The sequence below is a fragment of the Ranitomeya imitator genome, chromosome 8, assembly GCF_032444005.1.
Source record: "Ranitomeya imitator isolate aRanImi1 chromosome 8, aRanImi1.pri, whole genome shotgun sequence".
In the NCBI taxonomy this organism is placed as follows: domain Eukaryota; kingdom Metazoa; phylum Chordata; class Amphibia; order Anura; family Dendrobatidae; genus Ranitomeya; species Ranitomeya imitator.
The window spans coordinates 58655433-58799611 of NC_091289.1; the positions used below are offsets into that span (position 1 = coordinate 58655433).

At 43.4% G+C, this 144179-nt stretch overlaps 1 protein-coding gene across 1 annotated transcript; it reads right to left on the minus strand.

Annotated features, from left to right (window-relative positions):
- Positions 1-24816: 24816 nt before the first annotated feature.
- Positions 24817-111581, minus strand: TAB1 (TGF-beta activated kinase 1 (MAP3K7) binding protein 1). Its single transcript, XM_069735928.1, has 11 exons — positions 111535-111581; positions 109838-109971; positions 96892-97045; positions 92073-92159; positions 89635-89773; positions 73793-73906; positions 53752-53863; positions 27834-27978; positions 27505-27727; positions 27261-27411; positions 24817-25429 (listed from the first exon to the last, which is right to left on the minus strand). Exons 1-11 carry the CDS (start codon positions 111565-111567, stop codon positions 25219-25221), a joined length of 1503 nt encoding a protein of 500 aa, XP_069592029.1. The 5' UTR covers positions 111568-111581; the 3' UTR covers positions 24817-25218.
- Positions 111582-144179: the final 32598 nt, after the last annotated feature.

The window sequence follows — 144179 nt, forward strand, 5'->3', positions numbered from 1 at the left end:
AGATAGAGGTCTGGACCTCTTCTCTTATCATGGATCACATTTTTGAAAGAAAGGATGGCTGCTCGTCTCTAACGATCTTAGTGGTGCAGCCAAAGTAGCTTCCCATGAGCCTCAGGAAATTTCATATTATACACAGGATATCTCTTGGATTACATATTGGCCTTGCCCGACCTCTTAGGGGTAGGGAGTAGAGTCGAGCGAATTTGTTCGGGTTCCCTCTTATTCAGCAAGCTATAGCGCTTGCCGAATAAGCTGCAGAGGAAACCCGGCTTCCTGGATCGCGCCGGACGATCATCGCCGCAGCTGCATGTGTCACGGCTGTGTCAGTCACAGCACATGTATGGACATCCTGTGTGTTGGGCTCTCCATGTATGTGCTGTGAATGTGACACTGCCGCGACACATGAAGTTGTGGCACCAATCAGTTGATCGGCCGGCGCGATCCATGAGGCCAGGTTCCCTCTGCAGCTTTTTCTGCAAGCGCTATAGCTGGCCAAATAAGAGGGAACCCGAACAAACTCGCTCAACTCTAGTAGGGAGTGCAGTGGCTCCCTTATCCTGATCAGTATAGAAAGAAGGGGAAAATAATCAGGATCCTGCATTTCAAGTGAGACTGTGTAAACAACACTCATCATGCAGTCCTGCTCTCCTCTGCCTGCTTTCTCCATTGCACTTTGATATCCTCAGGTGTCTGGCCGGTGAGTCCATGACATCATCTGATATGCAACCGTCCCTCATACCATGCATCTGCCCGGAAGAGGCTGCACATCGCCAGCTGGCATCGGAGTTGAGAGGCATCCATCAGAGGGTAGAGGCTCAACCCAGGAGCACCTCTGTTCAACTGGCCTCTGTGGCAGAGGGACCCCCTTTCAGGAGGAGTCAGCTGCGGGGCTCTTCACAGGGGGAAGTGTTATGTTTGCTAATGACAGGTGTTATGAAGGCAATCCAGAAACACAGTGTGCTTAGCGATCAGAGCGCACACAGTGATCTGACAAATACCCAAAAATACAAGAACGAGCTCTGAGACGTGGAAACTCTGTAGACTGCACACCTGATCCTATCCTAAACACAACTAAAAGCGGCTGTGGATTGTGCCTAACAACTACCTAGGCAACTCGGCACAGCCTAAGAAACTAGCTAGCCTGAAGATAGAAAAATAGGCCTGACTTGCCCCAGAGAAATTCCCCAAAGGAAAAGGCAGCCCCCCACATATAATGACTGTGAGTAAGATGAAAAGACAAAACGTAGGGATGAAATAGATTCAGCAAAGTGGGGCCCGATATTCTAGGACAGAGCGAGGACAGTAAAGCGAACTTTGCAGTCTACAAAAAACCCTAAAGCAAAACCACGCAAAGGGGGCAAAAAAACCCCACCGTGCCGAACTAACGGCACGGCGGTACACCCTTTGCGTCTCAGAGCTTCCAGCAAAACAAAAGACAAGCTGGACAGAAAGAAAGCAACAAAAAAGCAAAAAGCACTTAGCTATACAGAGCAGCAGGTCACAGGAACAATCAGGAGAAGCTCAGATCCAACACTGAAACATTGACAAGGAGCAAGGATAGCAGCATCAGGCGGAGTTAAGTAATGAAGCAGTTAACGAGCTCACCAGAACACCTGAGGGAGGAAGCTCAGAAGCTGCAGTACCACTTGTGACCACAGGAGTGAATTCAGCCACAGAATTCACAACAGTACCCCCCCCCCTTGAGGAGGGGTCACCGAACCCTCACCAGAGCCCCCAGGCCGACCAGGATGAGCCGCATGAAAGGCACGAACAAGATCGGAAGCATGAACATCAGAGGCAAAAACCCAGGAATTATCTTCCTGAGCATAACCCTTCCATTTAACCAGATACTGGAGTTTCCGTCTAGAAACACGAGAATCCAAAATCTTCTCCACAATATACTCCAATTCCCCCTCCACCAAAACCGGGGCAGGAGGCTCAACAGATGGAACCATAGGTGCCACGTATCTCCGCAACAACGACCTATGGAATACATTATGTATGGAAAAGGAGTCTGGGAGGGTCAAACGAAAAGACACAGGATTGAGAACCTCAGAAATCCTATACGGACCAATAAAACGAGGTTTAAATTTAGGAGAGGAAACCTTCATAGGAATATGACGAGAAGATAACCAAACCAGATCCCCAACATGAAGTCGGGGACCCACACGGCGTCTGCGATTAGCGAAAAGTTGAGCTTTCTCCTGGGACAAGATCAAATTGTCCACTACCTGAGTCCAGATCTGCTGCAACCTATCCACCACAGAATCCACACCAGGACAGTCCGAAGACTCAACCTGTCCTGAAGAGAAACGAGGATGGAACCCAGAATTGCAAAAAAATGGAAAAACCAAGGTAGCCGAGCTGGCCCGATTATTAAGGGCGAACTCAGCCAACGGCAAAAAGGACACCCAATCATCCTGGTCTGCAGAAAAAAAACATCTCAGATATGTTTCCAAGGTCTGATTGGTTCGTTCGGTCTGGCCATTAGTCTGAGGATGGAAAGCCGAGGAAAAGGATAGGTCAATGCCCATCCTACCACAAAAGGCTCGCCAGAACCTTGAAACAAACTGGGAACCTCTGTCAGAAACAATATTCTCAGGAATGCCATGCAACCGAACCACATGCTGAAAGAACAAAGGTACCAAATCAGAGGAGGAAGGCAATTTAGCCAAGGGCACCAGATGGACCATTTTAGAAAAGCGATCACAGACCACCCAAATGACTGACATCTTTTGAGAAACGGGAAGGTCAGAAATGAAATCCATCGAAATATGTGTCCAAGGCCTCTTTGGGACCGGCAAGGGCAAAAGCAACCCACTGGCACGAGAACAGCAGGGCTTAGCCCTAGCACAAATCCCACAGGACTGCACAAAAGTACGTACATCCCGTGACAGAGATGGCCACCAGAAGGATCTAGCCACTAACTCTCTGGTACCAAAGATTCCAGGATGACCAGCCAACACCGAACAATGAAGTTCAGAGATAAGTTTATTAGTCCACCTATCAGGGACGAACAGTTTCTCTGCTGGACAACGATCAGGTTTATTCGCCTGAAATTTTTGCAGCACCCGCCGCAAATCAGGGGAGATGGCAGACACAATGACTCCTTCCTTGAGGATACCCGCTGGCTCAGATAAACCCGGAGAGTCGGGCACAAAACTCCTAGACAGAGCATCCGCCTTCACATTTTTAGAGCCCGGAAGGTACGAAATCACAAAGTCGAAGCGGGCAAAAAATAACGACCAACGGGCCTGTCTAGGATTCAAGCGCTTGGCAGACTCGAGATAAGTCAAGTTCTTATGATCAGTCAATACCACCACGCGATGCTTAGCTCCTTCAAGCCAATGACGCCACTCCTCGAATGCCCACTTCATGGCCAGCAACTCTCGATTGCCCACATCATAATTACGCTCAGCGGGCGAAAACTTCCTGGAAAAGAAAGCACATGGTTTCATCACTGAGCAATCAGAACCTCTCTGTGACAAAACCGCCCCTGCTCCAATCTCAGAAGCATCAACCTCGACCTGGAACGGAAGAGAAACATCTGGCTGACACAACACAGGGGCAGAACAAAAACGACGCTTCAACTCCTGAAAAGCTTCCACAGCAGCAGAAGACCAATTAACCAAATCAGCACCCTTCTTGGTCAAATCGGTCAATGGTTTGGCAATGCTAGAAAAATTACAGATGAAGCGACGATAAAAATTAGCAAAGCCCAGGAACTTTTGCAGACTTTTCAGAGATGTCGGCTGAATCCAATCCTGGATGGCTTGGACCTTAACTGGATCCATCTCGATAGTAGAAGGGGTAAAGATGAACCCCAAAAATGAAACTTTCTGCACACCGAAGAGACACTTTGATCCCTCCACAAACAAAGAGTTAGCACGCAGGACCTGAAAAACCATTCTGACCTGCTTCACATGAGACTCCCAATCATCTGAGAAGATCAAAATGTCATCCAAGTAAACAATCAGGAATTTATCCAGATACTCACGGAAGATGTCATGCATAAAAGACTGAAACACAGATGGAGCATTGGCAAGTCCGAACGGCATCACTAGATACTCAAAATGACCCTCGGGCGTATTGAATGCAGTTTTTCATTCATCTCCTTGCCTGATTCTCACCAGATTATACGCACCACGAAGATCTATCTTAGTGAACCAACTAGCCCCCTTAATCCGAGCAAACAAGTCAGATAACAATGGCAAGGGATACTGAAATTTAACAGTGATCTTATTAAGAAGGCGGTAATCAATACACGGTCTCAGCGAACCATCCTTCTTGGCTACAAAGAAGAACCCTGCTCCCAGTGGTGATGACGATGGGCGAATATGTCCCTTCTCCAGGGATTCCTTCACATAACTGCGCATAGCGGCGTGTTCGGGCACGGATAAATTAAATAATCGACCTTTAGGGAATTTACTACCAGGAATCAAATTGATAGCACAATCACAATTCCTATGCGGAGGTAGAGCATCGGACTTGGGCTCTTCAAATACATCCTGATAATCAGACAAGAACTCTGGGACCTCAGAAGGGGTGGATGACGAAATCGACAAAAATGGAACATCACCATGTACCCCCTGACAACCCCAGCTGGATACCGACATGGAATTCCAATCCAATACTGGATTATGGGTTTGTAGCCATGGCAACCCCAACACGACCACATCATGCAGATTATGCAACACCAGAAAGCGAATAACTTCCTGATGTGCAGGAGCCATGCACATGGTCAGCTGGGCCCAGTATTGAGGTTTATTCTTGGCCAAAGGTGTAGCATCAATTCCTCTCAATGGAATAGGACACCGCAAAGGCTCCAAGAAAAACCCACAACGTTTAGCATAATCCAAATCCATCAGATTCAGGGCAGCGCCCGAATCCACAAACACCATGACAGAAAACGACGACAAAGAGCATATCAAGGTAATGGACAGAAGGAATTTGGACTGTACAGTACCAATGACGGCAGACCTAGCGGACCGCTTAGTGCGCTTAGGACAATCAGAAATAGCATGAGTGGAATCACCACAGTAGAAACACAGACCATTCAGACGTCTGTATTCCTGCCGTTCAACTCTAGTCATAGTCCTATCGCACTGCATAGGCTCAGGTTTAACCTCAGGCAGTACCGCCAAATGGTGCACAGATTTACGCTCGCGCAAGCGTCGACCGATCTGAATGGCCAAAGACAAAGACTCATTCAAACCAGCAGGCATAGGAAATCCCACCATGACATCCTTAAGAGCCTCAGAGAGACCCTTTCTGAACAAAGCTGCCAGCGCAGATTCATTCCACTGAGTGAGTACTGACCATTTCCTAAATTTCTGACAATATACTTCTATATCATCCTGACCCTGGCACAAAGCCAGCAAATTTTTCTCAGCCTGATCCACTGAATTAGGCTCATCGTACAGCAATCCGAGCGCCAGGAAAAACGCATCGACACTACTCAATGCAGGGTCTCCTGGCGCAAGAGAAAATGCCCAGTCTTGAGGGTCGCCGCGCAAAAAAGAAATAATAATCAAAACCTGTTGAATAGGATTACCAGAAGAATGAGGTTTCAAGGCCAGAAATAGCTTACAATTATTTTTGAAACTTAGAAACTTAGTTCTATCTCCAAAAAACAAATCAGGAATAGGAATTCTTGGTTCTAACATAGATTTCTGATCAATAGTATCTTGAATTTTTTGTACATTTATAACGAGATTATCCATTGAAGAGCACAGACCCTGAATATCCATGTCCACACCTGTGTCCAGAATCACCCAAATGTCTAGGGGAAAAAAAAAAAAGTGAACACAGAGCAGAAAAAAAAAAAAAAAAAAATGATGTCAGAACTTTATCTTTCCCTCTATTGAGAATCATTAGTTTGGCTCCTTGTACTGTTATGTTTGCTAATGACAGGTGTTATGAAGGCAATCCAGAAACACAGTGTGCTTAGCGATCAGAGCGCACACAGTGATCTGACAAATACCCAAAAATACAAGAACGAGCTCTGAGACGTGGAAACTCTGTAGACTGCACACCTGATCCTATCCTAAACACAACTAAAAGCGGCTGTGGATTGCGCCTAACAACTACCTAGGCAACTCGGCACAGCCTAAGAAACTAGCTAGCCTGAAGATAGAAAAATAGGCCTGACTTGCCCCAGAGAAATTCCCCAAAGGAAAAGGCAGCCCCCCACATATAATGACTGTGAGTAAGATGAAAAGACAAAACGTAGGGATGAAATAGATTCAGCAAAGTGGGGCCCGATATTCTAGGACAGAGCGAGGACAGTAAAGCGAACTTTGCAGTCTACAAAAAACCCTAAAGCAAAACCACGCAAAGGGGGCAAAAAAAACCCACCGTGCCGAACTAACGGCACGGCAGTACAACCTTTGCGTCTCAGAGCTTCCAGCAAAACAAAAGAGAAGCTGGACAGAAAGAAAGCAACAAAAAAGCAAAAAGCACTTAGCTATACAGAGCAGCAGGTCACAGGAACAATCAGGAGAAGCTCAGATCCAACACTGAAACATTGACAAGGAGCAAGGATAGCAGCATCAGGCGGAGTTAAGTAATGAAGCAGTTAACGAGCTCACCAGAACACCTGAGGGAGGAAGCTCAGAAGCTGCAGTACCACTTGTGACCACAGGAGTGAATTCAGCCACAGAATTCACAACAAGGAAGGAGAAGCTGTGCCACACTAACTCCCGAGCCCGATCCTCTGGTAAGCTCGGCTCCGCTCTTCTCTCGCATGTCCCTCCATGCAGGGACAGTAAAAACACTGAGGGAGGTGGGTAAAAGGGGTCTTTTCTGAAATTTATGGACGGTTGGCCTTGCTACCATGAGTGCTGTGTCATGCCAACAGTAAAGCATCCTGAGAACATTCATGTGTAGGATTTCTTTTGATCCATGGCAGTGGGCTGACTCACAATTTTGTCTAAAAACATACACACATACAATTTGGTGATGAACAATGCTTTTTTCTCGCATGATAGAGACCATGACACAAGGCAAAAGATGATAACTAGGTTAACAAGACATTGAAAATATGGGCCCATGGCCAGGAAACTCTCAAGATCTTCAGGGGAGCTGTGGTCAATCCTTAAAAATTGGTTGGACAAAATATACAAAAATTGTGACATATGTGAATGGGCGGTCATCAGTCATAAATTTGGCCCAGAAATGGATATCCAGCTGGCAGAGTAAAGGGTAGAAGGCTTAATATTTCCAGTGTTGACCCTTACACTGCTAAAAAAATAAATGGAACATGATTTCAATGGAGAAATGCATGAAAAACTGGATTCGGAGGCCGGATTCATCATTTCACATCTCAGTTTCATAGGTTTTTCGCCAGACCAGTCCCTGGGCGTTTTTTCACCGGACAGAAAAAAATGTTTTTCTGTACGTTTTCTCCGTCCGCTGGAAAACAGCTGTTCAGACGGATCCGGCAAAAAACGGATGAAACGTGTGGCCATCAGGCGCAATCCGGCGCTAATACAACTCTATGAGAAAAAAACGGATCAAGCGGAAGAAAAACCACAGATCCGTTTCTATCGAAACTCGCCGGATTGTGCCTGATGGCAAAAACCTGATGTGTGAAAGTAGCCAGATAGATATATGGATAGATATATCTATGTATCTACAGATATATGTATCTACAGATATATCTATCTATAAATATATCTATAGATCGATATATCCATAGTCATCCATCTATAGATATATCTATACATATATCCATAGATATCCATGTATAGATAGATTTATCTATGGATATATCCATAGATATATCCATAGATATATAATAGCGAGGCCTGTTTCTTACTGAACGTTTAATTTAATAAAAAACGGGAAAAAATGGCGTGGACTCCTGCTCAATTTTCTGCGCCAGAGGGGGAAAGCCGACGGCCGGGGGCCAATATTTGTAGCCTGGGAAGGGGGTAATACCCGTGGCCCCCTCGCAGGCTATGAATATCAGCCCGCAGCTGTCTGCGTAGCCTTTACTGGCTATTAAAATAGGGGGACCCCCCAAAAAATGACGTGGGGTCCCCCTATATTTTATAGCCAGAAAGGCTATGCAGACAGCTGCGGGCTGATATTCATAGCCTAGAGAGTGGCCATGGATATTCCCCCCCCCGGCTACAAATACTAGCCCCCAGCCGCCCCAGAAACGGCGCATCTTACATCTTCCCACTCCCGTGTAGCGGTGGGATATGGGGTAATAAGGGGTTAATGTCACCTTGCTATTGTAAGGTGACATTAAGCCGGGTTAATAATGGAGAGGCGTCAATAAGACGCCTATCCATTATTAATCCTAGAGTAGTGAAAGAGTTAAAAAAATAAATAAAGACACAGCCAGAAAAAAGTATTTTAATATTCTTAATTTAACCATACTTACCGTACTCGATCGCCTGTAAAAATTAAAAATAATAAACCGTATACTCCCTGTTCACCGCAGTCAAATTAATAACGAGTATCCCACGACGATCTCCCCTATAGAACAGTGACATCGGGTGATATCACTGCTCTATAGGACCTTCAGTGACACACTGACAGGAGACAATGGCTCTGAGAGGTTACTATAGTTCACTGTTCTCATTTTATGCCATTGCTGCGTGGGAACTTTCTCACACAGCAGTGCCACAAGTGACACTAGGGACTATTTTTTATAGTGGCTGAGGAATACAGTGATGCTGCTGCTCTCCACGGGAGATCGTCGTTTTAATTGGATTTCTGCGGATCAGGGAGTATAGTGTTTGTTTATTATTTTAATATTTTTTTACAGGTGACACTGTCTTCGGGGATAAAAGTGACAAGTGATGGTGAGTATGCACTCTATGTTGTATGTACTGTATGTCTATATGTTGTATGTAATATGTTGTATGTATGTAGCATGTCGTATGTAGTATGTATGTAGTATGTTGCATGTGTGTAGTATGTTGCATGCATGTAGTATGTTGTATGTAGTATGCATGTTGCATGTATGTAGTATGTTGCATGTATGTTTGTTGCATATATGTATTATGTTGCATGTATATTGCATGTATGTAGTACGTTGCATGTATGTTGCATGTTGTATGTATGTTTCATGTATGTTGCATGTATGTATGTTGCATGTCTGTAGTATGTTGCATGTTGTATGTATGTTGCATGTATGTAGTATGTTGCATGCATGTAGTATGTTGCATGCATGTAGTATGTTGCATGCATGTAGTATGCTGCATGCATGTAGTATGTTGCGTGTATGTAGTATGTTGCATGTTGTATGTTGCATGTATGTAGTATGTTGCATGCATGTAGTGTGTTGCATGCATGTAGTATGTTGCATGTATGTAGTATGTTGCATGTTGTATGTATGTTGCATGTTGTATGTATATTGCATGTTGTATCTATGTTGCATGTTGTATGTATGATGCATGTATGTAGTATATATGTAGTATGCATGTTGTATGTATGTATATTGTATTTAATATGTTGTATGTTTCTGTTTTTTTTATATATTCAACACATTACAATCACAAAAATAGCCCCAAATATTTTAACCCATATGAAAAAAGGCAAAGTACTTGCATAATTGATAATTCACACCAAGAGATACTCTATGTAAAAAAAGAGTCTCAAACCTAGATACTTAATGAAATAATACTATATAGTTTTATTGATACAAAACATTAAAACATAGTACAGAGAGGTGCTAGATTGAACCAATAGAGGGACTATATGTCCTGGGAAAACCCACAAACTGAACCACAAATGTACTATAGCCACATAACGTAGTTGTGATGAAGTAATGAGACATGCATACCATGAATATGCATAATGAAAAAGGGGCATTACTATAAATGCATTATAATGGCCGCCAAAAAGGCAATGCACTTAGACATACATACACAAAACAATGCCCCAAAGATGTCCCAAACAATCCTACACTAATGCAAGTAGGTACATGAACATGTGTCCCTAATGGAATAATGCCGGCTAGTACATACCAATGGGTGGATAGGTGAGGAAGCCCGGACATCCCTCTGCCCCGACGCGCGTTTCGCTCTGCTTCTACGGGAGGTGTGTCAGGGCAGGGAGGAATCCGGTTTAAATAATGCGACAATGAATCCTATTGGATGTGTAATAAAGGCAAACAGAATAACGTAATGGCGGCAGCTTGGCGGCGTCACAGGTCCTATACCCACATTCCACCTGAATACGCAACTGCGCCTGCGCAACGGGAAGGTCCTGTGCGATGTATTAGATGGCCGACTCGCGCATGCGCCCGTGATAGAATACGCAACTGCACCTGCATAGTAGGAAGGTCCTGTACGATGTGTTATATGCCAGAATCGCACATGCGCCTGTAATAAAATGGATGTGTATCCAACAGTCCTAAGACCATGTGACCCTACGCGCTTACTGCGCATATACACTATGGAGGTCCTAACTCGCGGTGCTTAAAATAAAAATAGCGCATGCGCCCAAAATTTAGGACAACTGTGCAGCCGCTACCTAATAAAGGTCTTATACAAAACTGAGTAAATAGCACATGCATCCAAAAATCGGAACAACTGCGCAGCCACTGAAGGTGCAACATCTGTTGAAAGATGGGTCACATGACCTATTGTAGACAACTGAATATAAAGTAAATAAAATATAATGATGAGATACGGAGCAAATTATGACGCATGCATTCGCTAAAATAGACCTGCGATATGAAAGAGGGATCGCAAGCGATCATGTGTACCAACACATCAGGGCAGCTTGCCCCAATTTATCAACTACACACTCGACCATTCTTGATCCCTCAAGCAAGTCCATGGCTCACGCATGCGTACTACTCCAGGGGATTGGAAATGATGTGTAATATAAAAATAAATATATATAATGTGCTATATGCCAAACTACTGAAATGTGCAAAACTAATCAGATGAAACGCCTGAAAAAATACCTAAAAAATATGTATTATATTAATGGCACAAAAAGGGCCATCTTCATACATACAAAGTGCTATGAATGAAAATCACGTGCTGCCTGATACTAAAACCTGCTAGGGTATATTAATAAAGGCCAATTCCCATTATTGACCCATTTTATATGACAATAAATATACTATAATGAAATAAAGTGCAATAGTGCTGTAATTCTATAATCTTAGACATATATATATATATATATATATATGTGCAAAAACTTTATACAAGCATGTATAATGAAAAATATTACACAGGATAATACACCTCCTAGATGTTTGAATATGGGGGGGGGGGGCAAACTCTCCTCTAAGCTGGCACGCCTCGAATCGAGGTGGATTTGGACACTACAGACTGTCCACTCCCTCGGGCTCAATGAGAACCTCAGTTTTGCTCCTTTTTTGTGATCCTTGCACTTCGGGTCCCTGTCAGTTGTGGATTGTTTCCTGACTTGTTTTTAATTTACTTTTTATGATTTTTAGATTCACCATTTTCCTATTCTCTTCGGCCACGGGACTGGGATGCTGTTGCCTCTACGGATCAACATCGGATGTATGGAACCATATACCATTTATTGGGACATTATATATTCTTTTGGAGCAATATTTGCAAACTATTATGGACTTCGTGTGCTATCTTTTTTGTGCGCTATAACGTGTCCTCTTATATAATAGTAATTGTACGTTCTGTATAGCATTTCTGAATAATTGCAAATACGTTATGAAGACACGGTGAATGACGTTCCTTATATTGGGATTATAAATATGTGTTTGGATGCATACATAAATAACTATATGTTACTATTGCTCTTTTTCTTATTGTTTATTATTAATTATCTTACTTTTTCTCCCCCCTCTCCTGTTATTATTTATTTTTTACCTTTTTATGTCAATTTATGCATTCGTCGGCATTACAGTGGGCTTTAGTTGCCCCCTTTTTTTCATCCGTATGGCTGGGTCTCTCCTTGCCCTCAGCCATCATGGCGGCTCACGACCTTTATATCGTTCGGCGCATGTGCTTACCCATTATCTTTTGCAGACGGCGACGTCTATGGTCTCTGTTGCTAGTGGATCACGTGGGGCCCCACGTGTTTCCCGTGCACACTGCCTGGATGACGCCGCCCTCTGCTTAGTGTACGGTTGCTGGGGAACGCCGATCTACAGCCGGAGCACTCGCACAGTTCACTTCCGGTACGCGGCCTTTTTAAACCACTGTCTTTCATTGTTTTATGTGCCCCCTGACAAAGGTGTTCCGAAACGCGTGTTGGGGCAGGCACTGGGACCCTCTACCTGCCAGCACTAGACTACACACTCTGGGTGATGTATCTTTAATATCGATTTTATTGTATATATATATATATATATATATATATATACTTATTTTGCACTTTAGGCTCTACTAAGAGCTGGGATGTTATCTATCTCTATGTAATCCATCCTTGTACTTATTTATCTAATTGATCATATGCCCTTTGATACATTTTGTAGCCCGCTATATTTATTATGGTTACCTTTAATATGGCATGTATGGTTGCCCAGTGCCCTTTGTGTTAACGGTCTGGTGGCTATCCACTGCTGCCACCGCTTCTGTGCCTTCCACAATAAAGCATTTTTTACAAAGACCTAAGGTTATTGATTGGATTTTCCTTCCCCCCCCCTTCTGTTCTTGTATGCGTTTTAATTACCGGTCTGATCTTTAAGTCCATGGCAGATATGGTGTTTGGGAAATAAATTATTAAGCTTTGACCCTTCAATAAATGCCCTGACCATGAACTATATTTTTCTGCCATTTGTCACGTCCTTTTCTATTTATCTTTTTTACATCTGCGGTTTTGCTGCGGAAGTGCCCGACTCAATGCAAGTCAATGGGTGCAGAAACGCTGCAGTTCCGCACAAAGAAGTGACATGCTGCGGAAAAAACAACGCTGTGTTTCCGCGCATTTTTTTCCACAGCATGTGCACAGCGGATTTGGTTTTCCATAGGTTTACATGATACTGTAGACCGCATGGAAAACTCCTGCAGATCCGCAGCAAAAACCGTAACGTGTGAACATGGCCTTAAACAACAAAATATAACTCCAAGTAAAATAAACTTCTGCAAAATCAAACTGTCCACTTATTAAGCAACACTGTTTGACAATCAATTTCACATGCTGTTGTGCAAATGGAAAGGACAACAGATGGAAATTATTGGCAATTATCAAGACACACTCAATAAAGGAGTGGTTCTGCAGGTGGGGACCACAGACCACATCTCAGTACCAATGTTTTCTAGCTGATGTTTTGGTCACTTCTGAATGTTGGTTGTGCTTTCACACTCGTGGTAGCATGAGACAGACTCTACAACCCACACAAGTGGCTCAGGTAGTGCAGCTCATCCAGGATGGCACATCAATATGAGCTGTGGCAAGAAGCTTTCCTATGTCTGTCAGCGTAGCGTTCACAGGCTGGAGGCACTACCAGGAGACAGACCAGTACACCAGGAGATGTGGAGGGGGCCGTAGGAGGGCAACAACCCAGCAGCAGGACCGCTACCTCAGCCTTTGTGCAAGGAGGAACAGGAGGAGCACTGCCAGAGCCCTGCAAAATAACCTCCAGCAGGCCACAAATGTGCATGTGTCTGCACAAACGGTTAGAAACTAACTCCATGAGGATGGTCGGAGTGCCCGCCCTCCACAGATTGGGGTTGTGCTCACAGCCCAACACCGTGCAGGACGCTTGGCATTTGCCACAGAACTCCAGGATTTGCAAATTCACTACTGGTGCCCTGTGCTCTTCACAGATGAAATCAGGTTCACACTGAGCACGTGACAGATGTGACAGTCTGGAGACACTGTGGAGAGCGATCTGCTGCTTGCCACATCCTTCAGCATGACCGGTTTGGCATTGGATCAGTAATGGTGTGGGGTGGCATTTCTTTGGAGGGCCGCACAGCCCTCCATGTGCTCGTCAAAGGTAGCCTGACTGCCATTAGGTACCAAGATGAGATCCTCAGACCCCTTGTGAGACCATATGCTGGTGCGGCTGCAGGACAATGCCAGACCTTATACGGATGGAGTGTGTCAGCAGTTCCTGCAAGATGAAGGCATTGAAGCTATGGACTGGCCCGCCCGTTCCCCAGACCTGAATTTGATTGAACACATCTGGGATAACATGTCTTGCACCACCCACATCACATTGCACCCCAAACTGTCCAGGAGTTGGCGGATGCTTTAGTCCAGGTCAAGGAGGAGATCCCCCAGAAGACCATACGCCACCTCATCAGGAGCATGCTCAGGCGTTGTAGGGAGATCATACAGGCACGTGGAGGCCACACACACTACTGAGCATCATTTCCTTGTCTTGAGGCATTTCCACTGAAGTTGGCTCAGCCTGTGACTTCATTTTCCACTTTGATTTTGAGCATAATTCCAACTCCAGGCCTCGGTGAGATATTAGTTGTGATTTACGTTGATCATTTTTAGGTTTTATTATTCTCAACACATTCCACTATGTAATGAATAAAGATTTACAACTGGAATATTTCATTCAGTGATATCTAGGATGTGGGATTTTAGTGTTCACTTTATTTTTTTGAGCAGTGCATTTTGAGTTTTACATAAACTTGATGTATGTGGCAATAAAAGTTTAAAAATGTATGAAGTTCTTATAACTGAACTTCAGTAATCATAGAAACACAAGACTAAAAAAATCTAAAAACACTGAAGCAGCAAAGTTTGAGAAAACCAAAATTAGGGTCAGTCCCAGAACTTTTGTAAACGATTATAGACACTGATGGATTATGGGTCTTTCAGCAGCTTCCCTCATAAGAAATAGGCTTGATACATAGAAAACACCTGCTTTACATACCAAGTGGCACACATCTTTGTTATTGTCGAAGGCTATGTGCACACGTCAGGATTTCTTGCAGAAATTTCCTGAACAAAACCGGACGGACATTTTCTGCAAGAAATCCGCATGCGTTTTTTTGCGGATTTTTCAGGAGGTTCCCAATGCAATAATATAGTGGGAAATCCGCAAAATTAATGAACATGCTGCGTTTTTTTTACCACGATGCGTTTTTTTGTGTGGAAAAAAACGCAACATATGCACAAAAATTGCGGGATGCATTTTAAATGATGAGATGCATATGTATGCGTTTTTATCATGAAAAAATGTGAAAAATCTGGAACGTGTGCACACAGCCTTAGTAGGAATCCCGTGAAGCCCACCAAGACAATAGTCGTGTGCCACTGGGTATATAGAACAGGTGCTTTCTTTGTACCAAGCTTGTAACATGAATGTACCATGAACTACCATATGAAGCAGCAATACAAAAGTTTTTCCCCTAGAGACGATTTTAGTGAAGAGTACAGTCCATAAACTTTCTGCTGGATCTCCATTATGACAGTATGTTTCAAGAGCCACTGCATGAGCATCGCAAGTGGCCAACCAAACCCTAGTTTGTGCTCGTAAGGAGAAGCAATCAAAACAAAGTTATTGAATTATTAAAAAAAATCAAACTCTGTATGACCCAAAAGAACACGCCAGGCCACATAAAACTATATTAAAAATAGTGATTATGTTTATTCTGTGTTTACAATACAAACAAACGAAACATGAAAAAAGGACATTATGATTTATAGTACACGTATATACATATGTAATAAATCCACATAGCTTTTTTTTTTTTTTTACTGCTAATTATGTAGGAGAACATTTAAGAATTTATTCAAACTGAGGAAATTATAGTTGTTTTTGTAATGAGTTTTTTTGCTTGTTCATCTGTCCAGTATCAATAGTAATAATATTAAAGCATATCAAGTGAAATCTGAACGTTTCACAGTGCTAATTTCACATGTGCAGTACCTTTGTGAGCTTTTCCCTCTTTATAAAAGATTGCTGGTTTGTGATACCGTCTCTACCTTCTTCCCATTTTACCAAGAAGTTTCAGAAACTGGTTTCTTACGGCCAGGTTCATAATGTGTTTTTTCCACAAGTGGCTCTACCAGTGCTTCTGTCAGAAGTCCTGAAAACTGGAATTCAGGCTTATGTGCTGTTGGTCAATGACTTTAATAAAGCAGACAGGGTCACTTTGTGCCATGTCTGACTCAATTTTAGGCAGTACAAATATGTGGTCAACCACGTTTTTGTGCCTGCCTCAAAAAGGTGAACATTACCAAAAATTAGGTCAATGAGTCCCCCTTTTTAGAGCTTCAGAATAAAGTCGTCATGGCACAACCGACACGTGACAAAAATGTGATGTGAACTCTGCACATACAGCCTTATAGATATATACAGATGTGTTCAAAAGTTTACACACCCCGGCAGAATTTTGCTTTATTGGCCTTTTTTCAGAGAATATGAATGATAGTACCAAAACTTTCTCCACTCATGGTTAGTGGATGGGTGAAGCCATTTATTGTAAAACTGGGTCTTCTCTTTTTAAATCATAATGACAACTCAAAACATCCAAAACACCCTGATCAAAAGTTCACATACCCTGGTGATTTTGGCCTGATAGCATGCACAGAAGTTGACACAATGGGTTTGAATGGCTAGTAAAGGTAACATCCTCATCTGTGACCTGTTTGCTTGTAATCAGTGTGCGTTCATAAAAGCAGAGCGAGTTTCTGGGATCCAGACAGACTCTTGCATCTTTCATCAAGCCACTAACATTTCTGGATTGTGAGTCATGGGGAAAGCAAAAGAATTGTCAGCAGATCTAGATGAACTGTATAAAACATGAAAAGGATACAAAAAGATATCCAAGGAAATGATAATGCCAGTCAGCAGCGTTCACACAGTGATTAACTAAATCAGGGGCTCTGTAAAAACAAAACCACGGTCAGAAACTCCAAAAAAAATTGTTCAGGATGCAAAGAAAAACCCACAAATAACATCAGCTGAAATACAGGACTCTCTGAAAACTAGCGGTGTGGCTGTTTGAAGATGCACAATAAGGAGGCACTTGAAGAAAAATGGGCTACATGGTTGAGTCGCCAGAAGAAAGCCATTACTGTGCAAATGCCACAAAGTATCTCGCCTACAAAACACAAAACAGCACAGAGACAAGCATCAAAACTTCTGGAACAAGGTAATTTGGAACGATGAGACCAAAATTGAACTTTTTGGCCAAAACCATAAACGTTCCATTTGGAGAGAGGTCAACAAGGCCTATGATGAAAGGAACACCATTCCTACTATAAAGCATGGAGGAGGATCGCTGATGTTTTGGGGATGTGTGAGCTACAAATGCACAGGACACTTGGTCAAAGTTGAAGGAAAGATGAATGCAGCACGTTCTCAGCAAATACTAGAGGCAAATTTGCACTCATCAGCCCAGAAGCTGCGCATAGGACGTACTTGGACGTTCTAACAAGACAACGATCCAAAAACACAAGGCCAAGTCGACCTGTCATTGGCTACAGCAGATCAAAGTGAAGGTTCTGGAGTGGCCAGCTCAGTCTCCTGACCTCAATATCATTGGGCCACTCTGGGGAGATCTCAAGCGCAAAGTTCATGCTAGACAGCCCAGGGATTTACAGGAACTGGAGGCTTGTTAACAAGAAGAGTGGGCAGCTTTACCATCTGAGAAAATAAAGAACCTCATCCACAACTACCACAAAAGACTTCAAGCTGTGATTGATGTTAGAGGGGGCAATACACGATATTAAGAAATGGGGTATGTGAACTTTTGATCAGGGTCATTTGGATGTTTTGGGTTGTCATTATGACTTAAAAATAGAAAACACAGTAGTTTGACAATAAATGGCTTCACCCAACCACTAACCATGAGTGGAGAAAAAGTTGCGGTGTTATTCATATTCTCTGAAAAAAGGACAAGAAAGCAAAAATTCTGCCGGGGTATGTAAACTTTTGAGCACAAATATATGAGGCTGTAAGATTGGTTCGAGAGACCCATGGCGAGTCTGTGAACTGCGATCCAAACTTACATCTTCCAAGACATATGAGACTTTAAGTTCGAGTGGCAAGACCCCTATCAGTCCATGCATTGCAGGTCATATACCGACTGTGAAATATAGACGTCTCAACTTAGCTTAATAGACACACAGCTTGTAACTTCCTATTTTAATAATCTCCAAGTTATTTTAGTAATAACTTTTAGCAGGGAATAAGTAAATGGTTGCAGTAATTCATATTGAAATTAATGGGAGGTGAAGCCTACAAGTAAATAAATCAATAAAAAGCATATATCACTTTATTTCAGGCAAAAAACTTGGATTTACTAAATGGTTTCTGAGTGAATCACTGAAGGACGCTTTAAAAAAAAAAAAAAAAAAAGCAGCATATAGACACATGGATCTAAAAGAAAAATGCACTGCCAGGGACAAGCAACAAAATTTTTGGGCATTTATAATGTGCATGGAACACACATGCACACCCGGATGACACTTTTCTTGTGTTTAGCCAAGCATAAAAAAAAATCTGAAAACAGCTTTAGTGTGTTAATACCTTTACAGATCACCTGCTTCTCAAGATCCCAACACTTCCCAGTTACCCTCGGATCTCTGTTCTTCTTGATCAGCTCCAGGAAGGTACAAATACTTCAAGTGCCATCTAGTTTCATGACTGCTACAGCCAACCAGTGATTAGCTGCAGTGGTCACATGGCTCTGGGGAACTATAGAGACTGGCAGTAGTCCCAAATGTTGTCAAATCTGATGCAGCAAATGAGTATGGAAAGGCGAGCGTAGGACCTATTTTTTTTTATTTCATACCAATCTATATTTTCAAAAATTGTTAAAGGCTGGAGAAAATTTAATTCAGAACCGTGCCTTCCAAGCGTAAACATGGGTAATATTAAAACGTTGCTTACAAGTGATGGTTCAGAAGGATGGAACCACTAATGCGACTAAAAACATGGTACAAAAATGTAGTTACTGCTCTTGGTTTTTACATGCATTTGCATACTGTAACTTTAAGAACATTTACCAAAATTGGTTCTGAGGAAACATTTAAAGTGCCTTATCGGGTATTAGTCATATGTATTTTTCCATACATTTGGCAAACTCAAATCATTAGGTAGAAAAAAAACAAAAACATGTGGGCTTGGTGCAGTATGCAAAGAGTGTGCCATCTGAAATGACCCGAAATTTACATTCAGATGTTTGCATATACTTCCATATCACTGTACTTAAAAAACAAAAAATATTCCATTTTGACACTGGCCACTAGGCCTAATATTAGACTCATACTGCCTGTTATTTTCAGCAACCACATGGACACAAGCAGTAATATTCTAGCTTTAACTCATTTGTACAAGTGTATTATTTAAGCAAAGATGAAGAGAGGGGGATGGGGAAGCTGTGATAATCACCGATTGTGCGTGGTAGTTCCAGTGTTAGATAATTGTCTATGTCTGCCATTGAACACCTACCTGTGATAATGATGAAAAGGACGAAGTGTTAGTCTAATATTAGGCTTAGTAGGAAGTGTAACAATTTCTTGTTTTTTAATAAAGATAGGGATATTGAAAAAACTACATTTAACAACAACAAAAAAAAAAAGATTTAAACAATGGGAAATTTTCTGATGTATTCTCCTGGACATCGTAGTCTGAAGAGACGTTTCAAAGTTCTAATTTCTTGTATATTATTTATTCTACATATAAATAAAAAATAAAAAAATCGACAGAAACCTGCACGTGGGATTGATCATACCTAAAAGTTTAGAAAATGATAGTTTGTTACTGCCGACTATCAAGCTGTGCATAAGAATTGACCCGTGGAAGCGCAAGCAGGCGCGAAACGGCCGTCGTCAAGTTTCTGCCCACTCCCGTCCTCACTCCCCTGGCCAACATGCTTTTTTACTACAAATAAAGAGCGGAATTTCTACAAAAGACCGGTGAGTGCTATCTGCTTTTCTTTGGAGGTTTTATAACAATTGTAAGACAAAGAAAACACCCAGAGATAAAAGGCTGCACATCTAACACAAACATATAAAGATTAATTTACATAGATATCTAAACGCAATTACAACTATATAAAAGGCACTGACGTACAAGGTTTGTGCTATAATGAGCTAAAAGACCATCCCATATGGAAAATAAATGAGTAAAAGATGGATGGCGCAAACTCTCCATGCTATAAATCTATATGCAGTGGTGTTAGGGTACCGTCACACTAAGCGACGCTGCAGCGATACTGACAACGATCCGGATCGCTGCAGCGTCGCTGGAGAGCTGTCACACAGACAGCTCTCCAGCGACCAACGATGCCGGTAACCAGGGTAAACATCGGGTTACTAAGCGCAGGGCCGCGCTTAGTAACCCGATGTTTACCCTGGTTACCATCGTAAAAGTAAAAAAAACAAACACTACATACTTACCTTCCGCTGTCTGTCCCCGGCGCTGTGCTTTCCTGCACTGACTGTGAGCACAGCGGCCGTCACACACGCCGATTCAGCGATGTCAGCAGGAAGTCCAGCGACGAAATAAAGTGCTGGACTTTCTGCAGCGACCAACGACATCACAGCAGGATTCTGATCGCTGCTGTGTGTCAAACTGAACGATATCGCTAGCCAGGACGCTGCAACGTCACGGATCGCTAGCGATATCATTTAGTGTGACGGTACCTTTAGGCAGATTGTGACAATATTAATAATTTATCCCAATATTTAACTATAACTAATGATAAGTTATGTAAGCAATATACCAATAGTTGTGACGATCACATCAGCGATACAACAAAGTGTCCTTAGAAGAATAAATATAAAGGTCACATGGAAGCGTTCAAAATAAAGGCATGTGGGGACAATATGGGTAGCGGTCCACACATGGCTTAATTTTGGAAGCTGGGACATGGCCTTATTTATGCTTTCTTCTCTGGACGCTGCTTATGGACTTGTCACATGGACTGATTGGAGCCAGGTATTGTCTCGTGGTCTGAGCAACCCAACTTTTAGTCATTTATTTCCCATGTGGGGTGGTCTTCTAGCCCTGTCATAGGCTAAGACCTCATACTTCATTGTCTTTGAACAGTTTTAATTGCATGTAGAGGTCTATGTAAATAAAACTTTAATTTAATTTTTAGATATTTATGTCCTGGTCTATGGATTTCTATGTAAATAAAGCTTTATATATTTTTTATTGGAGGTGAAGACTTCTTTGCATGTTTTCTTTGGTATTTTCTTAATCAGCTGGTGCTGGTTACATTGGCTAGCACTCTTCAATCTCTCAATTTTTGCAGTGCTCACATACACATACAGTGAAGAAAATAAGTATGTGACATACTGCCGATTTTGCAACTTTTCCCACCTACAAAGAATGTAGAGGTCTGAAATTTTTATCATATGTACACTTCAACTGTGAGAGACCGAGTCTAAAAAAAAAAAAATCCAGAAAATAACATTATATGATTTTTATATAATTTGCATTTTATTGCATGAAATGAGTATTTGATCCCCTACCAACCAGTAAGAATTCTGTCTCTGACAGACCTGTTAGTTTTTCTTTAAGAAGCCCTCCTACTCTGCATTCATTACCTGTATTAATTGCACCTGTTTGACCTTGTTATCTGTATAAAAGACAACTGTCCACACACTCAATTACACTCCAACCACTCCACCATGGCCAAGACCAAAGAGCTGTCTAAGGACACCAAGAACAAAATTGTAGACCTGAACAAGGCTGGGATGGGCTACAGGACAACAGGCAAGCAGCTTGGTGAGAAGGCAACAACTGTTGGCTTAATTATTAGAAAATGGAAGAAACACAAGATGACTGTTAATCTTCCTCAGTCTGGGTCTTCATACAAGATCTCACTTCGTGGGGTAAGGATGATTCTGAGAAAGGTCAGGAATCAGCCCAGAGCCAACACTGGAGGACCTGGTCAATGACCTGAAGAGAGCTGGGACCACAGCCTCAAACAATACTGTTAGTAACACACTAAGCCGTCATGGATTAAAATCCTGCAGGGCACACAAGGTCCCCTTGCTCACACCAGAACATGTCCGGGCCCGTTTGAAGTTCACCAATGACCATCTGGATGATCCAGAGAAGGTCATGTCGTCAGATGAGACCAAAATAGAACTTTTTAGTATTAACTCCCCTCGCCGTGGTTGGAGGAATAAGGAGGAGTACTACCCCAAGAACACCAGCCCAACCGTGAAGCATGGTTGGGGATATATTATACTTTGGGGGTGCTTTTTTGCAAAGGGATGACTGCACCGTATTGAAAACAAGATTATGAGGTCAAGTATCGCATAATTTTGGCCAACAACCTCCTTCCCTCAGTAAGAGCATTGAAGATGGGTCATGGCTGGGTCTTCCAGCATGACAATGACCCGAAACAAACAGCCAGGGCAACTAAGGAGCGGCTCTGTAAGACACATTTCAAGGTCCTGGAGTGGCCAAGCCAGTCTCCAGACCTAAGCCCAATAGAAAGTCTTTGGAGGGAGCTGAAACTCAATGTTGTCCAACGACAGTCACAAAACCTGAAAGATCTGGAGAAGATCTGTATGGAGGAGGGGGCCAAAATCCCTGCTGTACTGTGCGGAAGCTTGGTCAAGAAATACACTAAACGTCTGAGCTCTGTAATTGCAAACCAATGTTTCTGTACCAAATAAGTTCTGTTTTTCCTACTGTATCAAATACTTATTTTATGAAATAAAATGCAAATTAATTATGTAAAAATCATACAATGTGATTTTCTGATTTTTTTTTTAGATTCTGTCTCTCACAGGTGAAGTGTACCTACGATTAAAATTACAGACCTCTCCATTCTTTGTACGTGGGAAAACTCACACACTCTGCAGTGTATCAAATACTTATTTTCCCCACTGTAAGTATGTATAAGATATAATATAATAATATATATATATATATATATATATGTATATTTGTGCCAATTGAATGACAGACATAAGTAGGAAGCCTGGCATGTGCCCTTGAGTGATTAGGTGTTGACAGACCACTTTACTGTGGTCAATATAGTTATACACAGGGCTAGGGCAATGGAGGCTGCAGTCATTTGTGCTTGGTAAAGAACAGCCTTGCTGCACCTGTGATTTAATTAAAGTCTTCTAAGTAATACTGTCCCAATGTAAAGTAATATTTGATGTTTTCTCAGATCATATTTACTAATTAGAATTTATGATGCCGTAAAAAATCCATTCACTGCAGCATTTATTTTTTTAGATTGACCTGCAGCCTTTGAATAATCTAACCAAAGAAAACAAGAACAGATCTTATATGCTTTCAATGGAATGCATAATTACTGGAAGAAAAATCTGGCTTCATAAATAAAAGCCCTGGTTGATGTAGCAATATACAGTGGGGCAAAAAAGTATTTAGTCAGTCAGCAATAGTGCAAGTTCCACCACTTAAAAAGATGAGAGGCGTCTGTAATTTACATCATAGGTAGACCTCAACTATGGGAGACAAACTGAGAAAAAAAAATCCAGAAAATCACATTGTCTGTTTTTTTTAACAATTTATTTGCATATTATGGTGGAAAATAAGTATTTGGTCAGAAACAAACAATCAAGATTTCTGGCTCTCACAGACCTGTAACTTCTTCTTTAAGAGTCTCCTCTTTCCTCCACTCATTACCTGTAGTAATGGCACCTGTTTAAACTTGTTATCAGTATAAAAAGACACCTGTGCACACCCTCAAACAGTCTGACTCCAAACTCCACTATGGTGAAGACCAAAGAGCTGTCAAAGGACACCAGAAACAAAATTGTAGCCCTGCACCAGGCTGGGAAGCCTGAATCTGCAATAGCCAACCAGCTTGGAGTGAAGAAATCAACAGTGGGAGCAATAATTAGAAAATGGAAGACATACAAGACCACTGATAATTTCCCTCGATCTGGGGCTCCACGCAAAATCCCACCCCGTGGGGTCAGAATGATCACAAGAACGGTGAGCAAAAATCCCAGAACCACGCGGGGGGACCTAGTGAATGACCTGCAGAGAGCTGGGACCAATGTAACAAGGCCTACCATAAGTAGCACACTACGCCACCATGGACTCAGATCCTGCAGTGCCAGACGTGACCCACTGCTTAAGCCAGTACATGTCCGGGCCCGTCTGAAGTTTGCTAGAGAGCATTTGGATGATCCAGAGGAGTTTTGGGAGAATGTCCTATGGTCTGATGAAACCAAACTGGAACTGTTTGGTAGAAACACAACTTGTCGTGTTTGGAGGAAAAAGAATACTGAGTTGCATCCATCAAACACCATACCTACTGTAAAGCATGATGGTGGAAACATCATGCTTTGGGGCTGTTTCTCTGCAAAGGGGCCAGGACGACTGATCCGGGTACATGAAAGAATGAATGGGGCCATGTATCGTGAGATTTTGAGTGCAAACCTCCTTCCATCAGCAAGGGCATTGAAGATGTCTTTCAACATGACAATGATCCAAAGCAAACTGCCAGGGCAACGAAGGAGTGGCTTCGTAAGAAGCATTTCAAGGTCCTGGAGTGGCCTAGCCAGTCTCCAAATCTCAACCCTATAGAAAACCTTTGGAGGGAGTTGAAAGTCCGTGTTGCCAAGCGAAAAGCCAAAAACATCAGTGCTCTAGAGGAGATCTGCATGGAGGAATGGGCCAACATATCAACAACAGTGTGTGGCAACCTTGTGAAGACTTACAGAAAACGTTTGACCTCTGTCATTGCCAACAAAGGATATATTACAAAGTATTGAGATGAAATTTTGTTTCTGACCAAATACTTATTTTCCACCATAATATGCAAATAAATTGTTAAAAAAACAGACAATGTGATTTTCTGGATTTTTTTTTCTCAGTTTGTCTCCCATAGTTGGGGTCTACCTATGATGTAAATTACAGACGCCTCTCATCTTTTTAAGTGGTGGAACTTGCACTACTGCTGACTGACTAAATACTTTTTTGCCCCACTGTATGCATTGCTTCTCTCTAAAGTGGAAATGAAACATGATGTGCGTGATCATGAACTCTGGAGACGTGCATGTTTCTATGCATAAAAACACATTTCATTCAGATTTATGGAGGCGGCACTGCTATGGATTCAGGGAAGACAAGAGAAAAACGTAGAATAAAATATGTACAAAACACATTAGGCTCTACTTTCAGTGATTCAGGGACCATCTCTTCTAGAACCTCAAGTCCTGTATGAGCACATTAGAAACGCTCTTCCAAATTCAACCGTCTCATCTGTCGGATCAGACACCCCCCTTTTTGTTTTTTAAAGACCACTTTCTTACAGATTATAATATATGATGTAAAACTGCAACAGTCATTGTTGATTGCGAGACTAAATGACCACAGTTTAAATATCTGGATCACTGAGCAGTAACTAATGCTGTGGGATCACCATGTTCCATGCTCCAGAGTCGATAAAATTCAGTGAAATCCACATAGGGCTCCACCCGACCATCCTCGTCTGGCTGAAGAGATGGTGATGGGCGAGTGCGGAAGAGGCCGCCGTCTGAGCTGGAGCTGCTGCTCTGAGTGTGTGTGTTGGTAGACTGGAGAGTTGCACTAGGCGACTGCCTGTATAAAAAAAAGAAATAAACGCAAAGGATATTAAAGCGGCTGGTGGAACTTACCGTACAAATAGGTTCCACAATGATTTCATTCTTTATACTGTTTTCTGTCTTTTCTTCAGAGTTACCAGTGGTTTTATTTTGAGATAAACTTCATGGATTTACATTCATGAAGCAGTCTTTTGATTGCTGGCCTTATACTTTTTATTTTGTGTGTTTAGACTCCCTTTAAATGACAAATAATTTCACAGGAAACTTATGTCTGTGATTTCTCCAAAATAAGGGGAATTTTCAATTTTTTCACTGACTAATCCAATTGCAGTAAAGAAAGGTTACGTTTTAAAATATAATTCATTAAAAGTTAGGTTTTACAATTTCCCTTTAAATGACACTCTCGGCTAATTGTCCAATTCCATCGGAACCAGTAAAAATGTAAATCATGAACAGAAAATTCTATATGTTTCTTAAATGCCTTATATTATATTCCGTTTTATTTAAGAAAAGAATGGGCTGCATAAGACTGGTGATTATTTTAAATAAAACTCATAAGCAAGTCATGGCGAGATCTTGCTCTCTGCACTAACCCAGAGCTGCCACGTACTTAACAACAAACACTTGGATTGTGCTTTTCTCACAATGGACTCAAGGAGCACACTACAACATAGAAAACAATTGACAAAAAGCATGCAGCAGCGCTGGGTTAGCGTAAAGGGCAAGATCTCCCCGTTTTATTGCGAGGAGGGCCACAGAGGGTTACAAGATCCCATATCTTCGCCTCTCACTCATCTCCTTCCGCCTTCTTCAGACTGTGCGGCGTCACGGCCGTGGCATGCGATTAGGGATCAGCTGACGCCGCACAGTCTGAAGAAGACAGAAGGAGATGAGTGAGAGGCGAAGATATGCAGTGCGCATGCCCATGAATCCCAGCCCTGCAGTATGAATAAATCAGAAGACACTGCGGGGCGGGATCTCGGGCAGCGCGGCCGCACAGGCGCAGTCAGCCTGACATCAAATGATGTCAGAAGACGGGCAGCGCTAACTGCGCATGCCCAAGGGATAACATAACAGCGCAGGCTCCAGGACAGATTCAAACAATGCTGAGGAGGCGGCGCCCGGCGCTAAAGGGGTATGAGTGATGGCGGTGCTGCGTCTGATTAGGAAGGAAAGTCCCGCCTCCCTGGCGATTTCACGGTATGAGGGGGCACATTTTATAAGTGTTTATTTCGGTGTGTGCAGGGAGCATAGCTAAAAGAGCCACCTTGTCCAAATGCAGCATTAGTGCTGCACAAGATGGCTCTTTTAGTTACAAACGCCTGGGGGCGGGAACGGGTTCCCTTTAACATCAATATTTCATTCAATGTTTTTGGTTGAAATCCAGGGTGGTGTACAGAGACACAATTGTAAACATTCTGAGTCTGTCCAAATAACATCTGGACAACATGGTACATTGCAAGCAGCTCGTACAGGGGATTCACTAAACCATCTCAGACAGATGTCTGTCCAGCCTCTGTTGGAAGACTTCCATTGAAGGAGAACTCACCACCTCTCGTGGCAGGCTGTTCCACTTACTGATCACCCTCACTGTCAAAAAGTTTTTTCTTATATCTAATCTGTATCTTCTCCCTTTCAGTTTCATTCCATTGCTTATCGTGTTTCCATGTGCAAATTAGAATAATGATGATCCCTCTACATCTACAGTTTGTTTGCTGGCACTGTATCTCATTACATTACTTTTTGTAATACTTAGTCATTTATAGGCTTTTGAAACATTTTGGTATAGATCACACAACCCTTACGAGAAATAACCTATATATTAGTAATGTCCAAGTGATATTTACATTGTAGGCGTTGTTCCGTCCAGCGTTGAACTTGTGTGAGTACCATTCACCATTGTTCCTTGTGATGGCATAACAAGCGATAGTGTGACACTGGTTTTACTAGTGTTCTGGGCATTGGAATATGGCACAGACACCGGGTATATGCGACCACCTAAAATATAAAAAGTGTTTTTCTGAGCTATAGAGACATAAAATAGATCATTAAAATCAAGCCTATAAGATGTGTGAAAAGAAGGTCACAAACCCTGTGTAGGTGTAAGAGTAGTCTGATTAATCTCTTCCAAAGGGTAGCCCAGGTTGCGGACAAGCAGCGTCATGTCCTCATATTTGGTACAGAATTTGGCGCGCTCCCCACCACTGACACAGGTGCTGTGATGAATCCGCTTGACTCTTTCCACCACTGCCTGAGCAACGTCATCCAGAGATACTTGCTTAGCAAACTCTGTGGCAATCATTGCTGCTATTTCCTTTAGATTAAAATAAAAAACAAACAGTGATCGTAAAGAGAAAAAAAAGACTACTATTTATTATCTTTAGGAAAATGCAGGTAGAAAGTAAAAGTATCTATGACACCTGGTTTGCTTGTCCAGGTCCATGAGCAGCATCCAGAGCTTTGTACAGCCCTTCTGACATCAACACCAGGAAGCCCGTTACCCCGTCCAGTAGCTGGCACCCATGGATTTCCGGCTCTGCCGTAATCGGCTTAGATTTTGCTGCACTGAGAACAAGAGTACCGCAAGCAATTGAAGCAATGGAGTGAACAAAACAAACTTCTAACAAAGTTTAGAACAAATTAGACGTAAATATTCCAACACAGAACTATAGTATAATAGGACCGCCAGCTCTCAGCTATAAATTGCACTACAATCCCATCCACAGTGAACTGCTCCGCGACAGCACAGCAGTGTCCGGGGCAGAGGTATGTGCACTGCAGTTATATTTCTATCAGAAGGGCAGTATTCTCATGTGGAGGTCAATAAAAAAGGAATTATAACATGCTATGTCAATATTCGTAAATTAGTCACACAATGTTTTCTGCTGCCTAAATGAAATCTAATATTTCATACATGGAACCGGAGAAAATACTAAATATATTTAAAAAGAGCTGCAAATGTGTAAAAATACAAAAAAAAAAAAAAACACAAAATAAAACACTGCCCAAAATACATTACTCAGATCCAATGCTGCAGAGCGGATCTATTAGCGGTTCTCCCGTACCTTGTTTACAGGAAGTTAGCATATGACCACTGCAGCCAATCAGTGGCCTCATCACGTGCAGTACTACTGGCATCATTGGCTGAGCACGGACGCCAGTAGTACAGGACATTGCTTTCGGACCACTTATTGGCTGCAAACATCAAATGCTCCTGCCTGTAGACAAGGCATGAGAGGATGGCTGGAGTGTAAGGCTCGATTGTGATGGTTATGGGGCGGGATACAAATGGCCGCCCATCCGGTCTACAGTAACATTGAATTTAGCCGTTTTTCAAAGTGAGTGATAAGTTCAGGAGGCAGGGAGAAAGGCAAGACGTGGCTCATAAGTGGAGAGAGAAGCATATTTCTTTGGAAAGATATATTACACAGTTTCTTGTATTTGATTATGTTATTGATTAACGATCAGTTTTTCGAAGCGAAAATAAACATTTAACAACTTCACTATGACAACACGCAATAAATTTGTTTTATTCCTGGGCTCAGGAACTGAAAATGCTCCAATCAAAGTGGGTGCTGGTTTTGTTACATAGCTAGCACCTAACAGTAACGGATATGTTCAGAGGTAGCTTAACCCATTAAGCCCCGAGGGTGGTTTGCACGTTAATGACCAGGCCAATTTTTACAATTCAATTTCTGACCACTGTCCCTTTATGAGGTTATAACTCTGGAACGCTTCATGCCCTTAAATCACAGAGATATGTCACACAAAAAACTTAATAAGTAACATTTCCCACATGTCTACTTTACATCAGCACAATTTTGGAAACAAAATTTTTTTTTGTTAGGGAGTTATAAGGGTTAAAATTTGACCAGCAATTTCTCATTTTCACACCATCTTTTTTTTATTTTTAGGGACCACATCACATTTGAAGTCATTTTGAGGGGTCTATATGATAGAAAATAACCAAGTGTGACACCAATCTAAAAACTGCACCCCTCAAGGTGCTCAAAACCACATTCAAAAAGTTTATTAACCCTTCTGGTGCTTCACAGGAATTTTTGGAATGTTTTAAAAAAAAAACATTTAATTTTTTTTTTCACAAAAAATTTACTTCAGCTCCAATTTGTTTTATTTTACCAAGGGTAACAGGAGAAAATGGACCCCAAAAGTTGTTGTACAATTTGTCCTGAGTACCCCGATACCCCAAACCACTGTTTGGGCGCATGGCACAGCTCGGAAGGGAAGGAGCGCCGTTTGACTTTTCAATGCAAAATTGACTGGAATTGAGATGGGATGCTATGTTGCATTTGGAGAGCCCTGATGTGCCTAAACATTGAAACCCCCACAAGTGACAACATTTTGAAAACTAGACCCCCTAAGGAACTTATCTAGATGTGTGGTGAGCACTATGACCCACCAAGTGCTTCACAGAAGTTTATAATATAGAGACGTAAAAATAAAATATAATTTTTTTTCACAAAAATGAACTTTTCGCCCAATTTTTTATTTTTCCAAGGGTACCAGAAGAAATTGTACCCCAAAAGTTGTTGTGCAACTTGTCCTGAGTACGCGGATATCCCATATGTGGGGGTAAACCACTGTTTGGGTGCATGGCAGAGCTCGGAAGGGAAGGAGCTCCGTTTGACTTTTCAATGCAAAATTGGCTGGAATTGAGATGGGATGCTATGTTGGGTTTGCAGAGCCGCTGATGTGCCTAAACATTGAAACCCCCCACAAGTGACACCATTTTGGAAAGTAGACCCTCTCAGGATCTTATGTAGATGTGTTATGAGATCTTTGAACCCCCAAGTGTTTCACTACAGTTTATGACGCAGAACCGTGAAAATAAAAATTCTTTTTTTTTTTTTCCACAAAAATTATTTTTTAGCCCCCAGTTTTGTATTTTCCCAAGGGCAACAGGAGAAATTGGTCCCCAAAAGTTGTTGTCCAATTTATCTTGAGTATGCTGATACCCCATATGAGGGGGGGAACCACCGTTTGGGCACATGGCAGAGCTCGGAAGGGAAGGAGCGCCATTTGAAATGCAGACTTACGGTAGATGGAATGGTCTGCAGGCGTCACGTGTGACCTCATATTGGAACCTAGACCCCCCAAGGAACTTATCTAGATGTGTTGTGAGAACTTTCAACCCCCAAGTATTTCACTACAGTTTATAAGGCAGATCCGTGAAAATAAAAAATCATTTTTTTCCTACAAAAATGGTTTTTTAGCCCCTCAAATTTTTATTTTCCCAAGGGTAACAAGAGAAATTGGACCACAGAAGTTGTTGTCCAATTTGTCCTGAGTACGTGGATACCCCATATGTTGGGGTAAACCCCTGTTTGGGGGCACGGGAGAGCTCGGAAGGGAAGGAGCACGGTTTTACTTTTTCAAGGCAAAATTGGCTGGCATTGAGATCGGATGCCATGTCGCGTTTGGAGATGTGCCTAAACAGTGGAAACCCCCAATTCTGACTGAAACCCTAACCCAAACACACCCCTAACCCTAATCTCACCATAACCCTAACCCTGACACACCCCTATCCCTAATCCCAACCGTAAATGTAATCCAAACCCTAACCCCCTAGCCATAACCCTAATGGGAAAATGGAAATAAATACATTTTTTTAATTTTTTAATTTTTCCCTAACTAAGGGGGTGATGAAGGGGGGTTTGATTTAGGCTTCTTTCACACTAGCGTCGGGCTCGGCCCGTTGCAGTGCGTCGGGCCGAGGTTACTGACGCTAGCGTTGTAAGCGCCGCACAATGGGTGCAGCGGATGCAGATTTTCATTGCATCCGCTGCCCCATTGTGAGGTGCGGGGAGGTGGGGGAGGAGTTCCGGCCGCGCATGCGCGGTCGGAAAAAGCGGTCCGTCGGCAGCAAAAAACTTTACATGTAGCGTTTTTTTGTGCCGACGGTCCGCCAAAGCACGACGCATCCGTCGCACGACGGATGCGACGTGTGGCAATCCGTCGCAATGCGTCGCCAATACAAGTCTATGGGGAAAAAAACGCATCCTGCAAGCACTTTTGCAGGATGCGTTTTTTCGGCAAAACGACGCATTGTGACGGATTGCAGTTAACGCTAGTGTGAAAGTAGCCTTACTTTTATAGCGGGTTTTTTAGCGGATTTTTATGATTGGCAGCTGTCACACACTAAAAGATGTTTTATTGCAAAAAAAATTGTTTTTGCGTTACCACATTTTGAGAGCTATAATTTTTCTATATTTTGGTCCACAGAGTCATGTGAGTCTTGTTTTTTGCGTGACGAGTTGACGTTTTTATTGGTAACATTTTCGGGCACGTGACATTTTTTGACCGTTTTTTATTCTGATGTTTGTGAGGCAGTATGACCAAAAATCAGCTATTCATGAATTTCTTTTGGGGGGGGTGTTTATACCGTTCCGCGTTTGGTGAAATTGATGAAGCAGTTTTATTCTTTGGGTCAGTACGATTACAGGGATACCTCATTTATATCATTCTTTTATGTTTTGGCGCTTTTATACGATAAAAACTATTTTATAGAAAAAATAATTATTTTGGCATCGCTTTATTCTGAAGACTATAACTTTTTTATTTTTATGCTGATGACGCTGCATGGCGGCTCGTTTTTTGTGGGACAAGATGATGTTTTCACCGATACCATGGTTATTTATATCCGTCTTTTTAATCGCGTGCTATTCCACTTTTTGTTTGGCGGTATGATAATAAAGCGTTGTCTTTTGCCTCTTTTTTTTACGGTGTTCACTGAAGGGGTTAACTATTGGGACAGTTTTATAGGTCGGGTCGTTACGGACGCGGCGATACTAAATGTGTGTTCTTTTATTGTTTTTTTTTTTATTTAGATAAAGAAATGTATTTATGGGAGCAATATATATATTTTTTCTTTATTTAGGATTTTTTTTTTACACAACTAAATATATATTTTTTTTACTTTATAACATTGCCCCAGGGGGGCATCATGTTATAAGGTCAGATCACTGATCTGACACTTTGCAGAGCACTGTGTCAGATCAGCCATCTGACTGCACTTGCTGCAGGCTTACCAGCGCGTGCTCAGAGCAGGCGCTTGGTAAGCCCCCTCCCTGCATGATGCTTCCCTATGCCCCCGTAACGCTGCGATCATGTTTGATCGCAGTGTGCCGGGGGTTATTTTGCCGGGGGCGGTCCGTGACCGATCCTGGCACATAGTGCTGGATGTTAGCGGACACCCGGCCACGATCGGCCGCGCTCCCCCCGTGAGAGCGGTCGATCGCTATGACGTACTACCCCGTCACTGGGATTTAAGTCCCAGGTCACCTTGACGGGATAGTACGTCATATGGGATTAAGGGGTTAAAGGGGTTTTCCCAAGAACAGAAGTTCAGTTTAATCAATAGATTTTGGAATAATAATCATTTGCACAATTGGAAGTGTTTACAGAAAATGTTCCTGTGCTGAGATAATCTTATAAATGTGTCCCTGCTATGTACTGTGTAATGGCCGTGTCTGACCATACAGGAACATTGTCTGATAATAGCACAGCTCCTAGGCAGGGGAGGAAGCAAAAGAGCATCCAGACATTACAGCACGGGATCACAGCTGATTCTTTTGTGTGCTAAAACATTTCACTGCATGTTTTTAAACAATATTTTAAATAAAAAAATAAAATAAAAAAAAAACAGCTGTGATCCCGTGCTGTTCTGTCTGTATTCTCTTTAGCTTCCTCCCTGCCCATGAGCTGTGGTATGATCAGACCATGTTCCTATATGGTCAAACACGGCCATTACACAGTACCCAGCAGTGGAACATTTATAAGATTATATCAGCACAGGAACATTATATTTAAACACATCCAATTGTTGAGCGTATTAGCATTCCAAAATCTACACTGTGTGCAGAATTATTAAGCAAGTTGTATTTTAGAGGATTATTTTTATTATTGATCAACAACTATGTTCTCAATCAACCCAAAAAACTCAATATCAAAGCTTAATATTTTTGGAAGTTGGAGTGGTGTTTTTTTTTTTTTAGATTTGGCTATCTTAGAAGGATATCTGTTTGTGCAGGTAACTATTAGGGTATGTTCACACGTTCCTGATTTCCATCCTTTTTTTTTCAGGACTGTTTTTTTAAAAACTGCAGCTCTTGGCAGAAAACGCAGGTCCTTTTTTTGTCCTTTTTTGATGCGTTTTTTGATGCGTTTTTTGATCCTTTTTTTTATCCTTTTTTTTATGCAGTTTTCTATGCAGAGTCTGTGTGTTTTCTAGGAAGTTTTTTAGGGTTAAAATGGCTGAAAATACCCTAACCCTACCCCTAACCCTACCCCTAACCCTATTCTAACCTTAGTGGAAAAAAAAAAATTCTTAATTTTTTTTTATTGTCCCTACCTATGGGGGTGACAAAGGGGGGGGGGGGGTCATTTACTATTTTTTTTTATTTTGATCACTGAGATAGATTATATTTCAGTGATCAAAATGCACTTTGGAACGAATCTGCCGGCCGGCAGATTCGGCGGGCGCACTGCGTATGCGCCCGCCATTTTGCAAGATGGCGGCGCCCAGGGAGAAGACGGCCGGACGGACACCGGGACGCCGGGTAAGTATAAGGGGGGGAGATTAGGGCACGGGGGGGCATCGGAGCACTGGGGGGGGGCATCGGAGCACGGGGCGGTGGGATTGGAGCACGGGGAGGCGGGATCGGAGCACGGGGGGGGGCAGCCACACTCCGCCCACGCACTTCCGCCCGCTTCCCCGCACTTCCTGCTGCAGCGGTTCTGCACCACAAACCGCAGTAAAACCCGCAGATATTTTTTTCATCTGCGGGTTTTACTGCGGGTTTGACCTCACAATGGAGGTCAATGGGTGCAGAACCGCTGCGGCTCCGAAAAAAGAAGTGACATGGTACTTCTTTTTTCCCGCAGCTATTCAGCGCGGCTTTTTTTTTTGATTTTCCGCATTGTGGGCACAGCAGTTCCTGTTTTCCATAGGGTACAATGTAATGTACCCTGCATGGAAAACAGCTGCGGACCCGCAGCGGGAAAATCGCGGCAATTCCGCATGAAAAAAAGGATCGTGTGAACATGGCCTTACTGTGCAGATTTATTAGGCAACTTAATAAAAACCAAATATATTCCCATCTCACTTGTTTATTTTCACCAGGTAAGCCAATATAACTGCACAAAATTTAGAAATAAACATTTCTGACATGCAAAAACAAACCCCCCCCAAAAATAGTGACCAATATAGCCACCTTTCTTTATGATGACACTAACAGCCTTCCATCCATAGATTCTGTCAGTTACTTGATCTGTTAACGATCAACAATGCGTTCAGCAGCCACCACAGCCTCCCAGACACTGTTCCGAGAGGTGGACGGTTTTCCCTCCCTGTAGAGCTCACATTTTATGAGGGACCACAGGTTCTCTATGGGGTTCAGATCAGATGAACAAGGGGGGCATGTCATTATTTCTTCTTCTTTAAGACCTTTACTGGCCAGCCACTCTGTGGAGTAGTTGGAGGCATGTGAAGGAGTATTGTCCTGCATGAAAATCACGTTTTTCTTGAACGATACCGACTTCTTCCTGTACCACTGCTTGAAGAAGTTGTCTTCCAGAAACTGGCAGTAGGTCTGGGAGTTGAGCTTCACTCCATCCACAACCCGAAAAGGTCCCACAAGTTCATCTTTGATGATGGAGAAAAAAAAACCACGATGTTCCAGCTCCAAAAGGTAAAATAAACAAACTTTATTGGGAAAATATAAAAACATGAAAAATCATGAGCTCCATGAAGACAACACCATGACCTGCGTGAGTTTGGCTACACGTTTCGACCGGAAAGGTCTTTGTCAAAGCACATCTACCAAGATTCCTGTAAGAATACAAAGAACCCTTCTGCCAATCAGGTAACTACAAAAAGGTCACATGTTTAAGGTCCTATAGGACATGATATATCTAAACTAAAAAAAAAAAAAAAAAAAAAAAAAGGAACCCTTCTGCCAATCAGGTAACTACAAATAGGTCACATGTTAGGTCCTATAGGACATGATATATCTAAACTAAATTTAAGAAAACGAATACAAAAATATATACAAAACATGCAAAAACAACAAATACATGAATAATAACAAAAATATGATGAAATTATCATGAAAGATCATTCTCAATAGTGAAACATAATTTTGTGACGTTTATTTAACCCTTCAGGAAATCTGGTCCCTAGATTAAATATCCAAAATGTTTCACGTGTGAGCAAAGATCTGGCCAGATCACCGCCGCGGGGAGGTTTTTTCACTTTTTCAATGCCGGTAATTGTTAAAGAACTAGTATTCCTGGCATGTACGTCCACAAAATGTTTTGCTGCTGCAGATATATTGCGGTTGATATTTCTGATACTGGAAATATCATACAGATGTTCAGAAAAACGTGTTTTTAGTTTCCGGGTGGTGCAACCAATATAAGATTTGTTACAAAGGTTGCAATCAATTTTGTAGACAACATGTCTTGAATTACAATTAATGAAATCACGAATATGAAAAAAATTAGTTTTATTAGAATCATAAAACGTTTTTGTAACAGCCATATGTTTGCACGTAGTGCAATTAACGGTGCCACATTTGTAACTGCCCTTGCAGTCTAACCACGTTTTAGACCTGCGGCTATTCTGTGATACAAATAAACTCGGAGATAGAATGTTACCGAGAGTTGGAGCTCGTCTGGCCACAACATTGCAGCCTCTGTCCAATATTCTCGCTAAAATGGGATCCTCATACAATATAGGTATGGTTCTATTAATAATAGTTTTGATGGCATTAAATTGGGGACTATATTGCAGACATACGAATGGTTTGTTCGAGAATTCTTTTTTCTGTCTATGTGTTTCATGATTCTTTTGAGATGAAATAAGGTCTTTTTGATTTTTATTAATAACGATGTTATAGGCTCGATTTAGCATCCAATTTGGGTAACCTCTATCATGAAATTTTTTACAAGATTTAATTAAATCGTTATTAAGGTGATCATTGTTGTTGCAGTTCCTTTTAAGTCTAATAAATTCACCAACTGGAATCGACTTTATTGTGTGCCTAGGATGGCCACTATTAGCACGCAAAATTGTATTGCCAGAAATTGGTTTGGAATATGTTCTGGTAGAAATACATTGCCCAGGAATACCAGTCAACTCCAAATCCAGAAAAGAAATAGTTGTTGTGTGATGAACAAAAGTAAATTTTATATTAAAATTATTAGTATTAATATAAATCAATGAACATCGGTATGGCAGACACATCGCCCGACCACACGATCAACGTATCGTCGATGTATCTGCCATACCAATTGATACATGTAGAAAAAGGATTAGTAGATGAAAACAAAAAAGAAAATTCCCATGAGGCCATAACCAAATTGGCTAACGAAGGTGAAAATTTAGCACCCATGGCTACTCCAGTATGCTGTAAATAATATTTACAATCAAAAGAAAAAAAATTGTGTTAGAAGAAGTCACCTGCAAAATAAAATTAATTAACTCATTTGAATAAGAACTGTAACGATCTAAATGAAACCGTAAAGCTTGAATGGCTATATTGAATGGTATACACGTATAAAGTGAAGTGACATCGCAACTGAGCCAACTGTATTCAGAAGACCATTTCTTACATGATAATGGACCCAATACGTCCTTGGTGTATTTAATAAGACCCGGAATCCTAAGAACAAGAGGCTGCAAAACAGAATCAAGCCACTGACCCAAATGTTCATTAATAGACCCAATGCTTGAAATTATGGGTCGCATGGGAGGAAAACCGCCAGTTTTATGTGTCTTAGGAAGACCATGTAAAATAGGCATGACGGGATGTGATACTTGTAAAAACTCTGCTTGTTTTTCAGAGAAAATGCCCAAAGACACACCCTCCATAATTATTTCATCTGCCTGCTTTTTAAACAAAATAGTGGGATCCGATGATAATTCTCGATAGACATAGTCCTCAGAATCCATTATAACAATTAATCCGCTTTTATCGCTCATTTTGATGGTAATGTCCCCCATGTTTTTGATGTCTTCAATAGCTTTCCTGTGTTTTTTGGATAAATTGCTGATCCTTTTGTTGGTAGAGACATCATTCTGAAGAATTTTAAGTTCACGTTCAATAATTTCCTGAAATCTGCTCATGCAATCAGATCTTGTTTGGACAGGATAGAAAAAAGAATTTTTTGTGATAAAATTGTCAGAATAATGAACCAAATAATCAGGCACTTCATTGCTGTGTTGTAATTCTTGTAATGTTAAGAGGGACATTTGATCTTGAAAATCCAAAGTGCGAAATTCATTAACAGTAGTCACTTCAGAAACATCCTCGACCGTGTCATCATTAGTCCAAAAATGTTTCTTGATAGTAAGATTGCGAATGAATTTATTCAAATCCAAAATAGTCGAAAAAATATTGAAATTGTTATCCGGGACAAAATTAAGTCTATATGACAAAACTTCCAATTGTTCTTGTGAAAAAACCTTAGATGATAAATTTAACACATTGCTTGTATCAATTTTCAAGTGGCCTTCTTGCGGCGCGTTACCATGCCAGAACTGTTTTCGATGCTTACGCCCGCCGCGCCTTTTACGTTTTTTGTCTTGTTAGAATACTTGTTCAAACCACCACTAAAAGATTCATTGGTTGAGGTATCAGACATATTGGGATTGCTATCACCAGAATCACCATCATGTGAGCTAAAACTCACATAGCGTTTATGTTTTTTCCGGTAATACGTATTTCTTAAAATAGACCTTGGTGTTCTGGTGGAGGAATTGTCATCGTTCCAATCATAGATTTTGTTAGACGAGTAATCTTCCAAATCACGCTGGAATTTACATTTTTTACGGGACATAATCTCATCCTCCAATTTATTAATTTCATCTTGTGTATCGATGTCACTTCACTTTATACGTGTATACCATTCAATATAGCCATTCAAGCTTTACGGTTTCATTTAGATCGTTACAGTTCTTATTCAAAGGAGTTAATTAATTTTATTTTGCAGGTGACTTCTTTTCTTCTAACACAATTTTTTTTCTTTTGATTGTAAATATTATTTACAGCATACTGGAGTAGCCATGGGTGCTAAATTTTCACCTTCGTTAGCCAATTTGGTTATGGCCTCATGGGAATTTTCTTTTTTGTTTTCATCTACTAATCCTTTTTCTACATGTATCAATTGGTATAGCAGATACATCGACGATACGTTGATCGTGTGGTCGGGCGATGTGTCTGCCATACCGATGTTCATTGATTATATTAATACTAATAATTTTAATATAAAATTTACTTTTGTTCATCACACAACAACTATTTCTTTTCTGGATTTGGAGTTGACTGGTATTCCTGGGCAATGTATTTCTACCAGAACATATTCCAAACCAATTTCTGGCAATACAATTTTGCGTGCTAATAGTGGCCATCCTAGGCACACAATAAAGTCGATTCCAGTTGGTGAATTTATTAGACTTAAAAGGAACTGCAACAACAATGATCACCTTAATAACGATTTAACTAAATCTTGTAAAAAATTTCATGATAGAGGTTACCCAAATTGGATGCTAAATCGAGCCTATAACATCGTTATTAATAAAAATCAAAAAGACCTTATTTCATCTCAAAAGAATCATGAAACACATAGACAGAAAAAAGAATTCTCGAACAAACCATTCGTATGTCTGCAATATAGTCCCCAATTTAATGCCATCAAAACTATTATTAATAGAATCATACCTATATTGTATGAGGATCCCATTTTAGCGAGAATATTGGACAGAGGCTGCAATGTTGTGGCCAGACGAGCTCCAACTCTCGGTAACATTCTATCTCCGAGTTTATTTGTATCACAGAATAGCCGCAGGTCTAAAACGTGGTTAGACTGCAAGGGCAGTTACAAATGTGGCACCGTTAATTGCACTACGTGCAAACATATGGCTGTTACAAAAACGTTTTATGATTCTAATAAAACTAATTTTTTTCATATTCGTGATTTCATTAATTGTAATTCAAGACATGTTGTCTACAAAATTGATTGCAACCTTTGTAACAAATCTTATATTGGTTGCACCACCCGGAAACTAAAAACACGTTTTTCCGAACATCTGTATGATATTTCCAGTATCAGAAATATCAACCGCAATATATCTGCAGCAGCAAAACATTTTGTGGACGTACATGCCAGGAATACTAGTTCTTTAACAATTACCGGCATTGAAAAAGTGAAAAAACCTCCCCGCGGCGGTGATCTGGCCAGATCTTTGCTCACACGTGAAGCATTTTGGATATTTAATCTAGGGACCAGATTTCCTGAAGGGTTAAATAAACGTCACAAAATTATGTTTCACTATTGAGAATGATCTTTCATGATAATTTTATCATATTTTTGTTATTATTCATGTATTTGTTTGTTGTTTCTGCATGTTTTGTATATATTTTTGTATTCGTTTTCTTAAATTTAGTTTAGATATATCATGTCCTATAGGACCTTAAACATGTGACCTTTTTGTAGTTACCTGATTGGCAGAAGGGTTCTTTGTATTCTTACAGGAATCTTGGTAGATGTGCTTTGACAAAGACCTTTCCGGTCGAAACGCGTAGCCAAACTCACGCAGGTCATGGTGTTGTCTTCATGGAGCTCATGATTTTTCATGTTTTTATATTTTCCCAATAAAGTTTGTTTATTTTACCTTTTGGAGCTGGAACATCGTGTTTTTTTTTCCATTGGTTTGCATCGTGTCAGGACTTGGTTCCGTGCTCTGCTGGATATGGTGAGCTGGCTTTTTTTCTTTGCATCTTTGATGATACCAGCCCATACCAGTACCCCACCTCCACCTTGCTGGCGTCTGAGTCGGAGTGGAGCTCTCTGCCCTTTACTGATCCAGCCTCTGCCCCATCCATCTGGCCCATCAAGTCACTCTCATTTCATCAGTCCATAAAACCTTTCAAAAGTCAATCTTAAGATATTTCTTGACGTTTTATCTTATGTTTTTTGTTAAAAGGTGGTTGTTTTTCAGCCTTCCTTACCTTGGCCATGTCCCTGAGTATCGCACACCTTGTGCTTTTTGTTACTCCAGTAACATTGTAGCTCTGAAATATGGCACAACTGGTGGCAAATGGCATCTTGGCAGCTACACGCTTGATTTTCCTCAATTCATGGGTTATTTTGCGCCTTTTTTGCTTAACACGCTTCTTGCCACCCTTTTGGCTATTTGCCATGAAACTCTTGTTTGTTTGGTGATCACGCTTCAAAAGTTTGGCAATTTCAAGACTGCTGCATCCCTCTGTAAGACATCTCACAATTTTGGACTTTTCAGAGCCCGTCAAATCTCTCTTCTGACCCATTTTGCCAAAGGAAAGGAAGTTGCCTAATAATTAAGCACACCTTATATAGGGTTTCGATGTCATTAGACAACACCCCTCCTCATTACAGAGATGCACATCACCTGATTTACTTAATTAGTAGTTGGCCCTCAAGCCTGAACAGCTTGGAGTAGGACAACATGTATAAAAAGTATCATGTGATCAAAATACAACTTGCCTAATAATTCTATATATCCTGTTATGTTTGCTAATGACAGGTGTTATGAAGGCAATCCAGAAACACAGTGTGCTTAGCGATCAGAGCGCACACAGTGATCTGACAAATACCCAAAAATACAAGAACGAGCTCTGAGACGTGGAAACTCTGTAGACTGCACACCTGATCCTATCCTAAACACAACTAAAAGCGGCTGTGGATTGCGCCTAACAACTACCTAGGCAACTCGGCACAGCCTAAGAAACTAGCTAGCCTGAAGATAGAAAAATAGGCCTGACTTGCCCCAGAGAAATTCCCCAAAGGAAAAGGCAGCCCCCCACATACAATGACTGTGAGTAAGATGAAAAGACAAAACGTAGGGATGAAATAGATTCAGCAAAGTGGGGCCCGATATTCTAGGACAGAGCGAGGACAGTAAAGCGAACTTTGCAGTCTACAAAAAACCCTAAAGCAAAACCACGCAAAGGGGGCAAAAAAAAACCACCGTGCCGAACTAACGGCACGGCGATACACCCTTTGCGTCTCAGAGCTTCCAGCAAAACAAAAGACAAGCTGGACAGAAAAAAAGCAACAAAAAAGCAAAAAGCACTTAGCTATACAGAGCAGCAGGTCACAGGAACAATCAGGAGAAGCTCAGATCCAACACTGAAACATTGACAAGGAGCAAGGATAGCAGCATCAGGCGGATGAAGCAGTTAACGAGCTCACCAGAACACCTGAGGGAGGAAGCTCAGAAGCTGCAGCACCACTTGTGACCACAGGAGTGAATTCAGCCACAGAATTCACAACAGTACCCCCCCCTTGAGGAGGGGTCACCGAACCCTCACCAGAGCCCCCAGGCCGACCAGGATGAGCCGCATGAAAGGCACGAACAAGATCGGAAGAATGAACATCAGAGGCAAAAACCCAGGAATTATCTTCCTGAGCATAACCCTTCCATTTAACCAGATACTGGAGTTTCCGTCTAGAAACACGAGAATCCAAAATCTTCTCCACAAAATACTCCAATTCCCCCTCCACCAAAACCGGGGCAGGAGGCTCAACAGATGGAACCATAGGTGCCACGTATCTCCGCAACAACGACCTATGGAATACATTATGTATGGAAAAGGAGTCTGGGAGGGTCAAACGAAAAGACACAGGATTGAGAACCTCAGAAATCCTATACGGACCAATAAAACGAGGTTTAAATTTAGGAGAGGAAACCTTCATAGGAATATGACGAGAAGATAACCAAACCAGATCCCCAACACGAAGTCGGGGACCCACACGGCGTCTGCGATTAGCGAAAAGTTGAGCTTTCTCCTGGGACAAGATCAAATTGTCCACTACCTGAGTCCAGATCTGCTGCAACCTATCCACCACAGAATCCACACCAGGACAGTCCGAAGACTCAACCTGTCCTGAAGAGAAACGAGGATGGAACCCAGAATTGCAAAAAAAATGGAGAAACCAAGGTAGCCGAGCTGGCCCAATTATTAAGGGCGAACTCAGCCAACGGCAAAAAGGACACCCAATCATCCTGGTCTGCAGAAACAAAACATCTCAGATATGTTTCCAAGGTCTGATTGGTTCGTTCGGTCTGGCCATTAGTCTGAGGATGGAAAGCCGAGGAAAAGGATAGGTCAATGCCCATCCTACCACAAAAGGCTCGCCAAAACCTTGAAACAAACTGGGAACCTCTGTCAGAAACAATATTCTCAGGAATGCCATGCAACCGAACCACATGCTGAAAGAACAAAGGTACCAAATCAGAGGAGGAAGGCAATTTAGCCAAGGGCACCAGATGGACCATTTTAGAAAAGCGATCACAGACCACCCAAATGACTGACATCTTTTGAGAAACGGGAAGGTCAGAAATGAAATCCATCGAAATATGTGTCCAAGGCCTCTTTGGGACCGGCAAGGGCAAAAGCAACCCACTGGCACGAGAACAGCAGGGCTTAGCCCTAGCACAAATCCCACAGGACTGCACAAAAGTACGTACATCCCGTGACAGAGATGGCCACCAGAAGGATTTAGCCACTAACTCTCTGGTACCAAAGATTCCAGGATGACCAGCCAACACCGAACAATGAAGTTCAGAGATAAGTTTATTAGTCCACCTATCAGGGACAACGATCAGGTTTATTCGCCTGAAATTTTTGCAGCACCCGCCGCAAATCAGGGGAGATGGCAGACACAATGACTCCTTCCTTGAGGATACCCGCTGGCTCAGATAAACCCGGAGAGTCGGGCACAAAACTCCTAGACAGAGCATCCGCCTTCACATTTTTAGAGCCCGGAAGGTACGAAATCACAAAGTCGAAGCGGGCAAAAAATAACGACCAACGGGCCTGTCTAGGATTCAAGCGCTTGGCAGACTCGAGATAAGTCAAGTTCTTATGATCAGTCAATACCACCACGCGATGCTTAGCTCCTTCAAGCCAATGACGCCACTCCTCGAATGCCCACTTCATGGCCAGCAACTCTCGATTGCCCACATCATAATTACGCTCAGCGGGCGAAAACTTCCTGGAAAAGAAAGCACATGGTTTCATCACTGAGCAATCAGAACCTCTCTGTGACAAAACCGCCCCTGCTCCAATCTCAGAAGCATCAACCTCGACCTGGAACGGAAGAGAAACATCTGGCTGACACAACACAGGGGCAGAACAAAAACGACGCTTCAACTCCTGAAAAGCTTCCACAGCAGCAGAAGACCAATTAACCAAATCAGCACCCTTCTTGGTCAAATCGGTCAATGGTTTGGCAATGCTAGAAAAATTACAGATGAAGCGACGATAAAAATTAGCAAAGCCCAGGAACTTTTGCAGACTTTTCAGAGATGTCGGCTGAATCCAATCCTGGATGGCTTGGACCTTAACTGGATCCATCTCGATAGTAGAAGGGGTAAAGATGAACCCCAAAAATGAAACTTTCTGCACACCGAAGAGACACTTTGATCCCTTCACAAACAAAGAGTTAGCACGCAGGACCTGAAAAACCATTCTGACCTGCTTCACATGAGACTCCCAATCATCTGAGAAGATCAAAATGTCATCCAAGTAAACAATCAGGAATTTATCCAGATACTCACGGAAGATGTCATGCATAAAAGACTGAAACACAGATGGAGCATTGGCAAGTCCGAACGGCATCACTAGATACTCAAAATGACCCTCGGGCGTATTGAATGCAGTTTTTCATTCATCTCCTTGCCTGATTCTCACCAGATTATACGCACCACGAAGATCTATCTTAGTGAACCAACTAGCCCCCTTAATCCGAGCAAACAAGTCAGATAACAATGGCAAGGGATACTGAAATTTAACAGTGATCTTATTAAGAAGGCGGTAATCAATACACGGTCTCAGCGAACCATCCTTCTTGGCTACAAAGAAGAACCCTGCTCCCAGTGGTGATGACGATGGGCGAATATGTCCCTTCTCCAGGGATTCCTTCACATAACTGCGCATAGCGGCGTGTTCGGGCACGGATAAATTAAATAATCGACCTTTAGGGAATTTACTACCAGGAATCAAATTGATAGCACAATCACAATCCCTATGCGGAGGTAGAGCATCGGACTTGGGCTCTTCAAATACATCCTGATAATCAGACAAGAACTCTGGGACCTCAGAAGGGGTGGATGACGAAATCGACAAAAATGGAACATCACCATGTACCCCCTGACAACCCCAGCTGGATACCGACATGGAATTCCAATCCAATACTGGATTATGGGTTTGTAGCCATGGCAACCCCAACACGACCACATCATGCAGATTATGCAACACCAGAAAGCGAATAACTTCCTGATGTGCAGGAGCCATGCACATGGTCAGCTGGGCCCAGTATTGAGGTTTATTCTTGGCCAAAGGTGTAGCATCAATTCCTCTCAATGGAATAGGACACCGCAAAGGCTCCAAGAAAAACCCACAACGTTTAGCATAATCCAAATCCATCAGATTCAGGGCAGCGCCCGAATCCACAAACGCCATGACAGAAAACGACGACAAAGAGCATATCAAGGTAATGGACAGAAGGAATTTGGACTGTACAGTACCAATGACGGCAGACCTAGCGGACCGCTTAGTGCGCTTAGGACAATCAGAAATAGCATGAGTGGAATCACCACAGTAGAAACACAGACCATTCAGACGTCTGTATTCCTGCCGTTCAACTCTAGTCATAGTCCTATCGCACTGCATAGGCTCAGGTTTAACCTCAGGCAGTACCGCCAAATGGTGCACAGATTTACGCTCGCGCAAGCGTCGACCGATCTGAATGGCCAAAGACAAAGACTCATTCAAACCAGCAGGCATAGGAAATCCCACCATGACAACCTTAAGAGCCTCAGAGAGACCCTTTCTGAACAAAGCTGCCAGCGCAGATTCATTCCACTGAGTGAGTACTGACCATTTCCTAAATTTCTGACAATATACTTCTATATCATCCTGACCCTGGCACAAAGCCAGCAAATTTTTCTCAGCCTGATCCACTGAATTAGGCTCATCGTACAGCAATCCGAGCGCCAGGAAAAACGCATCGACACTACTCAATGCAGGGTCTCCTGGCGCAAGAGAAAATGCCCAGTCTTGAGGGTCGCCGCGCAAAAAAGAAATAATAATCAAAACCTGTTGAATAGGATTACCAGAAGAATGAGGTTTCAAGGCCAGAAATAGCTTACAATTATTTTTGAAACTTAGAAACTTAGTTCTATCTCCAAAAAACAAATCAGGAATAGGAATTCTTGGTTCTAACATAGATTTCTGATCAATAGTATCTTGAATTTTTTGTACATTTATAACGAGATTATCCATTGAAGAGCACAGACCCTGAATATCCATGTCCACACCTGTGTCCAGAATCACCCAAATGTCTAGGGGGAAAAAAAAAGTGAACACAGAGCAGAAAAAAAAAAAAATGATGTCAGAACTTTTTCTTTCCCTCTATTGAGAATCATTAGTTGGCTCCTTGTACTGTTATGTTTGCTAATGACAGGTGTTATGAAGGCAATCCAGAAACACAGTGTGCTTAGCGATCAGAGCGCACACAGTGATCTGACAAATACCCAAAAATACAAGAACGAGCTCTGAGACGTGGAAACTCTGTAGACTGCACACCTGATCCTATCCTAAACACAACTAAAAGCGGCTGTGGATTGCGCCTAACAACTACCTAGGCAACTCGGCACAGCCTAAGAAACTAGCTAGCCTGAAGATAGAAAAATAGGCCTGACTTGCCCCAGAGAAATTCCCCAAAGGAAAAGGCAGCCCCCCACATACAATGACTGTGAGTAAGATGAAAAGACAAAACGTAGGGATGAAATAGATTCAGCAAAGTGGGGCCCGATATTCTAGGACAGAGCGAGGACAGTAAAGCGAACTTTGCAGTCTACAAAAAACCCTAAAGCAAAACCACGCAAAGGGGGCAAAAAAAACCCACCGTGCCGAACTAACGGCACGGCGATTCACCCTTTGCGTCTCAGAGCTTCCAGCAAAACAAAAGACAAGCTGGACAGAAAAAAAGCAACAAAAAAGCAAAAAGCACTTAGCTATACAGAGCAGCAGGTCACAGGAACAATCAGGAGAAGCTCAGATCCAACACTGAAACATTGACAAGGAGCAAGGATAGCAGCATCAGGCGGAGTTAAGTAATGAAGCAGTTAACGAGCTCACCAGAACACCTGAGGGAGGAAGCTCAGAAGCTGCAGCACCACTTGTGACCACAGGAGTGAATTCAGCCACAGAATTCACAACAATATCCTATAGAGAACAACAGAGTTATAGTCCAGAAAAGTATTTTAAAACCTAAAAACATTTTATTTAAATAATTAAACATACGAACAATTCACAAGGCAGTATACATATACAATAGGTCAAGCAGATAAACAGGCTCAGGTGTGAAGACCAAACCAAGGGTGTGCTACTCTACCTGAAAAATCTTAGCGTATATAAGCCCCCCGAGGAAGCCCACGCGAAACACGCGTCGGGGCTGCACTAGACCTCCCATCCCGCAGATATATCCATGGGTAAACTGCTCTCCTAATCTATTTATTAGGTTATATTTTCTTTGGTGCTTTGTGTCAGCGCTTTTGCTAGATAGCCTCTAGTGAGACTTTTATATGGTACTCCGCCTCTTTTGGGTTTGGAACACTTGTGCGATCAATATTACTTTGTGGTACCAGTTCACTTTACATTTATGCTAGCTGCAGTGGCATATATGATACGTACCTTATATACGCTAAGATTTTTCAGGTAGAGTAGCACTCCCTTGGCTCTGCTCACACATGTGGGATGTGGTTTGGTCTTCACACCTGAGCCTGTTTATCTGATTGACCTATTGTATATGTATACTGCCTTGTGAATTGTTTTTATGTTTATTTATTTAAATAAAATGTTTTTGGTTTTAAAATACTTTTCTGGACTATAACTCCGTTGTTCTCTATAGGATATATTACATGGGACTGTCCTTATACACATTATGCTGTTTTTTTTTTAGATTGGTAGTGCCAGCTTATATGGATATTTGAGATGTGCCAGTGGTTTTTGCTCATAATAATTCTGCACACAGTGAATTGGTTAAAATGAACTTTTTTGTTCATGGGAAAACCCCTCTTAGCTCTTAGATGCCCATGTCAATCATGATGGCGTCATCCAAGATGCTTCAAAATAGCAGCCATCCATTTTGACGGCAATCAGCATCCTGCGCATCATGATCACTGGGTACTGATCAATTGCCAAGCCTCCGTGCCTGATGGAAATTCTGACATAAAGCCCAGACTGTGGCTGGATGTCATAGGAGGCCACTGATTTCACAATACACTGCAGTACTATAACAAGAAATAGCAAAAAAAATAATAAAAAATGTAAAAACATGAAATGTAAATATATTTATAAAACCGCTAAAATATAAACATTTAAATTAACCCTATTTTCCCCCAAATGAAAATAGCAAAACATAAAAATAAGCAGTGTGCATAACTCAACTTCATCAAAGCAGTTGATAAAGTATCTTAGACCTTATTGAAAAAATGACCAAGTATGGGACCGACAAGGCTACGGTTAGAAAGATTCATAACTGGCTCAGTGATCGTACTCAAAGAGTGAGAAATGGTTGCACATCAAATTGGAAGATTGTTTCAAGTGGGGTGCCACAAGGCTCTGTCCTGGCCCCAGTGTTGCTTCAACATTTTTATAAATGATCTACATAAGGGAATTAAAGGTAAAACAAATCAAATTTGTAAATGATGCAAAGCTAGGAGGGATAGCTAACACTAGAGAAGACAGAGAAAGGATTCAGAAGGATCTAGATAAGCTGGAACAATGGGCAGCGACTAACAGAATTGTATTTAACAGGGAGAAATGTAAGATTCTACACAACTGTACAAGAAAAATGAAAATTACATCTATAGAATGGGAGGAATAGAACTAAGTAACAGCAGGTGTGAAAAAAGACTTGAGTATACTAATAGATCACAGACTGCACATGAGTCTACAGTGTGATGCAGCAGCAAAAAAGGCAAACGCCTTTGTAGGATATAATAAGAGAAGCATAGAGTCTAGATCACGTGATGTAATTATCCCTTCTACTCCTCCTTGGTCAGAACTGTGTCCAGTTCTGGGCACATTTTAATAAAGACATTGAAAAACTGGAGCAAGTTCAGAGAAGAGCTACCAGGATGGTGAGCGGACTGCTAAGTTTGTCCTACGACGATTGGTTAAAGGATCTGGGAATGTTTAGCTTGCATAAAAGAAGGCTAAAAGGAGACTTAACAGCTGTCTAAAAATATCTGAAGGGATGTCACAGTGTAGAGGGACCATCCTTATTCTCACATGGAAATACGAGAAGCAATGGAATGAAACTGAAAGGGAGAAGATACAGATTAGATATTAGAAAAAACATTTTGACAGTGAGGGTGATCAATGAGTGGAACAGGCTGCCACGAGAGGTGGAGAGTTCTACTTCAAAGGAAGACTTCAACCAGTGGCTGGACGGACATCTGTCTGAGATGGTTTAGTGAATCCTGCATTGAGCAGGGGGCTGGAAACAATGACCCCTGAGGTCCCTTCCTACTCTAACATACTATGATTCTATATCTGTCTGAAGTAATAATGTCAAAAACAGTTATCCCACAAGGGGAATGCCGAAATGGAAAATAAAAGTTGAAACATCAGAACTAGTATTTTTTGATTGCCGCTATTCCACCAAAAAATGCAACAAAGGGATCAAAACGTTGTACAAATTTAGCAGTTTTTGGTGTTTCACACAAGCTTGAATCAGAGCTGGTGAGGAGTCACCGTGGACTACAATATAGGTGAGAGGAAGATGCTGGCCAACACTCACCGTGGAATATAATATAGGTGAGAGGAAGGTGCTGGCCAACACTCACCGTGGACTATAATATAGGTGATAGAGGAAGGTGCTGGCCAACACTCACCATGGACTATAATATAGGTGATAGAGGAAGGTGCTAGCCAACACTCACCGTGGAATATAATATAGGTGATAGAGGAAGGTGCTGGCCAACACTCACCGTGGAATATAATATAGGTGATAGAGGAAGGTGCTGGCCAACACTCACCGTGGACTATAATATAGGTGATAGAAGAAAATGCTTGCCAACACTCACCGTGGAATATAATATAGGTGATAAAGGAAGGTGCTGGCCAACACTCACCGTGGAATATAATATAGGTGATAGAAGAAAATGCTTGCCAACACTCACCGTGGAATATAATATAGGTGATAAAGGAAGGTGCTGGCCAACACTCACCGTGGAATAGAATAGGTGATAGAGGAAGGTGCTAGCCAACACTCACCGTGGACTATAATATAGGTGATAGAGGAAGGTGCTAGCCAACACTCACCGTGGACTATAATATAGGTGATAGAGGAAGGTGCTGGCCAACACTCACCGTGGACTATAATATAGGTGATAGAGGAAGGTGCTGGCCAACACTCACCGTGGACTATAATATAGGTGATAGAGGAAGGTGCTGACCAACACTCACCGTGGACTATAATATTGGTGAGAGGAAGGTGCTGGCCAACACTCACCGTGGAATATAATATAGGTGATAGACGAAGGTGCTGACCAACATTCACCGTGGACTATAATATAGGTGATAAAGGAAGGTGCTGGCCAACACTCACCATGGAATATAATATAGGTGATAGAGGAAGGTGCTAGCCAACACTCACCGTGGACTATAATATAGGTGATAGACGAAGGTGCTGGCCAACACTCACCGTGGACTATAATATAGGTGATAGAGGAAGGTGCTGACCAACACTCACCATGGAATATAATATAGGTGATAGAGGAAGGTGCTGGCCAACACTCACCGTGGAATATAATATAGGTGATAGAGGAAGGTGCTGGCTAAATCAGTGTTTGGATGACTGCTTTCTAAAGGTGTATGGGAACCTTTCTGTCTCCATAGAACAGAGAAATACACTGCTGTTTTTAGAAGGAATCTGTTATTAGGTTATGTTTTTGCCACCTAATCTGAGAACAGCATAACGTAGGGACAGATACTCTGATTCCAGTGATGTGTCACTTAATGGGTTGCTAGCTGTAATTTGGATAAAGCTGCCAATCAGTGGTGTGGGAAGAGATAATACACAGCTCAGCATTGGAGAGAACTGCTAGATCTGCAGTAGTCAAAACTGTAATTTTATCAAAATTGCATTAAGCAGCCAAGTTAGTGACATCACTGGAATCAGGGTCTCTGCCCCTGCATCATGCTGCTCAGTATTAAGAGCCCACTGGATTGATGAGGAGAGCCTTTTCCCTGTTCCTTTCTGTATGTATGGAGATTCATAAGTGCATGAAGCAAAATACCTCTATATGCAGCAGCAACTCATCTACTAAATCACAAAAGATCCCAGAAGGAAATGCAGAGGACAGAGCCATAGAAAGGTTAGAGCACAGAAGACTGGGTAACCATTTACTCTGCCATAAAAATATTAATGGGAGAGTAGCATGGGGAAACCATTGCCATCCAAGAGTTACGGTACAGGAATGTCGCTTGAAAGGATACGACTTGCTTTGTTGCTTCAATACGTGGACAACCTGTTATTACTGATGATCCATGAATGTAACTTGTCAGTGAGGCTTTTTCACTTGGAGATTTTGCCTGATTTGACAGGTAGAATTGCACTTGGTGCCTTTTTCTTGTCAAAATGATGGACACTTTTTTTTTTTTTTAAATCAATGGGGTCTAACAGCGCTATCTGTCATATACAGCAATGCTGAGGCTTCTGCTATAAACATAGCTTAACTTAAAAGAAAACCTGTCACCAGGTCCAAAGTGGGCAGTTTATGCTCTTATTTTATCCACACTACTCCCTGAGAACAATTATTTTTTTTGTGTAAATCCACCATACGGTTCTATAGATTTAGTTCTTGTAATGTAGCATGCATCGGATGCTATTTTTTTTTGTTTACAGCAAGTAGGCGTTGATTAGGGTAATCATATAGAGCAGACTACAAACATGCCCCCCAGAGAATCTGCGCACCACACCCCCTTATAAGAGCCAAAAATGAGCACTGAATACAATTCAAGCATTTCTCTAAACGTATGTTGGAATTAAAAAGAAAAAAAAACAAATAAAAATGGAGTACTCATAGAAGAAGCAACAATAAAGAGCAAAACACAGCCACTTTTGATCTGGTGACAGGCTTTCTTTATGAGGAATTAGATATGATTTATGCACCAAGATACTTATCCAAAAAGCAAAAGCAAGTCCTCACCTAAATGCAGGAGAAACACTTGTTGTAAGACTTGTTCAGACATCCTGAATTTAAACAGAAGTGGTGGTAAGGCCTATGTTTCTGTATTGAAGTGTATGACCTTCTAATTTCCCTGACTCGTCAGCCATGTTATACATAAAGTGGACTTATTGGATGGAACAACCCTTTTAACCCCTTCACGATATGCACCGTACATGTACTTTGCATGGTGTGTCTCTCCCTTTGATGTGGGTTCTGGTGCGGAGCCCACTTTTTTTCCGGCACATGTCAGCTGTTTTGAACAGCTGACATGTGCCCCTAACAGCCACGGGTGGAATCGCAATCCACTCGCGGCTGTTAACCACTTGTTAAATGCAATATGAATCTCCGACAGCGGCATTTAATATGATCGCGCCGGAAGCGCATCACTAATCCCACCCACTGGCGCCCGTGTCATATGACCGCAGGTTGCCGATGGGTTGGCATTACAACAGCAGACCCCTGTGGTTGTCATTGCCGGATTGATATGAGTGCCGCCCAGCGCTCACAGCAAGTGAGCATTTCTGCTACACACAGGCGATCTGATCATCGCCTGTGTGCAGCAGAGGTGATCAGAGCATCGCAGCTTCTAGCCTCCCATTGAGACTATTGAAGCAAGTGAAAATAAAAAAAAAAAAGTTTTTAAAAATATAAAAAAAAAAAAAAAAATTATATATATATATATATATATATATATATATATATATATATATATATATATATATATATATATATATATATATATATATATATATATATATATATATTCAAATCACCCTCCATTCAATATGAAATAATAAAAAAATATATATATTTGGTATTGCCGAGTTCAGAATCACCCGATCTATCAAGATATAAACAGAATTAATCCGAGTGGCAAATGGCATAGTGAAAAAAAAAGGTCAAAAACGCCAGAATTACGTTTTTTTGGTAGCCACAACATTGCATTAAAATGCAATAATGGGCAATCAAAAGATCGCATCAACACCAAAATGGTATCAATAAAAACGTCAGCTCAGCGGGCAAAAAATAAGCCCTCACCCAACCGGAGATCACGAAAAATGGAGACACTACTTAAGGGGTTAATGTTACAGATCTGCTGCACGCCAGAACTGTCATTCAGGAGGAGCCTGCCCTGTAATATACCTGGAAGTAACTGCAAAGTTGTGCGCTGATCAAAAGCCAACTTGAGAATAACCCTTTACGTCGTAGAGGAAAGTAGGGTTTGACTGAGAGCTTCTGTTCCCAGTATTTTACTAAATCAGTAGGGTCTTGGCAATCAGACTCCCAGCAATGAAAACTCCTAAAATTTTTCCACGACTTCTGAAATGTTTTCTAAAAGTTCAGTTATTCGATAGGAAAGGAGGAACAAAACGTCAATACTCACATAACTGCATAAAGTCTCACAATCTAAATCCCTATCCGTATGTCTTCAGAGTGTGGGTGAAAACCGGAGAACCCGGAGGAAACCCACGCAAACACGGGGAGAACATACAAACTCCTCGCAGATGTCGTCCATGGTAGGATTTGAACTAACCCAGTGCTAACCACTGAGCCAAGTTTCAACTCTTCCTCCATCCACATATTTCCATTAACCCCTTCAATGCTCAACTATTTTGAGCTTCAAGGATGAGGCAATTTCTTTTTGCTCTTTATTACTTCCTCCCTAATATCATAGCCGTTATTTTTTCCCCTCAACATAACCATATGAAGGCTCGCTTCTTAGGGGCGAGTTGTATTTTTTAATGGCACCATTTTGTGTAAACATCATATAATGTGTTGAAATGAAACGATTGGAAGTAATCGTAGAACCTTTACATGAAGCTACATACATATCTTGTTGGTAGGGTTGACATGTTAAAAAAATAAATAAAAATCTTACTGTCCTCGTAACTGTAGCCCATATAACGAAACTTTTCAGACTACATCTCAGAAAATACAGTGTAACATGGAAGAAAATAAAAAATACTGACAAATAAAATGCACTAATGCCAAACACTATATGACAATCATACAAGGTAATGAATCACCTCAGCAAGTCCATGTCATTGTAGTTATACTTGACTTTGTAATCCCCAATTCTACGAGTGCTTGCTTGGCCTCCAATAACACCCGCTTGCTTTATTTTGGTTGTATCCAACCCTAAAAAGACAAGAGACAATAGGTAAAATTAACTTGAAACTCTCCCTGGTGGAACACATATTTCATTCTGACATATTTAAAAGGAATCTGTCAGTAGTTTATTGCTATGTAATTTGATAACAGCATGATGTAGGGGCTGAGAACCTGATTCCAGTGATGTCTCACTGACTGTTTTGCTTAGTGCATAGTAACATAGTAACATAGTTAGTAAGGCCGAAAAAAGACATTTGTCCATCCAGTTCAGCCTATATTCCATCATAATAAATACCCAGACCTACGTCCTTCTACAGAACCTAATAATTGTATGATACAATATTGTTCTGCTCCAGGAAGACATCCAGGCCTCTCTTGAACCCCTCGACTGAGTTCGCCATCACCACCTCCTCAGGCAAGCAATTCCAGATTCTCACTGCCCTAACAGTAAAGAATCCTCTTCTATGTTGGTGGAAAAACCTTCTCTCCTCCAGACGCAAAGAATGCCCCCTTGTGCCCATCACCTTCCTTGGTATAAACAGATCCTCAGCGAGATATTTGTATTGTCCCCTTATATACTTATACATGGTTATTAGATCGCCCCTCAGTCGTCTTTTTTCTAGACTAAATAATCCTAATTTCGCTAATCTATCTGGGTATTGTAGTTCTCCCATCCCCTTTATTAATTTTGTTGCCCTCCTTTGTACTCTCTCTAGTTCCATTATATCCTTCCTGAGCACCGGTGCCCAAAACTGGACACAGTACTCCATGTGCGGTCTAACTAGGGATTTGTACAGAGGCAGTATAATGCTCTCATCATGTGTATCCAGACCTCTTTTAATGCACCCCATGATCCTGTTTGCCTTGGCAGCTGCTGCCTGGCACTGGCTGCTCCAGGTAAGTTTATCATTAACTAGGATCCCCAAGTCCTTCTCCCTGTCAGATTTACCCAGTGGTTTCCCGTTCAGTGTGTAATGGTGATATTGATTCCCTCTTCCCATGTGTATAACCTTACATTTATCATTGTTAAACCTCATCTGCCACCTTTCAGCCCAAGTTTCCAACTTATCCAGATCCATCTGTAGCAGAATACTATCTTCTCTTGTATTAACTGCTTTACATAGTTTTGTATCATCTGCAAATATCGATATTTTACTGTGTAAACCTTCTACCAGATCATTAATGAATATGTTGAAGAGAACAGGTCCCAATACTGACCCCTGCGGTACCCCACTGGTCACAGCGACCCAGTTAGAGACTATACCATTTATAACCACCCTCTGCTTTCTATCACTAAGCCAGTTACTAACCCATTTACACACATTTTCCCCCAGACCAAGCATTCTCATTTTGTGTACCAACCTCTTGTGCGGCACGGTATCAAACGCTTTGGAAAAATCGAGATATACCACGTCCAATGACTCACCGTGGTCCAGGCTATAGCTTACCTCTTCATAAAAACTGATTAGATTGGTTTGACAGGAGCGATTTCTCATAAACCCATGCTGATATGGAGTTAAACAGTTATTCTCATTGAGATAATCCAGAATAACATCCCTCAGAAACCCTTCAAATATTTTACCAACAATAGAGGTTAGACTTACTGGCCTATAATTTCCAGGTTCACTTTTAGAGCCCTTTTTGAATATTGGCACCACATTTGCTATGCGCCAGTCCTGCGGAACAGACCCTGTCGCTATAGAGTCACTAAAAATAAGAAATAATGGTTTATCTATTACATTACTTAGTTCTCTTAGTACTCGTGGGTGTATGCCATCCGGACCCGGAGATTTATCTATTTTAATCTTATTTAGCCGGTTTCGCACCTCTTCTTGGGTTAGATTGGTGACCCTTAATATAGGGTTTTCATTGTTTCTTGGGATTTCACCTAGCATTTCATTTTCCACCGTGAATACCGTGGAGAAGAAGGTGTTTAATATGTTAGCTTTTCCTCATCATCTACAACCATTCTTTCCTCACTATTTTTTAAGGGGCCTACATTTTCAGTTTTTATTCTTTTACTATTGATATAGTTGAAGAACAGTTTGGGATTAGTTTTACTCTCCTTAGCAATGTGCTTCTCTGTTTCCTTTTTGGCAGCTTTAATTAGTTTTTTAGATAAAGTATTTTTCTCCCTATAGTTTTTTAGAGCTTCAATGGTGCCATCCTGCTTTAGTAGTGCAAATGCTTTCTTTTTACTGTTAATTGCCTGTCTTACTTCTTTCTTTAGCCACATTGGGTTTTTCCTATTTCTAGTCCTTTTATTCCCACAAGGTATAAACCGCTTACACTGCCTATTTAGGATGTTCTTAAACATTTCCCATTTATTATCTGTATTCTTATTTCTGAGGATATTGTCCCAGTCTACCAGATTAAGGGCATCTCTAAGCTGTTCAAACTTTGCCTTCCTAAAGTTCAATGTTTTTGTGACTCCCTGACAAGTCCCCCTAGTGAAAGACAGGTGAAACTGCACAATATTGTGGTCGCTATTTCCTAAATGCCCAACCACCTGCAGATTTGTTATTCTGTCAGGTCTATTAGATAGTATTAGGTCTAAAAGTGCTGCTCCTCTGGTTGGATTCTGCACCAATTGTGAAAGATAATTTTTCTTGGTTATTAGCAGAAACCTGTTGCCTTTATGGGTTTCACAGGTTTCTGTTTCCCAGTTAATATCCGGGTAGTTAAAGTCCCCCATAACCAGGACCTCATTATGGGTTGCAGCTTCATCTATCTGCTTTAGAAGTAGACTTTCCATGCTTTCTGTTATATTTGGGGGTTTGTAACAGACCCCAATGAGAATTTTGTTACCATTTTTCCCTCCATGAATTTCAACCCATATGGACTCGACATCCTCATTCCCTTCGCTAATATCCTCCCTTAAAGTGGACTATAGACAAGACTTTACATAGAGACAAACCCCTCCTCCTCTCCGATTTTTACGATCCTTTCTAAACAGACTGTAACCCTGTAAGTTAACTGCCCAGTCATAGCTTTCATCTAACCATGTCTCGGTTATTCCCACTATGTCAAAGTTACCTGTAGATATTTCTGCTTCTAGTTCTTCCATCTTGTTTGTCAGGCTTCTGGCGTTTGCGAGCATGCAGTTTAGAGGATTTTGTTTTGTTCCAATCTCCTCACTGTGGATTGTTTTAGAAATGTTCTTACCTCCCTTCTGAGTATGTTTTCCTGGGTCGTCTTTGTTCGAGTCTAATGTTTTTCTTCCCGTCCCCTCTTCTTCTAGTTTAACGCCCTCCTGATGAGTGTAGCGAGTCTTCTGGCGAATGTGTGTTTCCCAGGTTTGTTGAGGTGTAGTCCGTCTCTGGCGAGGAGTCCATCATACCAGTAATTCACACCGTGGTCCAGGAATCCAAATCCTTGTTGTCTGCACCATCGTCTTAGCCAGTTGTTTGCATCAAGGATCCTGTTCCATCTCCTGGTGCCATGCCCGTCTACTGGAAGGATAGAAGAAAAAACTACCTGTGCATCCAGTTCCTTTACTTTCTTCCCCAACTCTTCAAAGTCCTTGCAGATTGTCGGTAGGTCCTTCCTTGCCGTGTCATTGGTGCCAACATGTATCAGAAGAAATGGGTGGACGTCCTTGGAGCTGAAGAGCTTTGGTATCCTATCGGTCACATCCTTGATCATCGCACCTGGAAGGCAGCATACTTCTCTTGCGGTTATGTCCGGTCTGCAGATGGCTGCTTCGGTGCCTCTCAGTAGTGAGTCTCCCACCACCACCACTCTTCGTTGCTTCTTGGCTGTACTTTTTGCTGTCACTTGTTGCTGTGTGCCCTTTTCTTTTTTGCTTGCTGGTATTGCTTCATTCTTAGGTGTGCCATCTTCATCCTCTACAAAGATTTGATATCGGTTCTTCAGTTGTGTGGTTGGTGATTTCTCCATGGTCTTCTTGCTTCTTTTGGTCACATGCTTCCACTCATCTGCTTTTGGAGGTTCTCTGACACTTTTTGCACCTTCTGTGACCAGTAGAGATGCTTCTGTTCTGTCTAGAAAGTCTTCATTCTCTTTGATGAGTTTCAAAGTTGCTATTCTTTCTTCCAGACCCCGCACCTTTTCTTCTAAAAGGGCCACTAGTCTACACTTCTGACAGGTGAAATTGGATTCTTCTTCTGGTCGATCTGTGAACATGTAGCACATGCTGCAGCTCACCATGTAGGTTGTCACATCTGCCATGTTGCTCCTAGATCCTGCTGACTTGCTGTGTGTTTTCCTTCTTGTGTAATCTACTCAGCCAAGCTCTCTTGCAATAATGTCCTACAGGCAAAAATTCGCGCGCCGTAAGGCGCGCGGTTTGGTGATGCTTTCGAAGCAGCTGGTCCCGGCTACCCAACGATCTTCTAGCTTAGGGAGACTTCGCTTCTTCCAGAAGGCACCTGGAATATGCAAATTAGCCTCCTGAAGCTTGAATCCCTGGTTTGGTGATGCTTTCGAAGCAGCTGGTCCCGGCTACCCAACGATCTTCTAGCTTAGGGAGACTTCGCTTCTTCCAGAAGGCACCTGGAATATGCAAATTAGCCTCCTGAAGCTTGAATCCCTGGTTTGGTGATGCTTTCGAAGCAGCTGGTCCCGGCTACCCAACGATCTTCTAGCTTAGGGAGACTTCGCTTCTTCCAGAAGGCACCTGGAATATGCAAATTAGCCTCCTGAAGCTTGAATCCCTGGTTTGGTGATGCTTTCGAAGCAGCTGGTCCCGGCTACCCAACGATCTTCTAGCTTAGGGAGACTTCGCTTCTCCCAGAAGGCACCTGGAATATGCAAATTAGCCTCCTGAAGCTTGAATCCCTGGTTTGGTGATGCTTTCGAAGCAGCTGGTCCCGGCTACCCAACGATCTTCTAGCTTAGGGAGACTTCGCTTCTCCCAGAAGGCACCTGGAATATGCAAATTAGCCTCCTGAAGCTTGAATCCCTGGTTTGGTGATGCTTTCGAAGCAGCTGGTCCCGGCTACCCAACGATCTTCTAGCTTAGGGAGACTTCGCTTCTCCCAGAAGGCACCTGGAATATGCAAATTAGCCTCCTGAAGCTTGAATCCCTGGTTTGGTGATGCTTTCGAAGCAGCTGGTCCCGGCTACCCAACGATCTTCTAGCTTAGGGAGACTTCGCTTCTCCCAGAAGGCACCTGGAATATGCAAATTAGCCTCCTGAAGCTTGAATCCCTGGTTTGGTGATGCTTTCGAAGCAGCTGGTCCCGGCTACCCAACGATCTTCTAGCTTAGGGAGACTTCGCTTCTCCCAGAAGGCACCTGGAATATGCAAATTAGCCTCCTGAAGCTTGAATCCCTGGTTTGGTGATGCTTTCGAAGCAGCTGGTCCCGGCTGTACCCAACGATCTTCTAGCTTAGGGAGACTTCGCTTCTCCCAGAAGGCACCTGGAATATGCAAATTAGCCTCCTGAAGCTTGAATCCCTGGTTTTGCAGTTCTGATAGATTCAGTGATTTTTTTCTTCTGTAGATGTAGCAGCCCCACAGCTGACAATTAGCAGCTTTTTATGTAACCTGTACATTGTCAGCAAGCTGCCAATCAGTGGTGGGAGCCGGGTTACACACATTAGTTGGGACTGGTTTGCATGTGGGAACTAGTCCTGCAGTGATAATCTCCTAAAACAATGATTATATTGAAACTACAACACAGCCTAATAAGTGACACATGCCTGGAATCAGGCTCGCTTGTCTATATTATGCTGATTTCAGACAAAATAGCAAGAACCTGTTGACAGGATCCATTTAACAAATTAAATACCATTTTTTAAAGATCAGTTATGTTAAATAGAGCTAAAGTAACAGCATGAGATTTTATTTTCTTTAGGCGGGGCAGAGATGTCAAAATGGGTACATAGTCTCACACCGGCTACCACACCGTCAAACCTTCAGAAGTGTGTGCATGTGTTATACTGTATATTTGTGTGACTTCATGAATAAATGTGTTCATATAGTCATACAGAGCATTGCATTGATTAAGAAAAAAATAATAATTTACAAGCATAAGAAATACCTGCTCGATATGAGCCCTGACACCACATATAGGACACTACTGGAGCCAACAGAATGGACTGTACCTAGTTATTTTGTATTGTGATCTATTTACATGTAGTGAATCACTGTCCTATTCTGCTGCAATTGGGAAGATTCAACACAAGCACCATCAAGCTTCCCAGAGCGAAGAGCAATGTGGCTGCAGCCTTTGTCCTACCGATCAGTGCGATCAATACACGATTAATGGGCCCCTGTATATGCTAGAGCTGCTGTCTCCGCAGATGGCACACAGCTCTATCCTGACAACCCAAAACTGGGCCAGTCATATGTCAAGAGGAAAACACTGGAACAACTGTACTAAGAATAAAAACAAAAAACGGCCAATATGTTTTGTATACTTTACACCTTAAACAAAATAAATAAAATCATAGAATAGAATATAGAATTATTCAGGCAAGGCTGCAACGAAATAAATCCAGTAATGTTATAATGACAAACAATCAGCAAATTGTGTCTGGCCACGAGTTATTGTAGTGGTTAACATACAGACCTACCGATTAGATATGAAAGTAGGTTATAAATATAGAGAAACATAAGGGGGAGAGCAATCTTAGACAATTATTAACCACTAGACGGTGGCCCGATTCTAACGCATCGGGTATTCTAGAATATGCATACCCACGTAGTATATTGCCCAACCACGTAGTATATTGCACAGCGACGTAGTATATTGCACAGCCCACGTAGTATATTGCCCAACGACGTAGTATATTGCGCAGCCCACGTAGTATATTGCGCAGCCCACGTAGTATATTGCGCAGCCCACGTAGTATATTGCGCAGCCCACGTAGTATATTGCGCAGCCCACGTAGTATATTGCGCAGCCCACGTAGTATATTGCGCAGCCCACGTAGTATATTGCGCAGCCCACGTAGTATATTGCGCAGCCCACGTAGTATATTGCGCAGCCCACGTAGTATATTGCGCAGCCCACGTAGTATATTGCGCAGCCCACGTAGTATATTGCGCAGCCCACGTAGTATATTGCGCAGCCCACGTAGTATATTGCCCAGCCACTGAGTATATTGCCCAGCCACTGAGTATATTGCCCAGCCACTGAGTATATTGCCCAGCAACGTAGTATATTGCACAGCAACGTAGTATATTGCACAGCCACGTAGTATATTGCACAGCAACGTAGTATATTGCACAGCAACGTAGTATATTGCCCAGCTACATATTATATTGCACAGTCACGTAGTATATTGTCCAGCGACGTAGTATTCAGCACAGAGCCACGTAGTATATTGCCCAGCGACGTACTTTTCAGCACAGAGCCACGTAGTATATTGCCCAGCGACGTAGTATATTGCCCAGCGACGTAGTATATTGCCCAGCGACGTAGTATATTGCCCAGCGACGTAGTATATTGCCCAGCCACGTAGTATATTGCCCAGCCACGTACTATATTGCCCAGCCACGTACTATATTGCCCAGCCACGTACTATATTGCCCAGCCACGTACTATATTGCCCAGCCACGTACTATATTGCCCAGCCACGTACTATATTGCCCAGCCACGTACTATATTGCCCAGCCACGTACTATATTGCCCAGCCACGTACTATATTGCCCAGCCACGTACTATATTGCCCAGCCACGTACTATATTGCCCAGCCACGTACTATATTGCCCAGCCACGTACTATATTGCCCAGCCACGTACTATATTGCCCAGTCACGTACTATATTGCCCAGTCACGTACTATATTGCCCAGTCACGTACTATATTGCCCAGCGACATACTATATTGCCCAGCGACGTAGTATTCAGCAGAGCCACGTAGTATATTGCCCAGCCACGTAGTATATTGCCCAGCCACGTAGTATTCAGCACAGAGCCACGCAGTATATTGCCCAGTGACGTAGTATATCGCACAGCAACGTAGTATACAGCACAGAGCCACGTAGTATATTGCCTAGTCATGTAGTATATTGTCCAGCGACGTAGTATATTGCACAGCGACGTAGTATTCAGCACAGAGCCACGTAGTATATTGCCCAGTCACGTAGTATATTGCCCAGTCACGTAGTATTCAGCACAGAGCCACGTAGTATATTGCCCAGTCACGTAGTATATTGCCCAGTCACGTAGTATATTGCCCAGTCACGTAGTATATTGCCCAGTCACGTAGTATATTGCCCAGTCACGTAGTATATTGCCCAGTCACGTAGTATATTGCCCAGACACGTAGTATATTGCCCAGACACGTAGTATATTGCCCAGTCACGTAGGTATATAACACTGCCCACGCAGTATTTAGCAGTGTGTGCACCATATCCCTGTTAAAAAAAATAATTAAAATAAAAAATAGTTATATACTCACCCCTGGGATCCAGCGAAGCTGTGTGATGTGGCCGCCATCTTCCGTTCCCAGGATGCATTGCGAAATTACCCAGATGACTTAGCGGTCTCGCGAGACCGCTAAGTCTTCTGGGTAAGTTCGCAATGAATCTCTGGGAATGGAAGATGGTGGCCGGCGCGAGCGTATCGTCCGACGACGGAAGGTGAGAATAGCAGGTTTTTTGTTTTTTTATTATTTTTAACATTAGATCTTTTTACTATTGACGCTGCACAGGCAGCATCAATAGTAAAAACTTGGTCACACAGGGTTAATAGCAGCGGTTACGGAGTGCATTACCCACGGCATAACGCGGTCCGTTACCGCTGGCATTAACCCTGTGTGAGCGGTGACCGGAGGGGAGTATGGAGCGGGCACTGACTGCGGGGAGTATGGAGCGGGCGCCGGGGACATTGACTGCGGGGAGTATGGAGCGGGCGCCTGGGACACTGACTGCGGGGAGTATGGAGCGGGCGCCGAGCACACTGACTGCGGGGAGTATGGAGCGCGCACCGAGCACACTGACTTCGGGGAGTATGGAGCGGGCGCCGAGCACACTGACTACAGGGAGTATGGAGCGGGCGGCGGGCACTGTGACTGCAGGGGAGTAGGGGAGGGACTAATCGGAGTGTGCCTGTCGCTGATTGGTTGCGGCAGCTATGACAGGCAGCTGGCGAGACCAATCAGCGACTTGGATTCCATGACAGACAGAAGCCGCGACCAATGAATATCCGTGACAGAAAGAAGGACAGACAAAGACGGAAGTGACCCTTAGACAATTATTAACCATGTTTCGCCTTTGAAAAAAAATGAAGCGCTAGGAATTTTCTCTTTACTTTGTGCCATCACATTGAAGCTGTCACTAATGCGCTCACTGACAGACAATGACATGGATTGACGTTTCTTTATTCGCTGCAGATTGTCCCACTGTTTAATCATTGTTGACCGTGAAAGAAGACATAAGCCACGGCCGTATCATGTTCATCAGTACCATGCATCTGTTCCTAAGAAATCACATTTGTACGCTACACCAGGTGTCTACAGAAGTCAAAGCATCTCAGCAATCGTATACCTTCACAGACTACAGCACATCAAAGCCACGCGACGCCGAGAACAAGGCTCTATTCCAGGGAGCAAGAAATACGGATCAAGAAGGTGAACCCGATTAATGAGTTCACTCCTCCACACTGTAAAGTAAAAGGCTTCAACTTTTTAGCGTATGATTCCAAGACTAAACTCCAAGAGTAATAAAAGTCTGGATACAGGTTCGTGATGGTCACAATATCATTAAAATGTAATATTTTCCAAGATTAAACAAGAGTTAAATAAAGAAAAGAAGATTCACTATTCACAGAGATTGATTTATTTAATTCAGCCAGCATATATTCCTCTAACCTCAATATAATTAGCTGCTTCTACAGGGTTTTTAACCCCTTAACGACCACCGATACGCCTTTTAACGCCGGCAGTTAAGGGTACTTAAACCACAACGCCGTTAATTAACGGCGCTGTGAAAAAAGTGAATAGCGCCCCTTAGAGTCAGATTTTCTCTGGGGTCTCAGTTGCCGGGGGTAGCCGAGACCCCAGAGAACATGATTCGGGGTTTTTTTTACAGATACCCGGGTTGCGATTGCCGGTAATTAACCGTTTACGGGTGGCCACAAAAACCCCCCAAAAAACGCGCTTTCCCATTTAATTTCTCTGTCCTCCGATGTGATCGCACATCAGAGGGCAGAGAAATGGACTTCTCAATCGCCCCCCCGATACTCACCTGTCTCCCCCGATGCTCCTCGTGGCTCCCGCCATCTTGTTCCGGTTACAAAATGGCGGGCGCATGCGCAGTGCGCCCGCCGGCCGGCACCCGGATGATCTTTGAAGTCTTGGCTGCCGGGGGTAGCCGAGACCCCAAAGAACACGATCGGGGTCTGTTTTTACCGACCCCTGTTTTGTGATCGCCGGTAATTAACAGTTTACCGGCGGCCACACAAAAAAAAAAAAAAAGCGATGTGTCATTCTCTGTCCTCTGATGTGATCGCACATCAGAGGACAGAGAAATAGGGGGATTCGGGGACCCTGCTATACTTACCGGTGTCCCTGGGTCCTCCTGCGTCCCTCCTGGCCGCCAGCTTCTTCATCCGGTAAGAAAATGGCGGGTGCATGCGCAGTGCGCCCGCCATGATCTGCTGGCTGGCAGCTAGAGGAGTTGGGCTAAAGCTAGGGCTAGGGTTGGGGCTAAAGTTAGGGTTGGGGCTAAAGTTAGGGTTAGGGTTGGGGCTAAAGTTAGGGTTAGAGTTGGGATTAGGGTTAAGGTTTGGATTAGGGTTGGTATTAGAGTTAGGGTTGGCATTGGGGTTAGGTTTGGGATTAGGGTTAAGGTTTGGGATTAGGGTTAAGGTTAGGGTTGGGATTAGAGTTAGGTTTGAGGTTAGGGTTGAGATTAGGATTAGGGGTGTGTTGGATTTAGGGTTTTGATTAGGGTTATGGTTAGGGTTGGGATTAGGGTTGTTTTGGGGTTAGGGTGGTGATTATCGTTAGGGTTGTGATTAGGATTATGGATCAGGTTGGGATTAGGATTAGGGGTGTGTTGGGGTTAGGGTTAGCGTTAGAATTGGGGGGTTTACACTGTTTAGGTACATCAGGGGGTCTCCAAACACCACAGCCAATTTTGCGCTCAAAAAGTCAAATGGTGCTCCCTCCCTTCTGAGCTCTGCCGTGCGCCCAAACAGTGGTTTACCCCCACATATGGGGCATCAGCATACTCGGAATAAATAGGACAACAACTTTTGGGGTCCAATTTCTCTTGTTACCCTTGTGAAAATAAAAACTTGGGGGCTGAGAAAACCAACATAAACGAGATCTTGAGGCCAGTACATTTGCTCGGCTCTCCTCAGTTAGGCAAAAACTGTTGACTATTATTGATCAAAAATCCAAGTGTCTTAGGGAGAGACTCAGGAGTTGCTTCTACCAACTAGGCAATAAAAGTGGTAAACTTTTAGCCAGAGCACTCAACCAACGTAATACCAATACATACATCCCTTTTATTAAAAACAAAGAAGAGAAAAAAGTGTTCAACACTAGAGATATTCTCTACAACTTTAGCGAATATTAGAAATCCCTATATAATATAGCAGGACACTATAAAGATGCACCATTACAATTTCTCCGTAATAAAATTAAATCATACTTACAGGAACACAAATTACCCATACTGCCTGAGGACGATATAGCTGATCTTGAAAGGGAATTCTCAATGGAAGAGGTTTCTGAAACCATTTGCGCCTTAAAACAAGGAAAGAGTCCAGGCCCTGACGGGTTTTCAGCAGGCTTCTACAAGTCGTTCAACACACTGCTTAGTCCAATATTCCTAGAAGCTTGTAACTCTGTCTCTCTTGGGGGTTCTTTCCCTACACAGGCACTTACTGCCCACATCACGGTGCTTCCCAAACCCGGTAAAGACCTTTCTATATGTAATAATTATCGCCCGATCTCCTTGATAAATCTTGATATTAAAATATATGCGAAAATGCTAGCAAATAGATTATGCCCTCTCTTGCCAAAACTAATAAATCAGGACCAGGTAGGCTTGGTCCCAGGACGAGAGGTGAGAGACAACACAATCCGAACTATCTCTCTACTTGACAGAGCGGGCAGGGAGGGGGGTCCCCTGTGTATCATGTCAATTGACGCTGAAAAAGCTTTTGACCGGGTTCATTGGGAATTTATTTTTCAGACCCTAGAGGAAATTGGCTTAAAGGAAAATATGCTACGTAGAATCTCCGCTTTATATACCTCTCCCAATGCCCAGGTCAAGGTCAACGGCGCACTTTCAAATGTGTTCCCGGTCAGAATTGGTACAAGGCAGGGGTGCCCACTCTCTCCCCTCTTATATATATTAACAATGGAGCATTTAGCTATGGCATTAAGAAATAACCCCTCAATTAAAGGGATAAAACTACGCTCCGAAGAACACAAGCTAGCACTTTTTGCAGATGATATTCTTCTATATATCACCTCTCCATCTACGAGCATACCAAACATCATCTCGGAACTACACAAATTCGGCCTCCTTAGTAATTTTAAAATAAACTCCCACAAATCCGAAATCTTAAACATTTCATTACAACTCCCCTTGGTCGACCAATTAAGGACATCCTTTCCATTCAAATGGCGTTTTGACTTCCTCACCTACTTGGGCATTAAAATTACAGGCCAGACATCCAAATTGTTTGAGGCTAATTTTACAACGGCCCTGCAAAGAATCAACTTAGACCTAGAAAAATGGCATAGGCTCCAGTTATCTTGGCTGGGCAGGATTAACGCAGTTAAAATGGACCTCTTACCACGCCTCCTATATTTCTTTCAAACAATACCTTTATACCTACCAGCTTCTTTCTTTTCTCGCCTCAAACAAATAATCACCCGGTTTATATGGTCTCACAGTCGGGCTCGCATTTCATACACGTTATTAAGCAGATCCAAGCTGACGGGTGGCCTGGGCCTCCCGGATCTTGCGATTTACAGTTATGCATCAATAGGAGCATGTATCCTGGACCTCTACCACAGCAAAAATAGCAAAAAATGGGTAAAGCTAGAAAATGATCTTAATGGCTGTGATCCTCAGGTTGTTCTCTGGTCTGGGGGTAAGGGGAGGGGGCCAGGTGTCCACATACCCTTTCTCAAACGAAACATATTGCTTCTTATTAAAAATAGACACAAAGACCTTCAGATCACAACCTTCCCGGGCCCTTTGATCCCAATCTATGACAATCCTGCCTTCCCTGCGGGGCTACACAGAGAGATGTATCTAAACAAGAGAAAAGACTCCAAACCCATTCTTCATGACTATTTAAATTAATCTGGGATGAAATCCCTTCAGGAACTATTTCCGGAGGAGGAAGCACCCCCTGCTGATTGATTTTTCTACAAACAACGTAAAAGTTTTATTTACGTGATCTCTAAACAAACCAATATTGGCAGGCCGTTAACTCCTTTTGAGATGCTTTGCACATCAACAAGCCCTCCGGATCATACTGTCTCACTACTATATAAAACTTTCCAGGGAGGTAGGGCTTCGCTGCGGGGTTCGCCACTGTTTTTCTCAAAATGGGAGGGCGATCTGGGAAGGCCCTTATCACCGAAAGACAGGGAGAAAGTTCTTCTCTTCACGTTTGGATCGTCACTATGTGCGGTGTCACAGGAGAGGAGCTATAAGATTCTGACAAGATGGTACAGATGTCCCTCTATGGTGCATGCAGTGTTCCCCACGACTCCTGACACCTGTTGGAGATGCTTAAGGGAGATAGGCTCTTATATGCATATTTGGTGGGACTGCCCCCCCATAAATGACCTGTGGTTGGCCGTCTTTGAACTTCATAATAAGTTGTCTATCACACAGATCCAACCCTCAGCAAGTCTAGCGCTATTGTCCCTATGTGACCTGTCGATCTCTCGGTTTAAGAAGGGCATCCTCAGACACCTTCTCACTGCAGTTAGGAACCTGATCCCACGCTTTTGGAAACAGGAAAAATTTCCTTCACGTGCGGAGTTCGTGGCAGAGCTCAATGACATTTATAGAATGGAGCGGTTGATCAATCAGTCTCCAGGCAATGTAGACAAAACTTACAATACATGGGCTCCCTGGATAGCTTTTAGGGAAACTCCTGATCTGGATCTCTGGATCTCTAGAGCCTGATGTGCTACGTGGCTCGACCTCGTTCATTACTGGACCATTTTTCAGCTTGCGCCTCGGCCGCTGGGGCGGGACGACGGCCGTGATCTTTTCCAGCAAATTCCACTCCCCCACCCTTTCCTCTTCTCTCTATCCCCCTCCCTCTTCTTTTTCTTACTTTCTTTGTTTGTCTTCTTCTTATTTAGTTTGAACGAACATTGTGATTCCCGAATAATCATAAAAAGATTTAGTAATGGTTATCATCTATTCCTGTTGTTCCTTATTGTTAATACTTTATAATACCAACATAACCAGTGGTATCATCTACCTGAATGTTACATTGCAAGATTCATGGTGAGGTTATATCATATCACTTAATTAACTTGTAACTCTGACTAGTATCCTGTTGATTTATTTGATTGTACCGTTCACCTTTATTTTTTTCTGCTCTCATCAATAAACTTGATTTATACAAAAACTAAAATATCTTTTTTGTGGAAAAAAAATATTTTTTATTTCACGACTCTGCATTATAAACTTCTGTCAAGCACTTGGGCATTCAAAGTTCTCACCACACATCTAGATAAGTTCCTTGGGGGGGTCTAGTTTCCAAAAGGGGGTCACTTGGGGGTTTCTACTGTTTAGGTACATCAGGGGCTTTGCAAACGCAACATAACACCCGCAGACCATTCTATCAAAGTCTGCATTCCAAAACGGCGCTCCTTCCCTTCTGAGCCCTGACGTGTGCCCAAACAGTGGTCTTCCCCCACACATGGGGTATCAGTGTACTCAGGACAAATTGGACAACAACTTTTGGGGTCCAATTTCTTTTGTTACCCTTGTGAAAATAAAAATTTGGGGGCTAAAAAATATTTTTTGGGGAAAAAAATATTTTTTATTTTCACGACTCTGCATTATAAACTTCTGTGAAGCACTTGGGCATTCAAAGTTCTCACCACACATCTAGATAAGTTCCTTGGGGGGTCTAGTTTCCAAAGTGGGGTCACTTGTGGGGGGCTTCTACTGTTTAGGTACATCAGGGGCTCTGCAAACGCAACATAACGCCCGCAGACCATTCTATCAAAGTCTACATTCCAAAACGGCGCTCCTTCCTTAACGAGCTATGCCATGCGCCCAAACAGTGGTCCCTCCCACATATGGGGTATCAGTCTACTCAGCATAAATTGCACAATACATTTTGGAGTCCAATTTCTCCTGTTACCCTTGTGAAAGTAAAAATTTGGGGTGAAAAAATCATTTTTGTGGAAAAAATGATTTTTTTTTATTTTCATGGCTCTACATTATAAACTTCTGTGAAGCAGTTGGGGGTTCAAAGTGCTCACCACATATCTAGATAAGTTCCTTAATGGGTCTAGTTTCCAAAATGGTGTCACTTGTGGGGGGTTTCTACTGTTTAGGCACATCAGGGGCTGTCTAAACGTGACATGGTGTCCGATAACAATTCCAGCCAATTCTGCATTGAAAAAGTCAAACGGCGCTCCTTCTCTTCCAAGCTCTGCGCTGCGCCGAAACAGTGGTTTACCCCCACATATGGGGTATCAGCGTATTCAGGAGAAATTGCACAACAAAATTTATGGTTAAATTTCTGTTTTTATTCTTGTGAAAATAAAAAAAATGGTTATGAAGTAAAACATTTGCAAACAAAAGTTAAATGTTCATTTTTTCCTTCCACATTGTTTGAGTTCCTGTGAAGCACGTAAAGGGTTAATAAACTTCTTGAATGGGGTTTTAAGCACCTTGAGGGGTGTAGTTTTTAGAATGGTGTCACACTTGGGTATTTTCTATCATATAGACCCCTCAAAATGACTTCAAACGTGATGTGGTGTTGTAAAAATAAGAAATTGCTGGTCAACTTTTAACCCTTATAACTCCCTAACAAAAAAAAAAAATTGTTTCCAAAATTGTGCTGATGTAAAGTAGACATGTGGGGAATATTATTTATTAACTATTTTTTGTGACATATCTTTCTGATTTAAGGGCATAAAAATACAAAGTTTGAAAATTGCAAAATTTTACAAATTTTCGCCATATTTCTGTTTTTTTCATAAATAATCGCAAGTAATATCGAAGAAATGTTACCACTAACATGAAGTACAATATGTCACGAAAAAACATTCTCTGAATCAGCGGGATCCGTTAAAGCGTTCCAGAGTTATAACCTCATAAAGTGACAGTGGTCAGAATTGTAAAAATTGGCTCGGTCATTAAGTACCAAATTGGCTCTGTCACTAAGGGGTTAAATATGTATTAAATGACGTGTTTGGATAATAATGTCACATGTGCTGCTGGCTGTAGAACCCCTGGATTCATTCCTGCAGGGAGTGACCATTAAGCCGTCAGTGCCCCTTCCCAGAAGGCTCTCGGCTGTTGGAATAGTATGATGATGTGCGACTTGTGTGCTAACTGCTCCACACTTTTTTACATAATACCCCCCACCAAAAAAAGAAGCAAATAATGATATGCAATTACACTTATGTTGCTATCTGCAACTTGATCCCTGGGTCAATATTATTATTTGCTGACTCTCTGAGCTGCATTCCCATCAGCAGACCCCAGTAAAGGGAAAAGGCAGCCCGAGGGACACTTAGGCCACACAACAGCAGCGAAACCAGTACACATCCACCACTGACTGGTGCCGTCACTCCAAAGATTGACAGACTTCACTAAAGTCAATAGACATAAAGCAAAGTCAATTCACAAAGACTCCCTTCATTTCTTGAGAAGCATTTGTAACCAACTCACCAAAATATAATAAACACCAAACACTAAAGAAAATGTCAGGAGTGTATATGGGTGACAAACCGCCATACTAAAATGTAAGAGTTCTGATGCCGGATGGCACAAAGGTCTCAGCCAAACAAGTGTAGCTCCAGGTCTTAACTAGTCGTGTAGCCCTAAAATACAATTGTCCACCAGTCTAAAAATTCTAGCAAGGCACTCTAGTTCACTAATAATAATAATAATAATAATAATAATATTATATTATAAATTATTATCGTTCACTCATGCTTCTACACCATAAATGTAGGATAAAAAAAAAAAGATATCATATTACGTGGAACTTATCAGATATTAACAGAAACAAGCAAAGAGTTTTCATACCCTGAATCTCACAAGCATTGTGTATTAGCCAGAAAAGCATGACAGTGGTCAGCAGAGGTGGCACAAGAATCAGAGCGTATCTATAGTAGGTGCACAATGATAAATGGAAGGACACGTACCCATCAGGGACACACAAATTCGCTGTAACTTACAGCAGAAAGTGGAGACCATAGCTGGAGTAGATTTCTCACTCTGATGTACAGAAACCCAAAGAAAGAGCCAAAATCATTAAGAATAATTAATCTGACCCTTCAATAGGCTTCAGGACGTACAAAATCACAATCTGGATTCGGCCCCATAACGGAGTTGTAGTCTAGTGTGATGACTGCTAAAGAGTTAATTGGCCCCTCCAAGTGCACATCTATGGAAGACATCAAATGCTTATTTTCACAAAACACTCTGCCACTGAGCACATTTTGTGGGGGTGGGCATGTATAAGTATACGTACAGTATTTGGCTTGGCACGTTGTGCAAGTTAAAACTAGCTGTGGTGAATCTGAAAATAACGGCGAGATGAGGAACTCTCTGAACCTTGTCCGGATTACAGCCTGCAGCCTTTCATATCATATCTGCAGCGGTGTCTTGTTTCTGACCACACACATGCACCAGTGCTGATGATAATCACATCCAGAGCCTTGGGATTTGGATGTTTCGCCCCCCGCAGTTCGCCCCCGGGTACATTTACTTCACCCGCGGGAAGTTATACCATCCAGCTGCCAGACCATCACCCCAGAGGACCCCTTTAAGCCGCGTCGGTCCCTACTGACCGAATAACACAGGTGGCGTCACAAACACAAACTTTATTCACCAAACCCTTAAAAGATTTTTCCCTTGTATTTGAGTGCCCAGGGCCACGGACAAGGTCGCAGCCACTCTGACGTCCCCTTCAAGTACCGAACTCGGTACCGAGTACCCCACTGCGCTGGCGGGCGACTCAACTTGGCGTCACGAACAGGATGCACCTGGGCGCGAAACATCCTATAACCCAGAGCCTTGTACCATTTATTCCTGGATCTGTGATCTGACATCACTACGATATAAGGCAAGGAACAAGTAGCATTTTGAGAGCAGGATTTTCCATTCTCCCAGAACAGATTTACAATATTACAGTACTGCTGGGAGCTTAGTAAACTCTTGTGTTACATCTATCTCACCAGGACTCTGCAGGCCTCTGGGTCCTGGAGAGCAGTGCATTTTGGGAATGCAGGAAGGGTTCACAATCCAAGTCTCGGACTGGCTGTCAGCTCTACCAACCCGAGCATGACAGCTGCATAGAAATACATATTGTCACTCTCAGGTCGGGAGAGCCGCCGGCAGTCTGAGTTTTGCGTTGTGACCTCCGTCCGAGTAATATGGCTGCCTGACTCTCCCCTTAGAATAGGTCATCAATATCTGATCGGTGGTGGTGGGACACCAGGCACCCCTGCTGATCAGCGGTTACCGGCAGGCGCGGATTTACTCAGTTGTGGCGCGTATAGAGGCGGAGCTGGGTACTGCTAGGCCATGGCATCAAAATCTTACATATCTACTGTGTTTTCGCAGCCTAGAGCTGGAAAGAATCAAGGGCAGTGCATCAACTATTGTCCGCAGAAGAGACAGCAATGTGCATGCGCCAGGACGCCACAAGACTTCACTTCCAACAGCAGAGTAGCGGAGCTAACCAAAAACCATTAAGGCCCATTAAGGTCATGTCAGGGCGGGAATCATGAGAAGAAACAATGCACTCGGTGGCCTCGGCCAGACTGCACTTCACACAGATTCAGAGTTCATTTTCTCAGTGATGGCACATCCATATGCCACACACATGGAAGGTAGGTTTTAACCGGTCTTCTCCACCCTACCTAGCAATATACATAGCTTGCTAACCCTGAAGCAATCTACAAGGTTATGCAAGTTTTTTTTCTCCTGATAGTCAAACCTGTAAGGAAGACTCTGATTAGAAAGGTTTGGATTGTCATGATTATACTATATCCTGAGAGAGGACGATGAATACTTTCATGTTCCCATAGGCCCCCAAACAGATGGAGGCCAAAATTGTGATCTTTTGGCCTCCATCTCACTAGTAACCATCTGCATACTATTTATTTAGCTGTAAAGAAAAGTGCGGCAGACTGCACTTATCTATATATAAGGCAACTGCAAAAACAAACAAAAACCCTTTAATCGGTTGTCCAGTCATGGTAGGTAATCAATACCAGATCGCTGGGGGTATGACACCCGACACCAGCAAGAATCAGGTGTTATAAGCTCTGGGTACTGCAAAACATCTCCTATTCTGCAGCACCCGGCAGCGACCACTACACACTGAATTGAGCCGTGTTGTTCCAGCTCCGTTCCATGTGTTTATATCTGGTCCTCACTGGAGCTTGTATCAGCTGATCGGCTGGAGTTTGACACCTGACACCCCCACCAATCTAATATTGATGACCTATCCTATGGATACTTTCATCAATATGTGCTGAATATAAAACCCCTGAAATTGGGCAGTGGGTGTTTTTTTCTTTTAATGGGTTTCTATAATGCAAGGATGTTACTGTATGTCATCTATCCATACCTCATGTGATCATATCATCAACAGTGGCCACAAATGATAAGTGCACTTAGCCTTAAAGGTGTTATTCACCCGTGGAGACAATTTTACTTAAAGAAGCACTCCTGAAAAACCCAATTTAAAAATGATTTTTGCCCATAATTCCATGCAATTTAATAAAAAAAAATACCCCTTTAACTTGTTTACTGAGTTACAAAACAAATGAAAGCTGTTATGTGAACGCACCAAGCTGGGATAATCGGAATATCTCATCTTCGTTCTCGGTCGTGTGGTCAGCATTAAGCTGTGTGACCTGCAAGCCGTCCACTGTGGATTTGCATAGCAGAGCTCTGTTGGTACCTGCAAAATAAAAACATGCAGATTTGCTCACCTTCAATACACTTATTTACTGTGACCATTATATAAACTTAACTTACTGTAAAGCTTGTCACAGTGAAAATCAAAATGAAAATGTAATATTAAAACACATCAGATATTATAATAAAAACTCCACATTTTATAAAGAATTAAAGGGAACGGTGGCGCAGTGGTTGGCACTGCAGCCTTGCAGCGCTGGGGTCCTGGGTTCTAATCCCACCCAGGACAATATCTGCAAAGAGTTTGTGTATGTTCTCTCCGTGTTTGCGTGGGTTTCTTCTGGGCACTCCGGTTTCCTCCCACATTCCAAAGACATACTGATAGGGATTCTAGATTGTGAGCCCCATCGGGGACAGTGATGATAATGTGTGCAAACTAAAGCGCTGCAGAATATGTTAGCGCTATATAAAAATAAAGATTATTATTATTATTAAAGGGAATCTGTCATCAGGCTTTCGCTACCCCAAAAACTAGTATAAAGAAAGGGGCAAAGACCCAATGGCAATGAGGTTTCACTTATTGGGCTGCTTGCTGTCATTTTGATAAAAAAAACCGTTTTCTCTGTTGCAGATCCAGCAGTTCTCTGAATGCAGAGCTCTGTATAACCCCGCCCACACAACTGATTGGCAGCTTTCTGCCTATGCACAGTGTACACAGAGCTCATGAATATGTAGGACTATCTGGCAGCAAGTCTACTAGTACTCTAATCATGATATCCTGCTGATAAAATAATGATTTTATCAAAACTGCACCGAGCACCCCAGTAAGTGACACATCACTGGAATCAGGGTCTCTGTCTCTACATTATGCTGCTTTCAGATGACAGATTTCCTTTAAAAAGAGTTCTCATCATCTTTGTTCAGGAGTGTACCTCCTTCCCAGCCTGCCCCACTTCTTGGATGGTGGGCAGGTTCTGCTCGTGTCACAGCTCAGTCCAGAAGCATGGCCTGAATGAGCATGCTGGAGGGTGGGTAAGCTAAACAGCCATGTTAAACTGCTCCTGGGCTGCTGCATATGCACAGGAGCCATTATTCAGAACTGAAAGGTGCAGGGGAGCGTTGAGTGGAATTAGGAACTAACCTGCTTGCTCCAAAATCCTTGCTGGCCTTAGCAGAAACTTACCATTGCAACTGTTCATGTGCAGCCACTGCTCTAATATTGACGGTGGCCGTCTCCTTTGATTATTCTTACAATGGCTGTCTAAATATTCCCAAAGAAGTAGACTGGAATAATCCTGTAAAGATGGGATGCTTGTGGATGCCTGACAATATTCTCCAGCATAGTCAAAAGTAGGTCCGATTTCCAAACTCTAATATCTCAGGATATTTTTCTGGATATGGCTGGATTTCTGCATGGCTCTCATTTACAGTAATAACTGGCTGATCACACCTGTCCATGGTGTATACGTCTATGGCGCTTCTCATAAACCCACGTTACATTTACAAAACACAGCTGTTTTCACATTGCTATGGGTAGAAATACATGGCCACAAATTCATCTTTCAGGCCTTTTACTGGCGGACACTCCCTGTTCTGCAGAGATCAGCAATTTCTCAGAATTCGTATAATTATCACCACAGAAACGATGAGAATGACGTGTAAGGCTCCTCTCACACTACATCAGTGTGATAAATGCGTGATCTGGTATCTTTATAAAGTTCAGCAGATCCCCGGAGATCCATTTAGTGTAGAGATGCCAAACCAGTGTCCTGGCCTATGTTTACCAGGTGTCATTTGTTTTCCTGTATGGATAGTGCAGCTTTTCATAGTACAAGTCCGTGGCATCCATTCAATACAGCTAAAGTTGAACTTGATGGACCTAGGTCTTTATTCAACCTATGTACCGGTAACTATGTTACAAAACGGAAATCTAACTTCGGACACAGTGTGAGGAGAGGCGATCACATATTATACATGTAGAAGCAGATAACACAGGATTCACCATTGCTAAGGAGTGATGTGGATTTCTCCCCCTGATCACAGAGCATGCTCAGATCACCCCCCATAGAAGTCAATGACCATCTTCAGAGTCTTGATACCCAGGTCATGATAACAGCGCACAACATAGATGCCACCATAATCATGCACGGAAAACCAAATAAATAAATGGATAACCGTTCAAGAAAAAAAACAGATTAGTAATAAAATATTTTAGGATCTGGTTTTAATTAGTTAAAAAAAATATAGATTTATACCTTCCCTTTAACCCATCCTTGACATCTGCCGTATCTGACAGGAAGGACTTCTCACAAATAGTAGTAAAGTAAAATACACTTCGCACATTTAACACCTTAGATACCGTGGAAAACAGTGACTGCAGCATCTAAGTGGCAAGGCGATCATCCCCTTTTTAACCCCTTAACCCCAGAGCCATTTTCTGTTTTTTTTTTTTGCTCCCCTTCTTCTCAGAGCCATAACTTTTTTTTATTTTTCGGTCAATATGGCCACACGAGTGTTTGTTTTTTTACGGGACAAGTTGTACTTTTGAAAGACACCATTGGTTTTAACATATCGTGTACTGGAAAATGGGAAAAAAGTTCTAAGTGCAGTGAAATTGCAAAAAAAAAAGTGCAATTCCCCAGTGTTTTGTTTACCATGTTCACTAAGTGCTAAAACTGACCTGCCAGCATGATTCTCCACGTCATTCCGAGTTCATAGACACCAAACATATCTAGGTTCTTTTTTATTTAAGTGGTGAAAAAAAAATTCCAGGTTTTATTTTTTTTCTAAAAAGGCATCATTTTCCGAGACCTGTAGCCTCTCCATGTTTGTGATCTGGGGCTGGGTGAGGGCTAATTTTTTGCGCACTGAGCTGATGTCTTATTGGTACCATATTGATACAATGTTTTGATCGCCCGTCACTGCATTTTATTGCAATATAGCAGCAACTTAAAAAAACAATTGTGGCATTTTTTATTTTTTTCTCGCTACACCGTTTAGCAATCAGGTTAATCCTTTTTTTTTTTTTATTGATAGATCGGGCGTTTCTGAATGCGGCAATACCAAATTTGTGTAGATTTGATTTTTTTTCATTGTTTTATTTTGAATGGGGCGAAACTGGGGGTGAATTGAACTTTTATATTTTTTTTTAAAACTTTTTTTTTTTTACTTTTTGCATGCTTCAATAATTTCCATGGGAGACTAGAAGTTGCAATACTTTGATCGCTTCTGTTACACACAGGCGATGACCGCGGCGCTCACCGATGGGTCGGCATGACAACTAGAGGTCTGCTGCAGACCTCTGGTTGTCATGCTGACCCATCGGTGACCCGCAATCATGTGATGGGGTCACCGATGGGCGTGATTAGTGATGCGCTTCCTGTAAGAAGGAGTTAAATGTCGCTGTCAGAGATTGATAATAGCGGCATTTAACTAGCGGCTGTTGCGGGCACACGTCAGCTAATCTAATAGTATGGGCGTCACCTTGCTCTACATGTGTGTGATCAGTGCCCCATAGATGCCTTTTTGTGTGCAATTTTAATATTAGGCAATCATCCTCCCCCGTGGACTGGTAGATTGTGAGTGGTTGTCTCATCAGTATTTTGCACCAGTGTTGCCTCCATCTTTATTGTGTGTGTCTGCTGTATCCTGAGAGTGCATTAGATTCCATGACCTGAGCAGGTAACTACTATTGCCTTTTTTTTGCTGTGAAAATTATATATATATATATATATATATATATATATATATATATATATATATATATATATATATATATATATATATATATATATATATTTATTTATTTTTTTTTTTTCCACAGTGCCTTGCCCCCTTGAACTTTTCAACCTTTTCCCACATATCATGCTTCAAACATAAAGATACCAAATGTAAATTTTTGGTGAAGAATCAACAACAAGTGGAACACAATTGTGAAGTTGAACGACATTTATTGGTTATTTGAAATTTTTGGGAAAACTCAAAAAACTGAGACGTGGGGCGTGCAATATTATTCGGCCCCTTTACTTTCAGTGCAGCAAACTCACTCCAGAAGTTCATTGTGGATCTCTGAATGATCCAATGTTTTCCTAAATGCCTAATGATGATAAATATAATCCACCTGTGTGTAATCAAGTCTCTGTATAAATGCACCTGCTCTGTGATAGTCTCAGGGTTCTGTTTGAAGCACAGAGAGGATCATGAAGACCAAGGAACACAACAGGCAGGTCTGTGATACTGTTGTGGAGAAGTTTAAAGCCGGATTTGGATACAAAATGATTTCCAAAACTTTAAATATCCCAAGGAGCACTGTGCAAGCGATCATATTGAAATGGAAGGAGTATCATACCATTGCAAATCTACCAAGACCCGGCCGTCCCTCTAAACTTTAATCTCAAACAAGGAGAAGACTAATCGGAGAAGAGGCCCATGATCACTCTGGATGAACTGCAGAGATCTACAGCTGAGGTGGGACAGTCTGTCCATAGGACAACAATCAGTTGTACACTGCACAAATCTGGCCTTTATGGAAGAGTGGCAATAAGAAAGCCATTTCTCAAAAATATCCATAAAAAGTGTTGTTTAAAGTTTGCAACAAGCCACCTGGGAGACACACCAAACGTGGAAGAAGGTGCTCTGGTCAGATGAAATCAAAATTTAACTTTTTGGCAATAATGCCAAACGATATGTTTGGTGTAAAAGCAACACAGCTCATCACCCTGAACATACCATCCCCACTGTCAAACATGGTGGTGGCAGCATCATGGTTTGGGTCTGCTTTTCTTCAGCAGGGACAGAGAAGATGGTTAAAATTGATGGGAAGATGGATGGAGCCAAATACAGGACAATTCTTGAAGAAAACCTGTTGGAGTCTGCAAAAGACCTGAGACTGAGACGGAGATTTGTCTTCCAACAAGACAATGATCTCAAACAAAGCAAAATCTACAATGGAATGGTTCACAAATAAACGTATCCAGGTGTTAGAATGGCCAAGTCAAAGTCCAGACCTCAATCCAATCGAGAATCTGTGGAAAGAGCTGAAAACTGCTGTTCACAAACAATCTCCATCAACCTCACTGAGCTCGAGCTGTTTGCCAAGGAAGAATGGGCAAGAATTTCAGTCTCTCGATGTACAAAACTGATAGAGACATACCCCAAGCGACTTGCAGTTGTAATCGCAGCAAAAGGTGGCGCAAAAAAGTATTAAGTTAAAGGGGCCGAATAATATTGCACGCCCCACTTCTCAGTTTTTGAATTTCCACATTATACAAATTGTCTCTTCAGAGAGGAAGAGAGCTAGAACTCTAGTGCCACCTATTGGAAGGTAGCAATCCTACAAGTCAATGTCGACCCCTTAACGAGCCTTGTCACATGACTTAGGATAATAGCCAAACCAGAATCTTAATTTGCAGACACTGTGTTTCGGGGTATTGCCCCTCGTCAGTGCAAAGCGGAGATCTGGTTTGGATGTGTGAGAGGCATCAGACCGTTATCCAAGAAGTATTGTTTCTCCTTGCGGAGATTAACATGTTAAGCATGCCGAGATGAGGAGACTTAAAGCCGCAATGCTCCTCTGGGTAATATGCTAATTATACAAATTGTCTCTTCAGAGAGGAAGAGAGCTAGAACTCTAGTGCCACATTTGACTTGTATGATTGCTACCTTCCAATAGGTGGCACTAGAGTTCTAGCTCTCTTCCTTTCTGAAGAGACAATTTGTATAATTAGCATATTACCCAGAGGAGCATTGCGGCTTTAAGTCTCATCTCGGCATGCTTAACATGTCAATCTCCGCAAGGAGAAACGATACTTCTTGAATTTCCACAAAAATTTCAAATAACCAATACATTTTGTTCAAACTTCACAATTGTGTTCCACTTGTTGCTGATTCTTCACCAAAAATTTACATTTGGTATCTCTATGTTTGAAGCATGATATGTGGGAAAACAGCTCAAATGATGGAACAATCAAAACATCACAGGTCTCAAAAGTAGGTGAAGCTAACTTTTAACCCCTTCATGACCCAGCCTATTTTGACCTTAAAGACCTTGCCGTTTTTTGCAATTCTGACCAGTGTCCCTTCATGAGGTAATAACTCAGGAACGCTTCAATGGATCCTAGCGGTTCTGAGATTGTTTTTTCGTGACATATTGGGCTTCATGTTAGTGGTAAATTTAGGTCAATAAATTCTGTGTTTATTTGTGATAAAAACGGAAATTTGGCGAAAATTTTGAAAATTTCGCAATTTTCACATTTTGAATTTTTATTCTGTTAAACCAGAGAGTTATGTGACACAAAATAGTTAATAAATAACATTTCCCACACGTCTACTTTACATCAGCACAATTTTGGAAACAAAATTTTTTTTTGCTAGGAAGTTATAAGGGTTAAAATTTGACCAGCGATTTCTCATTTTTACAACGAAATTTACAAAACCATTTTTTTTAGGGACCACCTCACATTTGAAGTCAGTTTGAGGGGTCTATATGGCTGAAAATACCCAAAAGTGACACCATTCTAAAAACTGCACCCCTCAAGGTGCACAAAACCACATTCAAGAAGTTTATTAACCCTTCAGGTGCTTCACAGCAGCAGAAGCAACATGGAAGGAAAAAATGAACATTTAACTTTTTAGTCACAAAAATGATTTTTCAGCAACAATTTTTTTATTTTCCCAATGGTAAAAGGAGAAACTGAACCACGTAAGTTGTTGTCCAATTTGTCCTGAGTACGCTGATACCTCATATGTGGGGGTAAACCACTGTTTGGGCGCACGGCAGGGCTTGGAAGGGAAGGAGCGCCATTTGACTTTTTGAATGAAAAATTGGCTGCACTCTTTAGCGGACACCATGTCACATTTGGAGAGCCCCCGTGTGCCTAAAAATTGGAGCTCCCCCACAAGTGACCCCATTTTGGAAACTAGACGCCCCAAGGAACTTATCTAGATGCATAGTGAGCCCTTTAAACCCCCAGGTGCTTCACAAATTGATCCGTAAAAATGAAAAAGTACTTTTTTTTCACAAAAAAATTCTTTTAGCCTCAATTTTTTCATTTTCACATGGACAACAGGATAAAATGGATCCTAAAATTTGTTTGGCAATTTCTCCTGAGTACACCGATACTTCACATGTGGGGGTAAACCACTGTTTGGGCACATGGTAAGGCTCGGAAGGGAAGGAGCGCCATTTGACTTTTTGAATGAAAAATTATCTCCATCGTTAGCGGACACCATGTCGCGTTTGGAGAGACCCTGTGTGCTTAAACATTGGAGCTCCCCCACAAGTGACCCCATTTTGGAAACTGGACCCCCCAAGGAACTTATCTAGATGCCTAGTGAGCACTTTAAACCCTCAGGTGCTTCACAAATTGATCCGTAAAAATGAAAAAGTACTTTTTTTTCACAAAAAATTTATTTTCGCCTCAATTTTTTCATTTTCACATGGGCAACAGGATAAAATGGATCCTAAAATTTGTTGAGCAATTTCTCCCGAGTACGCCGATACCTCATATGTGGGGGTAAACCACTGTTTGGGCACACGGCAGGGCTCGGAAGGGAAGGCGCGCCTTTTAACTTTTTGAATGGAAAATTAGCTCCAATTGTTAGCGGACACCATGTCGCATTTGGAGAGCCCCTGTGTGCCTATGCAATGGAGCTCCCCCACAAGTGACCCCATTTTGGAAACTAGACCCCCCAAGGAACTTATCTAGATGCATACTGAGCACTTTAAACCCCCAGGTGCTTCACAGAAGTTTATAATGCAGAGCCATGAAAATAAAAAATAATTTTTCTTTTCTCAAAAATGATTTTTTAGCCTGGAATTTCCTATTTTGCCAATGGTAATAGGAGAAATTGGACCACAAATGTTGTTGTCCAGTTTGTCCTGAGTATGCAGATACCCCATATGTGGGGGTAAACCACTGTTTGGGCGCACGGCAGGGCTCAGAAGGGAAGGCACGCCATTTGGCTTTTTAAATGGAAAATTATCTCCAATCATTAGCGGACACCATGTCGCGTTTGGAGAGCCCCTGTGTGCCTAAACATTGGAGATCCCCCACAAATTACCCCATTTTGGAAACTAGACCCCCAAAGGAACTAATCTAGATGTGTAGTGAGCACTTTGAACCCTCAAGTGCTTCACAGAAGTTTATAACGCAGAGCCATGAAAATAAAAAAAAAAAATTATTTTCTCAAAAATGAATTTTAGCCAGCAATTTTTTATTTTCCCAAGGGTAACAGGAGAAATTTGACCACAAAAGTTGTTGTCCAGTTTCTCCTGAGTACGCTGATACCCCATATGTGGGGGTAAACCACTGTTTAGGCACATGCTGGGGCTCGGAAGTGAAGTAGTGACGTTTTGAAATGCAGACTTTGATGGAATGCTCTGTGGGCGCCACATTGCGTTTGCAGAGCCCCTGATGTGGCTAAACAGTAGAAACCCCCCACAAGTGACCCCATTTTGGAAACTAGACCCCGAAAGGAACTTATCTAGATGTGAGGTGAGCACTTTGAACCCCCAAGTGCTTCACAGAAGTTCATAACACAGAGCAGTGAAAATAATAAATACGTTTTCTTTCCTCAAAATAATTTTTTAGCCCAGAATTTTTTATTTTCCCAAGGGTTACAGGAGAAATTGGACCACAAAAGTTGTTGTCCAGTTTCTCCTGAGTACGCTGATACCCCATGTGTGGGGGTAAACCACTGGGCACACGTGGGGGCTCAGAAGGGAAGTAGTGACTTTTGAAATGCAGACTTTGATGGAATGGTCTGCGGGCGTCACGTTGCGTTTGCAGAGCCCCTGGTGTGCCTAAACAGTAGAAACCCCCCACAAGTGACCCCATTTTGGAAACTAGACCCCCCAAGGAACTTATCTAGATATGTGGTGAGCACTTTGAACCCCCAAGTGCTTCACAGACGTTTACAACGCAGAGCCGTGAAAATAAAAAATCATTTTTCTTTCCTCAAAAATGATGTTTTAGCAAGCAATTTTTTATTTTCTCAAGGGTAACAGGAGAAATTGGACCCCAGTAATTGTTGCGCAGTTTGTCCTGAGTATGCTGGTACCCCATATGTGGGGGTAAACCACTGTTTGGACACACGTCGGGGTTCGGAAGTGAGGGAGCACCATTTGAATTTTTGAATACAAGATTGGCTGGAATCAATGGTGGCGCCATGTTGCGTTTGGAGACCCCCTGAAGTGCCTAAACAGTGGAAACCCCTCAATTCTACCTCCAACACTAACCCCAACACACCCCTAACCCTAATCCCAACTGTAGCCATAACCCTAATCACAACCCTAACCCCAACACACCCCTAACCACAACCCTAACCCCAACACACCCCTAACCCTAACCACAACCCTAATTCCAACCCAACCCTAAGGCTATGTGCCAACGTTGCGGATTCGTATGAGATTTTTCAGCACCATTTTTGAAAAATCTGCGGGTAAAAGGCACTACGTTTTACCTGCGGATTTTCCGCGGATTTCCAGTGTTTTTTGTGCGGATTTCACCTGCGGATTCCTATTGAGGAACAGGTGTAAAACGCTGCGGAATCCGCACAAAGAATTGGCATGCTGCGGAAAATACAACGCAGCGTTCCCGCGCGGTATTTTCCGCACCATGGGCACAGCGGATTTGGTTTTCTATATGTTTACATGGTACTGTAAACCTGATGGAACACTGCTGCGGATCCTCAGCCAAATCCGCACCGTGTGCACATAGCCTAATTCTAAAGGTATGTGCACACGCTGCAGAAAATGCTGCGGATCCGCAGCAGTTTCCCATGAGTTTACAGTTCAATGTGAACCTATGGGAACCAAAAATCGCTGTACACATGTTGCGGAAAAACTGCACGGAAACGCAGCGGTTTACATTCCGCAGCATGTCACTTCTTTCTGCGGATTCCGCAGCGGTTTTACAACTGCTCCAATAGAAAATCGCAATTGTAAAACCGCAGTGAAATGCGCAGAAAAACCGCGGTAAATCCACGATAAATCGGCAGCGGTTTAGCACTGTGGATTTTTCAAATCCGCTGCGGAAAAATCCGCATAGGACCAGAATATGTGTGCACATACCGAAACCCTAACCCTAACCCTACCCCTACTTCTTACCCCAACCTTAGTGAAAAAAAAAAAAATTCTTTATTTTTTTTATTGTCCCTATCTATGGGGGTGACAAAGGGGGGGGGTCATTTACTATTTTTTTTATTTTGATCACTGAGATATAACCTATCTCAGTGATCAAAATTCACTCTGGAACGAATCTGCCGGCCGGCAGATTCGGCGGGCGCACTGCACATGCGCCCGCCATTTTGGAAGATGGCGGCGCCCAGGAAAGAAGACGGACGGACCTCGGGCGGCCAGGTAAGTATAAGGGGGGGGGAGATCAGGGCACGGGGGGGGCGTCGGAGCACGGGGGGGTGGATCGGAGCATGGGGGGGGTGGATCGGAGCATGGGGGGGGTGGATCGGAGCATGGGGGCGGGTGGATCGGAACACGGGAGGGAGGATTGGAGCACGGGGGAGGATTGGAGCACGGGGTGAGGGATCGCTGTGCGGGGGGGTGGATCGGAGCACGGGGGGGGGGGGTCGCTGTGTGCGGGGGGGGGGGGATCGGAGTGCGGGGGGGTTTGATTGGAGCGCGGGGGGTGTGATTGGTGCACGGGGTAAGCGGACAGGAGGATGGGGGAGCGGAGCACAGGACGGAGGGGAGCGGAGCACAGATCGGGGGGCTGGGGGGGCGATCGGAGGGGTGGGGTGGGTGCACATAAGTGTTTCCAGCCATGGCCGATGATATTGCAGCATCGGCCATGGCTGGATTGTAATATTTCACCAGTTTTTTAGGTGAAATATTACAAATCGCTCTGATTGGCAGTTTCACTTTCAACAGCCAATCAGAGCGATCGTAGCCACGAGGGGGTGAAGCCACCCCCCCTGGGCTAAACTACCACTCCCCCTGTCCCTGCAGATCAGGTGAAATGGGAGTTAACCCTTTCACCCGGCCTGCAGGGACGCGATCTTTCCATGACGCATATGCTGCGTCATGGGTTGGAATGGCACCGACTTTCATGACGCAGCGTATGCGTCAAAGGTCGGGAAGGGGTTAAATCACTTTAATTAAAAAAAAAATCCTTATTGTGATATTGTTTTTTTCTCTCCTTCCAAGAGCCATAACTTTATTTTTCCATCAACCAGGAGTTTTTTTTTTGTGAGAAAACTTTTTTTTTTTATAGTGAAAAAATGCGATAACCGCGAAAAAAACACATCCATTGAGCATTCTATTAATAGAATGCAATCCGCAATTTTTGTGCACATGTTGCGTTTTTTCCGCAAAAAAAACGCATCGCGGTAAAAAACGCAGCATGTTCATTAATTTTGTGGATTTTTCGCGTATTTACCGCTATTTAATGCATTGGGAAGCGCTGGGGAAAAACGTGAAAAATCCACACAAAAAACGTGATTAAAAAAAGCGCAAAAAACGCATGCGGATTTCAAGTGGAAAAAGTTCAGTTTTGTTCAGGAAATTTCTGCAAGGAATCCTGACGTGGGCGCATAGCCTAAGTGTTATCAATCACTGCCAGGATTAGAAATGTGACAGAAAACAACACCAGGTTCAGCTATACTACCAGATGTTACCTAATGTAAAAACATAAATAAAATGTTTAAAAATTAAAAACCCTCTCTCGGCCTTACCACCGCCTTTAGTTACCACTAGGATACCACAAATTACTTTAATAAACTGTACTTTTCCTACAATTTAAATGGCACATTTACATAAAGTATCCCCTCCCCCTCCACAAAAAGAACAAACAAATATCCCCACTTGTTAGGATAAGGGATAATTTGCTAACAGCTGGCATTCCCATTGCAAGGACCCCTAGCAATCCCAACAGCGGGGCCCTGAAGCTCTATTTTGGATGGAGAAGAGTTGTGCATGCTTGGTCTCCACTCCATTCATTGTCTATGGGACTGCAGTGGAAAGTGGAGTGCTGTACTTAATGGGGGGGCGGGACTACTCTTTAAAGGACTTGTCAACTATTTCTTAATAGCTAAAGTTTAAAAAAAAAAAACAAAAACAAACATACAGTACTTACTTCTAGCAGTGGACAAATCCTGTTACGGACGGCGTTTATATTGCCGATGTTAATCACAAGTTCTATTTATTAGGAGACAACTTCTCCTCGGATATTTGGGGCACCTTGGGTGCCTGTAATTTACTGTATGCTTCATGTGTAAATTACAGCAAATCCTCTAAAACTTTTCCACTTTTTCTAAAATGCCGGTGTTCAGTAAAAAAGAACAAAATAGTCAAAAGTTGTGTGCAAGTAGACCTTACACAAAAATATTAGGCTTTATAAAGCCACAATTATGGCACACGGTCCTTCATTAAGTATTCATGGTCGAATTCTTTTTCAGGTCCTTATAGAGCAAAGATTACTAATAACGACACTTTATTTTTTCGGACACACGTAAAACAAGAATAATACATGTAGCAACAGAGGAAAGTACCCAGGTGTCTGCCATGTAGAGAATGGCTAATGTTTTATTACCGAAGCGATGGGGTCAGCGGCTGTAATGAAGGGTCAACCACCAAATAACCAAGTGATAAATGGAAACCACCGAGGTCTGACTACTGGGACATTCACAGTCTTAGAATTTGGGACACTTATCCCCCTTTGCCCCATCACTGGTAATACGGGGCAGTGGTTGAGCGTGCACACTGCTGATCATACAACTCTTTGTGAGTTATGGATGCTTATTTGGACCAAATCCTGCATTAAAGAGGTTGGTAGCGATGATCAAAAGATTTGCAGGACCCTGATCCTGTGGCCATATTGGTAGACCATGGCCACTGGACCGGAGCACTGCCAGCATCCCTGGTGCCCCCTTTGATTGGTTGGCCCAGGGTGATGTCATGTGGACTGCAACAATGACGAGGTGCTAGACCTACAAATCACAGGACGCATCAGGGAGGAGGAGGATAGGAGGAGGTTTGCAGGACTCTGGTCTTGCAGCCACTGACTACCAATGTGGCCGCCTGACCAAGGACCTGTGAATCTTTTAATCATCTCAGAGGCTGGCCATTTTACCAGAGGTGCTGAGGACATGATTTCTGGCACTTCAGTAAGTATTAGTATTCTATTAGTATATAGCAGTCTCCTCCTGCGCTGGTTACTGCAGCCTCCCTCACATCGCACAGCTCTCCTGTACACTAAATAGCTAACGACTCAGGAGCAAGTGAGGAGCATGGAAACGTTCTGATTTCTCTTTCCAGTCCATCATTATGGGAGCAGCCATTACGACTCAGCTTTTGTTAGCAGCGGTCAGTGCCATGCTTTACAGCAGCCACGTCAGTAGGAATCACTGGTCTGTAGATTTTCACGGACTTGTTCTAGGCATGCTCTGTGATCTGTGCAGAGGTTACTGTGCAGGGAGGGTTGACGCTCCCTATAGTGAATGTTGTTTATATAGGAGGAGTTATTTATATATTACTGTTATGCAAAATACAAAAATAAAATCACAAATATTATTAAAATATATTCAACATAAATTAGTTTGTATTAAAAGGAGCCGAAAACTATCTTAGCTGCTGCTGTACAGTAACATTTAATTAAGAAAGCACTGGAATCAGCATCCCTGTCACTACTTTATGCCCCCCTCGCAGGCAGAGCAGCATGAAAACGAAATAATTCTCTATAAAGGGTTAAATTAGAAGTATAAATATTAGTAGCAGCAAAACCACATGTATTAACCTGTGCTGTGCTGCACAAGGTGATAGAAGTAGAATATTTTCCACAATTATGGTGAAGTCTAGCAGGGAAAACATGATGTGTGTCATCTGCTGTCCGTATACACAGTAATGGTGACAGTCTATAAAATCACATATATACAACCCCTGGCAAAAATTATGGAATCACCGGCCTTGGAGGATGTTCATTCAGTTGTTTAATTTTGTAGAAAAAAAGCAGATCACAGACCTGGCACAAAACTAAAGTCATTTCAAATGACAACTTTCAGGCTTTAAGAAACACTAAAATAAATCAAGAACAAAACATGTGGTAGACAGTAATGGTTACTTTTTTAACCAAGCATAGAGGAAACATTATGTAATCACTCAATTCTGAGGAAAAAATTATGGAATCATGAAAAAGAAACAAAAAAAACACTCCAAAACATCACTATTATTTTGTTGCACCACCTCTGGCTTTTATAACAGCTTGCTGTCTCTGAGGCCTGGACTTACTGAGTGTCACACAGGACTCTTCATCAGTCTGGCTCCAGCTTTCTCTGATTGCTGTTACCAGATCAGCTTTGCAGGTTGGAGCCTTGTCATGGACCATTTTCATCAACTTCCACCAAAGATTTTCAATTGGATTGAGATCCGGACTATTTGCAGGCCATGACATTGACCTTATGTGTCTTTTTTCAAGGAATGTTTTCACAGTTTTTGTTCTATGGCAGGATGCATTATCATCTTGAAAAATGATTTCATCATCCCCAAACATCCTTTCAATTGATGGGATAAGAAAAGTGTCCAAAATATCAACATAAACTTGTGCATTTATTGAAGATGTAATGACAGCCATCTCCCCAGTGCCTTTACCTGACATGCAGCCCCATATCATCAATGACTGTGGAAATTTGCATGTTCTCCTCAGGCAGTCATCTATATAAATCTCATTGGAACAGCGCCAAACAAAGGTTCCAGCATCATCACCTTGCCTAATGCAGATTCGCAATTCATTACTGAATATGACTTTCATCCAGTCATCCACAGTCCACGATTGCTTTTCCTTAGTCCATTGTAACCTTGTTTTTTTCTGTTTAGGTGTTAATGATGGCTTTCATTTACCTTTTCTGTATGTAAATCCCATTTCCTTTAGGCGGTTTCTTACAGTTCGGTCACAGACATTGACTCCAGTTTCCAGTTTTGGAGACATATTTCTTGAAGTTTCCAGTCTTGACGCTTTGATGTCTTCCTTGGTCTACCAGTATGTTTGCCTTTAACAACCTTCCCATGTTGTTTGTATTTGGTCCAGATTTTAGATACAGCTGAATGTGAGAAACCAACATCTTGTACAACATTGCTTGATGATTTACCCTCTTTTAAGAGTTTGATGATCCTCTCCTTTGTTTCAATTGACATCTCTCGTGTTGGAGCCATGATTCATGTCAGTCCACTTGGTGCGACAGCTCTCCAAGGTGTGATCACTCCTTTTTAGATGCAGACTAACGAGCAGATCTAATTTGATGCAGGTGTTAGTTTTGGGATTTACAGGGTGGTTCCGTAATTTTTTCCCCTCATAATTGAGTGACTCCATAATTTTTCCCCTATGCTTGGTTAAAAAAGTAACCATTACTGAGTATCACATTTTTTGTTCTTGATTTCTTTTAGTGTTTCTTAAAGCCAGAAAGTTGCCATTTGAAATGACTTTAGTTTTGTGCCATGTCTGTGATTTGCTTTTTTTCTACAAAATGAAACAACTGAATGAACATCCTCCAAGGCCGGTGATTCCATAATTTTTGCCAGGGGTAGTACATGACCAAGCACAGAACACACAGATCGTGTCCTCAGCACCCTGGCTACAGGGAATCTCTGGCCTGCAGACAATGTCACTTACACCATAGCTTACATTGGGTATAGGGTCTGCACAGTCTAAGAAATAAAACCCATAAAAATATTGGTGTCAATTCAGAAAGTATAAACCTTTTATAAAGAAACGTGTCGGCGTCTGTAACATTACAATATCTGATAAGAGTTACTGCGTTACATACCGACATTAGCCACGTAAAGTTTGTTGTTCACAATTAACACCACGATGACCATTGCGCCCCCATAAATCTCCTTTTCTAGGCTGGTAAGTCGGTCTACAATTTTCTGGTACTGGCTAGGAAGCTGCTGAAGTACCGCACCCTACAGCACACAGAGAAGAAAGGGTAAATGAGGAGGAGCGGAGGCAATTAATATACTGACAATATTTTATTTACACTAATGTTTTCAATTACTTCTATGCTGAAATATATGGACATTAGCATGTTACCGATAATTGGCAGAAATACTTTACAATGAAAGACAACTATGAGTAGGCGATGTTAATGCTCGTTTTACAATGATCTTTCAGTGTAATCAGGCAGCCGAACACATAAAAGGTGAAAAATGCTTGTTTGTAGGGTGAGATGATCTTCTCCACAGCACAAAAGATCGTTCTGGGCGGTGCCTTATCCTGTGTATAAACAGGACTGAAGCTGCCAGGAGCCATAGCAGAGTACGTGCACTGAGCGAGCCATGACACAACGCTCCGTGCTCGCCGGTCAATGCCGTCTGCCGAACAGCGTATGTGCACTGAGCGAGCCATGACACATCGCTCCGTGCTCGGCGGTCACTGCCGTCTGCCGAGCAGCGTATGTGCACTGAGCGAGCCATGACACATCGCTCCGTGCTCGGCGGTCACTGCCGTCTGCCGAGCAGCGTATGTGCACTGAGCGAGCCATGACACATCGCTCCGTGCTCGGCGGTCACTGCCGTCTGCCGAGCAGCGTATGTGCACTGAGCGAGCCATGACACATCGCTCCGTGCTCGGCGGTCACTGCCGTCTGCCGAGCAGCGTATGTGCACTGAGCGAGCCATGACACATCGCTCCGTGCTCGGCGGTCACTGCCGTCTGCCGAGCAGCGTATGTGCACTGAGCGAGCCATGACACATCGCTCCGTGCTCGCCGGTCACTGCCGTCTGCCGAGCAGCGTATGTGCACTGAGCGAGCCATGACACATCGCTCCGTGCTCGGCGGTCACTGCCGTCTGCCGAGCAGCGTATGTGCACTGAGCGAGCCATGACACATCGCTCCGTGCTCGGCGGTCACTGCCGTCTGCCGAACAGCGTATGTGCACTGAGCGAGCCATGACACATCGCTCCGTGCTCGGCGGTCACTGCCGTCTGCCGAGCAGCGTATGTGCACTGAGCGAGCCATGACACATCGCTCCGTGCTCGGCGGTCACTGCCGTCTGCCGAGCAGCGTATGTGCACTGAGCGAGCCATGACACATCGCTCCGTGCTCGCCGGTCACTGCCGTCTGCCGAGCAGCGTATGTGCACTGAGCGAGCCATGACACATCGCTCCGTGCTCGGCGGTCACTGCCGTCTGCCGAGCAGCGTATGTGCACTGAGCGAGCCATGACACATCGCTCCGTGCTCGCCGGTCACTGCCGTCTGCCTGTGAATACAGGATAGGAGCTTTAAGGTACTCAATACACATCTAGATAAGTTCCCTGAGTGGTCTAATTTCCAAAATGTCATCACTTGTGTGGGGTTTCCACTGTTTAGGTACATCAGGGGCTCTCCAAATATGACATGACGTCCACTAATTATTTCAGCAAATTTTACGTTCAAAAAGTCAAAATGATGCTTCTTCCCTTCCGAGCCTTGCCGTGAGCCCACACAGTAGTTTTTCCTCAAATATGGATTATCAGCAAGCTCAGGGGAAATTGCATCATGCAATTTCTCCAATTACCTTTATGAACATAAAAATAATTGGGTCTAAATGGTAATTTTTTGTAAAAAAAAAGGTAAATTGTTTATTTTTTCCTTCTACATTCCATTAATTCCTGTGAAGCACCTGAAGGGTTAATAAACTTTTTGAATGTGGGTTTGGAGCACCTTGAGGGGTGCAGTTTTTAGAATGGTGTCACTTTTGGGTATTTTCTGTCATATAGACCCCTCAAATTCACTTCAAATGTAATGTGGTCCACAAAAAAATGGTTTTGTAAATTTTGTTGTAAAAATGAGAACTCGCCGGACAAAAACTGTTAACCCTTATAACTGCCTAAAAAAATGTTTAAAAAATTGCGGTGATGTAAAGTAACCTCATAAAGTGACAGTGGTCAGAATTGAAAAAAATTGGTCTGATCAGGAGGGTGAAAACAGGCTTCGTGGTGAAGTGGTTAAACTAATGTGTATAGCCATCTACCTGAAGAATGAAGACAGGTTATGGCAGTTTTAAATGACCCTTGCCGTATGTAAATAACGCTTTATAAACTACACACAAATTGGCCAACAGAACTTGAGAATTTGTAGCTAGAAATGTGAACCTTGTTATTAAACTAATCACAGACACCGATTGTTTGAAGGGTCGAGCAACCTACTGAAATATTTCTGAATGTATCAATAAAATACCTGGAAAATAAACATGTCTGCATTATTCAGAATGAGAGACTTACCTCTGGCAGCTGAGACAGGAGGCTCGCTTTTTCTGCTAAGGAATCATCTATGGAATCAAGAAAACTTCTTTCAACCACATCAAATGCCTAAATGACACAATTAAGGAAGATGAAATGCAAGATTGCTATGCAGCCGATTACCATCACTCTTAAGTTATAATGGAAATAATCACATATACAACAATTACATGAAAGGGTATGTCAGAGGAGAGTCACCTTCTGAAGGTTCGCATGAGATTAAACAGTGTATCTAGCATCTATAATAACCCTTCTAACAAGAAAGATCACAATCCCTCAGACAGAATAGTAACTTAATGTGGACCTGATATTTTATTTTTCCTGAAAGGGAACTTGGGCGCATAACGATGGGCATGATTAAGTGAAAGGTACCATTACATTAAAATCATAGTTCTATTAAGTGCTGAGGTCTGGAACAATGCCTGCTTGGCAGCTTTCTTAGGTATTACCATTGCCAGTTGATTGAGAGATCTGTTCTTTATTTCTGCATAGTGAGAGATCTGTCAATCAAGCGGACAGGCCAAGGGGTTCAGGAAGGGAGCTGCCATGTAGAAGCCATTTCCAGAGCTTACCACTTGTTAAAACTTTGATTTCTTGAAAGCACTGAAGCATTTGCACATGCACAGATTCCTCCTTCATGGATCCAAACAAACTTTATATCTAAGGCTGGTTTCACACGTTAGTGTGTCCAGCACGGTGGTGACAGTTTTCACACGTACCGGAGACACTTACACATGTAGACCCAGAATGGGTCTGTACACATGTCAGCATGTTTCCACGCACCCTGTGTCCATGTGAACCACACGTAGACATGTCCATTTTTTACTGGCAGCATGGGCCACAAAACCTCCCGCACACGGATGACACACAGGGATGTCATCTGTGTGACATGTCCCGGTGCCTGAGAAGCAGCGGTAGAGTAAGTGCTGTTGCCTGGTACCGGGTGATGAAGATGACTCATCATTCTCCTCTGCTCTGCCTGCGATTGGGGCGAGCAGGGGAGAATGATGAGAGTTATATTCAAGTGGTAACAATGACAGAAGATAACGGTTGATGGGACCGTTACTCCCATCAGCCTACACCTGCTGCCGCTAATAACAGTGACAGCAGGATTGGCTGATGGGAGTATTCATCAGCCGGCGCCTGTGCTATAAATAAATAAAAAAATTGTATTGTGGGTTTCCCTTGTATTTTCTATAACCAGCCAGGCAAAACTCACTGCTGGGGGCTGCAACCCTCAGCTATCGGCTTCAGCAAAGTTGGTTATCAAGAATAGAGGGGTCCACACTTTTTTTTAAATAAATAATTTACAAAAACCAGAGTGGGGCCCCCCATTTTTGACAACCAGCCTTGATAAAGCAGACAGCTGGGGCTGGTATTCTCAGGTTCTGCAGTCACCGCAGTTCAGTCCTGATGGGAACGCAGCCTCACTGACCGGCAGTAACCACAATGATGTCACCACTGGTCTCTGATGCTGCACTCGCAGCAGCTCATTCACCAGTGGTTCTCAGCGTGGATGGTCGCATCTTGGCACCATCCAGGTTGAAAACTATTTATCCCCCAGACATGGATTACGGCATGGGACAGAATGACGGACTGGTGAGTGTTATTGTTGTTTTGTTAATTTTTTTATTTAATTACAGGAGACGAGGGATTCAATAAATTTCAATAAAATTAGGTGCTAGGTATGTGTAACTGTTTGTTATTTTTATATTAAAAATGGAAAACTGTGCTTCGTTAAATTTCAAATAAAAGACAATATTCTTCCCGTGTCTTTACTAAAAAAATATATATATAAATATATATACACACAGTACAGACCAAAAGTTTGGACACACCTCATTTAAAGATTTTTCTGTATTTTCATGACTATGAAAATTGTACATTCACACTGAAGGCATCAAAACTATGAATTAACACATGTGGAATTATATACTTAACAAAAAAGTGTGAAACAACTGAAATTATGTCTTATATTCTAGGTTCTTCAAAGTAGCCACCTTTTGCTTTGATGACTGCTTTGCACACTCTTGGCATTCTCTTGATGAGCTTCAAGAGGTTGTCACCGGGAATGGTTTTCACTTCACAGGTGTGCCCTGTCAGGTTTAATAAGTGTGATTTCTTGCCTTATAAATGGGGTTGGGACCATCAGTTGTGTTGTGCAGAAGTCTGGTGGATACACACCTGATAGTCCTACTGAATAGACTGTTAGAATTTGAATTATGGCAAGAAAAAAGCAGCTAAGTAATTGCCCATCATTACTTTAAGAAATGAAGGTCAGTCAGTCCGAAAAATTGGGCAAACTTTGAAAGTGTCCCCAAGTGCAGTGGCAAAAACCATCAAGTGCTACAAAGAAACTGGCTCACATGAGGATCGCCCCAGGAAAGGAAGACCAAGAGTCACCTCTGCTTCTGAGGATAAGTTTTTCCGAGTCACCAGCCTTAGAAATCGCAGGTTAACAGCAGCTCAGATTAGAGACCAGGTCAATGTCACACAGAGTTCTAGCAGCAGACATCTCTACAACAACTGTTAAGAGGAGACTTTGTGCAGCAGGCCTTAATGGTAAAATAGCTGCTAGGAAACCACTGCCAAAGACAGGCAACAAGCAGAAGAGACTTGTTTGGGCTAAAAAAACACAAGGAATGGACATTAGACCAGTGGAAATCTGTGCTTTGGTCTGATCCGAGTCCAAATTTGAGATCTTTGGTTCCAACCACCGCGTCTTTGTGCGATGCAGAAAAGGTGAACGGATGGACTCTACATGCCTGGTTCCCACCGTGAAGCATGGAGAAGGAGGTGTGATGGTGTGGGGGTGCTCTGCTGGTGACACGGTTGGGGATTTATTCAAAATTGAAGGCATACTGAACCAGCATGGCTACCACAGGATCTTGCAGCGGCATGCTATTCCATCCGATTTGCGTTTAGTTGGACCATCATTTATTTTTCAACAGGACAATGACCCCAAACACACCTCCAGGCTGTGTAAGGGCTATTTGACCAAGAGGGAGAATGATGGGGTGCTACACCAGATGACCTGGCCTCCACAGTCACCAGACCTAAATCCAATTGAGATGGTTTGGGGTGAGCTGGACCGCAGAGTGAAGGCAAAAGGGCCAACAAGTGCTAAGCATGTCTGGGAACTCCTTCAAGATTGTTGAAAGACCATTCCCGGTGACTACCTCTTGAAGCTCATCAAGAGAATGCCAAGAGTGTGCAAAGCAGTCATCAAAGCAAAAAGTGGCTACTTTGAAGAACCTAGAATATAAGACATAATTTCAGTTGTTTCACACATTTTTGTTAAGTATATAATTCCACATGTGTTAATTCATAGTTTTGATGCCTTCAGTGTGAATGTACAATTTTCATAGTCATGAAAATGCAGAAAAATCTTTAAATGAGAAGGTGTGTCCAAACTCTTGGTATATATATTTAGTAATGGATAGGTGCCTCATAGTAGCTTCTCCATTATTAAGCCGTGGGCTTGATGTCAGCAGACAATACAAAGGTGACATCAACTCCACACAGGGCAAGTGGGTAGAGGTGGGCAAAGCGCCAGAAAAGGCGCATCTGAGATGTGCCTTTTCTGGGCTGCTATTTTTAGGCTGTAGAAGGGGCGGTCAATATCCTTGGCCCCTTCCCAACCTGAGAATATCAGCCCCCAGGTGTCTGCTTTAGAAAAGCTGGTTGTCAAAAATAGGGGGGACCCCATGTCCTTTTTTTTATTATTATTTATTTAAATAATTTAAAAAAACAGAGGGGGGATCCCTCTATTCTTGATAACCAGCCTTGCTGAAGCTGACAGCTGAGTGTTGCAGCCCCCAGCTGTGAGTTTTGCCGGGCTGGTTATAGAAAATACAGGGGAACAGACACAAAATTTTTAATTTTTTTATTTATAAAGCAGTCGGCGAGTGAAGAATATCCCATCAGCCGCTAATGCTGTCACTACTATTAGCGGCAGCAGGTGTAGGCTGATGGGAGTAATGGTCCCATCAGTAGCCGCCTGCTGTCATTGTTATCACTTGAATACAACTCTCATCATTCTCCCCTGCTTGCGCTGATCACAGCAGAGCAGGGGAAAATGATGAGAGCAGTCTTTAGCACCCGGCGCCGGGGAACAGCGCTAACTGTACCGCTGCTTCCTGATGCGGCACACGTGTGCCACAAGTATTACACACACGGATATAGCTGGTACCGGAAATATAAGGACGTGTGGAACCGGCCTTAGGGTATATTTACACCAGTCAATTTGTGGCTGTGAAATGACAACAAAGCAGTTACATAGAAGATGATCGAATTATAGCCTGTTTAGACAGGCACGACAGCACTACTAAGCACAAGTGACATTCATCGTGTAGCATATCGCTGTTCTCGGCAGCACATATTCTGGTTATATTACACAGGACAATGTACAGGGAAGCTTATGATTTCAAACAGTGAAAGCATTTTGCTCGTTTGCTGGTTGATTGGCAGCCTGACAAGAAAGATTGATAATCGGAAATCGACGTTCCTAGGGAACATATGTGCTATCAGCCAGTGGAAATGCACCCTAAGATGCATGTTATGCCCATAAAGCATCACTATAGCGTACTTTTCCCAGTGCTGGAGTGGTGCTTCTAATATAAGATCTCTGCCCATAGTTTTATACCTACCTGCCGTCATCTTCACCTTCATCAGCGCGACTCCAGTTGGTCTTCTGCAGTTTGTGGCCACAGTACAAGTAAGAACATACAGCCGCTATAGGATTAGGTGAGGAACCTCTTAAATTAATCCTCTGCTCAGTTCAATAAAATCAACCACTAACCTGCAACAACATTCTCTGCACCTCTCCGTCCGTGACATCGGCATGCACCTGCCCCAAGAGAAGCTCAGCTGCCAACCTCTGGCCGACAAAATTCGTGGCTCTGGTGCCGTCGTAGCCATTGAACACGCCGTAGAGATATATATTATTCTCTCCTCTGTAAAAAAAGACAGCAAATGCTGCAATATTAAAAGAAACTAGCATCTGGCAAAGAGCAGAAAAAAATCTGCAGCTCTATCAATCTGCCCTGGGAACAGATAAATATATCCCTCTAAAAATAAAAAAGTAGATTACAAATTATGGTATCAGTAACAGGCTTTTATGTGAGTCACAATGTATAAAAGATCTACTGATCAAAGCCAGTTATTAAAGTGAATCTGTCATGTTGAGCATGCTGTCAGCTTGCACACAGCGTGTAATAACGGGGGAATTACGCCAAATTTATGTGTGCAAAGGACAGACTGTAATGGCTAACTATGTGCACTCAGTCCGTCACTGACAGACCCCACAGGGCTGAATACTAAGGGGAGCAAAGATGGAAATCTATCACCTAGAACCAGCTGTCAGATTAGTCTAATGGTGAATTACCTTTATTTTATTCATTTAAAAGAAATCTACCATCAGGTTTTTGCTATGCAATTTGACAGGAGCATAATGTAGGAGCGGAGATCCTGATTCCAGCGATGTGTCACTTAGTTTACTGGGTGCAGCAGTTGTTATAGAATCGGCTTTCTCTGATGCGGATTTAGCAGAGCTGAGTTGTTGAGCCATGTATAACCCCATCCACACCACCAATCGGCAGCTTTCTGTGTACATTGGATAGTGACAAAAGTCCGCTAATCAGTGCTGGAGAGGGATTGGGCCAGCAAGCACAAGGCTGTCAGTCATCTAGTGATAATCTCCTGCTGTGCAAACACTGAAGTTATTGAACCTGAACACACAGTGCAGTAAGTGACATCTCTGGAATCAGTGTCTCTGTTCCTACGCCATGCTGCTCTCAGAACACATAGTAAAAACCTGCCGCCACATTACCTTTAAATCTCTGTTCACTAATGGCCCAGGGCTGAGGAGAGATCCTTATCAGCAACTGTCAGCTAACTTTATTCATGTTCATACAAAAAAGGCAGCAAAAAAACAACCTCTGAGCCAAGAGCAGAAAATTAGATAAAAAAACATAGTAGAAAAAAAGGCAGCCTTATTTCCCAACAGGTCACATTGCTAATGCACTACAGGACGCAGCAGCCTCCATGAAGAAGGTGAAGGCAGCACGGGTGCAAAATACTGAGGAATGGCCACTCACACCTAGGAAATTCAGCAGATGGTCGTTTCTTTATTTCTGCTGTTTTTTTTAATTAATTTTGTGTCCTTTTGCTGTGCTTTGTTTTAACCCCTTAAGCCCCGAGGGTGGTTTGCACGTTAATGACCGGGCCAATTTTTACAATTCTGACCACTGTCCCTTTATGAGGTTATAACTCTGGAACGCTTCAACGGATCTTGGCGATTCTGACATTGTTTTCTCGTGACATATTGTACTTCATTTTAGTGGTAACATTTATTCGATATAACTTGCGTTTATTTGTGAAAACAACGGAAATTTGGCGAAAATTTAGAAAATTTCGCAATTTTCCAACTTTTAATTTTTATGCCCTTAAATCACAGAGATATGTCACGCAAAATACTTAATAAGTAACATTTCCCACATGTCTACCTTACATCAGCATAATTTTGGAACCAAAATTTTTTTTTGTTAGGGAGTTATAAGGGTTAAAAGTTGACCAGCAATTTCTCATTTTTACAACACCATTTTTTTTTAGGGACCACATCTCATTTGATGTCATTTTGAGGGGTCTATATGATAGAAAATACCCAAGTGTGACACCATTCTAAAAACTACACCCCTCAAGGTGCTCAAAACCACATTCAAGAAGTTTATTAACCCTTCAGGGGTTTCACAGGAATTTTTGGAATGTTTAAATAAAAATGAATATTTAACTTTTTTTCACACAAAATTTATTTCAGCTCCAATTTGTTTTATTTTACCAAGGGTAACAGGATAAAATGGATGCCAAACATTGTTGTACAATCTGTACTGAGTACGCTGATACCCCATATATGGGTGTAAACCATTGTTTGGGCGTATGGCAGAGCTCGGAAGGGAAGGAGCGCCATTTTACTTTTCAATGCAAAATTGACTGGAATTGAGATGGGATGCCATGTTGCGTTTGGAGAGCCCCTGATGTGCCTAAACATTGAAATCCCCACAAGTGACACCATTTTGGAAAGTAGACCCCTTAAGGAACTTATCTAGAGGTGTGGTGAGCACTTTGACCCAACAAGTGCTTCACAGAAGTTTATAATGCAGAGCCGTAAAAATAAAAAATCATATTTTTTCACAAAAATAATCTTTTCGCCACCAATTTTTTATTTTCCCAAGGGTAAGAGAAGAAATTAGACCACAAAAGTTGTTGTGCAATTTGTCCTGAGTGCGACGATACCCCATATGTGGGGGTAAACCACTGTTTGGGCGCATGGCAGAGCTCGGAAGGAAAGGAGCGCCATTTGACTTTTCAATGCAAAATTGACTGGAATTGAGATGGGACGCCATGTTGCGTTTGGAGAGCCCCTGATGTGCCTAAACATTGGAACCCCTCACAAGTGACACCATATTGGAAACTAGACCTCCCACGGAACTTATCTAGATGTGTTGTGAAAACTTTGAACCCCCAAGTGTTTCACTACAGTTTACAACGCAGAGCCGTGAAAATAAAAAATCCTTTTTTTTCCCACAAAAATGATTTTTAGCCCCCCAAATTTTTATTTTCCCAAGGATAACAAGAGAACTTGGACCCAAAAAGTTGTTGTCCAATTTGTCTCGAGTACGATGATACCCCATATGTTGGGGTAAACCCCTGTTTGGGCGCACGGGAGAGCTCGGAAGTGAAGGAGCACTGTTTTACTTTTTCAATGCAGAATTGGCTGGAATTGAGATCGGACGCCATGTCGCGTTTGGAGAGCCCCTGATGTGCCTAAACGGTGGAAACCCCCCAATTATAAATGAAACCCTAATCCAAACGCACCCCTAACCCTAATCCCAACTGTAACCCTAACCACACACCTAACCCTGACACACCCCTAATTCTAATCCCAACCCTAATCCCAACCGTAATTGTAATCCAAACCCTAACCCTAGCCCTAACCCTAACCCTAATGGGAAAATGGAAATAAATACATTTTTTTAAATTTTATTATTTTTCCTAAGGCTAGGTTCACATTGCGTTAGGGAAATCCGTTTAGCACTAGCGGATTGCGCTAACGCAATGTCTTTTTAGGTGTCGTGTTTAGTGGTCGCGTTAACGTCCCTGGTCTGGAAGATCGGGGATCGGACCTCGGGCGCGCCGCGGACGCTGCAAGCAGCGTCTGAGGCGCGCCACAAAAGAATGGCACCTTGCTAGCGCAAGCCGAAAATGGCACGCTCTAGCGATGCGCTACACCCGAAAATCACATTGCTGTCAATGGTTGTGCTAACGGACCCGTTGCACGGCGTTAATTGTGACATTTTCGCCGTGCAACGCTGTCCGTTAGCGTTAACCCATTAACGCAATGTGAACCTAGCCTAACTAAGGGGGTGATGAAGGGGGGTTTGATTTACTTTTATAGCGTTTTTTATATCGGAATTTTATGATTGGCAGCCGTCACACACTAAAAGACGCTTTTTATAGCAAAAAAGTTTTTGCGTCTCCACATTTTGAGACCTATAATTTTTCCATATTTTGGTCCACAGAGTCATGTGAGGTCTTGTTTTTTGCGGGACAAGTTGACGTTTTTATCGGTTACATTTTCGGACATGTGACAGTTTTTGATCGCTTTTTATTCCGATTTTTTGTGAGGCAGAATGACCAAAAACCAGCAATTCATGAATTTCTTTTGGGGGAGGCGTTTATACCGTTCCGCGTTTGGTAAAATTGATGAAGCAGTTTTATTCTTCGGGTCAGTACGATTACAGCGATACCTCATTTATATCATTTTTTTTATGTTTTGGCGCTTTTATACGATAAAAGCTATTTTATAGAAAAAATAATTATTTTGGCATCGCTTTATTCTGCGGACTATAACTTTTTTATTTTTTTGGTTATGATGCTATATGGCAGCTCGTTTTTTGCGGGACAAGATGACGTTTTCAGAGGTACCATGGTTATTTATATCCGTCTTTTTGATCGCGTGTTATTCCACTTTTTGTTCAGCGTTATGATAATAAAGCGTTGTTTTTTGGCTCGCTTTTTTTTTTCTTACGGTGTTCACTGAAGGGGTTAACAAGTGGGCCAGTTTTATAGGTCGGGTCGTTACGGACGCGGCGATACTAAATATGTGTACTTTTATTGTTTTTTTGTTTTTTTTTTATGTAAAGAAATGTATTTATGGGAATAATATTTTTTTTTTTCTGCTTTATTTAGGAATTTTTTTTTTTTATTTTTTTTTTTTACAAGTGTGGAAATTTTTTTTTTTTAGTTTTTCACTTTGTCCCAGGGGGGGACAATACAGATCACAGCACTCTGTTAGATCGGTGATCTGACATACAGCCGGGCAGGATTAGAGCTGCAGCTGCAGCCTGATCCTGACCCGGAAGTGCTCCCTGCAGGACCCGGATGCAGCCCGGCGGCCATTTTGGATCTGGGGACTGCAGGGAGAAGACGCTCGGTACACGGTGAGTACATCACCGTGTACCGATCGTCTCAGGGAAGCCCGCAGGGAGCCCCCTCCCTGCGCGATGCTTCCCTGCACCGCCGGCACACCGCGATCATCTTTGATCGCGGTGTGCCGGGGGTTAATGTGCCGGGACCGTGACCGCTCCTGGCACATAGTGCCGGATGTCAGCTGCGATAGGCAGCTGACACCCGGCCGCGCTCCCCCCGTGAGCGCGGCCGATCGCATATGACGTACTATCCCGTCCCTGGGAATTAAGTCCCAGGTCACCTGGACGGGATAGTACGTCATATGGGATTAAGGGGTTAAAGATTTAGATGAAGGAAATACGGGTAAGGTTTCATCTTTTCCCCCAAAAAATAATTTACGATCAACATTATTGGAATCTTTATTTAACTTTATTTAAAAAAAAACACAAACAAACAATATTTTCAGAAAAAGGTTTCTATGTACCATGTATGTTTCTTCACTATTTGCTGAGCTGCACTGGAAACTCCCAGAGCAATGAATGAGAGTCCGTGCATGTGCGGCCACCACCTCGCTCACTGGTAGATGGATCCCAGGCAGGACCGGGATCGCGGTCCTCTAGATAGGGACAGGTCCCAGAGGATATAAGTTCCACCTCATGGACAATTTTTATTTTGCTTTTTTCTCGCCTTCTTTCAATAGTCAAAACTTTTTTTTATTCTTAAATTAACATAGTGAGGACTTGTTTTTTGCAGAGCAAGTTGCATTTTTGAATAACCCCATCCACTTTCCCATAGAATGTACTGAAAAGCTGAAAAAAAAATTACAAGTTGGGATGAAATGGTGCAAAAAAAAATGCAATTCCGACATTGTTTTTTATTTTGACAACATACACTATGTGATAAAAATGACCCAGAAACACGACTCTCCTGGGCAGAGCAATTACGTCAATTCCAAACTTGCATTTTTTTAATTTAAATGGCACAAAACTATTTGAATTTTGTAAAAAAAAAATGTAAATACAGATTTTGCTCTGTGTTGCCATTTTCCATGACCTGTAACATTTTAATTCATCTGTCGCCTGAGCTGTGAGAGGGCATGTTTTTTTTCTTCCTATTTTACAGCATGTTAGGGGAAGGGATCATAAAATACATTTTTCAGGGGTGGAGAACTCCTTTTAACTTAAATTCTAAACTTTACTGAATATTTTTCTAATAAATATTAAGATGCTCAACTCCTCTTGATCTGAAATGTTTGCAGGAAGATAAAGCATTCTGTTCCACATAAGGGGCTTTACTTTATAGTATAGATATTCTGACCATTTTAGGGAATAACTTGGCATCAGTTTCACCATATCGGAAATATACTGCAACAGCTTCTTAAGAAAAACAACAAAAAAAGTTTCTATCTGCATATTATGCTGCTGGAACAGGTTCACACAATGTCGCTCTTGATAGGAAGAAACATAAACCAGAAAACCCTTTAAAACTATATTTTATACACAAGATTCATATTCATGAAAGAGGGATTTTTGGTACTCACTGTAAACTCTCTTTCTTGGAGCCTTCAATGGGGGACACAGGTAACCATGGATGTATGCTGCTGTCACTAGGAGGCTGACACTATGCAAAAAATGGAAAATTGCTCCTCCTCAAGCAGTATACACCCACCGAATGTCACAAAGCACATCAGCTAATGTTAAAGCAGTAGAAGAAACCAAAACTCAACATATGAACTAACCCAACAAAAAAAGGCTTGTAGGCCGAAGGTACAGTTAGGGAGGGTGCTGTGTCCCCAACGAATCCTCCAAGAAAGATTTTACTGTGAGTATCAAAAATCCCTCTTTATCGCTTCATTGGAGAACACAGGAAACCATGGGACGTCCCAAAGCAGTCCCAAGGGTGGGAAACAGAGAAAATGCAAAAGAAGCGGACTCAGGTCGGACGGTACGTAACCGCCGACTGCAGCACCTTCCTTCCAAGGCCTGCATCAGACAAGGCATCGGTGTGAACCCTGAAAAACCTCGCAAGGGCTTGTAAAGATGACCAGGTCGCAGCTTTAGGCAATGTGCACACGTTGCGGAATTGAAGCGGAAATTTCCACGGCAATTACGCAACTCCCTGCCGCGGGAAATACGCATGCGGAATTAGCATGCGTATTCCCGCTAAACACTAGTGTTTTGCAAGCGTAATTAGCTTGCAGAATGCTAGCGTTTTCCAAGCGATCTGTAGCATCGCTTGGAAAACTGATTAACAGGTTGATCACACTTGTCAAACATAGTGTTTGATAAGTGTGACTAACTTTTTTACTATTGATGCTGCCTATGCAGCATCAATAGTAAAACGATATGTTAAAAATAACTTAAAAAAATTAAAAATCGTGATATTCTCACCTTCTGGCAGCTCCCGCAGCCTTCCCGATCCTCCCGTCAACTCCCGTTCCCAGCAAAGCCTTGCGACAATGATCCCAGATGAAGTAGCATCACGCGACACTGCTACGTCATCAGAGGTCATTGTCACAAGGCATCACTGGGAATGGGAGCTGCCGGGAGCATCGATAAGGCCTGGGCTGGATCCGGGGGCCGCCAGAAGCAGAGTATATGACCATTTTTAATTTTAATTCTTTTTTAAGGGCCTGGGCAGGGGCCTCGCTTTCTTTCAGATTAAGAGTTTGGTTAATCGATAAGAGAAGGCTATCGACCATATCTTGCAATTATAGCTGTCAAAATATATATAAAAAAAAGCATCTTTTAGTGTGTGACAGCAGCCAAACATAAAAACCTGTCATAAATCTGCTATTGCATCAGCCTGAAGTTGTCTAATCACGTATACCAATTCTTCACCTGCTGTTGATTTTTTCATTCTGTCAACTAATGAACACAATCAGGCTCGGAGCTCATTTATCCTGCGCTCTACACTGAGCGCTTATACTGGGGTTTCCATGTAAATCTTTGAAATATGTGATTCTGACAGAATCCCTATAATGAGGCAGATGGAGGCACTGTGGGCATTGTCTGACCTATTATCTGGTGCCCGTGTTGTTAGCAGGGCTGTGGAGTCGGAGTTAGTTTTGGTTGGAGTCGGTAGAAGTGTCCCGACTCCGACTTTAAAAAAAAATGTATTAATATTTCATAATTGAACTTTCATATGAATTTTATAAATGTTACTCAAATATATATGTTCTATCAAACTATGAACACCTGAAAACTCATCTCTTCAGGAAAGCCTACAGCCTGCACTGACACCGCTGCTGCCTCATCACCAACGAAGCTACCGCCTCACCAACACCGGAGCTACCGCCTCACCAACACCGGAGCTACCGCCTCACCAACACCGGAGCTCCTGCAACCCTCAACCTACTGTCTCCTTCCCCATAATCCTGTAGAATGTAAGCCCGCAAGGGCAGGGTCCTCGCCCCTCTGTATCAGTCCGTCATTGTTAGTTTGTTTACTGTATGTGATATTTGTAACTTGTATGTAACCCCTTCTCATGTACAGCACCATGGAATCAATGGTGCTATATAAATAATAATAATAATAATAAACAGTGATAAGCAGTTCTGCTGGAGATAGAGACATTTCTTAAGGTACCGTCACACATAGCGACGCTGCAGCGATACCGACAACGATCCGGATCGCTGCAGCGTCGCTGTTTGGTCGCTGGAGAGCTGTCACACAGACAGCTCTCCAGCGACCAACGATCCCGAGGTCCCCGGTAACCAGGGTAAACATCGGGTAACTAAGCGCAGGGCCGCGCTTAGTAACCCGATGTTTACCCTGGTTACCATCCTAAAAAGTAAAAAAAAACAAACACTACATACTTACCTACCGCTGTCTGTCCTCGGCGCTCTGCTTCTCTGGTCTGGCTGTGAGCGCCGGGCAGCCAGAAAGCAGAGCGGTGACGTCATCGCTCTGCATTCCGGCTGACCGACGCTCACAGCCAGAGCAGGAGGAGAGCAGAGCACAGCGCTGGAGGACAGACGGCTGTAGGTAAGTATGTAGTGTTTGTTTTTTTACTTTTAGGATGGTAACCAGGGTAAACATCGGGTTACTAAGCGCGGCCCTGCGCTTAGTTACCCGATGTTTACCCTGGTTATCAGCAAAGACATCGCTGAATCGGTGTCACACACGCCGATTCAGCGATGTCTACGGGGAGTCCAGCGACCAAATAAAGTTCTGGACTTTCTTCCCCGACCAGCGATCTCCCAGCAGGGGCCTGATCGCTGCTGCCTGTCACACTGGACGATATCGCTAGCGAGGACGCTGCAACGTCACGGATCGCTAGCGATATCGTCTAGTGTGACAGTACCTTTACTCCTTGTGTGTCACTGTTCTCCACTGCCCTTATCTAATCTTATACTTGGTTAACCTCATGCTGCCCCAACCCCCCTACTAACAATGTATGAAACTGAAAGTGGAAATGTGTTGCAAATTCTTAGTAGTAAAGCTCCTCCTCTAGACTAGATGTTCTTATTAACTGCATAAGTGTTTATTGCATATTTACTTACAAGAGTTTAGAAAAGTTTATGAAAGTTATTTGCTATATTCTAATTGTATTCTAATAAATATAGTTTTTGCTCTAAGTGGTCTGATTACTTATATGATGGTGAGAAACTGAATAAGCACGATGTTAATATTTGACAACAGTAAATTTATTGTTACGAATTGGCCATTTATGAAGGAGTCGGAGTCGGAACCTGATAAAATCCAGGAGTCGGAGTCGCAACTGTGGCTTACCGACTCCACGGCCCTGGTTGTTAGATGTGCATAAAAGTACCGTCGACCACAGTTTTGTGCACTTCTGAACAGGACAATGCTGAACAGAGACCAGATGGAGTACACAGTAACTCTGCTGCCTCATTGTAGTGAATGGCTCCCTCGGAGGTCTCATCTGAATCATGTCACTCGGAGATTTAGATGGAAACCTCAAAGTAAGTGCTCAGTGTAGAGCGCCGGATAAATATGATACCAAACGTTATGTATAAGGTTCCCAATAAAAGCTTCAATCCACTAAAAAAGCAAGTCCCCATTTAGGTCCATCATCTGTTAATGAAAATAAAGGGGACTTCCACGTTACTGGTAGTACAAAGGTCGCGTCTTTCCAGACACGGCGATACCAAATATGTGTACTTTTATTTATTTATTTTTGTTTTAAAATAAATAAATGTATTACGGTAATTGGATTTATGTTTTTTCATTTTTTCTTTATTTTGTGATTTAAAAAAATATATTTTTACGATTATTAAATAACTTTTTTTTTTCACAGTCATGGGATGGGACATGAAATTTCCACTGACTGCTGAGCTAATACTCTGCAATGTTTCTACATTGAAAACAAAAACAAAGGAATGTTCATGGCAGCAGGGTTTCCTTGTACTAATAAGTGAGAAAATCAAGTGAAAGTAATGATCCTGCAACCAAGAGACTGGACATGAGTGAAAATAAATGGACAGACGGGAATACACTGAAGGAAAAGGAAGTGGAAAAGCCGACCACACAGTCCAAAAGCAATGTGGTGAAAAAACAAACAAAACAAAAAAAACAGCAATTGTTTATTAAATTACATCAAGTGACTATAAAACATTGTTTTCCTTTAATGCTTCTGCATTGCAGAGCATTAGATCAGCATATCTCACACAGGGAGGAGACGCGTCAGCTCCTGCTCTGAGCATGAGATGACAAGCCACTCTCCCTTGGTGACCCTGCGGCCATCTTTCGGTCCAGGGTCACCACGGAGACCATCGATGTGCCAATGGGAGCAAAGAGGGAGCTCCCTCCCTATGCGATGCCCCTTGATGTTGCTGTGACTATTGACAGCGTTATCAGAGGGGTTAAACGTCCGTAATTGGTGCTAGCACGGATCGTGGGCGTTGCTGCAGGGTGTCAGCTGTCATATAGAGCTGACACTCGCATTTGATCGCGGTGGCATTCATGAAGAAAAGTGCATGAACTATATGACAAGGACAGCCAACAATCATCTGGATCTCAAACTTTCTATGGTAAAAAAAAAAACTGGTCCATGACAAGTTTCCACTCTGCAATACTGATCTGTTGGCCGAGAAAGTTAAGACCAACCTGTACAAATTAATTAACGTGATTTCACAGTTATTTATTCTAAAATTATGCTACTAAAGGAGTTTTAGGGCTTATACTAAAGTTCTGCAGTCACTATGTGACATCAGATTGCCAAGACCTGATAGTGTGCAGGTTGCACACTATCAGGATTTCCCTCTATTTCCAGCTCAAGTGGGCGGTCATGTGACCACGAGAGTGTGATTTGCATAATTATGGTCACATGAAAACTAGAGTCTCATCTGCATCTTTCAATAGGAAAGAAGCAGATGAGAATCTAGTTACATTATAAATGCAAGAAAGCAAAACACAAATTTGTGGCTATGTGACGGCCCGTTCAGTTCTTTGAAGTACGGCTCCTTAAGTCAGACTGTTCCGTTACGGAACAAATGTTTGTCATGAGCGCCATCAGTGATTTGTGTATTTTCTACATAATAAAGATTTAGAAAGGTTCTTCAGAGCAGAAAAAAAAACAAAGGAATGGATGCGACTTCTTTTGAATTGATTGTCCGGACTAAAATTCCAAGTCATTTTATGTGACTGCAGACTTGTGAATCCTCATATCGTGCGCACTGCGAGTTGTGAGGATTCTCTGGTGTGAGGAGTGTGAGGATTCTCTGGTGTGAGGAGAGGAGGGGGTGTGATACATGACGGTATGGTTTTCATACATGAGGTCACGTGCCTTCTATACTGTACATGGCCATGCTCAAAGAGAGCGATGCTATGTACAGTCTACTTGAAATGTGGCCAGAAGTATGGAAATCGCATATCACAACCATTTGCCACCGGCACCTGAGAATCCTCACAGGGCATGATGTGAGGATTCACAAGTGTGACTGGACAGCCCCTTTAACTGTTTGTCTTTTCTGGAAACTTGCAGCTGTTAAATGGAATCTGTCACCCCTGGGACGTATGTGACCTATTAATATGGGCATACAGGTGATACATATGTTAAACTAGCTGTATGCCTCATATTAGAAGTCTTGTTGTTGAGAAATCATATATTTTTTCCTTATGCTAATGACTTCTTCTAGGCTCTGGGGCGTGCGGTGCTTGGAAGAAATCTCTTCCTCCTGTCTTCATTATAATACTACCTTCCTCCCACGTACGGTAGTTCTGGCGCTGGAATCTCGCGCCTGCGCCCTGAACTCCTCCACAATACGTACCTTTTCCTCCCCTCTATGGGCACTGCATTCAGGGATCTTCCGCGCAGGCGAATCACTGTGACCTCCGGCGTGTGAGATGATAAGGTGCTCGCCTTACTTCATCCCTGCATAGTCATTGCTATGAACCATGTGTACATAGCGATGACTACGCATGGAGGAAGTGGGAAGAGCATCTTATCGCGCACGCCAAAGGTCACTGGAGCTGAAGTAGCTGGCACTTGCGTGGAATATCCCTGAATGCAGAAGAGAGGAAAAGGTACATATTGTGGAGGGATTGCAGGGCAAAGGAGCAGGATTCTAGCGCCAGAACTGATGTACATGGAAGGGGTAGTATTATAATGGAGAACGGGATCTTTTCAAGGCACAGGATGCCCTGGATCCTGGATTAAATCATTAACATAAGAAAAGAACATAACATTTCTCAAGCACAAGACCACTAATATTAGGCATACAGGTAGAATTAGCTTAACATCTCTATTACCTGTATGCCCATATTAATAGGTCATATACGTTTAAGGGTGACAGATTCCCTTTAAAAGATGTTCAAGTGCCTGGACATATGAACAGCAAGTTGTTTTTTTATATGGAACATTCTTTAGAGACTTTTCTGAAAGGTTTTTCAGGTGGTCTTCGCTTCAAAAAGACATCATGTGCACATACTCTAGGACTATTTCACACTCCTGTCAAACAGCCATATTATCCCGTCCGTGTAACAGCCACAAGTCTTATCCTGACCACAAGTCTCAGGACCCAAACCATTAGTTTGGAGTCATAAAACTGACGGGTGTGACAGTACGTTTATCTGTAATATAGACAATATGGCCGTTACAACGTCATGTACATTAGTCCTTATTCAGAACACAGACTGACATCCAAGGCTGCTCCATGTGACCATTCACTGATCAGCACTGTGTAATGCCACCAGCAACAACTGCTGAATAGACGTGGCTTGCTCTGCTTGCAGACTGCTTTACCTTGCTAATACAACGATATTTGGAGCCTGCAAAAAAATTTTTAATTTGGGATAAATCCTGACAAAACCAACCTGAACTTGAGCCAGTTGTCTTCACAGGGGTGCTCCTCCTTAGGGATCCCTTCTGAATTATAGGCCCTATTCGTAGCGGATCCTACGCCAGATAAATGGCAAAGGGGAAGGTCGTCTGTCCAACTCAACTGCTCCTGTAAAAAACCCACAATCTTAAGCAAGCAGAAAGAGCAAGAAAAAAATACCCAAAATTGATTTTTATAATGCTAGAAGTAAGCCGATTTTGTGAAGTAGTATTACAAAGACTTTCTGATAGGGAATTTAGATTGTGAAAACCATCGGGGACAGTGATGATAATGTCTGTAAAGCGCTGCGGAATATGTTAGCGATTTATAAAAATAAAGATTATTTATGATTAAGTAGCTACAGTGTGTAATACCCCTCAGTGTGGAGCATTAGACCCCACAGTGCTCCCCCAATACTGTCGGCATGCTGTAATGTAAGATTACTGTGGTTCTGCTCCACTCAATGTTTTTAAGTCTGGCCACCACCGACCCCAATAGTCGGACAGTTGAGGGTGGGTGTCAGACCCCACTGATTTGATACCGATGACCAATCCTAGGGACGGATCAGCATTATATTTTATGACTGGACACCCCTTTTAATGATGGGTTCATACCACAATTTCTCTGTTCAGCACTGCGTTGGGGGCTTTGGGCTGAATAGTCAGAATGATGGGGGAGGGGGTGAAAAAGTTGCAGTCTAAACTCTGTTGGCCTCACTGAAGTCAATGAATCAAGCTGTATTCTCAGGTTAAAATGACACTAGGAGACCCTATAGAAGTCAGTAGTGTCCGTCCGGGGCTGTTGTGCCCATTGTGGGACGGACTGGGGTGCCAACTGTCCAGAAATCAGGGCTGTGGAGGCCGAGTCAGAGTCATGGCTTACCGACTCCACAGCCCTGATAGAAATTCCAGGGCAGTCTGTAAAGATTGGTCATAAAAAATAAAAAAGAAGAATTAAGGCTCCGTGATTTGTTTTGATGCTGAAGAAACTTATACAGATAATTTTGACTGTAATTATCACAATTTTACAGTTTACAGTGAATGCAGCTGAGGTCTCATCAGGATTATGGGCTGCAGACATGGATAGGACTGAGAATTATGATTTATGGTTTTCCAATGTGTCCGTAAAAAATATTGTCTAGCCATGATTTTTTTTTTTTTTTTAAAAGCTATAAAGAAAAAATAAGTGAAGTTGTCAACACTGGGGACGGACCCCGTCCGATCAGAACTTCCATAGAGATAATGGAGCACTGAGCGATGGGGCGGGAAGGAAACGTGGAGAAGTGCAATGGTGAGCAGACGGGAACATTCATTATCTTAACTTATTGGACAAAGTTTTGTCATCCCCTCCTCCCCAAAAAAACAACTTTTCAGAATAACATTCACAGTGTCCCCCGGCCACAGAGTCACGCTGAGATTGTAGCCACTTCCAGCCTGGCCCTGGAATATATTCCCACTGGTGGTGTGGAGCTCAGACACTCAGCAATGTGACCTCCACACACAAGACGCACGGTGTGACCACGGCAGCATCTCCTGTCTGCAGACCCCACACAACACACTGGGTCCTGACCCCGCACATGGTGCAGCATATCGGCTCAGCAGTGCAGCTCTCCTCCGCCCATGCTCACACCTCAGCACTCCCCATCACTCTCTTCCTCTGCGTCCCGTTACGACCCCTCACAAACCCTCTTACATTTTGCATCAGATTCCTCCTCAGCGCGGCCATCTTGGAGCAGACGTGACGAGCCAGCTGATAGGATCACGTGACCGAGGCATTAGTAGTGTCAGGGCGCCCTCCTGTGGAGGACGTGACAAATGACACCTGTATGAATTCGAGTTATTTTCCAGGTCCAAGAACGTCTTCAGTCTGTGAAAGCGTCAGATAAAAGCACGGGATTGGGAGACCTTGGTGAACATTCAAGTGGCCCACGACGACCATCATGATGATGTGTTGCCCTCTTTATGTACTGAAGATGGCACGTTTCCTGAGTTTTTCCAGCAAGATGGTGCACAACCACATTATGGGTGTCAGGTCCGAGCATTCCTACAATGCAGCGTCTGACTGGAGCACCTTGGGCCCACCAGAGAAAATCATTCTTGGGGCCCACTATGTAGCTACATAGAAATAGATACAAGACCACCGATTGTGCGGTAAAACCCGCTAATATCAGCGTATAATCTAAGGTAGTAAACGTCTTAATTATGTAGCATGGGTTGGGGTAGCCCCCTCATAGACTATAAAGTAGCCCCCTCATAGACTATAAAGTAGCCCCCTCATAGACTATAAAGTAGCCCCCTCATAGACTATAATGTAGCCCCCGCATAGACTATAATGTAGCCCCCCTCATAGACTATAATGTAGCCCCCCTCAGAATAATGCAGTCCACTCTTATAGAATATAATGCAGCCAACTCTCATAGAATATAATGCAGTCCACCTCATGAAATAATGTAGCCCCCTCATAGAATATAATACAGCCCCCTCTCAAAGAATATAATGCAGCCTCAATCATAGACAATAACGCAGCCCACTCTCATAGATATAATGTAGCCCCCTCATAGAAAATAATGCAGCCCCCCTGTCATAGAATATAATGCAGCCCACTCTCATAGAGTATAATTTAGTCCACCTCATAATGTAGTAATGTAGCCCCCTCATAGAATATAATGCAGCCCCCTCTCATAGAATATAATGCAGCCTACCTCATAGAATATAATGCAGCACCCTCATAGGGCATAATGCAGCCCTCTCATATAGTATAATGCAGCCCCCCATAGAGTATACTGTAGCCCCCTCATAGAATATAATACAGTCCCCTCTCAAAGAGTTTAATGCATCCTCAATCATAGACAATAATGCAGCCCACTCTCATAGATATAATGTAGCCCCCTCATAGAAAATAAGGCAGCCCCCGTCATAGAATATAATGCAGCCCACTCTCATAGAGTATAATTCAGTCCACCTCATAATGTAGTAATGTAGCCCCCTCATAGGGCATAATGCCCTCATATAGTATAATGAAGCCCCCCATAGAGTATACTGTAGCCCCGTCATAGGGCATTATGATTGGCCCCCTCAAATAGTATGATGTAGCCCCCCAGAATATAATGTAGTCCCCTGAGAGAATAATGCAGCCCCCTCATACAGTATGATGTAGCCCCCCAGAATATAATGTAGTCTCCTGAGATAATAATGCAGCCCCCCCATAGAGTATACTGTAGCCCCCTCATATAGTATGATGTAGCCCCCAGAATACAATGAAGTCCCCTGAGATAATAATACAGTCCCCCCCACAGAATATAATGTAGTCCCCTCATAAAGTATAATGCAACCCCCCATAGGGTATAATGCAGCCCCTCTCCACCTCATCATTGTTCTCCCCCTCCACCCCATCATTGTCCTCATCACCACCTCCATCATTGCTTTCTCCCCCACCAATCCTATCATTCTCCCACACCCCTATATTTTACCCTTTCCACAACTTCCATCATTGCTTTCTCCCCCAAAACCCTCATGATTGCCCATTCCACCACCTCAATCATTGCCTCTTCACACCACCATCATTGTCCTTTCCACCACAATCATCATTGTCCTTTACACCACAACCATCATAGCTTTCTCCCCCACCACTGCCCATTTCACCATCTCCATCATTGCCTCCCTCCACCACCATTGTCCTTCCCCACTACCCCATCATTGCCAATCTCCAATACACACACACAGCACCGCACCTCTCTCTCTCACACACACACACACACATACACACACACACACACACACACACACACACACACAGCATATAAATGCATGCAGGCAGACAGACACACAGCATACTCACCTCTCCATAAGTTCACCACAGCACATCCCAGCAGCCTCTTCCTCGCCGCAGCTTTCTGTTTGAAACAGCGTGCTGAATGATAAAGTCATCCAGCTGGGCTGTCTCAGACTGGAAGTGTCGGGCAGGAAGCAGGATGCCAGGATGTGCTGTGGTGAACTTGTGGAGAGGTGAGTATTCTGTGTGTCTGTCTGCCTGCGTGCATGTGGTGCGGTGCTGTGTGTGTGTGCATGTGGTGCAATGGTGGTGGGACTTTACATGCGGGCAGCGTTAGCCTCACCCTGCGGCTAACGCTGCCCACTATTAAAGTGAAATGGTATTCACTCCTCTCCACGCCCATGGGGGCGTGGGGAAGAGTGAATATTCATTTCACCTTAGCAGCGGGACAGGCATGGCTTCCTGTGACCCGCTGCTGTTCCGCTGGCACAGGGCAGGCCCCCTTGACTCAGAGGCCCCATAGCCATTGGCTGGAGGCCGCTTGAACAGTGGGGGCCCTAGGCAGCTACTGGCCAATATGCCAGCAGGGGTCAGTGCCTGGGCCCACCGGAAAATCCTCCGGTTCTCTGGAGGGCCAGTATGACCATGCCTACATGAACAGTTTCCTGGAAAGTGGATTGGTTATCATGGGCCAGTTGAATGGCCACCAAGGTCTCCCGATCTGACCCCCTTAGACTTTGTCTATGCTGTGAAGATACGAGATGTGCAGCATCTGAAACAATGGATACTGGAAGCCTGTGCTAGCATTTCTTCTGCGGTGTTGCTATCAGTGTGTCAAGAGTGGGAGAAGAGGGTTGCATTGGCAATCCAACAGAATAGGCAACACTTTGAACACATGTTATAAGTGGTCATAAACTTGTAAATAACTTATGAAAGAATAAAGTTACGTTAAAACCAAGCACACCATTGTTTTTCTTGTGAAATTCTCAATAAGTTTGATGTATCATATGACCCTCTTCCCATTGGAAAAAGTAAAGTTGGATCCAAAATGGATGACTTCAAAATGGCTGCCATGGTCACCAACCATCTTGAAAAGTTTTCCCCATCCCATATACTAATGTGCCACAAACAGGAAGTTGATATGACCAACGATTCCCATTTTATTTCATATAAGTGGCCCAAACTGTATATATATATATATATATATATATCCTAGATGGTGGCCCGATTCTAACGCATCGGGTATTCTAGAATATACATGTCCACGTATTATATTGCCCAGCCACGTAGTATATTGCTCAGCCACATAGTATGTTGCCCAGCCACGTAGTATATTGTCCAGCCATGTAGTATATTGCCCAGCCATGTAGTATATTGCCCAGCCATGTAGTATATTGCCCAGCCACATAGTATCTTGCCCAGCCACGTAGTATATTGCCCAGCCACCTAGTATATTGCCCAGCCACATAGTATCTTGCCCAGCCACGTAGTATATTGCCCAGCCACCTAGTATATTGCCCAGCCACATAGTATCTTGCCCAGCCACGTAGTATATTGCCCAGCCATGTAGTATATTGCCCAGCCACGTAGTATATTGCCCAGCCACGTAGTATATTGCCCAGTCACGTAGTATACAGCCCAGTCACGTAGTATATTGGTCAGTCACGTAGTATATTGCCCAGCCACGTAGTATACAGCACAGACACGTAGTATACTGCCCAGTCACGTAGTATACTGCCCAGTCACGTAGTATACTGCCCAGTCACGTAGTATATTGGCCAGCCACGTAGTATATTGCCCAGCCACGTAGTATATTGCAAAGCCCGTGTAGTATATTGCACAGCCCGTGCAGTACCACGCACGCAGTGTATAACACAAGCCACGTAGTGTATAACACAGGCCACATAGTGTATAACACAGGCCACGTAGTGTATAACACAGCCCGCGTAGTACATTGCACAGCCCGCGTAGTACATTGCACAGCCCGCGTAGTACATTGCACAGCCCGCGCAGTACATTGCACAGCCCGTGCAGTACATTGCACAGCCCACGCAGTACATTGCACAGCCCGCGCAGTACATGGCACAGCCCGCACAGTACATTGCACAGCCCGCGCAGTACATTGCACAGCCCACACAGTACATTGCACAGCCCGCACAGTACATTGCACAGCCCAGTACATTGCACAGCCCGCACAGTACTTTGCACAGCCCGCGCAGTATATTGCACAGCCACGTAGTATATTGCCCAGTCACGTAGAATGTTCCCCAGCCATGTAGTATATTGCCCAGCCACGTAGTAGTATATAATACAGCCCACATAATATATTGCACAGCCCATGCAGTATATAGCAATGTGGGCACCATATCCCTGTTAAAAAAAAGAATTAAAATAAAAAATAGTGATATACTCACCCTCTGTTGGCCCCCGGATCGAAGCGGTTACCGACGCTCCTCGCACGCTCCTGTCTGAAGAGTGCATTGTGGTCTCGCGAGATGATGACGTAGCGGTCTCGCGAGACTGCACGTCATCATCTCGCGAGACCGCAATGCATGGAGCGGTCACCGGGGCGTCGCGAGGAGCAGGCCTGTTCCTGATCCGACGGACGGTGAGTATATAATTATTATTATTTTTTTTATTATTTTTAACAATAGATCTTTTTACTATTGATGCGGCATAGGCAGCATGAATAGTAAAAGTTGGTCACACAGGGTTAATAGCAGCGTTAACTGAGTGCGTTACACCGCGGTCAATGCTGCCATTAACCCTGTGTGAGAGTTGACTGGAGGGGAGTATGGAGCGGGCGCCAGGCACTGACTGCGGGGAGTATGGAGCGGGCGCCGGGCACTGACTGCGGGGAGTATGGAGCGGGCGCCTGGCACTGACTGCGAGGAGTAAGGAGCAGCCATTTTTCCACCAGACTGTACCTGTCGCTGATAGGTCGTGGCTGTTTTGCCGCAACCAATCAGCGACTTGGATTTCCATGACAGACAGAGGCCGCGATCAATGAATATCTGTGACGGACAGACAGAAAGACGGAAGTGACCCTAAGGCTTGGTTCCCATTGCGTTAATGGGAACGCGCTAACGGACAGCGTTGCACGGTGAAATTAACGCCGTGCAACGCGTCCGTTAGCGTGCCCATTCACGGCAATGGGAACGCACAGCACTAGCGCGTGCTATGTTCTGCACGTGCTAGCGATGCGCCGGTGTTTCCTGGTGCGCCGCGGACGCTGCTTGCAGCGTCCGAGGCGCGCCCGCGGTCCGTTCCCCGCTCTCGCAGATCGGGGATCTGCGAGAGCGGAGACGTTACCGCGACCCCGGGACGCGGCCACATTAAAAACATTGCGTTAGCGCAACCCGCTAGCGCTAAACGGGTTGCACTAACGCAATGTGAACCTAGCCTTAGACAATTATGTAGTATATATATATATATATATATATATATATATACTGTATATATATATCATACATATTCCTTAGTGCTCACAGAATGCTATTGTAGTTTTTGTTATAAACTAGTGATGAGCGAGTATACTCGTTGCTCGGGTTTTCCCGAGCACGCTCGGGTGGTCTCCGAGTATTTGTTAGTGCTCGGAGATTTAGTTTTCATCACCGCAGCTGAATGATTTATGGCTGCTAGCCAGCCTGAGTACATATGGGAGTTGCCTGGTTGCTAGGGAATCCCCTGTAATCAAGCTGTCCAACATTCGCAAATCATGCTGCGGCAAGGAAAACTAAATCTCTGAGCAGTCATAAATACTCGGAGACCACCCGAGCAATGGGTATAGTCGCTCATCAATATTATTAACGGTTGTGCTGCACCAAAAGCTGCAGGTACGTGGAGGTTGTAACTAGTAATAGTATTACAGAGATATTACAACTCACAGGCAGGGGTGTAGCTGTTGTTACTCTTGTGCCAAGATTGGATGCTGTGAGCGTGGGGATTGTGGCTCCACTGTGCCACAAACCAGACTACCCTGGAAGGGGCGTGACTAAGCAGCTACCTTGGTGTTCACTAGAGCCTCTGATGGTGAGATCAGGCTGGTGTGGCAGGTAGCTGCCAGGTACCACTCCAGGGCGGTGTCTAGCTGTAGCAGCTGATCCCACTGAGGGACAAAACACAAGTGCATGCAAGTACAGATAGGCACTAGTGTTGAGCATTCCGATACTGCAAATATCAGGTATCGGCCGATATTCGCGGTATCGGAGTTCCGATACTGAGTTCCGATACTTTTGCAATATCGAATACCGGAATCAGAAGTTCCCATAATGCTATGAGCCAGTTTGATTTAATTCAGCCAATGAGGAATCCTAAGAAGTGTGGGCACATGCTGTTATGCATGTTAGGCATGTAACTAATGGCATGGCTGTGATTGTCTGCTGAAATGATGTCATGATGCACTATAAAAGCCACCGCCGCCATTTTGGGTTCACTCTGCTGTGAATTCAGTTAGGGACAGGACGCTGCTGTTCTGACTGAGGACCAGTTTGAGATAGCGATTTGCTTCATTGTGTTTTACTCAGGCTACTGTAGCAACCGCTGTGTGAGAAGCTTTTTTTTGCCTTGCAGCACTGTTCACGGCTGTCTGCAAGGTCTCTGTGTGTCTGAGTGCAGCTCACGCTGCAGTGTGTTCTGCAGCCACATCTGGTTCTAGTCCGCTCAGAGTGCGTCACTGCCTCATACTGTTACATTGTCCTTTTTTGCATCTGTGCTGCTGCACATTTTTCCTGATTTCTCCTATTAGTGTGTTTCCATCCGTATCCAGCTAGATTGCGTGCAAACACTATATAGGAGTAGCTAGAGGAGCTTTTCGGCAGCCTTGTGCCCTGCAGCCCCAGCCAGATTAGTATTAGCCTATTTTTTGGAGCCTCATCTATTGCATTGTAGGTTACCTTCCTGCATTGTAATAGCTACAAAAAGTTTGTGATACTATCGGTTTGACATCTTTGGGCACATCCATTTTTTTTGTGAAAAAAAAACCTAAATAAAGTTCACCAAACACTCCACTTTACAGTTGTGTAGGCCACATTAGCTCATATTAAAGTCTAATCCATCCTTTATAAAATTTGTGTTTCTTATACCTGTTAGCAGCTGTTCAGGAATTATCACACTAAGCCCTTAGTACTTTTCTGCCTATCTTTATCAGTCTACCAAGATGAAGAAGACAGGGAGTAAGGCACGTGGTCGTGGAGTTTCTGCAGGGAGAGGACGTGGGGATTCTTTGCCTGCTGCGGGCACCAGTGACTCAGCATCCCCCAGTTTTACCAGGGAACAGTCCTTCATGCACAGCTTTGTAGGAGCTCGCCGTACCCCACTGCTGCGGGACGAACAAATTGAAGCCGTTGTCGGATGGATGGCAGCTAACGCATCAACTTCAATTAGTGCCACATCCTCTCAGGTCCAGAGCACTGAAGAGCACCCATCTGTCTCTTCACCACCTGCCAAATTGCCCAGGCAGTCAGCGAGTCCTGGACAGGAGCCATCTCTATTTCTGTTCTCTGAATCTCTTGGCTTGGAAAGAGGGGGCCAGCCAAGCAGCATTCGAAAAATTGAAGAAAAGGCAGTGTGCAGTGATACGCAACTGCTTTGTCTCTCTAAATCTGAAGAGGCAGGTGGGCCAGTGCCTACGGTCAGCACACCTCAGTACGCATCTGATGATGAAACTCAAGTGCCACTTTCTGGTGTGTACTGTGCTGCCGAGACTACCCAGGAGGAGCAGTTGTTGGAAGAGGGTAGTGTAGATGATGAGGTCCTTGACCCATCATGGCGTGAGGTACAGGAAGGTGGTGGGAGCAGCTCTGAGGAAGAGATTCCCCGAACGGCCCAAAAAGGAGGGAGAGGGAGGGGGCAGACTGGGTTGCCTGTAGCCTCCACTTCGGCACCCATTAGGAGCTTGCCTCTTTCAAAACCCAAAACGGGCGCTCCCAAGACTTGCAGTGCCTGATCCTTTTTTGACACAGTTGCAGATGACATTTGCTTTGTCAAATGCAAGCTGTGTAATCAGAAAGTGAAAAGAGGGAAAAGTGTCAGCAACCTCAATACCACAAATATGTGGAAACATGTGCAGACCAAGCACGTGGTGGAGTTACAAAAACACACTGAAGACCTAGGCCAACCTACAGCGCCACATACCACCTCTTCAGCTCGTGTTGTAGCCTCTTCTTCCAGCTCACACACAGCTGGTTCGGCTTCCTCACAGGATCGCCATGGAAGAACCTCTGGCACTGTTGTACAGAGACACAGTGTAATTCCACCCACAGCACCACATTCCCTGTCATCCTCACACAGGCCATACTCGGCAAACCACCCCCGAGCACAGGCTCTGCTGGCATTGCAAAACTACTGTCCCTTGAAATGCTCTCATTCAGGCTGGTGGAGACTGACACCTTCCGTAACTTCATGGCATTGGCAGTCCCACAATACAACGTGCCCAGCCGCTTTTATTTCAGCAGGCAAGCCGTCCCTGCCCTGCAAAAGCATGTGGAGGGAAACATTAAACACGCTACTAAACGCCGTCAGTAGCAAGGTCCACCTTACCACCGATGCGTGGACCAGTAACCATGGACAGGGATGATACCTTTCCCTCACTGCCCATTGGGTAAATGTTGTGGAGCCGGGTACAGATCTTGAGAGTGGCGCTGTACGTGTTCTGCTAACTCCAAGGATTGCAGGAATACAGTCTGTACACATTGACTTCTCCTCATACTCCAGTTCCTCTGAATCAGCGCTGCAGGAGCCGTCACAGTCTACCTCCACCTTGACCCGTGAACGCTTACCTGTTACGACCGATATGAGCACAGCCGTGGCCAAACGTCAACAGGCCGTATTGAAATTTTCTTTGGGGAATCGAAGCCACACAGCGCAGGAGCTCCGGAATGCCAGCAAGCAGGAGAGCGACATGTGGTTTGTGCCAGCGAATCTCCAGCCAGGCATGGTAATATGTGACAATGGCCGAAATCTGGTGGCAGCTCTGGGCCTAGGCAAACTCACTCACATCCTATGTCTGGCACATGCGCTCAACTTGGTCGTGCAGAGTTTTTTGAGGGACTATCCAGATCTTGATGCACTGCTGCACAAGGTCCGCCTAGAGTTCGCTCACTTGTAGCGTTCCAGCATGGCAAGATCGCGCATTGCAGCTCTGCAGCGCCGATTCCGCCTTCCGGAACATCGCATCATATGTGACCTACCCTGTTATGACCTAGTGGTCAGGACAACAATGGACCTAGTGGTTAAGAGCACACGGAATGACCTGTTAGTTTCTGATAATAAGGACGAGCTCTGGGACGTGGGAACTCTGCTGACCGCAATCCCTAATCCTATCAAACACACTAGAAATAGCCGTGGATTGCGCCTAACGCTCCCTATGCAACTCGGCACAGCCTAAGGAACTAGCTAGCCCCGAAGATAGAAAAATAAAGCCTACCTTGCCTCAGAGAAATTCCCAAAAGGAAAAGGCAGCCCCCCACATATAATGACTGTGAGTAAAGATGAAAATACAAACATAGAGATGAAATAGATTTAGCAAAGTGAGGCCCAACTTACTGAACAGACCGAGGATAGGAAAGGCTACTTTGCGGTCAGCACAAAAAACCTACAAAAGACCACGCAGAGGGCGCAAAAAGACCCTCCGCACCGACTCACGGTGCGGAGGCGCTCCCTCTGCGTCCCAGAGCTTCCAGCAAGCAAGACAACAAAAAATAGCAAGCTGGACAGAAAAATAGCAAACCAAAGAAATACAAGCTGGAACTTAGCTTCTGTTGGGAAGACAGGTCACAAGAACGATCCAGGAGAGAACTAGACCAATACTGGAACATTGACAGGTGGCATGGAGCAAAGATCTAAGTGGAGTTAAATAGAGCAGTAGCTAACGAATTAACCTCGTCACCTGTGGAAGGAAACTCAGAAACTCCCACCAGAGGAAGTCCATGGAAAGAACCAGCCGAAGTACCATTCATGACCACAGGAGGGAGCCCGACAACAGAATTCACAACAGTACCCCCCCCCCCTTGAGGAGGGGTCACCGAACCCTCACCAGAGCCCCCAGGCCGACCAGGATGAGCCAAATGAAAGGCACGAACCAGATCGGCAGCATGAACATCAGAGGCAAAAACCCAGGAATTATCTTCTTGACCATAACCCTTCCACTTGACCAGGTACTGGAGTTTCCATCTCGAAACACGAGAATCCAAAATCTTCTCCACCACATACTCCAACTCCCCCTCAACTAACACCGGGGCAGGAGGATCAACGGATGGAACCACAGGCGCCACGTATCGCCGCAATAACGACCTATGGAACACATTATGGATGGCAAAAGAAGCAGGAAGGGCCAAACGAAATGACACAGGATTGATAACCTCAGAAATCTTATACGGACCAATGAAACGAGGCTTAAACTTAGGGGAGGAAACCTTCATAGGAACATAACGAGACGACAACCAAACCAAATCCCCAACACGAAGTCGGGGACCCACACAGCGCCGGCGGTTAGCGAAACGTTGAGCCTTCTCCTGGGACAATGTCAAATTGTCCACCACATGAGTCCAAATCTGCTGCAACCTATCCACCACAGTATCTACACCAGGACAGTCCGAAGACTCAACCTGCCCTGAAGAGAAACGAGGATGGAAACCAGAATTGCAGAAAAACGGCGAAACCAAAGTAGCCGCGCTGGCCCGATTATTAAGGGCGAACTCAGCCAACGGCAAAAAGGACACCCAATCATCCTGATCAGCAGAAACAAAGCATCTCAGATATGTTTCCAAAGTTTGATTAGTACGTTCGGTTTGGCCATTTGTCTGAGGATGGAAAGCCGAGGAAAAAGACAAATCAATGCCCATCCTAGCACAAAAGGATCGCCAAAACCTCGAAACAAACTGGGAACCTCTGTCAGAAACGATGTTCTCCGGGATACCATGTAAACGAACCACATGCTGGAAAAATAATGGCACCAAATCAGAGGAGGAAGGCAACTTAGACAATGGTACCAAATGGACCATCTTAGAAAAGCGATCACAAACCACCCAAATGACCGACATCTTTTGAGAGAGGGGGAGATCCTAAATAAAATCCATAGAAATATGCGTCCAGGGCCTCTTCGGGACCGGCAAGGGCAAAAGCAACCCACTGGCACGAGAACAGCAGGGCATAGCCCGAGCACAAGTCCCACAGGACTGCACAAAAGAACGCACATCCCGCGACAAAGACGGCCACCAGAAGGATCTAGCCACCAAATCTCTGGTACCAAAGATTCCAGGATGCCCAGCCAACACCGAACAATGAATCTCAGAGATAACTCTACTAGTCCATCTATCAGGGACAAACAGTTTCTCCGCTGGGCAACGGTCAGGTCTATCAGCCTGAAATTTTTGCAGCACCCGCCGCAAATCAGGGGAGATGGCAGACAAAATTACCCCCTCTTTGAGAATACCTGCCGGCTCAGGAACACCCGGAGAGTCAGGCACAAAACTCCTTGACAGGGCATCAGCCTTCACATTCTTAGAGCCCGGAAGGTACGAAACCAAAAAATCAAAACGGGAGAAAAATAACGACCATCGAGCCTGTCTCGGATTCAACCGTTTGGCAGACTCAAGATAAGTCAAATTCTTGTGATCTGTCAAGACCACCACGCGATGCTTGGCTCCTTCCAGCCAATGACGCCACTCCTCGAATGCCCACTTCATGGCCAACAACTCACGATTACCAACATCATAGTTACGCTTAGCAGGCGAAAACTTTCTAGAAAAGAAAGCACATGGCTTCATCACCAAGCCATCAGAACTTCTTTGCGACAAAACAGCCCCTGCTCCAATCTCAGAAGCATCAACCTCAACCTGAAACGGAAGCGAAACATCTGGCTGGCACAACACAGGGGCAGAAGAAAAACGACGCTTCAACTCCTGAAAAGCCTCCACAGCTGCAGAAGACCAATTGACCACATCAGCACCCTTCTTGGTCAAATCAGTCAACGGTTTAGCAACAGTAGAAAAATTAGCGATGAAGCGCCGATAAAAATTAGCAAAGCCCAGGAACTTTTGCAGGCTCTTCACAGATGTCGGCTGAGTCCAATCGTAAATGGCCTGGACTTTAACAGGGTCCATCTCGATAGTAGAAGGGGAAAAAATGAACCCCAAAAATGATACCTTCTGAACTCCAAAGAGACACTTTGACCCCTTCACAAACAAGGAATTCGCACGAAGGACCTGGAACACCATTCTGACCTGCTTCACATGAGACTCCCAATCATCCGAAAAGACCAAAATATCATCCAAATACACAATCAGGAATTTATCCAGGTACTCTCAGAAGATGTCATGCATAAAGGACTGAAATACTGATGGAGCATTGGAAAGCCCGAATGGCATAACCAGGTACTCAAAATGGCCCTCGGGCGTATTAAATGCTGTTTTCCATTCATCGCCTTGTTTAATACGCACAAGATTATACGCCCCACGAAGATCTATCTTGGTGAACCAACTAGCCCCTTTAATACGAGCAAACAAATCAGACAGCAACGGCAAAGGATACTGAAATTTGACTGTAATATTATTAAGAAGGCGTAAATCAATACAAGGTCTCAAAGAACCATCCTTCTTGGCCACAAAAAAGAACCCTGCTCCTAACGGTGATGACGACGGGCGAATATGGCCTTTCTCCAAGGATTCCTTTATATAACTCCGCATAGCGGCGTGTTCTGGCACAGATAAATTGAACAATCGGCCCTTAGGAAACTTACTACCAGGAATCAAATTAATAGCACAATCGCAATCCCTATGAGGAGGTAGGGCACTGGCTTTGGGCTCATCAAATACATCCCGATAATCCGACAAAAACTCTGGAACTTCAGAAGGAGTGGAAGACGAAATAGACCAAAATGGAACATCACCATGTACCCCCTGGCAACCCCAGCTGGACACAGACATAGATTTCCAGTCCAATACTGGATTATGAACCTGTAGCCATGGCAACCCCAAAACGACCACATCATCCAGATTATGCAACACCAGAAAGCGGATATCCTCCTGATGTGCAGGAGCCATGCACATGGTCAATTGGGTCCAGTACTGAGGCTTATTCTTGGCCAAAGGCGTAGCATCAATTCCTCTCAATGGAATAGGATACTGCAAGGGCTCCAAGAAAAAACCACAGCGCCTAGCATACTCCAAGTCCATGAAATTCAGGGCAGCGCCTGAATCCACAAATGCCATACAGAATAGGATGACAAAGAGCAAATCAGAGTAACAGACAATAGAAATTTAGACTGTACCGTACCAATGGTGGCAGACCTAGCGAACCGCCTAGTGCGCTTAGGACAATCGGAGATAGCATGAGTGGAATCACCACAGTAAAAACATAGCCCATTCCGACGTCTGTGTTCTTGCCGTTTAGCTCTGGTCAAAGTCCTATCACATTGCATAGGCTCAGGCCCATGCTCAGATAGTACCGCCAAATGGTGCACAGCTTTACGCTCACGCAAGCGTCGATTGATCTGAATGGCCAAGGACATAGACTCATTCAGACCAGCAGGCATGGGAAACCCCATTATGACATCCTTAAGGGCTTCAGAGAGACCCTTTCTGAAGATTGCTGCCAGGGCACATTCATTCCACTGAGTGAGCACAGACCACTTTCTAAACTTCTGACAATATATCTCCGCTTCATCCTGACCCTGACACAGAGCCAGCAAGATTTTCTCTGCCTGATCCACTGAATTAGGTTCGTCATAAAGCAATCCAAGCGCCAGGAAAAACACATCAACATCACGCAATGCCTGATCTCCTGGCGCAAGGGAAAATGCCCAGTCTTGAGGGTCACCACGTAACAAAGAAATAATGATCTTTACTTGTTGAACAGGGTCACCTGAGGAGCGAGGTTTCAAGGCAAGAAACAATTTACAATTATTTTTGAAATTCAAGAACTTAGATCTATCACCAAAAAACAAATCAGGAATTGGAATCCTAGGCTCTGACATCGGATTCTGAACCACAAAATCTTGAATGTTTTGTACCCTTGTAGTGAGATTATCCATCCAAGAGGACAGACCTTGACTGTCCATGTTTACACCAGTGTCCTGAACCACCCAGGGGTAAAGGGGAAAAGAGAGACAAAAAACACTGCAAAGAAAAAAAAAATGGTCTCAGAACTTCTCTTATCCCTCTATTGAGATGCATTAGTACTTTTGCTACTTTTGGCCACCTGTACTGTTATGACCTAGTGGTCAGGACAACAATGGACCTAGTGGTTAAGAGCACACGGAATGACCTGATAGTTTCTGATAATAAGGACGAGGTCTGGGACGTGGGAACGCTGCTGACCGCAATCCCTAATCCTATTAAACACACTAGAAATAGCCGTGGATTGCGCCTAACGCTCCCTATGCAACTCGGCACAGCCTAAGGAACTAGCTAGCCCTGAAGATAGAAAAATAAAGCCTACCTTGCCTCAGAGAAATTCCCAAAAGGAAAAGGCGGTCCCCCACATATAATGACTGTGAGTAAAGATGAAAATACAAACATAGAGATGAAATAGATTTAGCAAAGTGAGGCCCGACTTACTGAACAGACCGAGGATAGGAAAGGTTACTTTGCGGTCAGCACAAAAAACCTACAAAAGACCACGCAGAGGGCGCAAAAAGACCCTCCGCACCGACTCACGGTGCGGAGGCGCCCCCTCTGCGTCCCAGAGCTTCCAGCAAGCAAGACAACAAAAAATAGCAAGCTGGACAGAAAAATAGCAAACCAAAGAAATACAAGCTGGAACTTAGCTTCTGTTGGGAAGACAGGTCACAAGAACGATCCAGGAGAGAACTAGACCAATACTGGAACATTGACAGGTGGCATGGAGCAAAGATCTAAGTGGAGTTAAATAGAGCAGTAGCTAACGAATTAACCTCGTCACCTGTGGAAGGAAACTCAGAAACTCCCACCAGAGGAAGTCCATGGACAGAACCAGCCGAAGTACCATTCATGACCACAGGAGGGAGCCCGACAACAGAATTCACAACACTACCCACCAGGTGGAATTCAACCTTACAAATGTTGGAGCAGTTGTGTGAGCAGCAGGCAGCAGTAGTGGTGTACCAGCTGCATCATGTGCAAACAAGTCGCACCGCGCGCCGTTCACACTTCACCACTGAGTGGGCCTCTATGAAGGACATCTGCCACGTTTTGCGTGCCTTTGATGATTCCATGCGGATGGCAAGTGCAGATGATGCACTAGTCAGCATGACTATCCCCCTTATCTGCCTGCTTGAAAAACACTGCAAGCACTAAGGGAGGAGGTTGTGGAAGAGGTGGAGGATGAGGAGTCACAAATGCCATCTGCTCCTGGACAGTCTGCGCAACGTGGTTCCTCACAAAGGCTTAGGCAGGGGACACTTTGTGAGGAGGATGAGGAGGAGTCAATGGAGGAGGAAGACATCTGTCCAGAGGAGGGAGTTACACAATGCTCTACTAGTCAGTATGTAGAGCAAGGGTGGGGTGATGCAGAGCAGGCAGAGATCACGCCTCAAGCAGGGGATAGCGTTTCTTGGTCAGTTGGCAGTCTGCAACACATGGTTGATTTTATGCTGCAGTGCTTGAGAAACGACCACCGCATCGCCCACATTCTCAACACGGCTGATTATTGGGTGTACACCCTCCTAGATCCTCGCTACTGGGACAACTTACAAAGCCTCATAACACCGTTGAACCGGGAGTGTAAAATGCGGGAGTATCAAGACACACTGGTGCATTCCATCATCTTCTCCAGTCCAACCGAGAGCAGTGTTGCTAGTGCTTTACAAAGCAGCTCAGTGCGTCGAGGCAGTGGAGAAAGCTCTGCACAAAGAGGGAGCAGAAGCAGCGCCTCAGCACAAGGCAAGACCAGTATGGCCCAAATGTGGCAAAGTTTTGTGTCCCCGCCACAAATGTCTACACCATCACAGACGGCTCCAGTCAGCAGGAGGCAACATTTCCGTCAGATGGTGACAGACTACATGTCTTGCCCTCTCAGTGTTCTCCCACATGGCTCTCCCCCCTTCAAGTTTTGGGTCTTTAAGCTGGATACATGGCCAGAGCTTAGCCAGTATGCATTGGAGGTGCTGGCTTGCCCTGCTGCTAGTGTATTATCGGAACGCGTCTTTAGTGCCACAGGTGGTGTACTAACAGACCGTCGCATGCGACTATCCTCCGATAACGTTGACCGACTTACTTTTCTGAAAATGAACCAGGCCTGGATCTCGCAGGAATTTGCCACTCCTCTTCCAGACTAAAGGGAACCTGTCACCCCGTTTTTTCAAGATGAGATAAAAATAGCGTTAAATAGGGGCAGAGCTGTGCTTTACAATAGTGTATTTTGTGAGCCTTTAATCCCCATCTATGCTGCCGAAATACCTTTGTAAAGTCGCCGTTTTGGGCTGTCACTCACGCTGGTCTGGTCATATGGGCGTGGTGACATCGCTGTTTCTCCCCCAGATCTTGCTCATCTTTCCGTTGGTGGCGTAGTGGTTTGCGCATGCCCAACAGGCGAATCCACTGCGCAGCTGAAGGAAAAGAGCGCGATCTGCACTATTCAGCCGTTTATCGGTGGGCGCGGCCATCTTTGTGAGGCCGCACGTGCGCAGATGGTACTGCTCGGCTTCCCGGGGCTTCAGGAAAATGGCCGCGGGATGCCGCACGTGTGCAGATGGAGATCGCGGCGGCCATTTTCCTGAATCCGAGTTCGCATCTCGGCTTTGAGTGCACGTATTTTACTTATCCTCTAATCTAATTGACATCATATTCATTCTAGCATTCCATGTCAACAGTAGAGGATAAAACTTTCTTTCCTTTCATATACAGATTTGTTTAGTACCTTAATGGTATTCTACTCATTCATTCCTCTTATTCATACACTTGCGGTACACACTGGAGAGCACATTCACGTCACGTCCGCCCTCATCACCACACAGTACACTAACACTTCCTCTGGTTCGCCGCACACATGCGCTCCACAGTGCAGCGCACTCTCGCGTCCCTTCCGGTCTGGTAGCAGCTCTCCTAGGAGATGCGTCTCTTGGCCTGGAAGTGACTTGGGTGCAGTCCATGCATGGTTACACTATACACCCAGTCCGATGTAATTTAGGCAAATCAAACCCCTTATATCCTATTGACTTACTCTATGTTGAATAGTCCACTCCCCCATACATTCCTGCCCTTGGGCAAAGCTTCCACGAAACGCGCGTTGGGCACAGTGGTGCGAGCGGGTAAGCAGCATCTTCCAACTATATTCAGTCATCTTGATACTTATTCCATTTTTCCCCTGGCCACAAGCCACTTTGAGCACATGGCAATTTACACCTTTGCACATATCCTCATGAATTCCCTCAGTACTCCAGACTGCTACATGGATCTGATGATTCAGGGAATATCATTTGAGGCCCTAATTCATTGAATATAGCACCTACCTCACACTCTAGCATTGTTCTATTCATTAAATTCACTTTTGCATTCCATTCATCATATCATTCAATTCATATGGTGTATTGTACCCCTTGCCCTACTTTATCGATGTTTAGTAGTGATGAGCGAATATACTCGTTGCACGGGTTTTCCAGAGCACGCTCGGGTGATCTCCGATTATTTGTCACTGCTCGATTTAGTTTTCGTTGCCTCAGCTGCTTGATTTGCGGATACTAGACATCTTGATTACATGTGGGGATTCCCTAGCAACCAGGCAACCCCCACATGTTCTCAGGCTGGCTAGTAGCCGTAAATTATGCAGCAGAGTCAACAAAAACGAAATCTCCGAGCAGTCACTCACAAATACTCGGAGACCACCAGAGCATGCTCTGGAAAATCCGGGCAAGGAGTATACTCGCTCATCACTAATGTTTAGTTATTATTCATGAATTAGTTATTATTTAGGAATTATTATTATTAACTATTACCTATGTACTTTGATCACTTTTTCCATTTATTTAATAACCGAATTCCGATACAATTTGGGCAGGTAATCTATAATGTGTTCCATGATCTTATGATGCTGCAGTACTCTGTTTTATAAATATACTATTATTACTATATTAATTGCCCCTCTCCCGCATTTTTCTTTCCTGTTGGGTGTTTAATCCATTATTATGTTCCTATATGTTTTTTTTTATTATTTTAATAAATATTTAAACCTAATTAGCATGTTTGCAAGTTGCTTCAGAATCTAAAAAAACTAAAGGTGCGATATAATCCCCTGCACGGCTGTGTGCTTGGTTTGAGATGACAAACTCCCTTTTAAAATATGAAAAAACACCCTGAATGAGATAATGTAACTACTGGGACCACTGATCACTGATTGTCCAGTGATCAGGGGATGTGATACAATAGTATAGAATTTATAAACAGGAGGAAAGGCACCGGATTTTAAAATATTATATGTAAAATCCCTATAAAAGGGCAGATTGAGGAGCGGTGTAGTGGCCATATTTGGGGTGCATAGTTCAAACGTTTAACATTTTGCATGTACCATGATTACTTCATTGGTTTTTGACATTTTTATTTTCTCACCATAATACTATTTTCTCGCCCACCACAATAATAAAATAATCATGAGAACCTTGGGAGACCTGACCCATTTGTTTTTAAAAGTATAAAATCAACTATTAGGATTAATGTCGACCAACAATCGATAGAACCCCAGTTTTGAATCTGCTCACGTGGTTTTGCGTGGGCGGTCCGTGGTGATGCGGTCTTCGTCCTCGCTTGACGCCCTTGGTGTCGTCCTGGCTTCTGGATGTGTTCCGACTGCGCATGCACCGACACATGGGTCGTTTGTTATCACTACTCGGATTGGCCACTATACCCTTTAAAACGCTGACCATATCCCATGATGCCATACCCCCGGAAGAAGGCACGTAGCCAAAACGCACGTTGGGGTGGGTGGCATCGTGGTCCCGCAGGTAAACCCTTGTATATTTCAACTGGTAATGCGCTAGCATCTTTGCACATTTTCTATGGACACGTCTACTTAAAGCTTGTATGGTGCCTTATACACTGTGTAGTGACCTGTGCCCATATACATATGTGCATGTCTGCTCTTAGCTTTTTCTTGGCAAGATACATAAGCTTATTTGTGCTGACCATTTACTCTATGTATGGCGGTTTGCGTGTCGGTTACCACTTTGTCACCTTTTCTGGTGTGTTCCCTGTCATTTCCCTGTGGTCTTTGTTGTCATTTTTTATCTTTGATTCAATAACATTTTTATTTTTATATTATTTGGTTCTCTTGGTGCTTTTTTTCTTTTTGGTTTTCCAGTTTTAGAATCCCCTAATGATTGGTTGTTTCTGCCAGTAGGATGATCCACGTCGCCACGTTTTTTTTACCATTGCATGCCTTGTAGACACATGGCTGCCAGAGAGAGAGCTACTCAGTCCGTGCCGTAACTATAAACTTCGGGGCCCCGGGGCAAAACTTCATAGTGGGGCCCCTCAACATTTCAATCACTAGAGGTTGTGCGGAGCGTGGTGAAGCCTGCTGCGCATTGTTGTAGACAACACACAGGCTTCACCACGTTCCGCAAGACCTTTAATAGATTTTGTTTATGATGCAAGTTTTAGAAGTTAAATATTCAGTGAATATGTTTGCAAAATTAATAAGGTGAATAATTCCAAATATTGCACAACTTTCAAATAACGGTATATGTTTATTAAATGTTAAGTCTCTCCTGTCCTCCGGACAGGAATATAGGTGCTGGGTATTTTATGAGAAACTAAAGTATTAAAATACAATTTTTTACCATCAGTTTGGGGCCCCTTGGGTGGTTGTAGTTACGGCCCTGTACTCGGTGATAGCAGCCCTAGATTCTGACTTGTAGCCCAAGCATACGGAAAGAGTGACATCCGGTACCTTGAAAAAGAGCAAATTGCAGGAGGTAAAGCTTAAGAACTATATGTAACGCAATGACATTGTTAAAGGAGTTATCTGGAACGCAAGGGGTTTTTATGCCATACGGCTATGAAGTTACATGTAGCTTGCCACCTATTCTGCCCTACACTGATTTGTTCTGGCTCAGGTTGCGATTCTCCAGCTTCATTTGACGTCACGTCAACAGAGCAGCTCTTTCTGCTGTCAATGTCATGATGATTGATAGTCGGCTCCCTACGGTTAGGTGGTGGTGAACCGGGTGTCAATCAGCATGACGTCGGCAGTCACATCCCATTGACAGAGCAGAGCAGAAGAGATAAAGCTGCTTTGTTTACAAGACATCACCAGAAGCAGGAGAATCGCCGGCAGGAGCGGTCCAGGACTGTTTTGAACCTGAACAAATAGTCACCGGCAGGACAGCAGGTAGTTAGTGACTACTTACCGGTAAATCCTCAGTCCCATACACAGCCAATAAAAAGTCCCAGATAACCCCCTGTAAAATCAATAGCAACTTGCAAATACTGATGCTTCATAGTATCGATAAAGCTACCACACCACAACCTGATTTTGTGATCTTAGTTTTACAAGGGTTCTGTGTTTTTAATATTTTTTTTACGTTACAAAGTCCCCTCATGTCGGTTTATAAAAGGGTGTTCCACTACAGGAATGCCCAGCCATCACCTGTAATCCTCTCATGGAAACTAGCTGCAATTACACATTTCCCAAGGAAAGGAATAGGCTCTCTAGGAGAGATGGGCGAATTTGATCGGGTCCCTGCTTATTCGGCAAGCTATAGCGCTTACCGACTAAGCAACAGAGGGCACCCGGATACATGGAGCGCGCCGGCCGATCAGCTGTTCACCTCAGCAGTTGCATGTGTCGCGGCTGTGTCACAGTCACATGCATGGAGAGCCCAACACACAGGCACTATAGCTTGAGGAATAAGCAGGGACCCAATCAAATTCGCTCATCTCTACTCTCTAGACAGACACTGTTTGGAGTGGACGATAAATATATGATCATTAGGAGTCTGAACATTTGCCATACAGGAGTCCCATGCGTTTCGCTGTACATAGCTTTTGCAGGGGTCTTGAGGAAGCGGTCAGTGTACAGCAATACATGAAAGGCTCCTGTATAGCTAGTATATTATATTTATCTTAATTTCCCACCAACAGACTCCAATTTGATCACTCCTGGTTAATAACAAATGATCTTTATTTAATCCCTTCACCTGAAGACCTGTTTGCACCTTCCTGACCGGGCCAATTTTTACAATTCTGACCACTGTCATTTTATGAGGTAAAAACTCTGGAACGCTTCAACGGATCCCACCAATTCTGAGAATGTTTTCTCGTGACATATTGTACTTTATGATAGTGGTAAAAATTTTTTGATATGACTTCCGTTTATTTGTGAAAAAACAGAAATTTTTAATTTTTATGCTCCTAAATCAGAGAGTCATATCAAACAAAATAGTTAATAAATAACATTTCCCACATGTCTACTTTACATCAGCACAATTTTGGAAACATAATTTTTTTGTTAGGAAGTTACAAGGGTTAAAAGTTGACCAGCGATTTCTCTCAACAAAATTTGCAAAACCATTTTTTTAAGGATCACATCACATTTGAAGTGACTTTGAGGGGTCTATATGACAGAAAATACCCCAAAGTGACACCTTTTTTAAAAACTGTACCCCTCAAGGTGCTCAAAACCACATTCAAGAAGTTTATTAAACCTTCAGGTGCTTCACAGGAATTTTTGGAATGTGGAACAAAAATTAACGTTTAACTTTTTTTTCCCAAAAAAATTTACTTCAGATCCAAAATTCTTTATTTTGACAAGGGTAACAGGAAAAAATGGACACCAAAATTTGTTGTGCAATTTCTCTGGAGTACGCTGATACCCTATATGAGGGAAACTACCATTGTTTGGAATGTGGAAGAAAAAAAATCAACATTTACTTTTCGTTCACAAACATTTTCCTTTAGACCTATTTTTTTTTTTCACTTTTGCAAGGGTAAGAGGAGAAAATGCGGACTAATACTACTGTTGGGCACAAGGCAGGGCTTGGAAGGAGCGCACTTTGACTTTCTGATTGCAAAATGTGATGGATTAGCGGACTCGATGTCACATTTGGAGAGCCCCTGATGTGCCTAAACAGTGGAAATCCCCCACAAATGACAACATTTTAGAAACTAGACCCCTCAGGGAACTGATCTAGATGTGTATTGAACCCCCAGGTGCTTCACAGAAGTTTATAATGTTAAAGGGAGGGTGCCGTGATTTTAGTTTTTGTATTAATAATTATTGATTATATAATCAATTATTTTTAATACAAAAGTAAATGTACTACTTTAATACTTTTTTATTTATTCATTTTTACTTTTGCCACTGGAGGCCGCCATTTTCATTAGTGTGGGTGTAAGTGTCTGGGCACGACACTTGCACACCTCACTTACGGCAGCCATGGACATAGGAGTAGAGTTGAGCGACCTTGACCTTTTTAGAGTCGAGCCGGGTATTGCGAAACCCGACTATGTCCAAAGTCGGGTCGAGTGAAATCGGCCGATTATGACGTAAAGTCGGGATCGACCGAAACACGAAACCCAATGCAAGTCAATGGGGCAGCATAGTCGGCAGTGAGTGGGGGCCAGGAAAACACCTAGAGTGCCCATTTTAATGTCAAAACCATCCATTCTTCTTAATGAAGCTTGTCAAGCGTAATTTACCTTATAATAATTGGAAGGCATTTGAAATTGGGGGTCATTTGGCTAAAGTTGTGGGGGGTAGGGCTGGTTCAAGTAATTAGTGGGCCCAGGAAATCTGGACCACGTCACGGCAGTGGAGCAGGGAGAGGTAAGTATTTCAACTTTGCAAGTGCTGTGAACCTGAGCAAGCAGGGGGGGCCCACTCGTTGGCATTGGCACTGGCACAGGGCCCCTCAAAGTACAGCGGTGTGTTTGCACGGCGGGGGCGCCTCCCACCGGCAGCAACACTTTTGCGTACTATGAGAGGCCCTGTGCCAGTGACGTCGCCAACTAGTATTCCTCCCCCCACCTGATGAAGGAACCTGCACTTTCATCTGCACCTTCCTCTTTGTCCCCGTGTAAGGTGGTATGGTATGCGGGAAGAGCAACCTGACTTTCAGCAGGGTCACAATGTTGTTGTGTAGCGTGCACGGGGAATGTTGCGTTATGGGTCAATGTACCAGCAGACTCATCTATCACTGGCTGGGCAATGGGCACGATGAAGTGGAAACACAGATATAGGCCCAAAGAAGAAAGTGGGCTAAATGCAGTTCAAAATTGGTAACACAGGAATAACCAGGGGGCATTGCAGTGGAGGACAACTGGAATGAGAGGCTGACACAGAGAGTAGGGCCAAATCAGTAAGTAGTCGAAATGCAGTTCAAAATTGGCAACCGTAGTAAACAGGCGGCACAGCTTTGTTCAGTGGAGGAGAACAGCAAGGAGTGGCAGACACCGATAGTAGGCCCCAACCCAACTAGTAGGCCAAATGCAGTTTAACATTAACAACTACTTAACGAGAGGCTGAAAATGGAATTTCAGGACAGGAAACCAGGAGAACAGCAAGGAGCGGCAGACACCGATAGTAGGCCCCAAACCAACTAGTACGCCAAATGCAGTTGTTCCATTTAACCACAATTTAATGAGAGCCTGAAGATAGAAGCTCAGGAAAGGCAACCTGGTGAAAACCTTGGAGTGTAACACAACCTGTCTCTACACCCCATACCAAATTTGTAGGCCTAATGCAGCGTAGTTTCCACCAACTACTAAACGAGAGCCGGAAGATCGAAGCTCATGAAAGGCAACCCGGGGAACACCTTGGAGTGTAACACAACCTCTCTCTACACCACGAAAGGGCTGATTCTTAGGAAGGAAGGCTGTTGTAAATAAGCATTGCGCGTCCGAGGGTGATTATATTCTTATTCGGTATCTACTCACCCTCGGACGCGCCATGCTTCTTGATTTGTAATTAATGTTTATTTGCAATGTGCTTTTGACTTACTCAATTATTTTTTTAATTATTGATTTTATTAAATTAATAGTTTAACATCTTATTGGAAATAATTTAAAGGAGACGCGACAGGACAACACTCGGTGGATGCCATATCTGTGTTAACAACTCCAAAAAACTTTCAGTTAACTTCTTGCAGGAGAAAGAAATTGTAGCTGTTGGACCTTTGTAGTACAGTTCCAGATATTTGTTGTGTGTTTGTTTTGATTGTTAAAATGTCTGCATTTGAGATCTCAACACGATCTTATTTTTTATAATCAAATTAATTTTTTAAATATTTTATTAGGTTGGTTCAAGGGGTACACGGGCCGCAGTAGACAGGTCAGTGGAGGCCTAGTGGAAGGAGGGACCGCAGATGCGCCACTGTTTCACCCATACACAATTAGTAGGCCTAATGCAGCGTAGTTTCCAACAGCTACTAAACGAGAGCCGGAAGATCGAAGCTCAGGAAAGGCAACCTGGGGAACACCTTGGAGTGTAACACACCATCTCTCTCCACCCCATACCCATTTTGTAGGCCTAATTCAGCGTACTTTTCTACAACTACTAAACGAGAGCATGAAGATCGAAGCTCAGGAAAGGCAACCTGGTGAAAACCTTGGAGTGTAACACAACCTGTCTCTACACCCCATACCAAATTTGTAGGCCTAATGCAGCGTAGTTTCCACCAACTACTAAACGAGAGCCGGAAGATCGAAGCTCATGAAAGGCAACCCGGGGAACACCTTGGAGTGTAACACAACCTCTCTCTACACCACGAAAGGGCTGATTCTTAGGAAGGAAGGCTGTTGTAAATAAGCATTGCGCGTCCGAGGGTGATTATATTCTTATTCGGTATCTACTCACCCTCGGACGCGCCATGCTTCTTGATTTGTAATTAATGTTTATTTGCAATGTGCTTTTGACTTACTCAATTATTTTTTTAATTATTGATTTTATTAAATTAATAGTTTAACATCTTATTGGAAATAATTTAAAGGAGACGCGACAGGACAACACTCGGTGGATGCCATATCTGTGTTAACAACTCCAAAAAACTTTCAGTTAACTTCTTGCAGGAGAAAGAAATTGTAGCTGTTGGACCTTTGTAGTACAGTTCCAGATATTTGTTGTGTGTTTGTTTTGATTGTTAAAATGTCTGCATTTGAGATCTCAACACGATCTTATTTTTTATAATCAAATTAATTTTTTAAATATTTTATTAGGTTGGTTCAAGGGGTACACGGGCAGCAATAGACAGGTCAGTGGAGGCCTAGTGGAAGGAGTGACGGCAGACAGGCATCAAAGGCCTAACATTGGGCTGGCTGTAGGCAAGTTAAAATTGGTTCCAGGGGAACACGGCCATCAGTGGCCTGGTCAGTGTAGTTGTAGTTGAAAGAACGGGACGCAGACAGGCTTCGAAGGCCTAACATAATAACATAGGGCTGGCTGTAGGCAAGTTAAAATTGGTTCCAGGGGAACACGGCCATCAGTGGCCTGGTCAGTGTAGTTGTAGTTGAAAGAACGGGACGCAGACAGGCTTCGAAGGCCTAACATAACAAACTTGGGCTGGCTGTAGGCACTTTTAAATTGGTTCCAGGGGTACACGGGCAGCAGTGGTCTGGTCTGTGGAAGTCTAGTGGAAGGAGTGACCGCAGACAGGCTTCCAAGGCCTAACATAACAAACTTGGGCTGGCTGTAGGCACTTTTAAATTGGTTCCAGGGGTACACGGGCAGCAGTGGTCTGGTCTGTGGAAGTCTAGTGGAAGGAGTGACCGCAGACAGGCTTCGAAGGCCTAACATAACAAACTTGGGCTGGCTGTAGGCACTTTTAAATTGGTTCCAGGGGTACACGGGCAGCAGTGGTCTGGTCAGTGGAAGTTTAGTGGAAGGAGTGACTGCAGACAGGCTTCCAAGGCCTAACATAACAAACTTGGGCTGGCTGTAGGCACTTTTAAATTGGTTCCAGGGGTACACGGGCAGCAGTGGTCTGGTCAGTGGAAGTCTAGTGGAAGGAGTGACCGCAGACAGGCTTCCAAGGCCTAACATAACAAACTTGGGCTGGCTGTAGGCACTTTTAAATTGGTTCCAGGGGTACACGGGCAGCAGTGGTCTGGTCTGTGGAAGTCTAGTGGAAGGAGTGACCGCAGACAGGCTTCGAAGGCCTAACATAACAAACTTGGGCTGGCTGTAGGCACTTTTAAATTGGTTCCAGGGGTACACGGGCAGCAGTGGTCTGGTCAGTGGAAGTCTAGTGGAAGGAGTGACCGCAGACAGGCTTCCAAGGCCTAACATAACAAACTTGGGCTGGCTGTAGGCACTTTTAAATTGGTTCCAGGGGTACACGGGCAGCAGTGGTCTGGTCTGTGGAAGTCTAGTGGAAGGAGTGACCGCAGACAGGCTTCCAAGGCCTAACATAACAAACTTGGGCTGGCTGTAGGCACTTTTAAATTGGTTCCAGGGGTACACGGGCAGCAGTGGTCTGGTCAGTGGAAGTCTAGTGGAAGGAGTGACCGCAGACAGGCTTCGAAGGCCTAACATAACAAAATTGGGCTGACTGTAGGCACTTTTAAATTGGTTCCAGGGTAACACGGCCAGCAGTGGCCTGGTCAGTGTAGTAGTTGTAGAAAGAAGGGACCGCAGACAGGCTTCGAAGGCCTAACATAACAAAAATGTCAAAACAATGGTATTGTCAGTGCCAGGCATTGAAGGATGTCAGCGCCTAGACTACACATTGGTGAAGCTGTGAGAGATAATTTTGCTAGTGGTAGAGCACTGTTTGAGCTGGGGGGGGAACTGTCTTGTGGCCGGCGGTACAGGCACAGGGCCCCTCATATTACAACGGTGTGTCTGACGTTGGGTGCGCACCACCACCGCCAGAGACACTTTATTGTACTATGAGGGACCCAGTGGCAGTGCCGTCGACCAAAAGCGGCCACACCCACCTCTTCAGACAAACAGCACTCTCAAGGGTCCAAGCGCAAAGTGGCGATAGCACGGCCCCGTGTGGGGAGTTTGGCCATTTCGTGAGGTGGAAACATGTCGTATGCTGGACAATCAGGTGAAGAAAATTACGAGATTGGAAAAGTCATTCAGAATAGTCCACAGGCAAGACCTTTTCATAGGAAAGCTAGGTGTCAGCCGGGCAGGGTGGGGCAAAAGATTTTGAAATCCAGTTGTGGTTCATTTTAATGAAGGTTAGATCATCTACATTTTGGGTAGCCAGACGAGTCCTTTTTTCTGTTAGTATTGAACCTGCAGCACTGAATACTCTTTCTGATAGGACACTAGCTGCCGGGCAAGCAAGCTCCTGCAATGCATATTCTGCCAATTCTGGCCAGGTGTCTAATTTGGATGCCCAGTAATCAAATGGGAATGACGGTTGAGGGAGAACGTCGATAAGGGATGAAAAATAGTTTGTAACCATACTTGACAAATGTTGTCTCTTGTCACTTTGAATTGATGCTGCAGTACCTGTCCTGTCTGCGGTCATAGAAAAATCACTCCACAACCTGGTCAGAAAACCCCTCTGGCCAACGCCACTTCTGATTTCTGCCCCTCTAACACCTCTGGTCTGCTGGCCCCTGGAGCTCGTGTGAGAACGATCACGGGCGCTGTGTGCAGGGAATGCCAGAAGCAAACGGTCAACAAGAGTTGATTGTTTTGTTGCTAATATTAGTTCCAAGTTCTCATGTGGCATAATATTTTGCAATTTGCCTTTATAGCGAGGATCAAGGAGGCAGGCCAACCAGTAATCGTCATCGTTCATCATTTTTGTAATGCGTGTGTCCCTTTTGAGGATACGCAAGGCATAATCCGCCATGTGGGCCAAAGTTCCCGTTGTCAAATCTGCGGTTGTGCTTGGTTGAGGGGCAGTTGCAGGCAAATCTACGTCACTTGTGTCCCTCAAAAAACCAGAACCCGGCCTTGCCACGCCACCAATTTCCCGTGCCCCCGGGAAAGCTTCCTCATTAAAAATATACTCATCCCCATCATCCTCCTCATCCTCCACCTCCTCTTCGCCCGGTACCTCGTCATGTACACTGCCCTGACCAGACAATCGCTGACTGTCATCAAGGCTTTCCTCTTCCTCTGGTGCAGACGCCTGCTCCTTTATGTGCGTCAAACTTTGCATCAGCAGACGCATTAGGGGGATGCTCATGCTTATTATGGCGTTGTCTGCACTAACCAGCCGTGTGCATTCCTCAAAACACTGAAGGACTTGACACATGTCTTGAATCTTCGACCACTGCACACCTGACAACTCCATGTCTGCCATCCTACTGCCTGCCCGTGTATGTGTATCCTCCCACAAAAACATAACAGCCCGCCTCTGTTCGCACAGTCTCTGAAGCATGTGCAGTGTTGAGTTCCACCTTGTTGCAACGTCTATGATTAGGCGATGCTGGGGAAGGTTCAAAGAACGCTGATAGGTCTGCATACGGCTGGAGTGTACAGGCGAACGGCGGATATGTGCGCAAAGTCCACGCACTTTGAGGAGCAGGTCGGATAACCCCGGATAACTTTTCAGGAAGCACTGCACCACCAGGTTTAAGGTGTGAGCCAGGCAAGGAATGTGTTTCAGTTGGGAAAGGGAGATGGCAGCCATGAAATTCCTTCCGTTATCACTCACTACCTTGCCTGCCTCAAGATCTACAGTGCCCAGCCACGACTGCGTTTCTTGCTGCAAGAACTCGGACAGAACTTCCGCGGTGTGTCTATTGTCGCCCAAACACTTCATAGCCAATACAGCCTGCTGACGTTTGCCAGTAGCTGCCCCATAATGGGAGACCTGGTGTGCAACAGTGGCAGGTGCGGATGGAGTGTTTGTGCGACTGCGGTCTGTGGACGAGCTCTTGCTTCTGCAGGAGGACGAGGAGGAGGAGGAGGAGGAGGGGGTGCGAACGGCTACAGACAACTGTTTACTAGACCGTGGGCTAGGCAGAACTGTCCCAAACTTGCTGTCCCCTGTGGACCCTGAATCCACCACATTTACCCAGTGTGCCGTGATGGACACGTAACGTCCCTGGCCATGCCTACTGGTCCATGCATCTGTTGTCAGGTGCACCTTTGTGCTCACAGATTGCCTGAGTGCATGGACGATGCGCTCTTTAACATGCTGGTGGAGGGCTGGGATGGCTTTTCTGGAAAAAAAGTGTCGACTGGGTAGCTCGTAGCGTGGTACAGCGTAGTCCATCAGGTCTTTGAAAGCTTCGCTTTCAACTAACCGGTAGGGCATCATCTCTAACGAGATTAGTCTAGCTATGTGGGCGTTCAAACCCTGTGTACGCGGATGCGAGGCTAAGTATTTCCTTTTTCTAACCATAGTCTCATGTAGGGTGAGCTGGACTGGAGAGCTGGAGATCGTGGAACTAGCGGGGGTGCCGGTGGACATGGCAGACTGAGAGACGGTGGGAGATGGTATTGTTGCCGCCGGTGCCCTAGATGCAGTGTTTCCTACTACGAAACTGGTGATTCCCTGACCCTGACTGCTTTGGCCTGGCAAATATACCTGCACAGATACAGCAGGTGGTGCGCTAAATGGTGGTCCTACACTGCCGGAAGGGATGTTGCGTTGATGACTAGCTTCATTGGCCGAGGGTGCAACAACCTTAAGGGACGTTTGGTAGTTAGTCCAAGCTTTCAAATGCATGGTGGTTAAATGTCTATGCATGCAACTAGTATTGAGACTTTTCAGATTCTGACCTCTGCTTAAGGAAGTAGAACATTTTTGACAGATGACTTTGCGCTGATCAATTGGATGTTGTTTAAAAAAATGCCAGACTGCACTCTTTCTAGCATCGGATACCTTTTCAGGCATTGCAGACTGAGCTTTAACCGGATGGCCACGCTGTCCTCCACCAGGTTTTGGCTTTGCCACGCGTTTTGGGCAAGATACGGGCCCGGCAGATGGAACCTGTGGCGATGTTGATGCCTGCTGCGGCCCCTCCTCCTCCTCTGCTTCAGAACTGCTGCCGCCTGCACCCTGTTCCCCCAATGGCTGCCAATCGGGGTCAAGAACTGGGTCATCTAATAACTCTTCTTGTACCTCCTGCGCAACTTCGTCTGTGTCACCGTGTCGTTTGGTGGTATAGCGTTCGTGATGGGGCAACATAGTCTCATCAGGGTCTGATTCTTGATCAGCACCCTGCGAGGGCAATGTTGTGGTCTGAGTCAAAGGACCAGCATAGTAGTCTGGCTGTGGCTGTGCGTCAGTGCACTCCATGTCAGATTCAACTTGTAATGGGCATGGACTGTTAACTGCTTCACTTTCTAAGCCAGGGACGGTATGTGTAAAGAGCTCCATGGAGTAACCCGTTGTGTCGCCTGCTGCATTCTTCTCTGTTGTTGTTTTTGCTGAAGAGGACAAGGAAGTGACTTGTCCCTGACCGTGAACATCCACTAACGACGCGCTGCTTTTACTTTCACCAGTTTCACGAGAGGAGGCAAAAGAGCTAGAGGCTGAGTCAGCAAGATAAGCCAAAACTTGCTCTTGCTGCTCCGGCTTTAAAAGCGGTTTTCCTAATCCCAGAAAAGGGAGCGTTCGAGGCCTTGTGTAGCCGGACGACGAACCTGGCTCCACAGCTCCAGACTTAGGTGCAATATTTTTTTCCCCACGACCACCTGATGCTCCACCACTACCACTACCCTCATTACCAGCTGACAATGAACGCCCCCGGCCACGACCTCTTCCACTAGACTTCCTCATTGTTTTAAAAACGTAACCAAACTAACGTTATTTGTTGCAGTCACACAACTTACACGGTGAGCTATAACTTCAGTATGATTTAGCTACCCCTTTACAGGTTGGTGAGACCACAGCGAAAATCAGGCCCAATGTTACACACTCTGTTTTTGGTGGCTGCAAATTAGAGAGATGCCCCACACGCAGGACTGTCACTGAAGCACAAATGTTAATATTAATGTCACACTATTATTTTTTTTTTATTTTTATTTTTTTCAGGAACACTTTAGAAACCCCCCAAAAAAAAAAAAATAGATTTTTGCAGGGAGAATTTAGAAAACAAATGTAACAAACTATATGCTTTCTATGGGCCACTGAGTGAGAGATGACGCACACAGGAATCAGGAGTGGCACACAAGCCCAGAGGCCAATATTTTTCTACCAATGATTGATGGAGTTATTTTCTCTGGTAGATTTTGGAACCCAAATCAAGGGAAAAAAATATAGGCTTTCTATGGACCACAATTGGAGAGAGAGAGAGAGAGAGAGAGAGAGAGAGAGAGAGATGGCACACCCAGGAGTCAAGACTGGCACACAAGCAGAAAGGCCAATATTAATCTCCCATTTTTTGGGGGGGTTTGTTTTTTTTTTTTTTTTTTTTTTCAGGGAGACTTTAGAAAAAAAAATAATAAAAAAAATATGATTTTATCAGGAAGAATTTAGAAACCAAATAAAATAAAATGATTTTTTCAGGGAGAATTTATAAAACAAATAAAAACAAAAATAGGCGTTCTATGGCCCACTGACTGAGAGATGACGCACACAGGAGTCAGGAGTGGCACACAAGCCCAGAGGCCAATATTTTTCTACCAATGATTGATGTAGTTATTTTCTCTGGTAGATTTTGGAACCCAAATCAAGGAAAAAAAATATAGGCTTTCTATGGACCACAATTGGAGAGAGAGAGAGAGAGAGAGAGAGATGGCACACCCAGGAGTCAAGACTGGCAAACAAGCAGAAAGGCCAATATTAATCTCCCACTGTTTTTTTTGGTTGTTTTTTTTTTTTTTTTTTCAGGGAGACTTTAGAAAAAAAAATAATAAAAAAAATATGATTTTATCAGGAAGAATTTAGAAACCAAATAAAATAAAATGATTTTTTCAGGGAGAATTTATAAAACTAATAAAACAAAAAATAGGCGTTCTATGGCCCACTGAGTGAGAGATGACGCACACAGGAGTCAAGACTGGCACACAAGCAGAAAGGCCAATATTAATCTCCCATTTTTTTGGGGGGTTTGTTTTTTTTTTTTTTTTTTTTTTCAGGGAGACTTTAGAAAAAAAAATAATAAAAAAAATATGATTTTATCAGGAAGAATTTAGAAACCAAATAAAATAAAATGATTTTTTCAGGGAGAATTTATAAAACAAATAAAAACAAAAATAGGCGTTCTATGGCCCACTGACTGAGAGATGACGCACACAGGAGTCAGGAGTGGCACACAAGCCCAGAGGCCAATATTTTTCTACCAATGATTGATGTAGTTATTTTCTCTGGTAGATTTTGGAACCCAAATCAAGGAAAAAAAATATAGGCTTTCTATGGACCACAATTGGAGAGAGAGAGAGAGAGAGAGAGAGAGATGGCACACCCAGGAGTCAAGACTGGCACACAAGCAGAAAGGCCAATATTAATCTCCCACTGTTTTTTTTGGTTGTTTTTTTTTTTTTTTTTTCAGGGAGACTTTAGAAAAAAAAATAATAAAAAAAATATGATTTTATCAGGAAGAATTTAGAAACCAAATAAAATAAAATGATTTTTTCAGGAAGAATTTATAAAACAAATAAAACCAAAAATAGGCGTTCTATGGCCCACTGACTGAGAGATGACGCACACAGGAGTCAAGACTGGCACACAAGCAGAAAGGCCAATATTAATCTCCCACTGTTTTTTTTTTTTTTTTTTCAGGGAGACTTTAGAAAAA

Excerpts from the sequence above, each read along its gene's own strand:
- TAB1 (XM_069735928.1), bottom strand. The coding sequence starts at position 111,567 with ATGGCCGCGCTGAGGAGGAATCTGATGCAAAAT. Across the intron at positions 73,907-89,634 it reads ACTTTACGTGGCTAATGTCG|GTACCAACAGAGCTCTGCTA; the intron begins GTATGTAACGCA and ends TTTATTTTGCAG. Across the intron at positions 53,864-73,792 it reads ATTCCGATTATCCCAGCTTG|GGTTGGATACAACCAAAATA; the intron begins GTGCGTTCACAT and ends TTGTCTTTTTAG.